Genomic DNA, 121480 nt, shown 5'->3' on the forward strand with positions numbered 1-121480 from the left:
GCTGTTGCCCCCAGCTAATTAAACGTCTGCACAAACCTTTTAGGACATCAAAAATCCAATCCTGTTCTTAAAAAAAAACGTACATTTTATTAAAAACAAAAAGAAAGAAAATACACCTGGAACTTAGGCTTTTGCTAGATTTAAAAAACCCACTTACAAAAATTAAACATCAAGAATATCCTTCTTAAGGTCCAGCTTAAAGTTTACAAGCAAAACAAAAGCATTTGGGGTTAGCACAGAGGAGTCCACAAGCCAACAAGAAATAAACAGAAATAAACCTAATCACATCTTTCTAAACATTCCTGATTTACTTACATATCTGGGTTGTTAAATAAGTTGTTCTAGATATGATCTGATGATTTTCATATCTGTCCTTCAGCTTCTCACAGCATAACTGCTCCCTGTTCCCCTCTTTCCCTGAGAAGAACAACAGCACACAAAGGGAAAGCTTTTTCCCCATTTTTAAAAAAGTTTTAGCCTTCCCATTGGCTCTTTTGGTCAGGTGCCTATTCCCTTCCTTTTACCTGGACTTTTTTAACCCTTTACAGGTAAAGAAAGTAGAAAACAGCTACAGAGAGGGACTCTATAGCTAACTGGCTGGCTGGGTGTCCATAAAAGGGAGCTATCTTCCCCCCCACACACACTTCCCCCGCTTCATTTATCACATCCTCCTGACGTGCTTGGCTCTTGCGGGAGTTAGGCCCTGTCTACACTGGCAAGTTTCTGCGCAGTGAAGCTGCTTTCTGCACTGTAACTCCCGAGGTGCCCAGGCTGCCAAGCTTCTTAGTGCACAGAAACTGCGCAGTTGTAGCACTTTAAAAACCCACCCCGACGAGAGGCGTACGGCTTTCTGTGCTGGGGCCATAGTGCTACGGTGCCAGTGTACACAGCGTGGTCGATACAGCACTGTGATTGGTCTCCGGGAGGTGTCCCACAATGCCTCTTCTCACCTCTCTGGTCATCAGTTTGAACTCTACTGCCCTGCCCTCAGGTGACCAACCGTCATCCCCACCCCTTAAATTCCTTGGGAATTTTGAAAGTCCCCTTCCTGTTTGCTCGGCGATGCGTGCAGTGGTCTCAGCACATCTCTCCAGGTGGCCATGCCTGCTCCACGCACCAGGCGATCCCCCACTTGGAGCAATGCCGAGCTGCTGGCCCTCAGCAGCATTTGGGGAGAGGAGGCTGTGCAGTCCCAGCTGCGCTCCAGCCATAGGAATTATGATACCTACGGACAGATTTTACAATGCATGACACAAAGGGGACATGACCGGGACACACTGCAGTGCAGGGTCAAAGTGAAGGAGCTGCGGAATGCCTACCACAAGGCGCGGGAGGCAAACCGCCACTCTGGTGCTGTGTCCATGAGCTGACAGTTCTACAAAGAGCTGGATGCAATACTCGGTGACGACCCCACCTCCACTGTGAAGATCACTGTTTATACTTTGGTGGCATGCCCATTGAGAGGGGACCGAGCCAGGAGGAGGATATCTTGGACGAGGATGTGGAGGGGTACCCAGAGGCGGAGGATGACTCCGATGTCAGAGATGCATGCAGACAGGAGCTCTTTTCTACCCCGGAGGAGGCTAGCCAGTCACAGCAGTCAGATCTTGGCGAAGCGCAAACAGGAGAGGAGGCCCCTGGTAAGTGGAACTGATTTTGGGAATCGCTGAAGTGAATTGTTAGGGGCAAGAGGGTTGCAGAAAGCAGACTTGTCTCCCACCGCATGGCAAGTCTGAGCGGTGGAACAGGCTGATTATTGACTCCCTCACTTCATGGGAATCTCCCTCAGAGATCTCCAGGAAACTCTCATGGAGATACTGGGCAGCCCACTCCCACAGGTTCTTCAGCAGAGCTGCTTTGTTTCTTGCCCCATTATCGGTAACCTTCCTGTGCCATCACGGGGCGGGGGGACCATTGCTGCACACAGGTGAGCTGCACAGGAGCCAGGGCAGAAGCCGCAGGCTTGGAGAAGACCCTCCCTTGATTCCCTGGTCACCGTCAGCAGTGAAATATCTTCCATAATGATCACATCCTCTGGAAAGTGTGGGGACAGGAATGATTATCAAGCCTCCCTACAGTGCTGGCTCTCCCCAAAAGCCATGTGCCCAGTGTACAGCAGGGTTCAGGAAGAGTGATTTACCCTGCCTCTGTGACTACTCACCATTTTGGGGGTCTTGTGGCTCATGTGTGCTTGCCTGGGGTCAGCAGTTAGTGACAGATGTGTGAGTACTGTGTTTTAAATCACTGAATCAGTGTTCTCTGTGTTGCAAACAATACTGCTTATGTAAAATGTTGCATTTCAACTTCACAGAGATGACCTTGGGAGCCCAGCCTCCCTCTTTCCAACTGGCGGCTGAACAGCTGCAGAGAATTAAAAAGCGGCCAAGAAGAAATAAGGAGGACTTTCTGTGTGATGTTATGATGCACTCCGCAGCTGAAAAACAGGAGTTGAAGGAGTGGAGGGACAGTGAGAAGAGGCACCAAAAGGAGAACACGGCATGCCAGAATGAAGCCACAGAACAGCTCTTAAAGGTTATGGAGTGCCAAGCAGACACGCTCCAGGTGATGCTAGTTCTTCAAACCGAACAGCTCCGTCCCTGCCCTCCCCTGCAGTTGCTGTCACAAAACTCTTTTCCATGCACCCCCCAGACACCGCCAACACACTCTTATCAACCTCCTGACTGCAGTCCATACCCATAGTTTTCCACTCCTCCCTGCTCACAGTCCAGCACTGCTGACTCCCACTGCCCACTGCACTCAATACCCATCCCTCTGCAGTTTGGCCCTGATGAAGTACAGCGCCCGCTGCATTGTACTCCAAAGGAGAAGGTTGGATATGATCCCTGGACATACACAAATCTTTAGCTGTTCCGGGACCCATCCCCCTCACTGCTGATGGGTTTTTTTTTTGTTTGACTCTCTCCTTCAGTTGTTGTCTTTTAACAAAAGAATTGTGTTGGTCTGAAAGCAATCTTTATTCTATTAATTGAAAGCAATTGAAAACAATTATGTTAAACCCACATATTGCATCATGTGCACCAATAGCCTCCTAGCATTACAAGCACTGCACTCCCGAGCATATCAAGAAATATTAGTGGCTTTCAGCTTCAAAATGCTGCCTCAAGGCATTCCTGATCCTTATGACCCCACGCTGTGCCCCTCTAATAGCCCTGGTCTCTGGCTGTTCAGACTCAGCCTCCAGACACTGAACCTCTGTGGTCCAGCCCTGAGTGAAGCTTTCACCCTTCCGTTCTCAAATATTATGGAGCGTACAGCACGCAGCAATAAGCATAGGAATATTGTCATCAGCCACGTCCAGCTTCCCATAGAGACAGCGCCAGCGGGCTTTTAAATGGCCAAAGGCACACTCAACAGTCATTCTACACTTGCTCAGCCAGTTGTTGAACCGCTCCTTGCTTCTGTCAAGTTGCCCCATATATGGCTTCATAAGCCACAGCATTAAGGGGTAGGCGGGGTCTCCCAGGATCACAGTGGGCATTTTGACTTCCCCTATGGTGATCTTCTGGTCCAGGAAGAAAGTCCCTGCTTGCAGCTTCCTGAACAGGCCAATGTTCCGAAAGATGCATGCGTCATGCACCTTTCCCGACCAGCCTGCGTTAATGTCTGTGAAACGCCCACGGTGATCCACAAGCCCCTGGAGAACTATTGAGAAATACCCCTTGTGATTAATGTACTAGAGGTCTGGTGCGAGAACTGGAATATGCATGCCATCTATCGCCCCTCCGCAGTTAGGGAAGCCCATTTGTGAAAAGCCATCTACAATGTCACGCACACTGCCCATATGTCACGGTCTTTCAGAGCAGGATGCAATTAATGGCTCTGCACACTTCCGTCGAGTCCAACGGTAGACTTTCCCACTCCGAACTGATTAGCAAATGACCAGTAGCAGTCTGGAGTAGCCAGCTTCCACAGTGCAATTGCCATGCGCTTCTCCGATGGCAGGGCAGCTCTCATTCTCATGTCCTTGCACTGCAGGGCTGGGGCGAGCTCATCACACAGTCCCATGAATGTGGCTTTCCTCATGCAGAAGTTCTGCAGCCACTGCTTGTAACCCCAGACGTGCATCACGAGGTGATTGCACCACTCAGTGCTTGTTTCCTGAGCCCAAAAGCAGCGTTCCACTGTGGTCAGCACCTCTGTGAAAGCCACAAACAATCTCATCTTGTAGCTATTTGTGTGGCGAGATCAATGTCTCACTCCTCTTGCCTTTGTAGTTTAAGGAATAACTCCACTGCTACTCATGACGTGTTGGTCAGAACGAGCAGCACACTGGTCAACAGTCCGGGATCCATTCCTGCAGCCCAAAAAGACAGGGCGCGCAATACGCAAACCATTGAAAGATGGTGCCAAATGCGGACGGAAGCACAGGGATTGCTGGGATGCAAAGCAATGCATCCCAGGTCATTGGCACAGGACCCAGGATGCCGCAAGACCCCCTCTGCTTTCCCACAAGTCTTAGCTGCAGAAGAGAAAGAGGTATTCTGTGGGACAGCTGCCCAGAGTGCACCGCTCTGAATACCGCTGCAAGTGCCACAAGTGTGAACACACTATTGTGCAGGCAGCTGACAGTGTGAACACACAACAATGGTTTCCCTTCCGTGCTCTCTGAGCGGTGCTGTAACTGCCGGTGTTGTAACTCTGCCAGTGAAGGCATGGCCTCCGTACATTTCTGACTACCAGAGGAACCTTTGGAAACAGACTCTTTGGTGCATACAGGAAAGTGCCCAACATGCACGCCCACACACACCCCCGATCCAGAGAGATTTGTCTCAGGTGTGTGCTTAAAAAAAGGGTCCCAACATTCTCTCATTTGAGATACAGAGATTAATCCTTATAAAACTCAGACTGAACTGCAGAAACCACAGTACCTCGTCTATACAAGTCTCATATTTCCTCAGGGCCTGAGTGAGGTTTCCTGAGTTGTTTCTTTCCCACCACTCATTTCTCCTCAGGCAATGTCCCTCTTTCCTCCCTGTTGTGTAAACTCTACTATTAGTCCCATCTCTTATATAAACATCCTTATAAGAGATAATAGAAGCTGAAAATCAAACGTGCACTCATAAAACGTACAGTTGTAAACAGAACTGTGAAACCCTGGTAATTTGGCTCTTGGAGTGTGTGTGCTCTCTCTCACTCATATATATTTATAGACTGTAAGAGTTTTCAGGGCATGGGATATCTTTTAACATATATGTTTGTACAGTCCTCAATGTACAGTGTTCAGAACCCTAATCCTGACTTGCGGCTTCTGAACACTACAGTAATATGTACAGTTATTTGTGTCTATATCTCTATATGTCTCATTCTAGGCAACCTAGGAAGCAGTGACCATGAGATGGTTGCGTTCAGGATCCTGACAAAAGGAAGAAAAGAGAGTAGCAAAATATGGACCCTGGACTTCAGAAAAGCAGACTTAGACTCCCTTAAGGAACTGATGGGCAGGATCCCCTGGGAGGCTAATATGAGGGGCAACAGAGTCCAGGAGAGCTGGCTGTATCTTAAAGAAGTCTTATTGAGGGTGCAGGAACAAACCATCCCGATGTGCAGAAAGAATAGCAAATATGGCCGGTGACCAACTTGGCTTAACAGTGAAATCTTTGGTGAGCTTAAACTCAAAAAGGAAGATTACAAGAAGTGGAAATTTGGACAGATGACTAGGGAGGAGTATAAAAATATTTCTAGAGCATGCAGGGGTGTAATCAGGAAGGCCAAGGCAAAACTGGAGTTGCAGCTAGCAAGGGATGTGAAGAGTAACAAGAAGGGTTTCTCCAGGTATGTTAGCAACAAGAAGGAGGTCAAGGAAAGTGTGGGACCCTTCCTGAATGGGAGAGGCAACATAGTGACAGATGATGTGGAAAAAGCTGAAGTACTCAATGCTTTTTTTGCCTTGCTCTTAACAGACAAGGTCAGCTCCCAGACTGCTGCACTGGGCAACACAGTACGGGGAGGAGGTGAGCAGCCCTCAGTGGTGAAAGAACAGGTTAAGAACTATTTAGAAAAGCTGGATGTGCACAAGTCCATTGGTCCAGATCTAATGCACCTGAGGGTGCTGAGGGAGTTGGCTGGTGTGATTGCAGAGCCATTGGCCATTATCTTTGAAAATTCGTGGTGATCGGGGGAGGTCCCGGACGACTGGAAAAGGGCAAATATAGTGCCCATATTTAAAAAAGGGAAGAAAGAGAACCCAGGGAACTACAGACCGGTCAGCTTCACTTCAGTCCCCGGCAAAATCGTGGAGCAGGTCCTCAAGGAATTCATTTTGAAGCACTTGGAGGAGAGGAAGGTGATCAGGAACAGTCAACATGGATTCACCAAGGTCAAGTCATGCCTGACTAATCTAATTGCCTTCTATGACGAGATAACTGGCTCTGTGGATTATGGGAAAGCGGTGGATGTGTTGTTCCTTGATTTTTCATATGGTCTCCCACAGTATTCTTGTCAGCAAGTTAAAGAAGTATGGATTGGATGAATGGACTATAAGGTGGATAGAAAGCTGGCTAGATTGTCGGGCTCAATTGGTAGTGATCAATGGCTCCATGTCTAGTTGGCAACTGGTATCAAGCGGAGTGCCCTAGGGGTCGGTCCTGGGGCCGGTTTTGTTCAACATCTTTATTAATGATCTGGATGATGGGACGAATTGCACCTCAGCAAGTTCGCAGATGACACTAAACTGGGGGGAGAGGTAGATATGCTGGAGGGTAGGGGTAGGGTCCAGAGTGACCTAGACAAATTGGAGGATTGGGCCAAAAGAAATCTAATGAGGTTCAACAAGGACAAGTGCAGAGTCCTGCACTTAGGAAGGAAGAATCCCATGCACTGCTATGGGCTGGGGACCAACTGGCTAAGCAGCAGTTCTACAGAAAAAGACCTGGGGATTACAGTGGATGAGAAGCTAGATATGAGTCAGCAGTGTGCTCTTGTTGCCAAGAAGGCTAACGGCATATTGGGCTGTATTAGTAGGAGCATTGCCAGCAGATCGAGGGAAGTGATTATTCCCCTCTATTTGGCACTGGTGAGGCCACACCTGGAGTATTGCATCCAGTTTTAGGCCCCCCACTACTGAAGAGATGTGAACAAATCGGAGAGAGTCCAGCAGAGGGCAACAAAAATGATTAAGGGGCTGGGGCACATGACTTATGGGGAGAGGCTGAGGGAACTGGGCTTGTTTAGTCTGAAGAAGAGAAGAGTGAAGGGGGGATTTGATAGCAGCCTTCAACTACCTGAAGGGGAGTTCCAAAGAGGATGGAGCTCAGCTGTTCTTAGTGGTGGCAGATGACAGAACAAGGAGTAATGGTCTCAAGTTGCAGTGCGGGAGGTCTAGGTTGGATATTAGGAAACACTATTTCACTAGGAGGGTGGTGAAGCACTGAAATGGGTTACCTAGGGAGGTGGTGGAATCTCCATCCTTAGAGGTTTTTAAGGCCCGGCTTGACAAAGCCCTGGCTGGGATGATTTCATTGGTGTTGGTCCTGCTTTGAGCAGGGGATTGGACTAGATGACCTCCTGAGGTCTCTTCCAACCCTAATATTCTACGATTCTATGCTTCTCGTGCACATTAATAAACCATTAACAAAGTCCATTTTAAAAAAAAAACTCTTATGACTAGGCCAAATCCCTAAAAGCTTTTCTCTGTGCTAACAGCGCATCTGCAACAACTCTGCTAAATTTCTAGTTTCTGCACCAAACCCCAGAGATGCTATCGCTGTTCAGTGTAAGGTGTGATTTGTTTTGTTTTAATAATGGTAAAAAGTGTATTTTTTTTCTTTGTGTTTACAAATGTCTGGCCTGTTTTGGCTGATTTTTTTCTTTAATCACCTTTAGGAGCGTCTAGGTTAGAAAACTTCCGCCTTAAAGACAAAAGTTATAAAGAGGTGGAAAGGATCCCTTTAAAGTGGAAATGCCCAGGCAATGTTAACTGTAGTCTGGAGCACAGGTGTTGCTCTGCACCCCACCAGCAAAACACACAAGATGACGACCATCCCCCGCACGGCTGGATGTGGCTCTCAGTGGTCGGCTCTTGTTATGAATTCACTTGGTTTTGGCAATTCTCTTGGATAAATTTGATTCAGTAGAACTGGTGACCTCATGTGACCTTAATTTCTCCAAATGGAGGCTTCAGAGTAGAACTGGTTGAATAATGAAAAAGATTTACAAATATTCTCAAACTTCTCTCATTCCACTTGCTGCTGTTCATGAGGTCAGACTATTCAGATGACTGCCTGGGACTCTTCTAAATAATTTCCAAATCCCAGAAGTTACATGAATTTGTATCAGAAATTCATTATTTGGTCATTATTCACTTTTCATCTTGTATTGTTCTCTAAAAGTTGCATTCATCAAGTCAAGGAGCAGATATGTTACTCTGGGACCGGTCACACACCACAAATAGTGAATACAAAATACTCAACGTGAACAGTTGGGAAACATTCCATATGTTAAGAGTTGTTCATTCAAAGCATCTGTTGAATACTTAGGAATACCTATTACATGTTTATGTACTGGTGCAGGTGAGCCAAGTATTCAAAAGTCAAAACTCCTACCATTTTTTGTTTATAACTAATGTTCAGCAAGATCTGCTGCATTTCCAGCTCGCTGAAGGAACTTAAGTTGTGTAGATTGTTAGATCGATGACCTTTCAGTAGGATGGCTCAGAACAGCTTGTGAACAGCTGAAAACCAATAGTGGACAATGAGTGGCCTTTGGGCCCAGATTTATAAAGGGATTTAGGTGTTTCTTCACCCAGCGTTGCAAGGCCTAACGGTGTGTCTACACTCCAGGCTTGCCACAAGTTGTGCCATGTGGTGTTGTCGAACCGCCACTACCATCCACACTCAAAGCCCTTAAACACATATGTATGGCCTGAATCCATGCCGGAGTGCTTGGCTGGTGGCATGGGGCGAAGCATATGTTAATACTTGACCTACCCCCTTACCTGCCCACTTTGCAGTGTGGGGACAGCAAAAGCATGGACCTGGCCGCACGTTTCGATAATCCTCCAATGCCATTCCCCGAATTTCCTGCGCCCATATCTTCTGGCACATCTAGCTACTCACTTCCCCTCTATGCATAGCTGTAGTCTGATTGCTAGATGTGTGGGGGGGGGGGAGGGGGCAAAGTGCACATATGCACACACACACACACACACACACACACACACACACATCCACGCTGAACCCAGTTTCCTTGGCTGACTGGCTCTCTCCCCCTGCCTGGGGTGGTACCTGGCTGCTGGTGCTGAGGGGGTTGGGCGGCATAACAGGGGAGCCCCAGCTGCTGCTGTGGTCACCTGAGCATAGGAGCTGCAGCCACCCCAACACCAAGTGCTGCAGTGATGGTGCTGATCTGGTGCCTTCTGGTGCTGCTGCAACCGCCTCCCAGCTGGGGCTGGGCCTGGGGCTGCGGGCACAACATATGCTTCCCCCACCTCCATTCCCACTTCCCTTTCTCTTTCCCATCCCATCCCCCTTCCCCTACCCACTGTCCTCTGCCCCATCCCATCCCCCGCCTCACACCCTATCTCACCCCCTTACCCTACTGTCTCTTCCACAACCCCATCCCCTTCCCCCAGATCCACCCCCTTGTCCTGCTCCCGTATGGGCACTCGCCTTTGTACAGGCAACTGGAGGACACTAGGTTCCAGGAGGCAGCAGCAAGAAAAGCAGCTCCATTCCTCCCCCACCCTGTCTCCTCCTGGGCCCAGCTGCAGGGGAGGGGGGCTGAGGGAGCAGGAAACATGCTGAAGAAAGAGGAGGTCACAGTGTGGGAAGGAAAGAACAGTGCAGTGCGGCACCTCCCCCTCCCAGCAAGCCGAGCAGGGCAGCTCAACGTTCGCATAAATGAGGGGGTGCCACATGACCCCACAGCCCCTCCATGCCTCACCTCTGTTGGGGGGGGGGCAATGCCCCCCCATGACCCCAAAACCATGAAACTACCTGACAGTCCTTCTTCAAGTAATGTCCTATGGTTGCTCCACTCCAGGTGCACGTACATCTCTCGAGGCCTTGATTGGAGATTTCCGTTTGGCCCATGCATGTTCCCTGTTCCTCCTCATGGCAGACACTGAGGCTAGGAGTGTGTGGGGCAAACCGCCCTCAGTTCCTTCTCTAACTGCTAGGCCCAAGATGGCACACTGGTGTGTCCATTTTGAGCATACTCAGCTTTTCTCTTTACTTCTGTTAAAGTTATTTATTACAAGTGAAACAGCTTCAAAATGAGAAGAATTCAGACCAGCACACTTGCCTGTAGTGCAGGAGATCTGAACTCAAATACCTTCTCTGCATTAGGTAGAGAGGGGGCTAGAACCTGAGCCTCATGCCTGTGAGGTGAGTTCCCTGACCTCCAGCTCTGAACACTGCATGGGGCTGACAGCTCAGTCTATCAGCCCTGGGGCAGGGAGTGGCTCCAGCTGTGAGCCCCACGGGGGCTGACAACTGGAGCTGGTGACCAAAGGTCAACTAATAGCAGCCATTACACTGACAAGAATGTCAATTTAACTGTTGGTAGGCTCCCTGCTGTGTAATTGAACCTTGTGCTTGGCTCACAGAAAATCAGCCTAAGGATGGTGGCAGGGGGAGCTCTGTCTGTGAGCTCTGTGTGGCTGTCAGTGCCTCACACTGTGGCTGTCAGTGCATCACAATGCCCCACTTCACTCAGTGCAAGCGCTTCTGGTGAGGACACACATCACTGGCAAAAAGAGGGTAGTGTAGACACCAACAGACGCTTTAATTACTACAGTGGCTGTAGGTCGACCTAACTTAAGTCAGTCTAATTTTGTATTGTAAACAAGCCCAAAAGCTGTGAATTTAGATGCATGTTATCAAAGGAATACAGATCAACAGCTTTCTCAGCCCCAGCATGGCAGCCACGATGGGCCTAGTGAGAAAGGTGGAAGAACTTGATGGAATATTTGGTGATATTGGACTTCTGAAAGGGGATCCAGTACAAATAACCTTAAAAAACAATACTGAACATGTATAAGTGTATATACACCCTGTAGGATTCCTATCTGGTTACTTCATAAAGTGGAAACTGAGTTAAAGAGAATGGAGCCGAATGACATACCCAAGAAGATCTCCAAAGCATGGTGTTCCCCAATAGTGTCAGTTAGAAAGACAAAATAGGGAAAAAATACAAATGTGTGATCTTAAAAAATGTAATGAAGCAGTTGTGAGAGAAAAAATCTCCTCTGAACACTTCATGACTTCCTCCCCAGAGGAAACAGCAAAGCCGTCAGTGAAGTCCAAAGCCTAATCACTCAGTCTTAACTGAAGCCAAACAAGGAACAATGCACTTTCTGCCTATCCTAAATCAAGATTTTGGGACAGACACTAAACAAAGATGGAATCAGTCCAATTTGAGAATTGAATGCACCAGCAAATGTAACAGAACTGAGACATGTACTGGGAATGGTAAATTACCATGGTGGATACCTACAAGACCTTTCTACAATGACAAAACTGCATTACCACTGTTAAAATCCAACACATCTTGGCTATGGGGGCCAAATTAAGAAATTGCCTTGAAAAAGGATAAAATAAATTATCCAAATGGCTCCAGTTCTCAAGTACTGTGATGTGAACAAACCCATACTGGTCCATGCAGATGCAAGCAGGTCTGGCCTGGGTGGTGTATTGATGCAACAACATGGCTCTGAGTGGAAGCCAGTTGCATTTTGCTCTTGCGCCCTCATAGACACAGAAAAACGATGTGCACAGATTGAAGAGGAGTGCCTGGGGAATGTATGGGCATATGAGAACTTTTACAGATATTAGTGTGGATTGGATTCATTTACACTGATAACAGACCATAAACTGCTCGTAATCCTCATCAATGGGAAAAACCTGGATGAGATGCTAATGTCTTTTGATAAGGTTAATGCAATTTAACCCAATTGATAAATATGTTCCTGGGGAAATCTGGTAGTAGCAGACACTCTGTCACATTCCCTGGAATCACAGTCAATTACCTGTGAGCTCGAAGATGCCATAAAGGTGTACACAGATGCTGTGGACATATACAGATCAGTGTCAGATAAAAGACAACACCAGCTACAAACAGCAATCTGGACAGATACACAACTAGAGGAAGTTCTACGTTTCATTGGGGTGACTGGCCCAAGTATCTAAAGGACACTACGGAAATGACAAGAGACTAATTCGTGGAGCGTGGACAATATAGCGAGTCAAATGAACTCATAGTTAAAGGCAAATGTATCATAATTCCAAATGAAGTAAGAGGAGAAATCCTAAACCTCATCCATGAAGGATATTAAGGATTAACTAAATGCCACAAATGTGCCAACCAGTCAGTGTGGAAAGAAAGAACAAACAATAAATTATCTGCATGTGAACACTGTAGAACTAACAGATCAACCCAACACAAAGACCCTTTAATAACACTTTACCTGGGAGACATTGGAAAACACTAACTGCAGATTTATGCAAATTCAGAGGACATCACAGGCATTGTGAACTATTTTTCCAGCTCTATAGAAAGAATGTACTTGAAAGACATAACATGCCACAGTATTGTTGAGAAACAGAAGTGCACTTTTGCTCACTATGGTATTTCAGGAGAACTAGTGATAGACAACAGACCACAGATCACTGCAGCAGAATTTAAGTTGTTCTGAATGAAATATGATTTTCATCATATTATTAGTGGCCCACATTACCCACAAGCAAATAGAGAGGCTGAGAGATTTCTACAGATAGACAAGAATATCCTACAGCAGTAAGATCCATTCCTTGCTCTTCTGAATTACAGATCTATACCAATAGCCGCTACTGGATATAGTCCAGCACAAATCCTAATGGGAAGACAACTCAGAACTCCTGTTCCAACTTTGGAAAAGAATCTGTCTCCAAAGTGGCCAGTCATGAAGAAAGTAGCCAAACTTGGATAAAAAGGCTAAAAGAGCTTATTAACACTTTTGCAACAGATGTCATTCAGTTCGAGTATAGCCATGTCTAGAATCTGGTGACCGTGTTCATGTAAAATCGATTGGAGATAAAGGATGGACAACTCCTGGTGAAGGGATCCCTGGGGTACAACATGAAACTGGGGTACCACTGTGCCCCTGTCATAAATATAAAGGGAAAGGTAAACCCCTTTAAAATCCCTCCTGGCCAGAGGAAAAATCCTCTCATCTGTAAAGGGTTAAGAAGCTAAAGGTAACCTCGCTGGCACCTGACCATAATGACCAATGAGGAGACAAGATACTTTCAAAAGCTGGGAGGAGGGAGAAAAACAAAGGTCTGGGTCTGTCTGTGTGATGCTTTTGCCGGGGACAGAACAGGAATGGAGTCTTAGAACTTAGTAAGTAATGGAGCTAGGTATATGTTAGATTATGATTTCTTTAAATGGCTGAGAAAATAGCTGTGCTGAATCGAATGAATATTCCTGTCTGTGTGTCTTTTTTGTAACTTAAGGTTTTGCCTAGAGGGATTCTCTATGTTTTGAAACTAATTACCCTGTAAGGTATCTACCATCCTGATTTTACAGCGCTGATTCTTTTCTTTTTACTTCTATTAAAAGTCTTGTTGTAAGGAAACTGAATGCTTTTTCATTGTTCTAAGATCCAAGGGTTTGGGTCTGTGGTCACCTATGCAAATTGGTGAGGATTTTTATCAAACCTTCCCCAGGAAGTGGGGTGCAAGGGTTGGGAGGATTCTGGGGGGAGAGACATATCCAAACTGCGTTTCCCAGTAAACCCAGATAAAGTTTGGTGGTGGTAGTGGAAATCCAAGAGCAAAAGGTAAAATAATTTGTACCTTGGGGAAGTTTTAACCTAAGCTGGTAAAAGTAAGCTTAGGAGGTTTTCATGCAGGTGCCCACATCTGTACCCTAGAGTTCAGAGTGGAGAAGGAACCTTGACAAGGTATTAGCAGCAGCAGCAGGAGAAGGCTACAACAGGTCAGGCTGTCCCTGTGGCTCCCTGAGACGGGGGTGGGAGGGAATTAGAGGATCCTGCAGTATCAGCCCAGGTCAGGACTATCACTTCTATGACTTTTCTACATGCCTTGTCTTTGTGTAGAAGAGGAGGCTAAAGAAGAGTTGGGTGAGGCTGGTTGTTTTGTCCAAGTTGGAGGACAGGCCCACCTGAATCGTAGGCGTTGCCTGCATTCTCCACCACAGCCCAGGATACCCATGGATCCTCAAGCCCCATTGAAATGGATGGGTGAACACCAATAGCTAGAACAGCAGCATCGGCAGCAGATTGTGACCCAGCAGCTTCAGCTACAACAACCGTGCCAGCAAAAGAAGCAGGGAGCAGCAGCGGTTTATGCTTTGCCTATTAACCCTGGAGAACTGGAGCCCCCAGGTGGGTGCGGGGCTGTGGTTACCTGTGTGGGAGGGAGGAGTCCTCGCCAAAATGGGGCTAGAAGAAGTCCTTGAGGCTTTGCTGGAGACTCTTCAGTGGGTGGCTGGGGAATACCAGTGGCCCCAGGAGGAATGGCCACAATGATTAAACTCTACATGACAGGAAAGGCCAAGCCAGCATATCGTACACCAGGGATAGAGACAGCAAAGGCCTATAGGACACTCAAGCTACCATACTAGTCTGCCTAGGGCTTGGTGAAGATGCTATTGTCAGCCACCCTGGCATGAACCATTGGCTCTGGCCTCCCAGCTGAGGGCAATAGAGCAACAACTCTGGGATTTGTGTTCTCTCTGGCTGAAATCAGAGACTTGTTCACCAATGGAAATGGTGACATTAGAACAGTTTTGCTGAGTTCTCCCAGCAGAGCCCCAGGAGTGGGTTTGTCGCCACTAAGTACGCAGTATGTTTCGCAGAGAACTTCCTGACTCTGACATAGAGAATGAGCCTCTGGGGAAACCGGGGCAATCGAACATCCGTGGTTCAGGTCCAATGGGGAAGGGGCCTCAGGCCTCAGAAAACCCCTTGTGAAGGGCTACATTGGGCCAGAGTGTGCACCTGTGGTATCCCAAGGGACTGAAACACAGGCCAAGCCCTTACAATGGGCCAGCTGTAACAAATGAGGGCCGACCGCTGAAGGAGACCCGGCTGAGAAGATGGGGGTGGGGGGTCCCTAGATTGTTCCATTTTGGGTCAAGATGGCCCTGGGCACTAAGATTGCCCTTATAGACAGTCTGTCTGTGGCTATTTCTGTTCCTCAGAAATGTGTGGAGAACTGCTTGGGCTGAAGGCTTATGTAGTCCCTGTTACAGAGAAGGGAATGAGGTGCTGGGCTTGTCTGACCCAGATTGGGGCAGATGTTCCTCCAAGAGCAATTAATAGCTCTACAGATCTCTAGATCTGTGCATGTAAGATGTATTCATGGGGACATTTGGCCCTATCCTAGGGGCAGGAAAGGAAAATATTGGTGGTCATGGCCCAACACCTAGCCTACCTGACAGTATTGGTGCAGGGCTGGAGACCTGTAACCAGTCGTGTGAGGGTGGCTGGGAAGGCAGGATTGGCACTCAACCTGAGGACTCAAGGAGCGATTAAGCTAAAAGAAATTTCCCCCTTTTCCAGCCCCGAGCTGTCCAGTTTCAAACCAAAGTCCTGCAGGGATCAGTGATAAGCCCATAGTGTCGCGGTGCAGTGTAATTTGAAGCTCCCTACAGAGAAGCCACAGAAACAGCCTCCTCCTAGGGACAACCCACTCGTCTTAGAGGAGGGGCCCAACTACATCCAAAATCAAAGGGAGGATCTAGTCTTCAGCTGGCTACATGGCCGGTTGACTAGGGCAAATGCGGTGCTGGTTGATCCTGACAATTATGTCCAGTACTCCCATTTTGAACTCAAAGCGGATCTCTTTGTGAGGGTGATGTGGGACAAAAAAAATGGGGCCCACCAAACACAACTCCTGATCCCAAAATTTTATCATAACCAGGAGTTAAAACTGGCCCAAGATGTACTGTGGTCTGGTCACGTGGGAGCGGATAAGACCCCAAAGAAGATACAGGCCCAGTTGTTTTTGCAAGGGGTTTATGGTGACATCAAAGATCATTGTACTTCCTTTCCAGAATGCCAAGTGGTGGCCCTCAGCCAGCCCATGGGGCCCCCTCAGTCCTCTTCCATTGGTGAGCAGACCTTTTCACAGAATTGGGGTAGACCGCATGGGGTCACTGGACCCAACTCAAGCCACTGTTGGTTTATTCTGGTGATTGTTGATTATGGCAATTGGTATCCTGAAGCAGTAGCTCTGTGCTCAGCAACGTCACGGACAATAGCTACCCAATTAATGCAAGTATTCGCTAGAATAGGATTTCCAGCAATGCTCCTGACAGGTCAAGGAAAAGCCTTCACATCCCAGTTAACACACAAGGTCTGAGTTTTCCTGAAATTTCAGTTGGTTAAACCCTCTGTTACACACAAACAGATGGCCTGATAGAGCAGCTTAACCATCCATTCAAGAAGATGTTGCAAAAATGTGTAACTAGAGAATCCCAAATGAAAAAATGTGAAAAAATGCCCCTGTATTTGTTGCTCACAATCACCTCTGTAAGATCAGGATGGTAAATACCTTACAGGGTAATTCGATTCAAAACATAGAGAATCCCTCTAGGCAAAACCTTAGGTTACAAAAAGACACACGGACAGGAATATTCATTCTATTAAGCACAACTTATTTTCTCAGTCATTTAAAGAAATCATAATCTAACGCATATCTAGCTAGATTACTTACTGAGTTCTAAGACTCCATTCCTCTTCTGTCCCCGGCAAAAGCCTCACCCAGACAGACACAGACCCTTTGATGTTCTCCCTCTTCCCAGCTTTTGAAAGTATCTTGTCTCCTCATTGGTCATTTTGGTCAGGTGCCAGTGAGGTTATCCTAACTGTTACATGGACATCCTTACTACTAAAGCAGGGTTCACAAACCTAATCAAACACCATGTACATCTGAAAGCTGAGCACTGTGTCTTGTTCAGCATCTTGGTTGTAGAGTGGTGAGCAATAAAATTATTGCTTTGTGGGATATTGAAAGCAACAGGATGGGATTAGCTTTGGCTGAAGGTGTAAGCTACAAAATTGCCCTGGCAGCCATTTCCTCCCCTTCTTCCCCAGGTCTGACCCAAGATGGATTCCAAGTGGAGGAAAAAAATCTGAACGTACGACGAGTGACTCTGTCTAACTACCCTTGCAATTCTTCCCTGTTAAAGGGGTACAGACCGAGCATGCTCTCCCTGGTAACACAGTCACTCCAATGTAATTCTATAGATTTATACCTTTACTGGCATGAAAGCATCACCCCAGACACAGGAATTATGAAGCCCGGGGCCAGACTAAGTGATATAGCTCCTTCTGGACCTCAGTGTTTAAACTTCTGGTTCTGTGCATTTGTGTCATAATGTCCTGGCTGCATGGGAAGAGAGAAGGAGGGAGAATCTGCTCTGTTGTTAGGAAGCCTCTGCACCCTCGTCCAGCATCCTGGTAACGGTTGCCCTAATTTTCCCCCACGTCTGGTCGGTCAGGTTCCCAGGCAAGGCAAAATTGCAACAGCTGCTCCTCTCACTTACTAAACCTCCCTGTTCACTGATACTCTGTTTCAGGCAGCCGAAGCCAAAATATCTCCTTGCCGTAGATAGATGGAATCCCTTCACTGGCCTGGAAACGTAGCCCCCTCTTCCACTCTGGGACCTCGAGCAGATGAACAGCCTGCAAGGCTTCCCCAGTCTGAAATCATGTTAAAACTAATACTGGTGCCAGGCCCCTCATAGGATTCCCACATTGTTTCATTCGCAGAGTGTGAAGCTGAATGCTGGTCACATTGAACAAATGACACTTCATTAAACCCTGTGCACTGCTCTGTCCATGTGGCTGGGTTGCTTCCAGCCTTATTCCCCATGTTCCTTATTCCCCTGGTGTCATGTCAGTAACAGTCTCCACAGGGAACACGGGCCCTCCAACTCCAGGTTCCACTGGTCAGGACACATCTTCCCTATTTTACAAATATTTTAATAGAAACATGAAAAACAAATAATTGATACTCAACCCTCACACCTGAAGGCCCTTCAGCCAGAGACTGCAAGCAAATAGCTGAGTTGGAGTCTTCTCTTTACCACATACTCAGCCGGTTAAGTAGTCATTAAGGTAGTTTGCTAGACTCAGAGACAGAGAACAAAAGAATGGCCATACGGGGTCAGACCAGTGGTCCATCTAGCCCAGTACCCTGTCTTCCAACAGTGGCCAATGCCAGATGCTTCAGAGGGAATGAAACACAACACGGCAATTTATTGAGTGATCCATCCCCTGTCGTCTAGTGTCAACTTTTGACATTCAGAGGTTTAGAGACACCTAGAGCACGGGATTGCATCACTGACCATTTTCTTTTTTTGGATGAATTTAGTCTGCAATTCCTACCATAGTGGGTCTGTGGGTTGGGAACATGATTAGCAGGAGCTTCTCAGCCGGCCAGTGAATAAAGATGGAATCAGAGCATACCAAGGTGACTAAAGGACCAACCTGTGCCATTGGCTTGATGCAAAATGTAAAATGAGGGATTCCCGTCATCCCCCCCGGACAGAAAAATCATATGCTCCTTCATCTCTTGGCCGGCATTTCCACCTCATCTGGACCAACCCTCCCCCTCAGGTTCTTTGGGACAGGACCCTCTGTCAGCAGGGGAAAAGGGAGAGGGTCAGAGAGGAAATGTTTATCACTGTGCACTGGAAGACTGATGACCCCGAGGTACTAGAAGGCGAAGGAGGAATGGGATGCACCGTGGGAGGAGAGAATGCTGGCCCCAATTCCTCAAGCATGACCAGAGGAATAGGGACCAGGACCGGTTACGCTGGAGCAGCTGATAGACCTGGTGGCCACTGGGCTCACTAGCCACCTCCAGTACCAGCACACAGCCCACTGTAGCATCTGCTCTACACGTACAAACCTCAGCTCTGGGGCTGCACTGTTCACCAGGGTCCCACGTCCTGCAGCCAGAGCAGGTCCTGGAAAACTCTGCAGTTGGGTGGTCAGTGAACAGCTGTGTGCGCTGGAACAGACAGCTGTATCCTGCGCCTGCCATCCATGCAAGGTGGGCAACACATTCTGTTGGGGGCAGGAGAGCAGGGGGCCCACTTCTGATTCCCAGTTCCCAGTGGCGGATTAATGATTTTGCCGCCCCGAGGCCCTGAAAGAATGGCCACCTCTGGCCCCATATGAACTTGTTTTAGTTTTTTTACAAATTTGTTTGAACTAAAATGAATCTAAATATCATTCAAATAATTGAACATTTACAAGTTTTATTATAAATAAAATGACAAGTACAGCGGACCCTCGCTTGAACGCGCGTCTGCATAGTGGAATTTCGCTTTCAGCGCGGGACCGCGCATGGATTCAAAACCCCGCGTTCAAGCGGGGGTCCGCTGCAGTTTAGGATTCTCGCGAGTACGTTTTCTAAATGGCGTCGCGCTGTCATTGGTGGTTTCAATACGCGCTGTGATTGGTAGAATCGCGGTGTCACTGGTGCCGCGATTACAAAAATGCTGCTGTTATAAATTTGCCGCCCCTGCAAATTTGTCGGCCTCGGCGATAATACGCCGCTGCCAGTTCCACCACAAGGGAGACTGACCTTGTGTCTCCGACAATTGAGATAACAGGGACTAATCCTCCCCACATGCCCCACTGTGCTCATCTTGCCCTTGGTCCCTGCCTCGCTCCAGCTAGGGACCAATCCTCCCCCCGCCCTGCCCAACTGTCAGGGTGGATAAAAATCAATGACTTTTTAAAAAAAAAATCAAATAATCAGATTTTTTTGTTTTAATTGGATTTTTGAGGAAAAGATATCTAAAGATAGTTTTAATTAAGGTACATTATATCTCATCGTGGAATTAGGATTATAAATTTTAATTCTATAGTATGAGATAATATATTCATGTAATGTTTAAGAAAAGTTTTGTAAATGAGTTCTAATAGTTCATGATTTGGGACCCAATCTTATGGGGGTCCACAGGCCTCTGTATAGATTATTTAGGTTAATTTTTCTATCTACACAATGGGACTTAGTGCTCAATCTAGAAGATACCATCAGAGATGCTGAGTTTTGCAGTTCTCAGACTGGATTTGTGTCTCCAGAGATAACATTCTTGTTAACAGCAAAAATGTTTTAAATAAATAAATAATATATAGAGATGAGAAATAACAGACCTCAACCCTATTGTCCCTCTGCAAATTTGTGTACACAGAGTCAATCCCTAACCTCTCTCTAAAAGTGCAAAGTTTCCAAAAGTTCAATGAATAGAAGATTGTTGGGGGCGGAGTAGATCTGGACAAGGAAAAGAAGTCTGGAGATAAAGGTGAGAAGTGAGGGACATATGCTTTTTTGTTAAACTATTCTGTTTGCTGTTGAAGAAAAATATCCAGAATACTTACTTAAAGTTGTTGTTTTAGTTAAATAAAACAATTTAAATATCTGTCTGGTGATGTTCTCCTCCTAATACAGCCTGGCAAGAAAATCCTCCAAATATTAATGATAGTTCACCTCCCAATAACTTCATAAATATCTGCTTCAGTTATCTTTGGGAAATGAAATAACCAAACACTCATTTATTTTCTGATATAGCTCTAAAACTAATCTGAAAAGTTTTCAAAATAAATCACAGTTTAAAAATGTATTGTGTGTACCTTCTAAAAATGAAATCTACACCTATCTCTGAGTTGTGAAGAATATGTATTAAGGTTATAACCAACAACAAGAATACACTTTTATGTGGAAAACCATGATTAAATTGAGTCTGCCTGACTCGTGATTTAAATCAAATCCACCCTCCCCGCTGTGCTCTTGCCCCTGGCCTCTTCATTCCCCAGGAGGGGCCCACAAATATGTTTGGGGCCGGGCCCACAAAAAGTTAATCCAGTCCTGGATCAGTTGCTAGATATTGTAGAACTCAGCCAGGATGCTTATTTACCTCTGTATGTTTTTGCTTCCAGTACATCCCCTTTCTATTACCCTCAGGGAGTGGACATGATCATACTGTAACCAAAACCCAGTAGGGCTGTTTTAATCTCCTGCAGACTTCTGCCATTTGCTTGCTCTTTCATGAGTGACATTGCTATAGCTGTCTGACTATTTTGTGAAGGGGTGTTGTAGGGTTCCCTGGATTGTTGGAAGTGGGTGGATCTGGCTATGTTATCTCACATCAGGGATTCATATTTGACTTTCACAGCTTAGAAGGGACCATTATGATCAGCTCATCTGACCTCCTGAATAACACACATTTCACATAGAAATTCCTACATCAAGCCCACAGTTTTGGTTGACCTAAAGTGTGTCTTTTAGAAAGAGAACTAGGACAGATAGTTGCATTTTTTCTTATTGGAATATTTTTCCATCAGAAGATGCTGATTTCACAAAATCAAAACATTCTGTAGGAAGTATAGATTTCCTGAACATTTCTGAGAGGAAATTATTAAAAAGTTTCATTTTGACTTTATCTTTTTGACTTTTAAATTGTACCATAGCACCCACACATCACATCCACAGTCACATCCACACGCCCAACACAATCCTTTACCACACATCATTCACACCCCTCCCAGCACATAAACAACATACAACTCCAGCGCATCACTCCCCGACATAATATACACACGATCACATGCAACACCCAACCACCACACACTCTGTACAAATCACATAACACACCACCACCACGTGGATACCATCACACACTGCCACGATGTGCCACACCCATAATGCACCATACAACATAAGAGTCAAAATAGTACAAAGATGCCTTCTTTAAACAAAGGTGAGCAAATCTAACCTTATCTAAAAAAAGCATTTCAACCTTCGCTTAGAATATCATGTTTCATGGAAGGTCTCAGTCTTTATCTTCAAGCCACTAAGGCTGAGATCTGCAGAGGTATTTAAGCTCCATTGAAATCAATGGACATTAGGGGGTTTAAATGCCTCTGAGGATCTGAGTCTTCAGCATTTAGGCCTGTAACAAATGAAAGATTCCTTCCCATTCCAGGACTGCATTGATCAGCATTGTCCCTCAGGCACAGTGGAGCTGTCTCCTGCCAGGGGAAGCTCATTTGTTCAGGAGACACTTTTTTTGGTGGTTGATCCAAGACTATGGACCTAACAGGATCACAAAATCACCTGAACCCTTTTTCTGTTCCACTTGAAAGTGAGCTTCTGAAATCTGCCTTCAGTAGCATAAGCTCATAGCATGTCATAAAATAAACCTCCATAAGAATCCATATGCACTTTTTCCCTAGAGGGAAGGATGGAGAACGACCCACATGGGATGAAAGAAAATCATGTCACTTCATACATCTCTATCCAAAGCTCTGATGCCACAGTGAAGGGCATAGTATCAGCATTTGTAGGGCAGAGAAGAGATTAGGGGCCTCTTGTCACTGTCTAATCGTGTGTGTGTGTGCTCATTAAGATACCTGTAAATAACCTCCCATTTATACTCCTGGATTTCAGAGGAAAGTCTGGAGTCTGGATTGGGGGTTAGGGCGCTCTCTGGAGTTAGGAATATTTTGTTGCTGGGTTCTGGAGTCCCAAACTGGCAGGGAAAACAGGCTCAGATGTAGTCTCAGAACATCAGGTGACAGTCCCAAGTGGGTCTCTGTGACCGAACCCATCACATCAGTCTCCATCTCTCTCCCTGCTGGTCCCCATGGAGCCACCCAACACACCTCATGAGAGAAACATCAGCCCAGGGACAGATCTTCAAAAAGGTTTTAATAAGAAAAAGCAAAAATTCACAATGAAGAAGTGTTAGGGACAAAAAAGCAGGGAAGTTCCAGACTGTCTGATCAATGGGAAATTAGAGGGGAAATCACAGCCCCTGTCTCAGTCAGACTTATTTCTTGCATCTAAACAAAACTGAAATCAAAAAGCTAATTGAAGCAGTTCCCAGGCAGGGATAGTCTCCAATACCCCGATGGGTCAATGAGCATTTGGGACAGGAAGAGTCTATCCATACAGCATTTACATCCTCACAGGATATTTGATCTGAACCCAGCCATTCTTATATTGATATCCCAGAGACGCCATCATCAACGTCATCATAACCCGGGTCATGAGGAGGTGGAGACAGGGCTTCCCTCTCAGCCCCAGAGGCCCCTTCACTTCTTAGCGAGTGCAGACTCCAGCCTGAAAATAGCAAGCAAGTCACATTACAGTCAAAACATTCATTCTCCACCCATGTGCACTCACATAATGGATGGGCAACATACAGCATGGGCTGTGAATCAGCCCCCACCCACAGTTCCTCTTAGTGGGCCTCTGACATGTTTAAACCATTATCTCTCTCTCTGTTCTTCAAAGAAAACATGTGGGAGCAGATTCTCTCTCTTCTGAGACCTCCCTGGTGCAGGAGAAGTGTGGGGATGGCAGTGAGGGGTGACGACTCCCTGATAGGCCACTGGGAGCTGCTGTAACTCCTGACAGCGGATATAGCCCCTAAGGGACCACACGCCAGCAGACACCTGGTGGCTGGAGCAGGGTGGGGACCCTAGACCATGGGACTTGCCTGGACATCACAGATCTCACCCACCCACACAATGCTCATTCACACGTTATTCCCATCAAGACCAAAGAAATGCACATTTCATCCCAACCCAGTTTCCTTTGAGGTGCAAAGTGGGAGTGCAATCCTGGGTCCCAGCTCTGATCCTGTGCTAATGGGGACATTTACATATTGAAGAGAGGGATTTCAAAGCCAGGCCGCTAACTAACCCCACTCCAGGGACCTGCTCTTCCCATTACCATCCAGGGCACTGACACCTGATTTGGGGAAAGGCACTTTGCCCCTGATCCTGCCAATGGACCCATGTAACTGATGATTTGAACAGTCCCACTGAAGTCAGAGAGAGTATTCATGTGAGTAAACTGACAGATGGGATCTAGTATTTGTAGGATCAGGGACCTTATCTAGGAAATCTTCTCTCTGTCTTGATTTCAATCCATTTAACTCTGTTTAGCAGAGGTCAGGGAGGGGACACAGCTGAGAGTTCACCAATAACTGTATTTCAGTGCAGTGACAGTGACCTCTAGTGGCCAGTAAAGGCTCTTCCCGGTGAGTTCTCCACACTCCACTCACCTGTCCGTGAATCCCTGTTCCTGACACTTTCCCCATGGGCCCCCGTGACTTCCTGGGCACTCGGTCCAGAACCAGGGTCGTCTTCAGGGTCAGAAATTTCTCTGGCATCATCATAACCGTCCCCTGGGTCATCTCCAGGCAGGGCAGGGACCTCTGAAATAATTATGGGAATTAATGGTAATGAGAAGAGGCTTTCCACTGAATAGAGAAATAAGCTACATGCCAGGTGTGGCAAAGGAGGGACTTATGTGTATTATTTCTTATGAATGCCACATACACCTCAGTTTAGCTGTTTGACATTATCCTGCCAGACTGCACAGGGAAAAACAAAGGAGGACATTGGAGGGGAAGCAAACAGGAAACATAAAAATAACAAAGACGTGGCTCCTTAAGGCGACAATGAGGGGAGCTGTTAATTGTGGAATGCCCTTGTCATAAATTTAAAGGGAAGAGTAATCACCTTTCTGTATTCAGTGTTATAAAATCCCTCCTGGACAGAGGCAAAGTCCTTTTACCTGTAAAGGGTTAAGAAGCTCAGGTAACCTGGCTGGCACCTGACCCAAAATGACCAATGAGGGGACAAGATACTTTCAAACCTGGACGGGGGTGAAAGGCTTTTGTCTGTCCGTGTGATACCTTTGCCGGGAACAGATCAAGGATGCAAGCTCTCCAACTCCTGTGAAGTTAGTAAGTAATCTAGCTAGAAAATGTGTTGAGTTTTCTTTGTTTTGGCTTGTGAAATTTGCTGCGCTGGAGGAAATGTGTATTCCTGTTTTTGTGTCTTTTTGTAATTTAAGGTTTTGCCCAAAAGGGATTCTCTATGTTTTGAATCTGACTGCCTGTAAGATTATCTTCCACTCTGATCTTACAGAGTTGTTCTCTTATCCTTTTTTGTTCTTCTAATAAAGTTCTGGGTTTTTTTTAAGAATCGGATTGGTGTTTTTGGGTCTTAAAAATCCAAGGCTGGTTTATGCTCATCTTGTTTATTCTCAAGCCTCCCCAGGAAAGGGGGTGTAAGGGCTTGGAGGGATATTTTGGGAAATAGGAACTCCAAGTGGTCCTTTCCCTGGTCTTTGTCTAAATCACTTGGTGGTGGCAGCATACTGTTCAAGGACAAGATGAAACTGGTGCCTTGGGAAAGTTTTTAACCTAAGCTGGTAAAAATAAGCTTCGGGGGTCTTTCATGCGGGTCACCACATCTGTACCCTAGAGTTTAGAGTGGGGAGGGAACCCTGACAGCCCTTCCCTGGCTCCAGCCAGGCTACTTTGGGTTAATTCTTCCCAGCCCTGAGCTCAGGATCAAAGGGCAGACTAGGGAATGAAGAGGGTGGAGCAGCAGTAGCCAAGGGGTAATGTGGCTTCCAGGAGGCAGATTTATCATTGCTCACCTCGGCTGTCTGGAGTCTGGAGGACGTTCCTCAAGGCAGGCTCCTCCACATTATCGTAATCCAACTGAGACCCCCCTGGGAAAGCTCCCTCTGGAACAGCAAACACCACGGTCAGCTTCCCCTGAACACACCCATTTCCCCAGCAGGTTTTAGTTCCCCATTAAAGGCCTGTTGTTTTCGAGTTTGGGCTTTTCATCATAGAGTCTGCAGGGGAAGTCACAGGGTGACCCAGGGGAAAAGGGAGAGTCATGGACATTCTGTGAAACAATAATTGTGCCACCTTTATTTCCTCAAAAATAACTAAGCTCCAGCCCTGCCCCACAGCATCCAATACCAACTTTGTCATGCCCTTCAATGAGATCAGGATCTATGCTGGTATTGAGCTAACCCTGGACCTGCTTCATAGATTCATGGATATTAAGGTCAGAAGGGACCATTATGATCATCTAGTCTGACCTCCTGCACAACGCAGGCCACAGAATCTCACCCACCCACTCCTGCGATAAACCTCTCACCTATGTCTGAGCTACTGAAGTCCTCAAATTGTGGTTTAAATACTTCAAGGAGCACAGAACCCTCCAGTAAGTGACCCGTGCCCCATGCTGCAGAGGAAGGCGAAATACCTCCAGGGCCTCTTCCAATCTGCTCTGGAGGAAAATTCCTTCCCGACCCCAAATATGGCGATCAGCTGAACCCTGAGCATATGGGCAAGATTCACCAGTCAGATACCCAGGAAAGAATTCTCTGTAGTAACTCAGATCCCACCCCATCTAACATCCCATCACAGGCTGTTGGGAGATAGTAGCTGCCACACCAGAGCTGACCATTGTGAATTCAACTGAACTCTATAAAGACATGGTTTAAAGTCCTTACATTATATGGGCTGGATCGTGAATTTGGCTATATGCTCCTGTCGAGGAGGCAGGGGGCTAAGGTCATGGGGCATAGATCAGGGGTTGTACAGTGACACGTGTCAGCTGTGGAAGTCAGATTCTTTCATACAGTGTGAATATTTCTCTGCCAGGTTCCCTGCAGCTCCTCCCCTGGGAGAGAGCACAGTCAACCACACACAGAAAGGGTCACGATTTGTTCACATTTCCACCAAGAGTTGGACAGAAATCTTTTGTGTGCCTCTGTTTCCACCCCCATCCTTGTTACCTTGTTCTGATCCAGGATCATTTTCCCCCTCGTTGTCCCCGGTGTAATATTGCAGCTTTGTCACTGAGTCATCTGAATAGGAAACTGGAGAAAGGGTAAATGGGATGTTATCACAGTGAGAGCAGCGAAACTGGCTGATGGGCAATGCATCCGGGTCCTGGAGCAAGATTTATTGTCTCACTATATTGCTTCTTCAAGGGAAGATGCTGAATTCACAGCGACTGAGTGGTGAGAGGCTGACACAGACTTTCTAAGCTAAATATCAGTTTTTTGTAGTAAATGTGGCTTTGGGGTGGATAATTCAGACTGGGAAGATGCTGGGAAGAGCCATATTGACCTCATGAGGTGAGGAAGGAACTGAGTGAGCCTTTTACCATGGCATCCCCTCCTGTGGGTTTCATTCAAATCCTTCTCATGAACTGGGGGGCCTGTTTTGAGTCACACTCAAGGTGTAAGAATCTAAATCTTTAGATGGGAATGTTTATCTTCTCCTCCTGAATGTTGCTGCTTCATGGCCTGATCCAGCAGAAAATTATGGCTGAGGCTGCTGCTCCAGATCTCCTCAGCCACGGACATGACTCCCATTTTGTTCTGGAAGATACTCCCCCTCCCCCGCCTTTTTGCCAGACAAGGCCACACCCCTCCTATGATCAGAGTCTGTGACCAACCCCCACCATTAGCAGAGAGGAGAATGTGCATCTCAGAAGTAGCCTCAGGGAGAAACACTGACCATGCTCAGAGTGCCCCACAATGTGCTAAACTGAGAGCAGCATCTTCCCCCCTGATTGACATTCAGTCAAAATGACGAGAACAGTCATCTTCCTGACCCATAACTAATTACCCCCTAAGGCGGCAGGATGTACTGATGGGCCTGACTGTCCTCAGAATGGGGCTAGCAGAGTCTGCTAGGGAGGAAACTCATTCATCTCAGTCCAGTAACTGGCTGGTCTCTTCACAGACCCAGCATCTCCAGCCATCCAGGACTCACAGGCTTGAAGGCTGCAGAGATTTAGCTCTAAGTCAGAGCTTTAGAAGGCAGAGTGCATTAGAGATTTTCTCCCTGTTAGGAATGACACACACAGACCTGAGCGATCAAACATTTCCTGCTTCTTTCTCATCAGGTTATAATCGATCTCCTCGTACACGGCCTCAGAGAAAGGGTCCAAGGATCTTCTGGAGCCTGAAAACAAAGGGCAGGGTTGGAAAAGGCTCAGAGAAGCTAGGGATGGGAAACCCTATGAGATCATCTAGCCCCTGCCCCCAACTCCAGTGCAGGACTGGTTCCTACAGCACATTCCCACTGCTCTGTCCAGCTTAGATTTCAGCATCCCAGGTGATGAGGACCATGTCCCTGTCATGTTTGTTCTATTGGCTATTTCACGGTCATTAAGTTTATCTTGATATTCAACCTTAATGGTCCCTTCATAAATGTATCCTATTACTCCTACTACCACCCAAAATCATTCCTCTCCTATCCTGGTGCTCACACCTATGGGCAAAATAGTACTTGTATATGTACTGCCTAGAGACTGTGTGGGGAATAATTAGCTAATATTTGTGCAGTGCTTTAAAAATGGAAAGTACTATCTACCTATCTTTTTAGGTGACGAATTTGAGGAACTGTCCCAGATTGAGATGTCATGAGAGGAAGTTTTGGAAGAAATTGATGAACTAAACAGTAATAAGTCACCAGGACCAGATGATATTCACCCAAGAGCTCTGAAGGAACTCAAATATGAAATTGCACAACTACTAACTGTAGTCTGTAACCTATCATTTAAATCAGTTTCTGTACCAGAAGACTGGAGGATAGCTAATGTGATGCCAATTTTTTAAAAAGGCTCCAGAAGCGATCCCAGCAATTACAGGCCAATAACCCAAACTACAGAACCAGGCAAATTAGTTTAAACTACCGTAAAAAATAGAATGATCAGACACATAGATGAACATGATTTGTTGGGGAAGAGTCAACATGGTTGTTGTCAAGGGAAATCGTGCCTCACCAATCCTCTAGGATTCTCTGAGGGGGTCAACAAGCATGTGGACGAGGGGGATCCAGTGGATACAGTGTACTTAGATTTTCAGAAAGCCTTTGACAAGGTCCCTCACCAAAGGCTCTTAAGAAAAGTAATGTGTCATGGGATAAGGGGGAAGGTCCTCTCATGGATCAGTAACTAGGTAAAAGATAGGGAAAAAAGGAGAAGAAATAAAGGGTCAGTTTTCAGAACAGAGAGAGGTAAATAGTGGTGACTCCCAGGGGTCTGTACTGGGACCAGTGCTGATCAACATATTCATAAATGCTCTGGAAAAAGGGGTAAACAGGGAGGTGGCAAAATTTGCCGATGATACAAAACTACTCAAGGTAGTTAAATCCAAAGGAGACTGCGAAAAATACACTGGGGTCTCATAAAACTGCGTGACTGGGCAACACAATGGCAGATGAAATTCAATGTTGATAAATGCAACATCTTGAATACTGCGTGTAGATGTGGTCACCCCATCTCAAAAAAGATATATTGAAATTGAAAAAGGTTCAGAAAAGGGCAACAAAAATGGTTAGGGGTATGGAACAGCTGCCATATGAGGAGAAATTAATAAAACTGGGACTTTTCAGCTTGGAAAAGAGATGATTAAGGGGGGATATTAAACTATAAAATCGTGACTGGTGTGGAGAGAGTAAATAAGGAAGTGTTATTTACTCCTTCTCATAACACAAGAACTGGGGGTCACCAAATGAAATTAATAGGCAGCAGGGTTCAAACAAACAAAAGGAAGTATTTCTTCACACAACACACAGTCAATGCCTGTGGAACTCTTTCCCAGAGGATGTTGTGAAGGACAAGAGTATAACAGGGTTCAAAAAAGAACTAGATAAATTCATGGAGGATAGGTCCATCAATGGCTATTAGCCAGGACGGGCAGGGATGGTGTCCTTAGCCTCTGTTTGCCAGAAGCTGGGAATGGGCGACAGGAGATGTATCACTTGATGATTACCTGTTCTGTTCATTCCCTCTGAAGTGCCAGGCATTGGCCACTGTTGGAAGACAGGATACTGGGCTAGATGGACTTTTGGTCTGACCCACTATGGCTGTTCTTATATAAGGGTAAATCTACACTGCAATCTGGAGGAGTGATTGCAGCATAAACACATCTGAGCTGGCTTTGATCGAGCTAGCCACGTAGCTGTGTCAGCACACACAGCAGCACAGGCTAACCTGCCGTGTACAGCCTCGCCTAGGAGCCTGGGTGCACACTCCAGTGGCTAGCCCATGTCACAGCCATGCTGACGCAACTACACTGCTGTTGTTATGCCAGCTAGCTTTCACCGAGCTAGGTAAAAGCTAGCTTGGGTATTTCTACATGTGCTGCAATCACACCTCTCACTGCAGTGTAGATATGCCCTAAATGCCTAGTAGAACTGTCTGATCTCTTTGGCCATTATCACCCAAGCTCTTTTGCAGCATTTCTCCTTCCTGGTACCCTCCCTCCTGCTGTATCTCTCTATTCCGGATCTTTCCCTCACATGGATTTTCTTGTACTTTTCTAAATGGAATCTCAACATGTTATTTTTCTAAGAATACTTGAAGTCTCTTTGTATTATTTTCTCCAGTGAGGCGGAGTGGCCTCCCTCCCCACTTTAGAGTGAGGGACCACGACACTCCCTGTGGTGGGCAGAGCCAAATCTGCCCTGCCCCCGTCGCCGGAATTACCAGGGCAGCACAGGAAGTATAAAGGGAGGGCCTTGCATCTCATTGGAGTGGGAGCTAGGGAAGGAGACAGAAGTCTCCAGCCTGCTGCAGAATTCTGGAGCTAGACCTGCACCGGACAGCATCGTGTCCCCAACGGAGACCGACCCTGCAGAGAAATTGCTGGCACTGCCATCGGCCAAGTACCCCAACGAGACCAAGGACCTGGGCACTATGGAACCCCTCACCCAGATGCTGGTAGGAAGTAGACCAAGGAAACTGGACTTTGGTCCCGTTACACTGTCAAAACCCGAGTCAACATGTTTTAGCTGGATCCCTGCTGATCCAGTGGCGGAACAGTCTGCCAGTGTTTGGGCCCCGGGCTGGGACGCAGTGGAGTAAGGTGCACCAAGGTCCCCCCATCCCCTGCTGCCAATCCCATCCCTGGGGTGGCAGCCTCCCCACGTTAGGCCAAGAGGTCTGCTGTCGGCCAGAGCCAGGTCATCAAAACTGTCTGTTTGGTGCTCTGCCCTGCCTGAGGGCCTGAATCCCTAGACTGTTTGGTGCTCCCTGCTCTTCCCCACCCAAAGAGCCAGAGCCCCAGACTGTGTCTTTGCTGGCTGCCTTAGCCGAGAGGCTTAGGCAAAACCTGCTTCCCACTCTGCCCTGCCCAGAGGGCCAGAGCTTCCCTTATAAACCATGAACTGCTGGCTGTCCCAGCCAGGATGCTGAGGATTAAAAACTGTTTATACTCCACCCCGCCTAGAATGCCAGGGCTCTAGACTCTTGAAAGGTGGCAGCTCTGAAAGGAGGCTGCCAACTCTAGACTGCTTACAGATCAGCCCAGCAAGTGGGACCCGAGCCTGAGTGCTGCTGCCTGACATAGTGAGAGGGAGCGGGCTCCCTCTCCACTTGAGAGCAAGGGACCACTGCATTTCCCCTTTGTATTATTTCTCTGTCGTCCCCACTAGTTTCAACTCCTCCCAATGTAGTGTCATCTGCAAGTGTCACTGCTGTGCTGTTCATTTCCATGGCCAGATCATAGCTAAAGATATTAGATATGACAGGACTTAAGATGGTCCCTGGATCCCCCACAAAGCTCTCCCTGACATGCACACCTTGTGCAGGTTACAGGGCTGCTACAAGCAGGCCAGATTTCTGTACCAGACATGCACTGGCTACAGAGCTTCTGTGCAAGAGAGGTACACACCAGATGTGTTCACCGTAAGATACCTTAATACTCCGACAGGTATGGCTGAAGTTAGTTTAAACAAGGTATGTTACACACAGTGTCACCTAGTGGCTGAATAGTATAATACAGTTTAACCTTCCATTACGTCTCTCCCTTTGCGTTCTACATTCCTACCATTTACAACATTTACATAATCATGGTATCTTTATAGTTGAGCACAGATCAGTCTATTAAGTGTCTCTTGTTAGTATATAGGTCTGTCTTTTAGCTTAGGATAAAATTTTGGGTTTGACTTTTGATACTTTTATATCCTCCTTATGAATATGTATGAACAAAGAATGAAAACACTGTGTGTTGCTTCCAGATGGGGTTTATAGCACAATGAAAAGGAATAAGGAAAAGAGTTAAAGTGTTGCTGGGAATGGTGGGAGTTTAATATACAAGCATATACTTGAAGACTGCCTCGACCCTTATCTAAAGGCAAGGTCAAGCAACCAGACGGGAGGGGCAGGCGGGAGGGTGGGCAAACATAAGAAACACTAAAAAGCCAGAGAAAAGGTGACCCTGGCTGAAATATAACCTTACTCCTTACCCCACCCTAAGGGTACAAAAGAGGTAGTACCAAAGTCCCCATACTACGATCCTCCAAAACGGAACATGACCATAAATTGTAAGGGGTGGGACCAAGGGATATAATTAAACCTGCTAAGAAAAAGAAGGTGGGAAAAAGGACAGGGAAAACTCTGTGGCATACAGAGCTATGGATATGCTTGCCTGATTAACCCCACTAAACATTGCATTGCCTGCACTCGGACTATGGTCTTCTGCTTTCTGATTGCATGATAAGAACCAAGAGAGGGGCGAGGGAAAAAGTCCTAACGTCGCTCAGTGGTACTAGTTTTCTAATTACCCAACCCAAACACGTAACAACTTGGTCATCTGGCTTTCCGTCAGTAGCAATGACTGCCTGAGGCCTGTTTGGAATCTCTGAGTTTTCTTCCTCTTGTTCTGCATCTGCCATCTGTAGAGTTTGCTCTGTTGATTGTTCTTCCTGAAGTACACTGCATGCTCCAGCATTTTATCTTGAGTTTATTTGTACTGGGTCTCCTTTCAAATATCCATCTTTCTAGTTCTTCCGCTTTTCTCATGAGGCCCATCATGGCTGCCACACTGAGGTGGAGAACGCTGTTGGTCTTTGATCACATGCACTCTGAATGAGAAGTTTTTCTCTTTGAAAGAGATTTCTGTGGTGAACTGTCCCATGCAATTCAGAATGCCTCCAGTCTTAGTCAGAGCTGTGGCAGGTAACTTCATCTCTGGGAGGGGTTGAAGGTGATTGTAAGGCCCTTCTGAGATGACTGTTACATCTGCTCCTAAGTCCATTTTAAAGTCCATAGTGTTTCTCTGAATGATCAGTTTCACTCTCCAGGCAGGCTCTGTATCTTCACACAGGATAGATCCAAGACACAATAGCTCTTGATTGTCTGTCTGGAATATGAATCAATTCCCTGACTGTGTTCATGTGGAAAACAACTGCAAAACGTCCATGTTTCGTGCATTTAATATATCCTGAATGTTTGAGTGGAATTTGTTCCTCTTAGCCAGGGAGTTCTCCCTCATTACCTCACCAGTTTTATGGTATTAACTTGTTTCATTCAGGCTGTGTTTGTTAACAGCTTCTAATCCATTTGAACAGCAGTTTGTAGGGTGAAGTCTGTTTTGAATTGTAGCTCCTGTGAAGGATATTTATCTGTTAACCCAATAACCAGCCTCTCTCTGATGTTTTCATGTTTGCTGTTCCTGAATCACAGTTTTCAGCCAAGGCATGCAGAGCTCTTATAAACTATTCAACATTTTCCCCTACTCCTTCAATTCTCTGGTGAAAACATGCCCTTTCATAAACCACATTTCTCTGAGGGTACGGTAGAACCTCAGAATTACAAACACATTTGAATAGAGGTTGTTCATAACTCTGAAACGTTCATAACTCTGAAACATTCATAACTCAGAACAAAATGTTACAGTTGTTCTTTCAAAAGTTTACAACTGAACATTGACTTAATACAGCTTTGACACTTTACTATGCAGAAGAAAAATGCTGCTTTTAACCATCTTAGTTTAAATGAAACAAACACAGAAACAGTTTCTTTACCTTGTCAAATCTTTTTTTAACCTTTCCCTTTAATGTTTTTAGTCATTTACATTTAAGACACTACTGTACTGTATTTCCTTTTTTTTTCTTTCTTTCTTTTTTTGGTGTCTGGTGCTGCCGGGTTGTATACTTCCAGTTCCAAATGAGGAGTGTGGTTCACTGGTCAGTTCTGTTACTTTGAGGTTCCAGTGTATAAAGTATGCATCAAACAAAGCCAGAACCCTTTCACAGTCATCTTTGTGCCAGTCTTCAGGAAAATCAAAGGATTGAAAGAAATGCTCTGCTTGCTTCCAAATAGCACAAGGTAAACACCATACCTGTATAGCTTCAGTTTCCTTATGGAGTTTTGTAGCAATCTGAAATCTTGCAAAATGCTGCTTCTAGTCTGTCAATTGTGAAGGTTTGTCAAAGCTGAAGTTCTCTGGTCAACGAAGAGGGAGATGTTGATGAAACCCTGCAACTTGTGTTGCTTTTTTTTCCTGTCTCCATCCTGCATTGCTCCTCCTTCTGTCTGCAACTTCTGTTGCTCTCTTCCTTCTGTTTTTCTTCTCCTCTGGCACTGCTTAACTTAGGGCACCATGTCACATACACCTTGGACATGGTAGGTGGCAAGGCTGCTATAAGCAGGTCAGGCTTCTGTATCAGATATGGACTGCCTACAGAGCTTCCTTTCCGGAGAGATACTCAACAGATGTATTCACAATAAGATCCCTTAATGCTCTGCCAGGCATGGCTGAGGTTCGCGAATGTAAGTTGTTACATGCAACACCATTTCGTGGCTGAACAGTATAATACAATTTAACCTTCCACTACACTGCCAACGCCCCACCCCCCATTAGGCACAGCTCCACCTGCTATTTCAGAGGCATTTCACACAGTGACACCAAGCAGGACCCACCTCTGCGCTGTGCCCTGGCACTTCGCACCTGCGCCCCCAGAATGATTAAGACCAGGCAGAGCAGGGCTCCCAGGATAATGCAGATGACCATGGGCACCGTGACTCTTCCACTGTCGGTCGGAGGGCGGCGCGGGGGAGCTGGATGGAAATGAACATGGAAGAGGGAGAGATTATCCTGTGAGAATCCAGGGGGCCCAGGGATCTCCCCAGTCACTCATTGCAGGGCCCAGGACAGCAGGGTAACGGGCTGGGACACAGTCTGTGTGCCATGGGGGCAGCTCACAGGCTGCAGTTTAAATCATGGGCCCTGCCCTGTCAGCTGGAGCCAGCAGACAGGAATTCTCTGGCTCAGCATGGCCTGCAGCTCCCACCCAGGTGTCATTCACCCCTAGATTTCACAGGGCATGTGTAAGGGGACTGTTGGCCCCTTACTAAAACTCGGTGGGGGTGTTTCGGTTGGCTAGCTCCCAGGACCAGAAGGAAGGGGAAGGGTTGATAGGAAAGCAGGACCCTGAGACTGACAGTCCCCAGGAACAATGGGGAGAGGCCAATGCCCCAAGTCAGCCTGACTGACAGGGCGGGCAGGCTAATCAGGGAGTCAGGACAAATCAGACAGTCAAGGTGGGTCCTGTCCTCCCTGTGAGCTGGATTGCCTGGGTCAGACAGAGTGGGGCCGAGCTACGGAGAGAGCAGGGGCCTGAGCTGAGCTGCGGAGCAGAGCCGCGCCAGATCCAGAGAGAACCAGAGCAGCAGCCCCGGGGAGCAGTTCAGTGCTGGGAGCAGAGTCACAGGAGACCTGTGCTGGGAGCAGAGCTGCAGCAACCAGATCCGGAGGGGCCGGAAAAAGCAGCCCAGGGAGCTGGAGGCAGAGGAGCAGCAGCGCTGAGGCAGAGGGGAGCAGGAGCTGGAGCTGGAGCTGGGGCTGGGGCTGGAGCTGGAGCAGTCTGAAGCCAGGCGCGGTGAGGAGTTGAGGAGAGCGAGGGGGACCCTGGGCAGCGGGCCCAGAGCAGGGAGACGCCCCCAGCCAAGAGGCCTGGCAGGCCAGACTTGGAGGGGGATCGTAACCCCGACTGGGCGGGGACGATGCTGGGAAGAAGGGTCCTGCCACCTTCTGCCTGAAGGCGTATGACCACCCCCAGAGCAAGCGTCCGACCCGCAGTATCCCTGCAGCACAGCCAGGGCCTGGGCAGGAGGCCTGGGACGTGTGAGGAACAGACTGAACTTCCCTTACAGTCCAGAGACGCTGGTTGTGACGTCCCCGTGCCACAGAGCAGGGTGACGTGTTTTCCTTTAACCTTTCCCACTTTTTTCTTATTTTTTAAAATCGATTGCTGTTTAATACACTGTATTTCCTTTGAACTGCATGTAATGATCAGTGGGTCAGGGAAGCATCCAGTGCAGAGAGAGCATCTGGGAGTGGGGACACCTTAGCCCCTGCCCTAAGTGACCATGACAGGGTTGGGGGTCGACCCCCCAGGAATCCTGGGCCCAGCCCTGTCGGGGTTACGAGGACTCTGCCATACAGGAGCGTGGAAGGGGAGCCCTTGACGTCAGGCAGGCCTCTGGGTAAAGGAAGGGGGAGCGAGGACTCAGATCCCTTCACTAGCCCATTTCACTGGGGTAGTGTATAAGCCAGGAAAGTTCCCCACAATAGTGGGACCATTCCCCTGCTTACTCATGGCAAGGAGCTCCTGTCCTTAGGCTACAGCTTGCAGCTCATCCTCTGTGACCCAGCACCAGGTAAATTTTAACTCTTGATGGGAGCGGGGGATGTTTTACCTGTTCTACTCAGTGATGCTGTCGTCTCTGTCACACCTGCAAAGGGAAAGGGAGGAGAGTTGGAGTCTGGAGCGAGGGGGAGCTGATGTGTTTGTCACTGGGTAGCGTCCCCCTCAGATCTCCAGACATCACTTCTACAAACTCCCTCAGAGCAGCACAGGGTCTGTCTGTTAGTGATTTAGGGCCCACGTCCCCCTATGCTGACTAGTAACAAACCAGCACACTGGGGTCTGTGATGGACGCAGGGGTTATGTGGGCTGATGTCTGAGCCAATATGGCCCCACAAAGCTTCCACCCCACAGCATCCATGATGCTTCTGCACACAGGAGAAAGGAGGGCCTGGCCTGTGACCAAGGGCGGGCAGGTAATTGGACCCATCCTTCTTCCAGAAAATTACAGCATGTAGCAGAAACATCTCCTGTCACTCACCTGAGCAATTCACTGCAACATCTTCCTTGTGACCACAGTTGCTCTCACCCCAGGGCTTAGCAGGACAGTCCCAGAGAGATGACTCCGTCCCTCTGCAATTCAGCGTTTCTACCCAGATGGGACCAGTCCCCTCACCGAATGCAGCCTCGCCTGGGACTGGTACAGCAGATCCACAGCCCAGTTGTTTACACACAACGTTAGCATCCACCATATCCCAGGAGTCATCACAAACTGTTCCCCAGGAGCCACGGTACCAAACCTCCACTCTCCCCGAGCATCTGTCCTCTCCTCCCACGACGCGTAACTTCTCCTGGTCTGGAAATGCAGAAACCTCACATGTTACTGGGACAGCTGGGAAAGTCCTTCGGGACCAAGAGGGAGACAGTGAGAAGCAGAAATACCTGTGCAGCTTGTCGAGTTCGGGCAGTCGGCAAACAGGGTCTGAGGTGGTTTCTCTTTTTCTCCTATGCAGAGAAAATGATTAAGTGAACGGACCGAGAAGAGTGTATGATGTAGGAGAGAGTAGGGCTTATCTGTATATTAAACCCCTAAATTTCAGCAATTTTATAAACTTAAATCTAAAATCTATTTTGTTTCATAGCTAATGGATTCGTTCCTCAGTGGATTCTCTGGATGTTGAAATCTTTATTCAGCTCGCTGCTGGTGTGTGCGCGTTTGTGGGTATCTGAGTCTGTTCCATCCACCCTGTGTACAGCTGCTCTTGACCCTGTTTGAAGGTAAACAGATCTGTCAGCTGAAACACACCCACATCATTGTGAGGATCCAGAGACAAGAAATGGTGGTATTAGAATTGAGGACTGTACCTATTGGGTTATGGGAAGTGGACACCCGCTCCAGCCCTGAAGGGGTTGGAAAAGCCCTGCAGAGGGCTGGGGCTGGGGAAGGAAGTAAAACCCCAGCTGACTGGGGGAAGTGGCGGCACCTGGGGACCACGCCCCAATCAGGGCCCAGCTGGCTCTCTAAAGGCAGTGAGCCAGAAGCTGAGAGAGAGCACTCTCTAGGTTCCTTTAGCTCTGAGATGGAGGGACCTGGCTGCAAAGACCTGAATAGAGGACCTAGTTTGGAGCAGGATTGGGGAAAGGTCAAGGGAGCTGGGGAGCTCCAGCCGAGGAAAGCCCCAGGCAGCGGGCCTGGTAAGGTCTATTAGGTACGGGGGTTTCAGGGGCAGCCACGGGTAGGCAGCAGGTCCAAACCCAACCTTGCCGGTGATGAGTGGCTCATACTGCAGTCTGCCTCAGGATGCAGGAGCTAGCTGGTGAGTAGCAGGAGCCTACGACTGAGGTGAGGTAGGGATAGTGGGTGAGGGGGCTTCCCTGGGAGGGGGATACCCAGAACTGTGGGGTACTGCCAGGGGGCAGCACCCAGTGAAAGGGGCACCAGGGTCCTGGAAGGGACACCGGAGCCAGCAGCAAGGCGAGACACCAGCCTGAAGAGGACGCTCCGGCGGCTGGAACTCTAAATCCCAAGGACAACCAGCAGCGGGCGCCCCTGGTGAGTCTGCGCCCCGGTTACAAGGACTCAATGAGACTTTAGATCTGAAACAGACGCTCACCTACACGCACAGACCCACTTTTTGGGAATTCTGATCCTGACCCAGATTTCACAGCCTGGGTGTCAGGAAGCAGGGGCTGCAGCAGAGCTAGTCTCCAGGCTACTTAACGAGCGCAGCTGGACTGTATCAGGCTGCCTGACTGGTCATACTGCCTGATTGGTCAGCAGTCCAGCTCTTGAGTCCAGCAGCCACACCAGCATTCAGCAACTGCTCAGAGCATTTCCCACAGCTAAGATATCTCATTTTCCTGTCTTGTTCACAGTCTTGCTGTTGCCTTGACCCCAGACTTACCCCTTGCCTTGCTCCAGGTAACCTGGTCCTGACCCTGAGCTCTGATTTCTGCCTTTGGCTCTGGCCTCTGGCTCTGACCCTTGGCTCCAATTTCTGGCTACCAGCTCCTGCTCTAACCACTGGATATGACTCCTGCTCCAACCACTCAGCATGACCACTCACGTCCTGTTCACTGACCTTGGGCCCATCTCTGATTGTTCATCCCAAAAGTACAGCCACAGAGATTCCCAAATGATGCTTGCTAATGGGAGGCATTTGCAGTGGTGCTGGAACAATTTTTACAGTTGGGGTGCTGAAAGTCCGGTCCCCAAACTTTTTACCTTGCCCCTTCTTACCCTGTCTGTGCTCCCTCTCCCCTGAGTTGAGGCCAGGACTGGGCTGTGGATCGGGGTAAGGTGACTCAGGCTGGGACCACACCTTGTGGGGCTAGTAGCGGGACCCCGTGTCTGGGACCAGCAGTGGAGCGCGGGGCCTGTAGCCAGGACCCCACGCAAACTGATTAACCCCTTGCACCCCAAGTTCCCATGCCTATGGGCATTAGTAGGCTCTCACTAGATGATTGCACCGTGTAACACACAGCTTGTATGAATAACTCCCATTTTGTTTTCCAGGTGCTGTATTGAGAATTGACAATGAAAATATGTCTGTCACTACTGTGAATGTAAAACTGTCTGTACTGAAAAGTAAATACATTCAAAATTTCTATCACACCCTTTCAATGAGTAAAAGATGGAGTGGGTGTGTGCACAGAGTTTCAGAATTACCACTGCAAGAAATATGGGTCTCTTCTGCTCGGTTATCACAGGAGTGCTGTTTCCATATGCCTGATGGGCACTGCCAAAGGGACCTGTGCTGCTCACTGCACGCAACATGGTCCAGCCATGTGGGACCAGAACCTACTCCATATGCAAAGTCTCTTGCAACCTGCCCTCCATCCCCACAGTTCAGCTGTTTGCAGACAATTGCTGGGGTGACTCCAGACATCTGATTGGAGCAAACACTGCCCCACGTCCCATTGTAGAAAAGCTCCAGCCGCCCAGCGCAATCACGGTCGCTCACCAGCCTCAAATCTGTGAATTCTAGAAGGAAGTGCACAAAAAGGGAATTTAAATCGTCTGATTCTGAAATGAACTGGAGTGAAGAGTGAAATCCCAGCGATTGCTCATCCCAAAAGTATAGCCACATCATTCTGCAGGAGCGAGTGTCAGAGAGAATCACTCTAAGAATGAGAGACTCTCGTGGACACCATGGGACTATTAGAAATATAATGGTCACCTCTGAAAAGTCACCAGTTCCCAGCAGTTACACACACACAGACACCAGCAATACAGCAGTGGCTGCCCTTCCAACACTAGAGAAATGCTGCGATATCTCCAATACTCCTCGGTGGGAACCGATGGGAAATGGTGACTTTCTGATCATGACCCCAGTTGGTAGGTAGAAGAGTAGAGTGACCATATTTTCTCAAAGGGAAAACGGAACACCCCACAGGGTGCCCAAACCCAAAACCTCCCTTCCTCTCCCCTACACAGGTGGGGCCAGCCTGAGCCTACCCTACCTCCCACCTACACAGGAACAGCCTGAGGTTCCTCTTTCCCCTCAGCATGTGGGCCAGCCTGAGCCCCCCTGCCACCCACCTGTGCGGAGTCAGTGCGAGGCCCCATTCTTCCATCCTGCACACGCAGTGGCCGAAGACCCCTGCTGTCCTCCCGGGTTGGGCTAGCTTTACCACTGTCCCCCCTCCCCCCACATGTTCCTCCGCACTCCACTAGGGGGCGCATCCCACTTTTTTGGCAAAACTGTGTATGTGTCCAATTTGCTCTTCCCAACTCGTGATCCGTTGGCAAGAGGAAACGAGAGAAATGCCCATTTTTGCCAAAACAGTCGGGACGGCCAGAGCAGGCTTAAAAAATAGAGTGTCCTGGCCAAAACGTGCTGTATGGACACCCTATAGAAAAGACAGTAAGGGAGAGGCTCTATCCTTCTCACTGCTCTCCTCAAATGTCTGTCCCCTCCATTAAATCCCCTGGTAACCAGGCTCACGTGAGCATTCCCAGACCAGACCTGAGCAGAGAACTCCCACGTCCTCTTTGTGTCTGCAGTTGTGCTGGCCCCAGCCCCTGGAAGGACAGTCCCAAAGATTGGATTCATTTCCAGAGCAGTTCACGTCGTCCAGCCAGATCTGCCCGGATCCTTGCCCGTAATGAGCAGACGGAGTTGCATTGATGGCGCGTCCACATCCCAGTTGTTTGCAAACGACATCGGAGTCTGACAGATCCCAGAAATCATCACAGACTGTCCCCCAGCTGCCATTGTAATAAATCTCCACTCTCCCAGCACAGCGACCTGCCCCATTCACCAGTCTGATCCGCCTGCTTCCTGCAGGGATAGATCCCAGCTGTTAATATGCAATATGATGATTATTAAATAGCTTCCATGCAATCAATGATGATGCTGCAATGGCTGAGATATTGAAATGCTTTTTAAAATCTGTCTTTAACAAGAAACACAGAAAAGGAGAAAAGCTGAGTAAGGAAATGAGGAATACTTTTTACAGAGCACTATTGATAAACAGCATGTGAGTGTAAGGGCCTAATTCTGAATTCCATACTCTTCGGAGTAGTCCTTAAGGGACTCGTCACATGGGTCAGAACTATTTGTGAGACTAAGCATTAGCGGAAACAGCCCTTACTCAAATTCTTGAATATTCTCAAACAACTCTTAAATGATAAGCATCAAGGTGTTCAAGGAATTATTAGGCAATTAATTTACCCAAAACCAAATATTCTTTTCAGTTGTTACAGAATGGGGAGGGGGTGACACTGACTGACCAGGTCATGCTAGAGTGTAGTTAGATCAGTTCACTTGTGTAGATTAAAGTAATGGTTAGATGTATATGTGTGTATTTAGACATTTAAACTTTATGAAAACCAGTGGAATGTTCTGGGTATTGTTTCCGCGTGTCTATTCCTGTCATAATGTAATGCCAAACATTTACATGATAAATATACGTGTAGCTAAATAACACATCAAATAAATTTTGTGAAATGCGGAGGATTTAAGGACTTTAACAGAAAATGCTAATTTCAAAGGAAATAGCCATTATGAAGAAGGTTTGAGGTCAAAAATCTAAGTGCATTTCTCACTCCCTGTCATCAAAGAAAAAGCCCCGGTGGGCCAGCCTATATTCCACCTTGGTCCTGAGGCCCGCCCAGGATATCAGTTAGCGGCTCCTTCACAGAGCCGTGAGCACGGGCATGTACTTGGTGCGGTTCACCCCTATACCTGCCCCTTTTGCGACATGAGGGAAACCCTGGCACACATATATTTGGAGTGTGCCAGGCTGCAGCCTCTATTCCGGCTCCTCACCAATATTTCATTACGTTTTTGGTTGCACCTTTCCCCTCACTTTCTTATTTATGCACTCCCTATCTGCTGCCCCACAAAGTCACAGGATCTCCTGGTCAACCTTCTTCTAGCCCTAGCTAAAATGGCCATCTATGAAGCCAGAGTGAGGAGGTTGGCCGATGGAGTCTCCTGTGACTGTGGGGCCTACTTCCGATCCTCGGTCAGTTCACGCCTCTGGACAGAGTTCCTCTGGGCGGCATCCACTGACTCCCTTGATGCCTTTGACAAGCAGTGGGCGCTGTCCGGGGTTCTCTGCTTGGTGTCCCTGTCCGGTTTCCTTCGTTTGACCCTTTGACCACACTCCTGTCCTTTTAATTTCATTAGTTGTCCCCCAGATTTATTTGGTGTCCAGGTCCTGTGGATCCCCCTCTTAGGCTGGGAGGGGATCCTTTAGCAGTGGGCGGGCTTTGCCCGCCCACTTCCCGGATCCCAGTAGGATCAAAGGAAAAGCCCACAGGGGTAGATTGTCAGCTTTCTTTCTGTGAGCTTGTTTTCTTATGTGATAAGAAGATATAAATATGGATTCAAAGAAAGATCCTGTATCTCTGGACTGTTTGGATTCTAACAGAGAAAAAGAACTTAGGATACAGAGGGACCTAGACAAATTGGAGGATTGGGCCAAAAGAAATCTGATGAGGCTCAACAAGGATAAGTGCAGGGTCCTGCACTTAGGACGGAAGAATCCAATGCACCGCTACAGACTAGGGACCGAATGGCTAGGCAGCAGTTCTGCGGAAAAGGACCTAGGGGTGACAGTGGACGAGAAGCTGGATATGAGTCAACAGTGTGCCCTTGTTGCCAAGAAGGCCAATGGCATTTTGGACTGTATAAGTAGGGGCATAGCGAGCAGATCGAGGGACGTGATCGTTCCCCTCTATTCGACATTGGTGAGGCCTCATGTGGAGTACTGTGTCCAGTTTTGGGCCACACACTACAAGAAGGATGTGGAAAAATTAGAGAGAGTCCAGCGAAGGGCAACAAAAATGATTAAGGGTCTGGAACACATGACTTATGAGGAGCGGCTGAGGGAACTGGGCTTGTTTAGTCTGCGGAAGAGAAGAATGAGGGGGGATTTGATAGCTGCTTTCAACTACCTGAGAGGTGTTTCCAAAGAGGATGGTTCTAGACTATTCTCAGTGGTAGAAGATGACAGGACAAGGAGTAATGGTCTCAAGTTACAGTGGGGGAGGTTTAGGTTGGATATTAGGAAAAACTTTTTCACTAGGAGGGTGGTGAAACCCTGGAATGCGTTACCTAGGGAGGTGGTAGAATCTCCTTCCTTAGAAGTTTTTAAGGTCAGGCTTGACAACGCCCTGGCTGGGATGATTTAATTGGGGATCGGTCCTGCTTTGAGCAGGGGGTTGGACTAGATGACCTCCTGAGGTCCCTTCCAACCCTGATATTCTATGATTCTATGAACTGAATGAGAAGACAGAGATCCCCAGAGTTATTCTGGGTAGCCCTGTGTGATGGGGTGAGCTCCCCACACTAGCCCTGTAAGAGCTGGGTTGGGCCAGGTGGGCCCAATCAGCTAATTATGCTGCAAACGGTGGAGTTTTAGGCCGGAATCAGCTGGTTAGAGAGAGTCTCACCTGTTCAGGAACAGGTGGGACCTATAAAGCTAGGAAGGTGGCTATGGGCTGGGGCTGTTGGGAAAGACTGCAGTAAGGCAGACAGCAGTCATGCCTTGGGAAGAGGGAGGAGTGTTTAGGGGCTGCAGGGAGATAGTCTGTAGTTATTCCCTGGGAGGAGGATTCTTGGGGCTGGCACACCCAGAGTGAGGAGGGGAACCAGAGTATAGGAAGCAGTCATACAATCATAGAAGATTAGGGTTGGAGGCCATCTAGTCCAACGCCCTGCTCAAAGAAGGACCAACCCTAACTAAATCAGTCCAGGGAAAGAGCAGTGTGGGCAGAGGGAGGAAGCCCAGAACTGCTGAGCTGTCTCTGGACTGGATCCCAGAAAAGAGGGCAGGCCTGGGTTCCCCTACCAGCCACTGAGGGAGTGGCACCAGGGCAGTGAATGGGAAGATGGCCTAGGACTGTTGATGGACTGAATCCCATCAGGGGGAACACTGAGTGACCTAGCTGGAGGACTAAGTCACAAAGAGGATGCTGCGGGTCCTGGAGGAAGAGGCACTGCAGACCAGAGTGATGGTGTGCAAACTGTGGATGGGTCGTTGGCCTCAAGAGCTAATCCCCAGAGTGACCAGGAAGAGATGCCAGACCGGCAGTGAGTGGAGTACCTCATGACACCCTGTAAAAGACTTTGGGGAAACTGACAGTTTATTACATCACTGCCACCATTTGGAGTTACAAACTGATTTACCTGATATTATATTTTACCTGCTATAGCCTCTCAATAACCCTCATTCTTTCTTCTTAGCTAATAAAACTTTAGTTATGTACTATAGAACTGGCTGCCAGCGTTATCTTTGGAGGAAGTTCTGGGGTGACTGACTGGTCCCTTGGGACTGGGAGAAACTTGGTGTGGTGTGATATTAGGATTAAGTGACATTTTATCACAACTTTCAGTTTGTCTGGGTGGCAGGTTAAGCTGGAGAGGAGGTCTGTGACTCCATAGTGAGACTTGAATAGCGATCCTGGAGTTTGTTTGTCACTGACTTGGTGAAATCTAATGATAGAACACACCTCCAGTTTGGGGTATCTGCCCTTGTTTTTTGAGTCTGCCCTGAAATAGTCTCTTACAGTGGTGAGCCACTCCAGACAGCATGACAGGCGGTACCAGAACATTAGAGAAAAGTGGTACCAATTTATTTTACAGATAAAGGGGAAGATGGGCAAATGGGCTCCATGTGTCTCCAATCAAGTCCCAGACGCTTAGGGCCCAATTCTACCCTGCTGAAATCAACGGTGAATCTCCCACTGACACAGTGGGAATGGAAATAGGCCCTTAATGTGCTGTAGTTACCCTGCAGTTGGAATGGGCATGAAAAATATCAGTGCAGTAACATACAGTGCATGATATAGGGACATAGTTAAAATATGTTACTTGTTTACCTTTACTGTGGAACCTTAATGTTAATCATATACCAGCAAAAAGAACAAAAGAATTATCTTGTACAATAGTCATGTACAACCAAGAACAATGAAAAAAAAATCTCATCAAGGTTTCCTTTTTCCTTCTTTTCCTTTAAATGAAGAAAAATTGCACAGTTATAGATTAGGACTTAACAAGGTCACATTATAACAGCAACTTTGATGTGTTTCCTAAGTGACAGAGAGTTAGATCCACAAAGGTACATAGATTCCGAACTGCCTCTTAATAAATAAATCATTACATATTTATTGAAGCAGGGACTTGACCCTCCCACATCCCAGGCGAGTGCCCGGGCCACCAGCTAGAATCAATCTCTAGCTTTTTTTTTGATTCAGTGACTGATTATTTGTACAAAGTGGAACATTTCCAGCAGGAGAGACCCACCCCAGCATAGTCTATAGTGACTAGGGCACTCCCCTGTGTTCATGTCCCTGCTCCAAATCAGGCAGAGCAGGAATTGAATGTGCATTTCCCACCTCCCAGTTGAGTGCTTTAACCACTGGGTCATGTGTAAAATGGGGAGATGAGAGAGAGAGCTGACCTGGCTTATGTGCCTAGCTCCAGGAGTGGGTTCATGACTAAGATTCCTGAGCAGAGATAGGTGCCTACCTCTGACTGTATGTCAGGGGCCTGAGGCATAGATCAATGGCAGTTTGGCATCCAAATAACTTTGTATATCTAGGCCCTACTCCCTTCCTTGGCATTTCACTGCTGACAAATTTAGGTGGTTCCCTATTCAGCTTTCTGGCTTCTGGTGCCTAACTCTCCCCATGCATTGTACGTGGAGCTGGGTGCGTGACTCATGTCTGAGGATCCCATTTGATGGCAAGGCACCTTGGAGTCAGCCCTTGCAACACCCAAGTCCCTTCGGGGATCTAGCCCAGAGCCACTATCCATGGCAGCCTTGGTCAAAACAGGTTGCATATGACTTCCTTTTCTTACTATTGTTTTCTGAGTCAAGACAGCAGGTTTTTTAAGACTTTAAAATAAAGAAGCCACTACATACACTAGAGCTGCTTGGAAAGTCATCCTTTTCCCCACAAATATGAATGGCCGTGAATATTTTTCATGTTCTGTAAATAAATTTGCATTTTCCATAGTGCTGTCAAGTGATTAAAAAAATTAATTGGGATTAATCATTCTGTTAAACAACAATAGAATACCATTTATTTAAATATTTTGGATGTTTTCTACATTTTCAAATATATTGATTTCAATTACAGCACAGAATAGAAAGTCTACAGTGCTCACTTTATATTTATTTTTTTATTCCAAATATCTGAACTGTAAAAACCAAAATAAATGAATTTTTCAATTCACTTAATACAAGTAATGAAGTGCAATCTCTTTATTATGATAGTTGAACTTACAAATGTAGATTTATGTACAAAAAAAACCTGCATTCAAAAATAAAACAATATGAAACATTAGAGCCTACAAGTCCACTCAGTCCTACTTCTTGTTCAGCCAATCGCTCGGACAAACAAGTTTGTTTACATTTGCAGGAGATAATGCTGCCAGCTTCTTATTTACAAAGTCATCTGAAAATGAGAACAGGTATTTGCCTGGCACTCTTGTAGCCAGCATCGCAAAATATTTACGTGCCAGAGTCGCTGAAGAGTCATAAGTTCCTTCATGCTTCAACCACTATTCCAGAGGACATGTGTCCAAGCTGATGACAGGTTCTGCTCAATAACAATCCAAAGCAGTGTGGACAACGCTTGTTCATTTTCATCATCTGAGTCAAATGCCACCAGCAGAAGGTTGATTTTCTTTTTTGGTGCTTCGGGTTCTGCAGTTTCCACATCAGAGTGTTACTCTTTTAAGACTTCTGAAAGCATGCTCCATACCTTGTCCCTCTCAGATTTTGGAAGGCACCTCAGATTCTTAAACCTTGGGTCGAGTGCTGTAGCTTTTATTAGAAATCTCATATTGGTACCTTCTTTGCATTTTGTCAAATCTGCAGTGAAAATGTTCTTAAAATAAACAACATGTGTTGGGTCATCATCCGAGACTGCTATAACATGAAATATATGGCAGAATGCAGGTAAAACAGAGCAGGAGACAAACAATTCTCCCCCAAGGAATTCAGTCACAAATTTAATTAACACAGTATTTTTTAACGAGCGTCATCAGTATGGAAGCATGTCCTCTGGAATGGTGACTGAAGCATGATGGGGCATATAAATATTTAGCGTATCTGGCATGTAAATACCTTGCAATGCTGTCTACAAAAGTGCCATGCAAACGCCTGTTCTCACTTTCAGGTGACATTATAAATAAGAAGCAGGCAGCATTATCTCCAGTAAATGAAAACAAACTTGTTTCTCTTAGTGACTGGCTGAACAAAAAGTAGGACTGAGTGGACTTGTAGGCTCTAAAGTTTATATTGTTTTGTTTTTGAGTGCAGTTATGTTAAAAAAAAAATCTACATTTGTAAGTTGCAGTTTGACGATAAAGAGACTGCACTATAGTACTTGGATGAGATGAATTGAAAAATACTATTTCTTTTGTTTATCATTTTTACAGTGCAAATATTTTAATATAAATATTTATATAAAGTGAGTACTGTATACTTTCTATTCTGTATTGTAATTGAAATAAATATATTTTTAAATGTAGAAAAACATCCAAAAATATGTAATAAATTTCAATTGGTTTCTATTGTTTAACCATGCGATTAAAACTGCGATTAATCATGATTAATTGTTTTAATCTCTATTAATTTTTTGAGTTAAATATGTGAGTTAACTGTGGCTAATCGACAGCCCAAGTTTTTCAACAAAAATCTGAACATTTTCAAGGAAAACAGACATTGTGTGAAAATTTTTAATCTTATTGTGAAGATTTTTCACAGGAAAAAAGTTTTGATGAAATCTTTGAACATCTCTATTACTTAAAAATATAAGAGAGAGAGAGAGAGAGAGAGAGGTTGTTATAGTGCATTAACCCTATACCATGGCTATGCTTTGTTCTGCATATAATATATTTTTACTATAAATGGGTCCCAGATCCACATCATTTCAAGGACTGCCGAGATCACAGCACAAGGTGGGGTGGAGGCAGGCCCTGGGGTGGGTCATGTTCCCATTGAACAAGGACAGGATATTTATAAGATTTTCACACTAAGTCACCTGAGCAAACAACACCAACGTCCTCAGCAATTCCTGCCTGGACTGTCTCAGACGTGGAGCTGTCACAGAGAGTCAGACGAGTCTCATTTCCTCCACATCGGACACTTTTCAGCCCCACAGGGCCCGTTCCTCGCTCAGACTTAGGGGGGTTATAAGCTTTCTCAGCGTCTCCGCACTGGAGCTCCCTGCACACCACGCTGGCATCGTCCATGTCCCACTGGTCATCCAGCACTCTGCCCCACGCACCACGGAGGGAAATCTCAACTCTCCCATCGCACCGGCTCTCTCCATTCAAGAGTCTGAGTGCCTCAGAATGACCTGGGCTCACAGAGACACAAAATATGCTGAATAACACTCCCTGTTGGTACTGCATGAGAAATAATACACAGATGTGATGTGAAACACAGGTTTCTGTGCCGTGTGGGAGGTAACCCTCACCTCTGTGCAGTGATACAGGGAACAACCTCTCTCAAGGGTTTCATTTGTCTGTCTACTCAGAAATGCAGGAGGTGATGGAAGGAAAGAATTCCCCAGCTCTGAGATCGGATCTTGCACGATGTGGAGCGCTCTCACCTCCCTAAGGAGTCAATGTGAGTGGAGAGTGCTCAGGAACACCTGGCAGATCAGGCCCCTGGTTTCCAAAATGGTCTGTGCAAAAGTGCTCAGTGATCATTCAACACACTGATAGCGTCAGCGCTGTGAGGTAGCTGTGATTCACAACAGGAGTCTAGGGATTGGCCTGCAATGAGCGCACCAAGCACCCCACTTCCCTGTTGCAATTCCCAGACCCAGACTGTCAGGACACATGGCTCCTTTAAAGAAAACTCTGCCCTGTTTGTCCCCGTTCAGTGTACATTGGTGACCTGCAATCACCACGTCAGCTCCAAACTCATAAGGAGCTAACACAATAAAGGCTTTTCCGCACTCAGCAGGGTTTTTCCAGGCCAGGTCTGCAACTGTGGACACTTGAGTTACCTTTCTCATGAACTCTAGCTATTGGCTTGGCTGGAGATGATGTTTGGAGAGGTGAGTGACCTCTGGGCAATGGAGATTTATACAGTATGTGGCACCTTACATTTCAAAGGAGCCAAAGTGCTCCCAAAATATGATCTGCAAACCTGTCAAATCTTCCTAAATATATAAATAGTTATAAGAATATACATACAGAGGACAGTAGTGACTCCATATTTAACGATGAAATTAATATTGCACTTAAGACAGGGATTCAACTACTCTGTTTTTTATAAAAGTTATGTATGGTCTGATTCTCACGTTAAGGCTCCTACACTCTGAGCAGGTGTAAATGAGCTCTTAGGGTTAGTAAGAATTCAGCCCAGTATAATCTCACCTTACTTCCCACACAGAATCTGTGTCAGTGTGGCCCACATTCCTTGTACTGCAGCATTTGACTTTATTTTTCTTTGACAGGAAGCGAAAGATGCCATGGGGAGGGGACATAGATTTTATCTGGATACTCTGGGCCTCTGTTACGTTATGGGCAACCCCACACCCTAGTCACCCTCTGAGGGCAGAGCTAGAGTGCAGGGTTTGGGGGGGAAGGTTATAAATACAGGAGTTGAAGGGCTTTTATACGCTTGAAAGGCTACAAGGGCACAGCTGCAGCTGTACCTCTGTAGCCCTTTAGTGTAGACCCTACCTATGCTGACCGGAGGGGTTCTCCCATTGCTATAGTTCATCCACCTCCCTGAGAGGTGGTAGCGAGCTTGACAGAAGAATTCTTCTGTCTACCTAGTGCTGTCTACACTGGGGGTGGGGGGCAGGGTAGGTTGGATTAACTATGTTACTCAGGGGTGTGGATTTTTCACACCCCTGAATGATGTAGCTGGGTCAACACATGTTGACATCATATATATATCATATATCATGTCGAAGACAGCCCTGTGGACTCAGTGTCTGATAGATGCAGCACTGAGAGATGTCTGCTGTGAGGGCTGGTCCCAACCCCTGTACCACCGTGGATACAGAGCAGTGCTATGTCCTTTATTTGCTAGGGAAGCCCTCCATTGAGATAATGTTTGGTGCACCATGGTGTGGTCTATGGACGTAGAGGGAGAGCTGGGGCAGTATTTGTTGCTGTGAAGACCACAGAGACTATGGAATTTACATTTAGCTATCAGCTGACTGCTCTAAACTGAGATTCTGTCTCAGTTAAAGAGAGAGAACGGGGCAGCACTTAGTGAGGTGAGGATTTGTGAATTCTTGCCTGACTTAGCTGGGCTTATGGGGAGAAGACTGCTCTATGGAGTGAGAGCCTTACAGAGATCCAGGGAACAGATATTGTAGAGGCTGCTTCCAATCCTGGTACCACATTGAATACAGGCTACAGATTTCTGTTTCACCAGCAACTGAGAGACCCAGTCAACTCTTAACCCAAGCCTAGGGCTGGAGCGCTGCTAGCTGCTAAGATCCCCAGACTGTTTCATTGCTCACCAAGTTCTAAAGTGTTTGAAACGGCTGAGGTACTGCCATTTCTCAAGCTCTGAAGACCCACTACATGTCCCAACCACACTGCAAAGCCTGAGAAATCATCTCTAAGAGAAGATCAGTGGGGAATGTGTTTGGATGTGTATGCTGGAGTATAGAACATGTGAAGTAGTAACAGAAACAATAGGGGGAAAGTCTGTATAAGGAGAACCGGAAGATTTACTGTCTAATAGCTTTTGTTTAAAAGTTATTCATAGTATTCCAAATACTATTTACAATGTTTTCTGTGTGCATTAAATGCTTTACTAAGGCCATGTCTACACTATGGGCGCTACAGTGACACAGAACATCACTGCAGCTATGCCACTGTAGTGTAGATGCTTCCTTCAGTGACAGAAGGGGTTTTACTATTGCTGTAGATAATCCATCTTTCCAAGTGGTGGTAGCTAGATCAATGGAAGAATTCTTCTGTTGTTGTCTACACTGGGGGTGAGGTTGGCATGGTTATGTCACTCAGGGATGTGACTCCTATTGATCTCACTGATGAAGGCTGCTAAGTGCCTAAATCCTTACTGAAAATGAAATGTAGGCTCTTAAACCAGTTAGGCATTGCCATGCTGAATGGAGCAACAGCGAAACAGCTGTAAAAATCTGGGCCAAAGCCACTATGGATAGCCATCAGACGACTTCCCATCTATCAGCTACTGCAGTTCTCTGGTGTGGCATGGGGAAGCCTTTGAAGATCTTTGGAGAAGCCTGCAGGGAAAAGGACCCCTGCAGTGTTTGTGTTGCAGTGTAGAAGAGGATCTTAATCAAAGCACCAGCTGCTCTCACTCAGAGCAGGATCTTTGTGAAAGTTCCCAGCTGGCTCAGGAGCCAAGCTCTGGAGCCATTTGAACGCTTTCCTGAAAACCAGGATCTTTCACAAAGAAATGACTATTTCTATGAAGTCTTGTGGGGAATTAATGATCTATAAACATACACACCCACTAAGCAAGCTCTGCAGCTGAGGGCTGCAGCCCACCAGCACACAACCCGGGATGGGCAACGGGGGAAGCATTTTGGCCAGGAACACCACGGCAAACACCTACTTTTCCAGAGAGTGAAATGGGATTGTAATGGGCCCACAGCTTGGATGAGATCTCTGTGTATAGGTTGCTTCTGCAACACCAACCTCAACCTGATGAAGGGCTGAGTCAGCCCTGCTGGGACTGAGGGAATCTGTGAATCACAAACCCCAGGTTTATAGCACAGAGCCATTCTCTCCGGTTCACTCTAGCCTCGTGCTAGGATCCACCTCGGCACCCCTCACTGCACCTGGAGGTGTCTCTGATCTGGGGAACCTAAACAAAGAGAGCAACACTCCGATACCCCTACTTAACTTGAGTACTGTAGTCAATGGGACTACTCATGATGATCCTAATCTGGGCAGTACATTGCACTGTAACTAACATACACACGTCTGTATTAAACTTACCTGAGCAAGTAACCCTGGCCGTGTCTCTGGGGGAGCAGGCTGGGTTTCCCAAGGCCATGCGAAAACAATCCCACAGACAGGATTCAGTCCCTTCACAATGAAAAGCGTCACTCCATACGGGTCCGCTCCCTTCTCCAAAATGGGCTCCTCCCCGGATCGACATAGCATATCCACAGTTCAGCTGATGGCAGAGGACGTTGGCATCTTGCAAATCCCAGTGGGAGGCACAGAGGCTTCCCCATGTGTCTCCATGTTGGATCTCCACTCTCCCGGAGCACTCGGTGCCGTTCACTAACCTGCCGCCCAGGCACCCTGAGCACAAGGGAAAGTGAGTGTCGAGGAGGTGCAGTGATCAGTGTTAACGGCCATGGCAGGGAGGGGAGTGGGGAACAGGAAGGGATTGTTGCTCGTGATCAATGCTGGCAGTTACCCTGTGGGGGCTGTGGGACTATTCTACACCTGCACATTCACAAACTGATACTTGATCCACGTCAGTTAGTGCAAAGGGAGGACCAGGGACCAGAATTTGGCTTCCTTGTTATATTCCATTCTCAAGGCACCACAAGTATTTCACAGAGGGATCTGTTCCAGCAGACTTGGCTGGTGCACGGACAAGGGGCCAATATCCTGGGCCAGGTCCCCACCTGGTGTAAATCGGCATAGCCTCACTGAGCCCAATGGAGCTTGGCAGATTGATACACTGTGAAGATCTGGCTGAGGATGTTCCCCAATCCCCAATCCTTTTCTTTCCCCCTGCACCTGCTCACCTGAACACATCATGCTGGCTTCACTCCCAGGGGGACACTCAGTTGTGCCCAGTGCAGTAACAGGACAGTCTCTCAGGCGGGATTCATTCCTCTCGCAGCCAAACGTGCCGTTCCAGACAGGGCCGTCTCCTGTGCCAAAGAGCTCCCTGGCTGGCATCGACAGGGCGAATCCACAGTCAAACTGCTGGCAGAGGGTGTGAGCAGCCTGCAAATCCCACTGGGAGTCACAGAGGGCTCCCCAGGTGCCTCCATGGCGAAGCTCCACTCTCCCCGAACACCCTGTGCTGCCGTTTGCCAGCCTGTACCCGCCGTACCCTGAGAAGAAGGAAAAGGGAGATCAGAGGAACATTTCTCTTGCACAATTGTCAACAAAGATGTGATGTAGGAGCCCCAGTGACTTGGGATAATTATTTCCCAGTTTACTGGGCACTTTGTTAAATCAGGATGCTCAGTCTTGATCATCAAGCTCTTACAGTGCAGGCATTATTGCCAATATCTTCCCTCGGTGAGGGGTCATGTACCACTTTAAGGTCAGGGTCACACCTGGGATGGATTCTCTGTGGGTGGGGTCAGTCTCTTCTTTGGCTGGTCATGAGTCTGAAGGGACTGTCCCCAGGATATCACACACACGTCATGTGAAGAAACAGGTTATGCTATGATTGTGACATAACTAAGATGTATTTTATGCAAGGTATCATTGGAAAGGTTATGATTTACTGAATATGATTATCATATTTGTATGCATGTATCATTTTCATATCTGATGATAGGCATATGGTCTATGGATCTATTACAAATGTGTTTACACCTGGGAACTCCCACTAGACAGAATGCAATCAGTCTAGATGACTGGCTGGAAAGGGCCATTAGAAAGTACAATAGGCCTTGGAAGATACTAAACTCCCACTGGGGAGCCTTCCCTGTCTCATGGCTCCTGTGGCCCTAGAGAAAGATGGGACCATGTCACCTGATACTGGACTCTGTGATAATACTAGAGTTTTTTTCCATTGACTGTGCATGGGAATTAAACTGGGAGACAAAGGGTTCCCGCCATATACAAAAAAACATTTAAGGCAGGGGAGTGACATCATCAGGCTTCATCCTTCTCTGACTCCCCATCCAAGAAAGAAGACTGCTGAAAACACCTGAGAAATAAAAGACTGGACTGCGGGACAGGGGGAGGGGGGGAACATTGGGCCCAGACTAGAGGGTTTTCTAGCCTGTGAAAGGAATATCTGGAGTTTCAAGCTGCTAGCAAGTGCAGTTTGCCTACACGAATCTGCAATCTGTCACCCTAAAACAACACTTAGGGTGAGAATTTGCTACTTATAACCAGTTTCATTAGTATATTTAGCTCAGATTGTGTTTTTGTTTTATTTGCTTGGTAATCTGCTTTGATCTGTTTGCTATCCCTTATAATAACTAAACATCTATATTTTGTAGTAAATAGATTTGGGGTTTTTTGTTTAAAACCAGAGTGTGGAATTCATAACTGGGGGCAAAAAGCTGTTGCATGTCTTCCTCCACATTCAGGGAGGGGGCAAATTTCATGAGCTTATGCTGTAAAGTTCTCTGTGCAGCGCATGACAGTATAATTTGGGGTTTACCCTCCGGAAAGGGGTGTGCACTTGAGTAACTGGGCAGTTCTTTAGCTGAGCCTTCCCATGCAGAGCTGATCTCAGCATCTGTGTGAAGCTGCAGCTGGGTGTGTCCCTACCTGTATCTGTGCTGGAGCCTGTGAGAGGGCTTGACAGGCTGGTCACAGCAGTACAGAGTAAAGGGAGCCCAGACTTGGGGGTGAGGTGGGCTCAGTGATACCCCAGTTCCAGATGGCACCCCGAGAGGGGTGGGACCCATCACAGAGGGGATGGGGACTGAGGGAATGGGAGTGGAGGGGAGGGGTGGGATGCTGGGAAGGTGGATGTGGTGGTGAGTGATGCAGGACTGGTGGTGAATAGGGGCAGGGGCACCTGTCAGCCCCACAGTTCCCTCCTCTGTGTGTGTACCATGATTTGGGGACCCCCAACCCATCTCTGGCCCTGCCCCAAACCCCATATGAGCCAGGTTCTGGAGAGGACTTGCATCACTGTGGGAGTCTGAGCCCCACTTCTCTCCCCCCCCATGAGCTGGGATCTAGGGGTCCTTGACCCTTAGTGGTGCTTGAGCTACACTACCTGCCCCCATGGGTGCGCCAGGATCTGGGGAGCCCTGCTTATCCATGGGGGTTTGACCCCCTTCCTGGCCCCCTCATGTAAGCCAGGTTCTGGAGGAATCTTTCCTTTCGGGGTGTCTGGGCTCATCTCCCTCCCCTGCCAATGGAAGCCATGATCTATGGAAGCCCTGCCCCTCTGGGTGGGGAGCTTAGAACAGGCATGCTTGGAGCATGCACCAAGATCCAGGGGTGAAAGTAGGCTGGTACGGCATACTGGTAAGAAGTGGCCGCCAGTACCAGCCCATACGCAGCCAACGTTAAAGCGCTTCCACGGCTTTAACGTCACTGCCCCTTTTGCCTGCCCCCTCCCCACTCCACCGGCAGCCACGATAGGGGAGGGAGAAGGTAAAAGGGGCAGCTGCCCTGCGGCCCAGTGATTTAAAAGGGCCGGGGGCTCCCGGCTGCTGCTACTGCCAGAGCCCCAGGCCCTTTTAAAATTGCCACCAGAGCCCCGGGAGGCATGGGCCAGGCAGCGCAGATAGGTTGGTTGGGGGAGGCTGACCCTCAGCCCCCCACTTCACCCAAGGCCCCGCCCCTTCCGGGTGCCCGGAGCCGGGCCCCATACCAGTAAGTCTTCTATGTTTCTTTCACCCCTTCCAAGATCACACCGCTGAGATGGGGTGAGGAGCTGGGAATGGTTATCTTTGACACATATCAAAACTCTCCTGAACTGGGGATGGGGGAAGGGAACACCCACAGACAGGAACGGAGCAGTTCACACATCTCAGGGATATTGTTTCAGGCTGAATTCACCTCCCTCGGGTACTCTCTTTCAGCTGAGAACATCTCATTAAAAAAGAAGACTTGTGGAATGCAAATGAAGAACTGTCATAAATGTCAAGGGAAGGGTAATCATCTTTAAAATCCCGCCTGGCCAGAGGAAAAATCCTTTCATCTGTAAAGGGTTAAGAAGCTAAAGGTAACCTCGCTGGCACCTGACCAAAATGACCAATGAAGAGACAAGATACTTTCAAAAGCTGGGAGGAGGGAGAAAAACAAAGGGTCTGTGTCTGTCTGTGTGATGCTTTTGCCGGGGACAGAACAGAAATGGAGTCTTAGAACTTAGTAAGTAATCTAGCTAGGTATGTGTTAGATTATGATTTCTTTAAATGGCTGAGAAATTAAGTTGTGCTGAATAGAATGAATATTCCTGTCTGTGTGTCTTTTTGTAACTTAAGGTTTTGCCTAGAGGGATTCTCTATGTTTTGAATCTAATTACCCTGTAAGGTATTTACCATCCTGATTTTACAGAGGTGATTCTTTTTACTGTTTCTTCGATTAAAATGGTTCTTTTTAAGAACTGAATGCTTTTTTCATTGTTCTAAGATCCAAGGGTTTGGGTCTGTGGTCACCTATGCAAATTGGTGAGGATTTTTACCAAACCTTCCCCAGGAAGTGGGGTGCAAGGGTTGGGAGGATTTGGGGGGGAAAGACAAACAACGTTTTCCCAATAAACCCAGATAAACGTTTGGTGGTGGCAGTGGAAGTCCAAGGGCAAAGTGCAAAATAGTTTGTACCTTGGGGCAGTTTTAACCTAAGCTGGTAAAAGTAAACTTAGGAGGTTTTCATGCAGGTCCCCACATCTGTACCCTAGAGTTCAGAGTGGGGAAGGAACCTTGACATGAAAACCTCCTGGATCACTGTACCAGTTTTACCATGGGAGTCACAGACCATCCCCTTGGACTCTCTATCTTTTCACCTAGACAAACTGGACTTAGTGATAATTGGTCACTTATACCAAAAATCACATCACATTTAGGTTGCTCACAGTTCTAAGGATATCACCTAAACCTACACTTTCCCCTATCCATCATTAAATCCACAGACAGCTCTCATGTCCCACCTCCCTAGTGACAATACTCATGGCAAGATGAACCCAGTACCCTGCTACTGACACAACTGAAACAATTCTGTACTGAAATGATGCAAACTGGAACCTCAAGGTCTATATACACATCTTTCCTCTGATAACATACATGGGCATGCTCAGGCCCAGATGTCCTCATATCACAGCTCCCTGATGCTCCTCCAACTAATCCCCAGATCTCCTCATATTACCATCACAGCTCTCCCAAACTGCTCCAGCATATTCCTCCACCATTCAATACAGATAAACCTAATGCAGTGACTGCAGCTGGAGAGCAGATAAGCCTGAATGGTTATTGCCAGCTCCTAGGGGATGATTTCCCTTGGTGAAGAGCTGCTTGGGGCTTCCTTTGAAGGTACTGAAACAGTAGCTCTAAGAGTTGTGAACTGCCTCAGTCTCTGCTCAGAACGTTGCTCAATCTGGGGCTTTCTGATGACAATTAAAAATCAAGCCCTGGTGACTATCTCCCTGCCCCAAGTTGCAGAGCTGTTCAAGATGGTGGGTAGAATTGAGGACTCAGAGCAATTTTGAGTAGAATTAAATCACCAAAAAACTTCATTATTGCAGAGTTAAAGTTGCCCGAGGATAGCCTGGGCCCTTCCAGAGCATTGAGTTCAGCTAGGGAGGGTTCCCCAAGTACAAGGCACAATCCCACAAGGCATTGAGAGGATCCTGTGAACGGCTGAGTGCCCTCAGCTGCCACTGCTGAATCGGACCCAAAGTGAGTCAAACACACCATTGAAGTAGTACCAGATTTACCATGGCGCCAGGCCCATGGTCCAAAGGGGCCCCGGCTCGGCCCACTCTTCTTCACCCCCAGCTCTCTCCTGCGGGAGCAGAAGCTTGATGCTGCCGGCTCCTGAGGCTCCTGCTGCAGCAGAGCAGGCTCCGCCGACAGCCAAGCTTCTCCCCGGCCTCTTCCCTCAACATGCTACATTCCTGCCCCTCCCTCTCACTGCCGCAGAACAGCTGTTTGCCGGTGCGAAGGAGGGGGAGGAGTAGAGGCGCAGCCCACTCGCCACTTTGGGGAGAGGAGGAAAAGAGGTGGGGGCGGGGCCTTGATGAAGGGGGTGGAATCGGGGCATACCCCCTCCAGCCCCCTGCCGTGAGCACCTCCACAACACCAGCCCACCCCCCCAGCCCTCTGTCCTGACCCCTGCACTCCCTCAAAACTCCCCAGCCCCCTGCACCCTCACACATACCCAGACCCCCACACCCCATGCCCTGATTCCTGCACCCCCCTACATCCCTACCCCCATCCTGAGCACCAAATGGGAGTTCCTGCACATACATCCATTCCCACCTGCACCCCTCGCACCAAACAGGAGCTGTTCACATCCCCAACCTCCTGATCCTGCTCCCTCACCCTAGCTCCTGGCCAGACCCTGCACCCCATTGTTGTTTTACATTTTTTAAATAAAGCTATCTTATCCAAAACAGTTTCCAATAGTTAGCTAACGGTACAAACAATATTTGGAAAGATCTTTAAGTGGTCCATCGAGACCCTCCGCGATTTTCAAGTGGTCTGTGGAAAAATAAGTTAGACTACAAAAACAATCAAGGTACCTCACTTTATTTTCATTTACTTCCTATTAACCTATAGGAGGAGGATGAAGAAAAAAAAAGAATGAAAAATGGAGGGAGGGGGAGATAAGATAGAATGTTCTTTTTCTTGGCTGGGTCCCAAGAAGGGGCCCCAAAAAAGAAGCTGAGCACAGGGCCGGGGGCCCCACTAACTCTAAATCCACCACTGGCTGTCACGTCACCTGGGCTGGGAATACTGTGTCGACTGATCCCCACAGTCTCCAACGTACCTGGGCAGTACAGCAGACATGGCCCTGTTCACAAGTTCCTCTCCACTCCCTTGCCCACCCACCACTTGCTTCCCACCTGCCCCGCTCAGATCTGCTTAAGGCTTAGCCCTCTCACTTTTAAAAATGATTGCTTGCCCCTCCCCCCTCAGGCTTTTCTAGCAGCCCTGTTGCCAGGTATCCAGTTTTAGACTGGAAACTCCAGTAGAAAACAGGACCTGAGTGTCCGGTTAGCAGTGCTGACAGGAAACTAAAAGTCCAGTTATAGGAGTAACCACATTAGCCTCTGCTCCTCCCACTCCCAACACCCACCCCAGAGGGCTGGAAGAGAACTTGTCCTGCTGATGTGGGAGGAGGGGCAGCTCAGTGCAGAGACAGATGAACAGAATGGGTTAGAACCAGGTAGGTACCCACTCTATGTGGGCAGGGGTGGGGGGGATCCTGTTTACCCTCCACAGCCCTGCTGCACTTGCAGTTTACCCCTGGCCCCTCCCTTGCTCCAAGGACTAACCCTAGCTTCCGCCCCATTTTGCTTTTGCCCCCGGCCCCTTTTACAATCATTCCCCGGGGGGGAGGGGGGTCTACAAATATGTTTGGCACTGAGCCCACAAAAATTTAATCCATCCCTGCATTGAAGGGCAAAAGGAGGGAGCTTTCAGCCAATGCTGGGGAGGTGAAAGCTTTATTATCAATAGAAGCTCACACAGAGAAATTTGCAGTAATCAGCACCATGGGGATGACATCTCCCTCTCTCCAAGCCAACAACCTTATACTATCTGGCTGGTTTCTGAGCGGCCATGCCAGTTGCTGGTCCAAAGGTGTTATTGGCTCAGGGTCGGGGAGGAAGAGTTGTTGTTGCCAGGATTTTTAGCTGTGCACACATGTATTTCGATGCAGAGCAATCTCATCACTCTGGCTACACGTGTCATGGTTGGGAGCACACAACGACAGCCCAGCTGCCACCCACATCCTCCTTTGCATGTGTGCAGTGTGCCAGGGTAGACACTAGTCAATGGGAGAGTGGTACCCCACACCCAACCTGAATCCCTCCAAGTCCTGCATAAATTTCCAAGAGCTGGGCCCTCCCCATGGTTGCTCCCAGCACTGCAACCTTCCTTCTCTCCCCCTAGCTCTGGGACCTGCACACAGACCCGTCACACTTCCCCTGAGATCTGGCCCTCCCCATATAGTGGGGAGTTTTTCTGTTCCTTGGAGGTGGCGACCCCACCTTGCACAGAAGTGCACCGCTCCTCCAATCTTGGCCTCCTCTCTCCAGGACTTTATTTTTTTAATAAAAAGAGCCTTCTGTTTTCCATTTACCTCTGCCCACTCCAATATCAAACCTGACAGCATAAGCATGGCCAGCCAGCCGCGGCTCCTCATTCACAAAGTGACAGGCTAACTGGCTGGCCACTTGCAATGGACTGGGCTTTCAGCCATGCTGTGTTGCACTAAGTGGGTGGTGGGCAGTGCAGATCCTTTCCAGGCCCTGCCATTAGCAGTGATGTTGGTTGGGAAAGGCACCGTGCTAGGTGGCCCCGCCCTGATTCTAGTTCATCCATTTAGATTGCTATCCTGACAAGACCTTGGCCCTGACAATTATTTGTTACATATATAATAAGATTCCAGGAATGTCACTCTGTCTGTGAGTCACTCTGAAGCTGCTGAGCCAGAATGAAGTCCTGGAAACAGCTACAAGCCTGGCTTAGAGCTCCTTTGGTTCAGTTAAGAATTTCACCAGGTTCAATCATCAGGGGGAGTCACAGTCACTTACCATCCAACTTGTAAGTTATAAGCCATTTTCAACTCACACTTTCCTTACTCCAAATGGCTCCACCCCCTGTTACTGTCAGCGGGGCTGAAGGCAGTGAGATGCCACCATCTCCCTACAGTCTGTCAGCATGTGGGAGTGAGGCCACCCTAAGTAAACTTGTCTGTCACCTCCATTTTCAATGACAACGAAGTCCACAGGGAACATGGCTGCATGCTATAGATCTGGCCATAGATCTGGAGGCTGAACAGGACCATGGACTGTAAGAGGCAGCGGAGGCTCTGTGAAAGGACGGTGGGGCGAGTGAAGGGAACAGAGCACTGAAGGGCAAAAGGCAGATTTAGGGGTTTCCGGAAATGGGGTGTAGGAGGATGTGGCTGCAAGAGGATGTGGAGGGCACAGCAGTGTGGGGGCAAGAGGGAGGTTCATGGGGGTGCAAGGGATGTGGTGGAGAGAAGGGATACTGAGGGGAGTGCAGAGGACAGTGATGGGGTGATAGATGTAGGGGATCAGGTGGCAGCTCTCCAGCCAGGGGTTGGTGGTAGGGAAGAGGACTCCCTTCCAAGCAGCGAGAGGAAGGCAGTGTTGAAATATTTCCGGTTCCTGCAAGCTAATCGTGAGTCATGGGATTTTGGTACCTACAGGAGGAGCTGGTATGATTATGCGAGAAGCTCCTTTGATCCTCCAATTTTCAGGGCTGGGCCGAACTGTGTGCGAGAGCTTCGGGGCTGAAGACACAGACCTGCCCTGCCACTGAGACCTGCCTTTATGTATGTCCCTAGAGCAGAGAGAGGGTCCTGGGGCAGCAAGAGGCAGGGGAGGGTGAAGTTGGGAAAGTGTTCCTGCCAGGACCCAGGCAGAAGACAAGTCCCCGGGCACCGGGAGGCAGGGGAGTGTTGCTGGGTGAAGACAGCACTAGGGAATGGATGGTAGTTCCCCATCTCAGATGAGGAGAGGGCAAGTGCATTTTCCAGCTGAGCAGCCAGGGAGAGGGGTGCTTTTTATGTCCATTAGAAGTTGACATTTCAACCTGAAATTATCACACCCACATTGGCAGGGGAATAGAGGACAGTTAAAAAGTCCAAAGACAGACTAGGCGGAAAAAATACTTTGGCAATAAATATGGTATCGATACAGTGATATACTCAGATTGGTGAAAAGCACCTGGTACCAAGTAAGTTTCACATTCAAATAAAACAGAGGTGTCAGGCATTCAAGTTGTCAAGCATTGTCTACCTCAGAATGAAAATAGCTACACACTATAAACATTAATGAAGCGTGTGGTTCAAAATTCTGTGAAAACATTGACAAATGTCCTCAGTAATTTAACAAACAACTGAGCGGGAGGTGGGTATATGAGTTTTCAGCAGTTCTCAAACTTTAGTGACGCGAGGACCCCCATTTTGTTTTAAAAAATGTTGGAGACCCCCAAGCCTCACCTGCTCAGCACTTGCTGCTCCACCCCCTTCCTTTTCCCTTCCCCAAGGCCATGCCCCTCCCCCTCTCCAAGGCCCACCCCCACTCACTCCATCCCCCCTCCCTCCATCACTTACTCTCCCCCACCCTCACTCACTTTCACCAGGCTGGTGCAGGGGGTTGGGGTTCAAAAGGGGGTGTGGGCTCTGGGAGGGAGTTTGGGCACAGGAGGGGGTGAGGGGTGTGGGATCTGGGAGGGAGTTTGGGTGCGGGAGGGGGTGAGGGGTCGGGCTCTAGGTGGAAGTTTGGATGCAGGCTCTAGGAGCAGCAGTGTGGGAGGGGGTGAGGGCTCTGGGCTGGCGGCGCTTACCTTGGGCAGCTCCCAAAAGAGACCGGCATATCTGTCTGTCAGTGGCTCCTAGACAGGAGGGGCAAGGCATCTCCATGCACTGTCCCTGCCCACAGGCACCACCCCCGGAGCTCCCATTGGCTGCAGTTCCTGGCCAATGGGAGCTGCAGAGTCAGCACTTGGGCTGGGAGCACCATGCAGAGACCCCCCGGCCCCCTTAGCCCCCTGCCCCCATGCCACAGGGACGTACTGGCCTCTTCCGGGAGCAGCACAGACCCAGGGTCCCCGCACCGCCACCTCCCTCCCAGCGCCTTCTTCATGCCGGGGAACAGCTGTTCTCCAGCGTGAAGGAGGTACTGGAAGAGGGGGAGGAGTTAAGGGAGGGAGAGGAGTTGATCAGCGGGGCCCGCTGACCCCCTGGAGTACCCTTGGAGACCCCAGTTTGAGAAATGCTGAGTTAGGTGATAGGAGCTAAAGGTATCACATGTGCGTACATTGCAATTTGGCAATGCACATGTTTTTAATTTATATTCTTTCCGTGTTTGTTGCCTAATATTTGTTTCCAGAAGTCACTGCTGCTTCACATGACTTTACAAATTACACCCATGCAATAGCACGGGCTTTCTGCTAGTCTCTAATAATGAGATCTGTATGAATGGGTGGCACAAAGCCAACCCCCATTGCAGGGCAATAACAGAAAACTAGCCACAACTGCTCCAATTCTGTCAAGTAAGTTTAAAATAACGCCGGGCCTCTTCATAGCACTATGCATTCAAGTGCCTGAAAGCACTTTACACTCATGAGGTTAAGCCTCACAGCCACTCGCTGAGGTAGATGGTATATTGTTGTCTCCATTTTACAGATGGAGAAATTGAGACATGGGACATTATTGAATACAGCAGCACAGTGTGAAATAAAAACCAGGTCTTGTGATTTCTGGTTCTGTGCTCTGACCACTACAGCCTGCCCCCTCCCTTTACAGATCTATCTGAGTAGGGAGGAGAGTGCTCAGCAGTGGAGAACATGCATCACTAGTGGAGGATAAGGAGAATCAGAGCTCTCCTGGGACCCTATCTGTGTAGTAGGAGAAAAGTGAATAGAACTGTCCCCATTTATTGGAACGACTTGAAATAGAGTGAGGAATGTGAGAAAGATAATGGAGTTTCCCGCCATCACAACTTGGCTCCTAGGTGGTGGGAAAGTGGAGCCACCCCCTCTAGCAGACAGGAATCCTTTGGAGCAACATGGAAACATGTAAACTCTTCTCAGATTTCGGTTCACAGGAGGGATATGTGGATGTGGGAGAAAAGAGACTGAGTAGCCCATGTGTCGGGCCCATGTTAGTGACATGTTAAAGTGATCAGTTTGAATTCTTACCTGAACACAATATGCTGACAGCATCAGTGTGGGAGCATGTGTCATTAGGATGGGACATCCTGGGACAGTTTGAAAGGACAGCCTCATTCCCCACACAATGAAACTCTTCCTTCCAGATCAGATCAAGTCCTTCTCCAAAGTGAGCTGCTCCCAACGTGGCTACAGCCTGTCCACACCCTAATTCATTGCAGATAACTGTAGCAGCTTTGAAATCTAAGTGCGAATCGCAGACTGTCTCCCATGATTTTCCATGTTTGACTTCAACACGTCCTGAGCAGGCAGTGTCCCCTCCAGTCAGACGGACCTCAATGCGACCTAGAGAGTCAATACATTCATCAGTGCATGCTGGTTATGCTGCCATCCCATAGCCTCTCCCATGCCTTCATGGGGACAAAATGAAGGGCACCTTCTCCCAACAGAGCCCTTTACCCTGTATGACAGTTCCTGTGTTCCAGTGATAAGAGAGAGTTTAAATAAGGGGGCAAAGTGTGACACTGCTGGGGGCTGGGGAAAGACAGTGACAATTCTTGGGAGTGCATAGGTAGACCACAAAGCAACGTTAGTGTGCGTGTGCTGGCACTTCTCAGGAAGGATATTGTGTTCTGCTTCAGTGACACACAACAGTGATTGTTAGTGTCTAAATCAGAACCATAAAAACAAAAGCCTTTCAATGTCGAAGTAGTGACAAAAGATGAGACTTTCAGAAGCATCTTTTATGAGCACAAGTCCCACCAAAAGCCAATGGGACTTATGCGCCTAATTTACTTAAGCACTTTTGAAAATACATAGAAAAGAAAACAGCTTCTTGGTTTTTAATCTACTGATTCATTGTGTGACCTTGCAATCTCTTTGTTTGCTTGCAGAAACGGGGAGATTCCCTGGAATGGTGACTTTAGCACAAGCTCAGTAAGAGCAGAACATGTGTTTATCACTGGAAGAGAGGACAGATACAGCTCCCTTCTTGTTGCTGGTGCTGCTGACTCTAAAAATCCCTTTGCCTTTCCCCAGCCAGGTAGCACCCCCATCCCTGACCTCACCCAGGGTGTCTCAGAGAGCATAGCTGCAGATCATGCATTTAGACGGATTTTGTGAGGGGTGTTTGGCCCATCCATTTCTTTTCAGTGAGGATCGTGTGGCTGCCTGGTCAGGTGAGACAGGTCTGTTTATTGTGTTTAATGTGCATTGTCTCAATGAGGGCCATGTGGCTGGGATCCGTGGGTCTTTGATCAGCCCTGATGTCTGAAGTCTCTGAATGGGTAATCCCTCTCGGTTAGCAAGGGGATGGAGCTGAGCAGAGAGGCTTTGTATATTGATCAGTTGTCAGATGAACTCCGGAGCAGTTGAACAGAAGCAGCAAACAGGAGAGTTTTGGAGCGGGTCTATAGGAGAAACCTGTGCGAGGTTTCCTTTTAGGTACAGTTCTTTGCTCAATACCATGATGCCAGTGATAAACCAGTGACTGTGATTGGATGTGCCATTCTTTCCAGCCTAAAACCAGAAGGGTCTTCCTATGTATGAAGAATAAAGTGGCTGTCCTGAAACAAAATATTGTTTGTTTGGAAGGACAGGTGCAAACACTATGGCGCACCTGAGAGGCCTAGGAGCTCTTGGACAGACAGATTCAGGAAGTAGCACCACTCCATATTCCAGGAAGGAAGGAAGGAACTGGTCCCAAAGGAACCAAAGAGAAAGGAAATTAGAGAGAAGGCTTGGCAATTCATAACCACCAGAAGCAAAAGGAACTGTGGCTTTCCATATGGCTGGAATTAGAGAAGGATGTGCAGGCTGTGACCACCGCAGAGAAGAGGGAGGAATAACTCAAAGTTAGAAGTAGCCAATTGTTACTATGTTCTCGGCATAGAAAATTGGAGAAAATGTTTCTCAAGATCCACCTGGTTGAATGAAACAGAGAGGTGTATGGGACACACCTCTGGATGGCTGCTCAGGCAAACCCATAAGACAATCAAAGGTGCTCACAGAGATCTTCAACCATCAAAAGAAGACAGATGATCCTTGTTGGGAGATTCTATATTAAGAGCTTGTCTACACACACAGAGCTGCAGCATTTAGATGCTGTCTATGCTGACTGGAGAGCTTCTCCCATGACATAGGTACTCCATCTCCCTGAGAGGTGGTAGCTATGTTGATGGGAGAAGTTCGTAGTGTAGACCAGGGGTTCTCAACCTTTTTCTTTCTGAGCCCCCCCGCAACATGTTATAAAAACTCCACGGCCCACCTGTGCCACAACAACTGGTTTTCTGCATATAAAAGCCAGGGCCAGTGTTAGGGGGTAGCAAGCAGGGCAATTGTCTGGGGCACCATGCCACAGGGAGCCCCACTATGCTAAGTTGCTCAGGCTTTGGTTTCAGGCCCGGGTGGTGGGGCTCAGGGCCTCGTGCTTCAGCCCCATGCAGTGGGGCTTCAGCTTTCTGCCCTGAGCCCCATCGAGTTCAGTGCTGGCCCTGATTGGCAGACTCCCTGAAACCTGCTCACGCCCCCCCCATGGGGCCCCAGACCCCTGGTTGAGAACTACTGGTTTAGACCACACCTAAGAATGGAAAGAACATTCTGCAAGGGACAGCTGGACAACAGGAGGTGTGCTGTCTTCCCAGAGCCAGGACATGAGACATCAGTCCAAGACTGGATAGGCTTCTGAAGTCAGTGGGCAAGGATCCACTGGTGATGGTGCATATTGGCACTAATGATGGTGCTTCCCGAGATACATCACAGATTATAGGTGGCTTCAGGGAACTTAAGTGCTGAAAGAGAAGAATGTCTGTCTGATCTTCTCAGAGCTCCGTCCTGTTCTGCAAGCAAAGTAAAACAGAAGACAGAAGATTCTGGAACTGAACCACTGGCTAGGTAAGTGGTGTAAAGTATAGATTTTTGGTTTTGTGGAACATTCTATGGGGAGAGGGGGTGGTACAGTTTGGATGGCCTCCAGCTCTGTGGAAGGGGAATCAATCCTCTAGGGCAGTGGTTCTCAAACTTTATTTTTTGCAGACCACTTGAAAATTGTTGAGGGTCTCTGTGGACCACGTCATGATCTTTCCAAATGTTGTTTGTACCGTTAGCTAACCATTGTAAAGCACTTTGGATAAAAGCACTATATTAAAAAAACCTTAATAATAATTAACATTTTTTGTTCTACCAATAAAAGCACACAACTCATACTTTAATATCAGTAGTCTTACCTTCCTAATGCAATGGATGTGCTCTCTGTCCCCCTGCTGTGGCAGCCCCCGAGTTGGGGCTGGGAAGGAGTAGGGTCTCCCCTGCCGTGGCAGCCACCAAGCTGGGCTGGGAAGGAGGGGGGTCTCTCCCCCACCAGAGCAGCCACAGAGCTAAGTCTGCGAAGGAGGGCCGTATCTCCCAGGTAGCCACAGCCCTCGAGCTAGAGAAAGTCGCCTATTTCTCTAGCCGCAGCAGCCCTGCACGTCCCAAATTCCCCCCACCTTCTCTTTTCATCCCACTTCCCCTTCCCACAGCCCCTATTCCCCTCAAGGCCACTGCCTCACCTTACATGTGCGTCTTCTCCAGGGTCCAGGCACCTAATTAGTGGAGCCACACCTGCATGGCTCCACTAATTAGATGGGTGGCCCTTCATTCTCTTGTGTGTGGCTGCACAGGTGCTCACCTTAGAGGGAACTATCTGTGGACCACCTGAATGGAGCTCACGGACCAGTGGTGGTCACGGACCACAGTTTGAGAATCTCTGCTCTAGGGAACAAGCTGGCTAGACTAGTCAGGCAGGCATTAAACTAACAACAAAAGGTGAGGAGGAAAAGGGGGAACAAATAAGCACTCCTTTAGCACAAAACATGATGTTGAGAATGAAATTAATCAAAGCACGTGGAAAGACACAATTATTTAATGGCCTATACACCAATTCTAGGAGTCTGGGTAATAAACAAGAAGAATTGGAGTTGCTTATTAATGAATAGAGCTGGTAAATAATTTAGTTTTCAGTTCGCTGGCAAGCCCGAAAAATAATGATAAAAAAGTCAGTTTTATTCTAACCAAATCTGAAAATTCCAAAACATTTTGATGAATCGGAAAAAGTTCCGTTTCAGTCAAATGAAACATTTTATTTGATCCAAAACATTTTGTTTCTGGGCATTTTGAAGGGCTAGATTTACAAAATGGCTGGAGGAGGAGCCTCTCTTATAAACTTCAGCACAGTGGCTAGGGTACTCACCTGGCATGTGGGAGACCCAGATTCAGTTGCCCACTGTGCCTGATATGGAGAAGGAGTTTGAACTTGCGTCTTCCATGTGCAAAACAGAGCCCCAGCCACTGGGCTATGGGGCATTCTGATGTGGTTTTTTCTCAGTCTCTCCTAGTGAAGCTGTTCCATTGTGTATAAATAATGAAATAGTCCAATGTAAGCAGGAGTATGAATTTGGTTCTCCCTCTGCCAGCTGAGTGCCCCAACCACCAGGTTAAAGAGTCATTCTCACTCTCTCTTTCTCTGGCCCAATGACTATTCAAAATAAAGGGTTACTGATCACAGGAATAAAAATTAGTGGTTTGCTCAGGTGAAAGTGATAATGACTTGATCACACTTGTTATGCGCAAACAGAACACAATCCAAACCAGTAATAATAATGATATGCAAGCTGAATAAACTCCAGCCCAGAAATATAGCTTCAATTTCGCAAAGACCAGAGCCTTTGAAATCTAAACCTGTAATTGTTAGAAAAGTAGAAGTAGATACTAATTGTATTTGTCTGTGTTTACCTCTACCTATTAGAAGTTAACAGTGATATAATTAGCTTGTAGATGATAAACTTCTGTTCCTGTCTGTTATTATAGTCTATTGATTCAGAGATCTAAAAGGAATATTAGCAATTAGATGAAGCTTGTCGTGTAATAATATAATTGTCTTTATTTCTCTTTGAAGTTTGTAGTGAACTACCTCTGAAGTGCTTGAATCGTTAATAACCTTATGCTAATGAATGCAGCTAGTTACCCAAGTGTGCCTAGGAAATTTAGCTTCAAAGGAACAATGTACATTACCTATTCTTCATCCAAGAAATACCTGTGGTTACAAGAGGCTTCTCAGCCTGCTTGGGAACTATAAAAAGGGTCTCAGGCCTGATCCTGTTTATTTCAGATCTACTTAAACTTCACCAGGGGAATTCAAGAAGTAAGACTGAGGTCTCCAGATGTCCTTCGATTACCCTGCAAATTTTCATGGAAGAATTTGACCAAATTCTATACATGGATTGCCTAATGGACTATAGCTTTTAAATTGATTCCAGAAGGATTTTTACAAAGCAGCAACCTTGCCAGTTCTCCAATGAAACTGACCTAAGAAATTTATTCATATCTGTATTAGGGCTGTTGATTAATCACAGTTTACTCATGTGATTAACTAAAAACAATTAATTGTGATTAAAAAATGAATTGTGATTAATCACAGTTTTAATCACACTGTTAAACAATAGAATACCAATTGAAATGTATTAAATATTTTGGATGTTTTTTCTACATTTTTAAATATATTGATTTCAATTACAACATGGTATACAACGTTGACAGTGCTCACTTTATATTATTATTTTTATTACAAATATTTGCACTGCAAAAATGGCAAACAAAAGAAATTGTATTTTTCAATTCACTTCATACAAGTACTGTAGTGCAATCTCTTTATCATGTAAGTGCAACTTACAAATGTTGATTTTTTTGTTACATAACTGCACTCAAAAACAAAAGAATGTAAAACTTCAGAACCTACAAGTCCACTCAGTCCTACTTCTTGTTCAGCCAATTGCTAAGACAAACAAGTTTGTTTACATTTGTGGGAGATAATGCTGCCTCTCTTCTTATTTACAATGTCAACTGAAAATGAGAACAGGCACAGCACTTTTGTAGCCCGCATTGCAAGGTATTTATGTGCTAGTTATGCTAAACATTCGTGTGACCCTTCATGCTACAGCCACCATTCCAGAGGACATGCTTCCATGCTGATAATGATTGTTAAAAAAATGCATTAATTAAATTTGTAACTGAACTCCTTGCGGGGAGAATTGTATGTCTTCTACTCTGTTTTACCCACATTCTGCCATATATTTTATGTTATGGCAGTCTCGGATGATGGCCCAGCACATGTTGTTCATTTTAAGAACTCTTTCACTGCAGATTTGACAAAACACAAAGAAGGTACCAATGTGAGATTTCTACAGATAACTACAGCACTTGACCCAAGGTTTTAGAATCTGAAGTGCCTTCCAAAATGTGAGAGGGACGAGGTGTGCTTTCAGAAGTCTTAAAAGAGCAACAATCCAGTGCAGAAACTGCAGAATGTGAACCACCAAAAAAGAAAATCAACCTTTCTGCTGGTGGCATCTGACTCTGATGATGAAAATGAACATGACTCGGTCCCCACTGCTTTGGATGGTTATCGAGCAGAACCTATTATCAGCATGGACACCTGTCCTCTGGAACAGTGGTTGAAGCATGAAAGGACATATGAATATTTAGTGCAGCTGGCATATAAATATCTTGCAACACCAGCTACAACAGTGCTATGAGAATGTCTGATCTCACTTTCAGGTGATATTGCAAACAAGAAGTGGGCAGCATCATCTCCTGCAAATGTAACAAACTGAGCGACTGGCTGAACAAGAAGTATGACTGAACGGACTTGTAGGCTCTAAAGTTTTACAATGTTTTATTTTTGAATACAGTTATTCTTTGTACATAATTCTACACTTGTAAGTTCAACTTTCATGATAAACAGATTGCACTACAGTACTTGTATTAGGTGAATTGAAAAATACTATTTATTTTGTTTTTTACAGTGCAAATAGTTGTAATCAAAATAAAGTGAGCAGTGTACACTTTGTATTGTGTTGTAATTGAAATCAATATGTTTGAACATGTAGAAAATATCCAAAACTATTTAAATAAATGGTATTCTATTATTGTTTAACAGTGCGATTAATCATGCGATTAATCACAATTAATTTTTTAATTGCTTGACAGCCCTAATCTGTATGTATAATGATTTGTCAACCGCATAAACTTTTTCTTTCTTTTTTAACAAATCTTAGATCAGTTAATAAGAATTGGCTGTAAGCATGTATTTGGGTAAGATCTGAAATATTCATTGACCTGAGGGGTAATGTGTCTGATCCTTTGGGATCAGGTAGCAAATCTATTCTGTGCTTCTTCTCCAGATAAGACCTGGGTAACGTTGGTGTAAGTGGCTGGTGTACACCAGCGCAGACATTAAGTGGCTCTAAACAGAAGTGCAAAGCTGGTGTATAGGGATCCTACTTGATAATTGTACCTATCAATGTCATGCTCCATGCTGGCATCTCTGCTCTTCAACCTTGGTGAGACACATCCATTTTCATGCTTCTCCCCCTGTACTGCCTTGGTGTACACAACTACTGCCTGCTATGTAGACTATGGGAATTGTGTTGTATTTGGCTTGGTGCGATATGGATCATTGGCCATACAGGTTTTCAGCAGGTACAGGGTGCAGGCCATGCAGACAAGACAGGTGGGAGATAGGGAAAGTGGCAAAGAAGCTCAGCTGATTATTGATTGGTAAAGTGAGGCCTTTCAACATACTGCTTATCAGGAGGGGGAAAGGGTCATCTTGCAGGCAAATACATGTGAATATTCTCTTAGCACAGACTCTGGGCAATTATACAGTGGATGTGGACTGGGAGCAGAGCTCACAAACTGCCAAGGTCCAGACTTGGGATGCAATGTCTGACAAAGACCCAAAATGAAGGACACAAACTAATTGGTGCAGGAAACTTAAAATGCTTTGTGATCCTTTCCTTTAGTATAAATGAATCTGTAACCTCTGGGAAATGATTCTTTATTTTTGATTAAAATTATTTTCAATAATAGATGTAAGTGGACACTCAATGTAAGTGGCTCATCAGTCACTTTGGGACCACAATGAGTTACAACCCTCAGAATGAGGTACACCAGAGTGGGATTTATAGGAGTGAGGGTTTCTCAGACAGGTAGGTTTCAGAGTAGCAGCCGTGCTAGTCTGTATTTGCAAAAGGAAAAGGAGGACTTGCGGAACCTTAGAGACAAACAAATTTATTTGAGCATAAGCTTTCGTGAGTTATAGCTCACTTCATTGGATACATTCAGTGGAAAATACAGTCGGGAGATTTATGTACACACAGAACATGAAACAGTGGGTGTTACCATACAGACTGTAACGAGAGTCATCAGGTAAGGTGAGCTATTACCATCGGGAGAGTGGGGGGTGGGGGGAAACTTTTGTAGTGATAATCAAGGTGGGCCATTTCCAGCAGTTGACAAGAATGTCTGAGGAACAGCGGGGGGGGAAGGGGGAATTTTATTTTGTGTAATGACCCATCCCAGTCTTTATTCAAGCCTAAGTTAATTATATCCAGTTTGCAAATTAATTCCAATTCAGCAGTCTCTCCTTGGAGTCTGTTTTTGAAATTTTTTTCTTGAAGAATTGCCACTTTAGGTCTCTAATCGAGTGACTAAAGAGATTGAAGTGTTCTCCGACTGGTTTTTGAATGTTATAATTCTTGACGTCTGATTTGTGTCCATTTATTCTTTTATGTAGAGACTGTCCAGTTTGGCCAATGTACATGGCAGAGGGGCTTTGCTGGCCCATGATGGTATATATCACATTGGTAGATGTGCAGGTGAATGAGCCTTTGATAGTGTGACTGATGTAATTAGGCCCTGTGATGGTGTCCCCTGAATAGATATGTGGACACAGTTGGCAACGGGCTTTGTTGCAAGGATAGGTTCCTGGGTTAATGGTTCTGTTGTGTGGTGTGTGGTTGCTGGTGAGTATTTGCTTCAGGTTGGGGGGCTGTCTGTAAGCAAAGACTGGCCTGTCTCCCAAGATCTGTGAGAGTGATGGGTCATCCTTCAGGATAGGTTGTAGATCCTTGATGTTGTGTTGGAGAGGTTTTAGTTTGTGGCTGAAGGTGATGGCTCGTGGCGTTCTGTTATTTTCTTTGTTGGGACTGTCCTGTAGTAGGTAACTTCTGGGTACTCTTCTGGCTCTGTCAATCTCTGTCAATCCACCCCCACGAACATGATACAGTTCTGTGGTAACCTAGATTCTTATTTGTGACGTCTCCGACTCAAGGAATATTTCCAACACACCTCTGAACAACATACTAACCCACAGAGACCTTCCTACCAAGACTACAAAAAGAAGGATTCTGGGTGGACTCCTCCTGAAGGTCGAAACAACAGACGGGACTTCTACATAGAGTGCTTCCGCCAATGTGCACAGGCTGAAATTGTGGAAAAGCAGCATCACTTGCACCATAACCTCAGCAATGCAGAACACAATGCCATCTACAGCCTCAGAAACAACTCTGACATCATAATCAAAAAGGCTGACAAAGAAGGTACTGTCGTCATCATGAATAGGTCGGAATCTGAACAAGAGGCTGCTCGGCAGCTCTCCAACACCACTTTCTACAAGCCATTACCCTCTGATCCCACTGAGGGTTACCAAAAGAAACTACAGCATTTGCTCAAGAAACTCCCTGAAAAAGCACAAGAACAAATCCGCACAGACACACCCCTGGAACCCCGACCTGGGGTATTCTATCTGCTACCCAAGATCCATAAACCTGGAAATCCTGGATGCCCCATCATCTCAGGCATTGGCACCCTGACAGCAGGATTGTCTGGCTATGTAGACTCCCTCCTCAGGCCCCACGCTACCAGCACTCCCAGCTGTCTTCGAGACACCACTGACTTCCCGAGGAAACTACAATCCATTGGTAATCTTCCTGAAAACACCATCCTGGCCACTATGGATGTAGAAGCCCTCTACACCAACATTCCACACAAAGATGGACTACAAGCCGTCAGGAACAGTATCCCTGATAATGTCACGGCAAACCTGGTGACTGAACTTTGTGACTTTGTCCTCACCATTAACCATTTCACATTTGGGAACAATGTATACCTTCAAATCAGCGGCACTGCCATGGGTACCCGCATGGCCCCACAATATGCCAACATTTTTATGGCTGATTTAAAACAACACTTCCTCAGCTCTCGTCCCCTAATGCCCATACTCTACTTGCGCTACATTGATGACATCTTCATTATCTGGACCCATGGAAAAGATGCCCTTGAGGAATTCCACCATAATTTCAACAATTTCCATCCCACCATCAACCTCAGCCTGGATCAGTCCACACAAGAGATCCACTTCCTGGACACTACGGTGCTAATAAGCAATGGTCACATAAATACCACCCTATACCAGAAACCTACTGACCGCTATTCCTACCTACATGCCTCCAGCTTTCATCCAGACCACACCACACAATCCATTGTCTACAGCCAAGCTCTACGATACAACCACATTTGTTCCAACCCCTCAGACAGAGACAAACACCTACAAGATCTCTATCAAGCGTTCTTACAATGACAATACCCACCTTCTGAAGTGAAGAAACAGATTGATAGAGCCAGAAGAGTACCCAGAAGTTACCTACTACAGGACAGGCCCAACAAAGAAAATAACAGAACACCACTAGCCATCACCTTCAGACCCCAACTAAAACCTCTCCAAAGCATCATCAAGGATCTACAACCTATCCTGAAGGACGACACATCACTCTCACAGATCTTGGGAGTCAGGCCAGTCCTTGCTTACAGACAGCCCCCCAACCTGAAGCAAATACTCACCCGCAACCACACACCACACAACAGAACAACTAACCCAGGAACCTATCCTTGCAACAAAGCCCGTTGCCAACTGTGTCCACATATCTATTCAGGAGACACCATCATAGGGCCTAATCACATCAGACACACTATCAAAGGCTCATTCACCTGCACATCTACCAATGTGATATATGCCATCATGGGCCAGCAATGCCCCTCTGCCATGTACATTGGCCAAACTGGACAGTCTCTACATAAAAGAATAAATGGACACAAATCAGACGTCAAGAATTATAACATTCAAAAACCAGTCGGAGAACACTTCAATCTCTTTGGTCACTCGATCTCAGACCTAAAAGTGGCAATTCTTCAAGAAAAAAACTTCAGAAACAGACTCCAAGGAGAGACTGCTGAATTGGAATTAATTTGCAAACTGGATATAATTAACTTAGGCTTGAATAAAGACTGGGAGTGGATGTGTCATTACACAAAGTGAAACTATTTCCCCATGTTTATTCCGCTCCCCGCCTCCCCGCCTCCTCCCCTCCCCTCCCCCCCCCGCTGTTCCTCAGACATTCTTGTCAACTGCTGGAAATGGCCCACCTTGATTATCACGACAAAAGGTTTCCCCCCTCCCCCCTGCTCTCCTGCTGGTAATAGCTCACCTTACCTGATCACTCTCATTACAGTCTGTATGGTAACACCCATTGTTTCATGTTCTCTGTGTATATAAATCTCCCCACTGTATTTTCCACTGAATGCATCCAGTGAAGTGAGCTGTAGCTCATGAAAGCTTATGCTCAAATAAATTTGTTAGTCTCTAAGGTTCCACAAGTCCTCCTTTTCTTTTTTCAGACAGATAGGTTTCCACTCCACATTTATTCAATATTTCATAGAATCATAGACTTTAAGGGCAGAAGGGACCATTATGATCGTCTAGTCTGACCTCCTGCACAATGCAGGACACAGAATCTCACCCTCCCACTCCTGTAACAAACCCCTGACGTATGTCTGAGCTATTGAAGTCCTCAACTCATGGTTTAAAGTCTTCAAGGTACAGAGAATCCTCCAGCAAGTGACCCGTGTCCCATGCTGCAAAGGAAGGTGAAAAAACCCCAGGGCCTCTGCCAATCTGCATTGGTGGAAAATTCCTTCCCGACCCCAAATATGGCGATCAGATAATCCCTGAGCATGTGGGCAGGACTCACCAGCCAGACACTCAGGAAAGAATTCTCTGTAGTAACTCAGATCCCACTCTATCTAGTGTCCCATCATAGGCCATTGGGCATATTTATCGCTAATAGTTAAAGATCAATTAATTGCCAAAATTAGGCTATCCCATCACACCATCCCCTCCATAAACTTATCAAGCTTAATCTTGAAGCCAGATATGTCTTTTGCCTCCACTGCTCCCCTTGGAAGGCTATTCCAGAACTTCACTCCTCTGATGGTTAGAAACCTTTGTCTAATTTCAAGTGTAAACTTCCTGATAGCCAGTTTATATCCATTTGTTCTTGTGTCCACCTTGGTACTGAGCTTAAATAATTCCTCTCCCTCCCTGGTATTTATCCCTCTGATATATTTATAGACAGCAATCATATCTCCCCTCAGCCTTCTTTTGGTTAGGCTAAACAGGCCAAGCGCTTTGAGTCTCCTTTCATAAGACAGGTTTTCCATTCCTCGGATCATCCTAGTAGCCCTTCTCTGTACCTGTTCCAGTTTGAATTCATCCTTCTTAAACATGGGAGACCAGAACGGCACACAATATTCCAGATGAGGTCTCAGCAGTGCCTTGTACTAACACCTCCTTATCTCTACTGGAAATACCTTGCCTGATGCATCCCAAGACCACATTAGCTTTTTTCACAGCCAGATCACATTGGCGGCTCATAGTCATCCTGTGATCAACCGATACTCTGAGGTCCTTCTCCTCCTCTGTTACTCCTAAGTGATGTGTCCCCAGTTTATAACAAAAATTCTTGTTGTTAACCCCTAAATGCATGGGCTTGCACTTTTCACTATTAAATTTCATCCTATTACTATTACTCCAGTTTACAAGATCATCCAGATCTTCCTGTATGATATCCTGGACACTCTCTGTATTGGCAATACCTCCCAGCTTTGTGTCATCCGCAAACTTTATGAGCACATTCCCACTTTTTGTGCCGAGGTCAGTAATAAAAAGAGTAAATAAGATTGGTCCCAAAACCGATATTTGAGGAACTCCACTGGTAACCTCCCTCCAGCCTGACAGTTCACCTTTCAGTATGACCCGTTGTAGTCTCCCCTTTAACCAGTTCCTTATCCACCTTTCAATTTTCATATTGATCCCCACCTTTTCCAATTTAACTAATAATTCCCCATGTGGAACTGTATCAAATGCCATACTGAAATCAAGGTAAATTAGATTCACTGCATTTCCTTTGTCTAAAAAATCTGTTACTTTCTCAAAGAAGGAGATCAGGTTGGTTTGGCATGATCTACCTTTTGTAAAACCATGTTGTATTTTGTCCCAATTACCATTTGACCTCAATGTCCTTAACTACTTTCTCCTTCAAATTTTTTCCAAGACCTTGAGTACTACAGATGTCAAAATAACAGGCCTGTAGTTACCCGGATCACCTTTTTTCCCTTTGTTAAAAATAGAAACTATGTTAGCAATTCTCCAGTCATGCGGTACAACCCCTGAGTTTACAGATTCATTAAACATTCTTGCTAATGGGCTTGCAATTTCATGTGCCAGATCCTTTAATATTCTTGAATGGAGATTATCTGGGCCCTCCGATTTAGTCCCATTAAGCTGTTCAAGTTTGTCTTCTACCTCAGATGTGGTAATATCTACTTCCATATCCTCATTCCCATTTGTCATCCTACCATTATCCCTAAACTCCGCATTAGCCTCATTAAAGACTGAGGCAAAGTATTTGTTTAGATATTGGGCCGTGCCTAGATTATCTTTAACCTCCACTCCATCCTCAGCGTTTAGCAGTCCCACTTCTTCTTTCTTTGTTTTCTTCTCATTTATATGGCAATAGAACCTTTTACTATTGGTTTTAATTCCCTTTGCAAGGTCCAACTCTACATGGCTTTTGGCCTTTTTCACTTTATCCCTACATGTTCTGACCTCAATAAGGTAGCTTTCCTTGCTGATCCCTCCCATCTTCCACTCCTTGTAGGCTTTCTGCTTTTTCTTAATCACCTCTGAGAAGCTTGCTCATCCAGCTTGGTCTACAAGTCCTGCCTGTGAATTTTTTCCCCTTTCTTGGGATGCAGGCTTCTGATAGTTTCTGCAACCTTGACTTGAAGTAATTCCAGGCCTCCTCTGCCTTTAAATCCACAAGTTCTGCAGTCCAGTCCCCTTCCCTAACTAATTTCCTTATTTTTTTTTAAAGTTAGCCCTTTTGAAACCAAAAACCCTAGTCGCAGATCTATTTTTGTTTATCCTTCCATTTAGTTTGAACTGAATTAGCTCATGATCGCTCGAACCAAGGTTGTCCCCTACAACTATTTCTTCTATGAGGTCCTCACTACTCACCAAAACCAAATCTAAAATGGCATCCCCTCTTGTTGGTTCAGCAACTACTTGGTGAAGGAATCCATCAGCTATCGCATCTAGGAAAATCTGAGCCCTATTATTATTACTAGCACTTGTCCTCCAGGCTATATCCGGGAAGTTAAAATCTCCCATGATCACACAATTCCCATTAGTATTCACTTCATTGAAAACATTAAAGAGGTCTCTATCCTTATCCAAATTGGATCCTGTAGCACACCCCAAGCACTATCCCAGGGGAGGCTCTAGTAGCTTTCTTCCCCGATGTGATTTTTGCCCAGACAGACTCTGTCTTATCCATTCCACCACTTCTTATTTCTTTACAGTCTACCTCATCATTGATATACAATGCTACTCCACTACCTTTGCCTTTATTTCTGTCTTTCCTAAACAGCACATACCCTTCAATACCCGTACTCCAGTCATGACTACTATTCCACCATGTTTCTGTTATCTCTATAATATCTGGTTTCACTTCCTGCACCAATAGCTCTAGTTCCTCCATTTGTTATCTAGGCTCCTCGCATTGGTGTACAAACATCTTAAATTTTTGTTGTTTGGCTTCTCTCACATTCTTTACCCAATTAGGCACAGACATTCTACCACCAGTATCACCTATTAGACTGGTATCTACACTACCTTTCCTCCTTATGTCCATTCTCCTACCCATGGCTGTATCCTCTCTTACTTCGTTTTCTTCCCTCTCAATGTTAAAATCCGGCATGGAGATTACCTGGACATCTCCCAACCATCTCCCCCAAATTCCTAGTTTAAAGCTCTCTTAATCAGTTGTGCCAGCTTCCATCCTAGAAGTCTATTTCCTTCCCTACTCAGGTGAAGTCCTCTGTCCATGAATGCTCCCCAGTGGCCATACATCCCAAAGCCCTCCTTATAGCACCACTGCCTGAGCCATCTGTTGAGCATCATAATCTTGTCACACCTTAGTTGCCCTTCTCTAGGAACACGCAGAATCCCATTGAAGATCACCTGTGCCTCGATTTCCTTAAGTGTCTTCCCCAGCCTAGCATAGTCTCCCTTGATACGTTCCAGCGAGAATCTAGCCGTATCATTTTTTCCCACATGGAGGACAATGAGTGGATTCTTTCCTGCTCCTGTTAGGATCCTCTTCAGCATCAGGTCCACATCCCGTATCTTAGCACCCGGCAGACAGCACACCCTTCTGTTCTCTGGATCAGCTCTGGTTACAGGCCTGTCTATTCTTCTCAGTAAGAAGTCTCCAATCACGTAGACCTTCCTTTTCCTGGTGATGGTGCAATTCTCCGGTCTATCTCCTGTTCCTTCTGGCTACAAGTCCTCTTGATTCCTATTGTCTTTTGCAATCCTCTGCAACCCATCCTGTGTCCTCCTGGGGATCATTTTTGGTTTTGTTATCTCCATTGACTCTTCCCCCCTTCCTATAGGATGAGCTGCTCTTCTCTTCTTCCTTGCCCTCCTTCAGTGACCACCTGCTGTGTCTCTTCTTCATTTTCCAACTCTGCAAACCTGTTCCTGAGCTCTGTTTCACCTTCACTAGCCCATCTTTTCCTCTGCCTGGTTCTCGTAGTCACATGCTTCCACTGTCCACTTTCCTCACCCAGCAATCTCCCCTCAGAGTTCTTTGGTCCTGCTTCCATCTGCAAGTCTGAGCTTTTCCCTTCAGCCTCCTCATGTCTTTGCTCCATCATCCGCTCGAACCCCCTTCTAAACTCAACCAGAGTTTCCACCTGAATCTCCAATCCTCAGATCTTTTCTTCCGGGTGCTCTAGACTGTTCTCAATGGTAGCAGATGACAGAACGAGGAGTAATGGTCTCAAGTTGCAGTGGGGGAGGTTTAGATTGGATATTAGGAAAAACTTTTTCACTAAGAGGGTGGTGAAACACTGGAATGCATTACCTAGGGAGGTGGTAGAATCTCCTTCCTTAGAGGTTTTTAAGGTCAGGCTTGACAAAGCCCTGGCTGGGATGATTTAACTGGGAATTGGTCCTGCTTCGAGCAGGGGGTTGGACTAGATGACCTTCAGGGGTCCCTTCCAACCCTGATTTTCTATGATTCTATGATTCTATCAGGTGGCACTTCATGCAGATAAAACTCTTTTCAGGTACCCCCTCCAGGATCATGTACATGCCGCAGCTTCCGTATCCAGTCATCTTCATTGTGTCTTCCACTTCTTGGGTCACTTCCCCTGCTGCCTCTGTATCTGTCATAGCCTTCCCACCTAAGTCCTGTTAGTCCAGGAAACACAAACCAAACCCCCACCACCAACAGCAAAACAAACCCACAACGAGCACCACAACACTGCCAGACCACTCCACACTCCCTTCACTAGCCTGTCTGTTCCTCTGCCAGGCTCTCCTGGTCTGCCCCCCAAACTTCCCTTGCAAACTCCCACTCAAACTCAGCTCTGTTTGCTAGCTCCTGTGCCACTGCAGCTGTCTGCCTTGTAAATGCTTGTGCCTAATTCCCAGCCAGCCGGTCAGATTCCTCTGTACCCTCTGGATATTCTCCAAGACCCCAAACCACAGTGACAGGCCCTCAAATTCAGGATTTACAAGCCCAGGAGCTGCTGCCACAGAGACAAGAACAGGCCCAGTGGGAATGGGTGTGTGGCTGCAAGACTCCCATGTTTGGCTCCTCCCGTTATGCAAATAAGCTGGTGTCTGCACTTGTGCATTTCTGGTATAAAAATACTGGGGAATAAGGATGGTGCAACTCTGTCAGTTGCACCAGGATCACAAGAGACAGTGCGGCTGCAGGACTCATTTTACGCAGGAAACCCAGACTCAAGCCCAGAGACAGCTTGGTCCTGCTATATCCTTGCAACAGTGCCAGACCTGGCACAGAGTTTGAGAGGGGAGCCAATGCACCTCCATCTGCTGTGGGTTACTCTAGCTCAGGGCCTCTTGAGGAGGGCATTTATGCCATATGTATTTGCTCAGGATGCGGGGGGTGGGGGGGGGGTTAGTAACTTTGTGGCCCCTTTGTGCTGTCATAGGTCATAGCTGGGGCCAAAATAGGTACAATCTAACCTAATCTGAACAAGTTGAGACTCAGGGCTCATCTCCTGTTGTCTCAGGGAACTCTGGGGAAATCTCCACAGCACTTGCCCCCACTGGCTCCTGTCCCAGCTCCAGCAGCCACAGGCAGGTCACCGTTGCTGCTGCAGCCCCGGGGAGACACTAGGATGTTGTACCCGGGCACGTACACAGCACAGACCTGCTAATGGGGCCACCCAACCCACCCCTAGCCCATGACAACTGTCCCAGCTGGCCCCTGTTGGCAGCCCAGAGGATGGTGCAGCCTGCTCATCCCCAGTCTGCCCAGGGGAAGTCAGGGAGAGTTTGGTTGGCTCTACGTGGACCAAGTGCAGCGCACGGTCCAGCTCTGAGTGCCCAGGAATGTCACACACTTTGGGTTCATTGCCTTCTCCCTCATCTTACCTGCACAGATCACTCCAATATCATATTCATGCTTACAGTTGACTGAACCCCATCCTCCATGACTGCAGTCCCAGAGAGCTGATTCGTTACCATGGCAATTAACTCGATACAGCCAAGTTGGTCCAGATCCTTTTCCAAAGGGAGCTTTATTAAGGGCTTTAAGAGCAGAGCCACATCCCAGTTGCTTACAAACCACCACAGCACCTTTCATGTTCCAGTTACCACCACATGCTGTTCCCCACCGATCCTGGTGTTTAACCTCCACTCTCCCAGCACAGGGGCTGCTTCCATTCACCAGCCTCAGCTCATCAGCACCTTCAAACAGATACAGAGCAGAGTTACAGAGAGTACAAAGGCCCCCTCACTGTTGTTAATAACCCATCTGATCTGGATAGTATCTCACAGGGGCCCAGGGGTTTACTCCCTGCTCCACTAGGCAGGCCTATCACTGGGGAGGAAGCATGAGAGGTCTCCTCCCTTCTCAGCTCTCTGGCCTACTGGATGTTGAGTACCATCACTGTTGGGATATTTACAGCAGCAGTTTCCTGACAGTCTCCTCCCCTCCCTCACCAGGCCCACCCCCACCATCCATCGATCCTTCTCCCCACCCACACCCCAGAAAACATGCCCCACCCGCTATTGGGCACCAGCTCCTCCCTTCATGTGCAACCACCTGCAAAGGAGAACCAGCCATGTATTCTTAGTCCTCTCCTCTCCGAAACTGCTGCTCCCTCCTCAGTGCCCACATAGCTCATTTTCCTTACCACCTCAGCTCCCATCTCCCCCAAACCTCTGACCCACCAGTCTCAGATCGTTAAATGTGTCCCATAAGGGTTACAGAGTAGGGGGTCTCACCTGCACCCCACATCACTGTCCTTTGGCTTTTCCCCTTGTGTGCACTTGACCTCTGTCAGACTGCTCCATGGGAGAGGACACTCCTGTCCCCACCTCTGGCCCGAGACTGAGTCAGGGCATTAGACTTCAGAAACTCCTATCCCCTCAGCACCTCTCCCAAAGAGGTGAGTGACTCCTGTCTCTTGGGGGCAGAGAGCAGGAAATTACTCCAAAAACAGAAGTTTTCTTAAAACAAGATTGTTTAGAGATACAGAAAATCAGAGTAAAATAAAAGAAACAGTTTTGATAAGAAAGCCCAAGTGAAATTTTTGCAAAGCCCAGTGAGCTGGGCTCCCCTTGTATAATTACAGAGAAAAGAGCACGTGAGCTCACATCTCTTGAAAGCAATGTCCATGTTCTGACCACCTTGTCAGGGACAAGCTGACACAGCCCCCCTATCACTGTGTCTCCAAGCCTCTGCTACCAGTCTCTTCCCATTGCTTTTTCTAGCCCTGCATGCTGTCCCTAGCCACATGCTAGAGTTCATCATCACATTACTGTGAGGTCACATCAGCATTTCCACAAAGCAGTGTTTGACTAGGTGCCCTCTAGAGGAAAGGAATCAGTCCCTTGTCCTTCAGTACCCCCTGGGAAGTTCCCCCTACCCTCCTGTCCCCACGTCAAGCATTTCCAAGGTCACTTTGAGCTCCAAATCCCTAGACTCTCCTCACCAGTGAAGTGTGATTTGCATATCCATTGGTCTCCACTACTGGGGTTAGATCCCACCCTCAGGTTGGAGAATTTCTGTATCCAATTTCTGTATTAGTCTGGAAGTAGCATGGATTTGCCTCTTCTTAAATTCCTCTGCTCAATTTTCCCTTGCCATGAAATATAAATTACTAACAAACTCCAGCCCCATGGTCTCAGGAGCTCTTCCAACATCTGCTGTTAAAAGCCCTGTTGGTGGTGCTGCAGGGCTAACGCAGGCTAGTCCCTACCTGTCTTGGGGCACCATGCTGTGCCCCAGAAGCAGCCAGCAGATCTGGCTTCTAGGCCAGGGAGCCACGGGGCTCTGCGCACTGCACAAACACCGGCTCCGCACTCCCACGGTGCCTGCAGGTGAAAGCAGTGCATGCCGCTTGACGCCCCCCCCAGCCTAGGAACCAGACCTGCTGGAAGCTTCCGGGGTACAGCATGGAGCCAGGACAGGCAGGAAACCTGCCTTAGCCCCACTGCGCCGCTGACCGAGAACAGTCCGAAGTAAGCCTGAGCCCCATTCCCAAGCCCCAAACCCCTGCCCCAGCCCTGAGACCTTGCAAACCCGGAGCCCCCTACTGCACCCGAAAACCTTCATCTCCAGCCTCACCCCGGAGACCTCATTCCTCCCACACCCCAACTCCCTGTCCCAGCCTGGAGCCACCTCCTACACCCTGAACCTCTCATTTTGGCCACACCCCAGAGCCTGCACCCCCATGTAGAGCCCTCAACCCCTCCCACACCCCAACCCCCTGCCTCAGTCCCTCCCTCACTGGCTCATTCTGCCCCACCCTCACTCACAGTGAAAGTGAGTAAGGGTGGGGCAGAGCGAGCCAGTGAGGGAGGGGCAATGTAGTGAGAGGGAGGCGGGGCCTCAGGGAAGGGGCTGGTCTGTCTGTTCGTTTTTATGTGATTATTAAATTAGCAACCCTATCTAAAGTTGGTGTTTCTTCTGACCTTTCTCCTCTCTATGGGAATGCCTGTATCAGACTTGGGACAAAAAATATTTATTTGAATTTATTTAAAGGCTTTTCTGTGGTGCTTCATAGCATCCCCCTGGCAACCCCAGACAGAATGAGATTGTAGAGACATTCTGTTGTTATTTTTTTTAACATGAAACCAAGAAGCAGAAGAGGGCAGAGAAACTTTTCACAGACCTAAGAACTCTAGCATCCACATGTAACTTTGGAGACATTAAAGGTTCCTTAAGCAGGGACAGAATCATTTGTGGGATACATGATTCCAGTTTACAGGAGAGATTGTTGAAAGAAATAGATCTAACCCTGAAGAAATGCCTCCAAATCGCAAGGACAGCTGAACTGTCCAGGGAAAAGATCAAAACAATTACAGCCACTAATGTAGAACAAGTACATAGGCTCAAACTAATGGAATCCAGGAAGCAGGAGAGAGACTGATTGAGAATGCAGACATTGTCCAATGCATATAGTATGGAAAGCAACACAAAAGGCAGAAAGAAAAATGCTCAACCTATGGACAATGATTCAAGGGGACTGGGGAACAGAACTACTTTTTCTCCCAATGCCCCAGATACCCCTGCAAGAAAAAAAGGAGCAGTACATGCAGTAACGGAAGATGCAGAGACCTGCAATGGAGAAGATATCTGCAATATGATTTTAGCAGATCCAAAGACTCTCAATGTACACACACTACCGAAGAAGGCTGCCAGCTATTCTACTGCCATATTTCAACTATGGTATTAATCCAATGGCCGGTTCAATTCCAACTGGATTGCAAAGCCAGCTACACCCTAGTGCCAGCAACACTGATAAGCACCCAAATTAGACTGGAAAAATGTGACCAACTGCTGGTGATGTACAGTAAAACCATTCTGAGGACAGTGGGCAAATGCAGGCTGTCAGTAAGAAATCCATGAAACAAGAGACATTATAGCTTGGAATTTATAGTTCTTGATATACCAGAGTACCACCAGAGTACTACTGGGTACACATGCCTATGGACATCGGCCCAGCCCCAGAGGTGTTCCAATGTAAACTGAACCAGGCACAACAGGGACTTCCAGGCATCAAGATTGCAGCTGATGACATTCTTATTATAAGAGGAGATGTCAAGAAAGAAGCAACCCAGGACCATGATACCAAGCTGTGACAATTCCTAAACAAGTCCTGGGAGTGGAATATTCAGCTAAATGTAGACAAGTTGAAGCTGAGAAGAACTGAGGCTCCCTACAATGGACATATGTTGACTCCTGAGGGACTACAGCCATACCCTGAGAAATTGACAGCCATTAAGGAAATGCCAGATCAAAGGATTGTGAAGGAAGTGTAGTGATTTAGAAGGATGGCCAACTACCTTTCGAGATTCTGAGCACCTCTATCAGAGGCCTGTAAACCCCTGACACAGTTAACACTAAAGTTACCATATTTCCCTAAACTGATAACGGGATACAGGGCCTGGCCTGAGCCACCTGGCATTGCCACTTGTCCCCCCCCCAGTATTCCTCTGTGCCCTCAATTGAACCTAATAGCAGAGATGGGGGAAAGAGGAATAGGTATGGGCTGGGATCTGGGCAGCAAAGCAGGGTGTGATTGTGTGAGTGTGTGTGAGTACTTTTGAGCTCGGAGCCATGAGATGAAGCTATTTGACTATGATCCATCTAGTGGTGTGCTGCCCCTTTGGGGGCTGGGATAACAGAGGGGCAGGAAGGAGGCTCAGGGTAGTGGGAGGGACCAAGGAGACTCCAGATAGCAGCCCTGGGGAGATGTGGGGAGTCTGGGATGTGGCAGAAGTGAGGAACTGGAGGTGGACTGGGGAGGTAAAATGGCTGGTTGGTGTGGGGGCGGGGGGTGGAAAGGGCTCTGGGGACTGGTCCCAAAGGACAGGGAGTGGAGAGGACATGAAGCTGGGGTGGGGTGCATGAGTCTGGATTGTGGGCTGCGGTGGTGGGGCATGCTGCATTTGGTGCCCTGTTTAAGTGTATTCTGCAGGACCCAGATGGCACTTATGAGACCAGTTGCCCAGTAGGGCGTGGGGCCCACTAGTCGTGTCTCTGTAGCCCAGCTGGCCCCGCCATCTCCACGGAAAGCAGACAAGAGTTTGAATTAGGGCCCCAATAGCACTGCCCTCTGATTGGGCTACAGAGTGAGCATGTGATACCCCATTGCTCTCTGATTGGAAGGGCAGGGTGTAGCAGAGATACATTGGCCAGGCTCCTGTGCGGCTTCCTGGTGGGAGGGTGGGGCATGGGCCTTTAGCTGCCCGTGGGGGTGTATATGTGGCAACGTCCCCCGCAGACGTCACTGCTTCCCTCCCCCCAAATGTTCTGTGCACCCCACTGTTTTGTCAAAATTGGGCATCTTTCCTGTTTGCTTTTGCCAACTGATGATATGCAGTTTTGCCAAAAAAGTCAGGGTGTCCGGGATAGGACTTAAAAAGGGCCCTGTCCCGGCCAAAATGGGACATATGGTCACCCTAGTTAACACACAATGACGTAGTGTGGCAATGGGCAGAGCAACAAGACTAGGCATTTGAAAGAGTAAAGAAAATTATAAGTGAGGCACCAATCAAAAGCTACATTAATAGAGTTAAGGTTGCTTGGTGGTACGTTATCCCCTGGCAGAACTCTGAGCTGAGCAAAACTCAACCAGGAAATGCAGAGTTAAGGTTTCCCATTCAACCTTAGCTCTGCCCTCTTTCAGCAATGCTCCAATATACCCTGTTAACACACAAAACTTTACCCTGCCAACCCCACAGTTGCTGAAATGTGCAAGCTCTTCACTTACTTTTACAACACACTCACTCACCCACAGGGTGCTAAAAATTAAGCACAAATTGCTTTAATTTTTGGGGGCATTCCCCTTTTGCAGACTTTCAGTTGTTCTTTATCTGTGAGGTCAGTACACATTTTCTGGTCAGCCATGAACATGCCAATTTCCTGATCAATATTCTTCCAACATTCATTAATAGGTTTGGTATTGTTGCTGTAGCAATGATTCAGATGCTCAGCCAAATCAGAGAAAGCTATCACAGCTCCTGGACACAAATCTCTGATGCGGTCCATACAACATATGAGATGTACCCAGGAATAAGGCCCAGATCATATCTGCCCATGTCAATCACCACAATGTCTGGTAAATCACAATCTCTTTAGTCAATGGTTAGATGCTGCAGAGTGGGCAAAATGAGTAGTGTGTCCAGTTTTGGGGCCCCCATTACATAAAGCATGTGGACAAATTGGAGAGAGTCCAGAATAGGGCAATGAAAATGATCAGGGGGCTGGGGCACATGACTTACGAGGAGAGGCTGAGGGAACTGGGCTTGTTTAGTCTGCAGACGAGAAGAGTGAGGGGGGATTTGATAGCAGCCTTCAACTACCTGAAGGGGGTTCCAAAGAGGATGGAGCTCAGCTGTTCTCAGTGGTGGCAGATGAGAGAACGAGGAGCAGTGGTCTCAAGTTGCAGTGGGGGAGGTCTAGGTTGGATATTAGGAAACACTAGTTCACTAGGAGGGTGGTGAAGCACTGGAATGGGTTACCTAGGGAGGTGGCGGAATCTCCATCCTTAGAGGTTTTGAAGGCCCAGCTTGACAAAGCCCTGGCTGGGATGATTTAGTTGGGGCCAGGGCCAGCTCTAGGCACCAGCTAAGGAAGCAGGTGCCTGGGGCAGCAAATCTGAAGGGGCGGTACTCCAGCCGTTCTTGGGGCAGCACTTGGATTCTTGGTGGCACTTCGGCGGCAGTTTCTTCATTTTTTCTTCTTCGGTGGCCGCTTTTTTTTTTGCCTTTGCTTCACCGCTTGGGGCAGCAAAAAAAGATAGAGCCAGCCCTGGTTGGGGCTGCTCCTGCTTTGAGCAGGGGGTGGGACTAGGTGACCTCCTGAAATCCCTTCCAACCCTGATATTCTATGAGTCGATGATCTCTCTCCACCTAGTCAACCTGTAGTCAGCAATCCCCATGTCATGTCGTGGTGTATTCACTGCTCTCCCACAAACCTTGTGATCCAGGAATTACCCAGAACCCACATGCTGACAATTTTGGCAATGCACTTATTTCTTTTCCCTCAACAGTCAAAGTACCTGCAGTGTTGGTTCTAAGCCTCCATGCTGTGTATCTTTGGAACATCACATTAATCTACCCCGAGATAAGGAAGTAGCCACTTGCCCCCTTCCCTCCTCTCAGGATCCAGTAAAATACAAATTTTCTCAAGCAACCAATCCAAGGCTGGCTTATCACTTTTCCTTATTTTCCACGCCCAACACAGCCCACAACTTCTGTCTCTCTCTCCCTCTGCCTGTCCCCCCACCCCTTCACACAAAGACACAAAGTCCCCTGCCTCTGTTCCTCCGCACCAGATATAACAAAGCAAAGGAAACTGGCTCATAACTGAGTCACTTTAGCTCTTATGTGCTTGAATTTTAAAGCCCTTCAGCATTTAATGTTTTCAGTGCATTAAACTGCACAGCATTCTTTATACACAGGCTTTTCTGGGGATACTCCACGCAATAAGGGTAAATATCCCCAATAACATTAATCTGTATTAAGTCCAATATATCTCATGCAGGGTACAAAGGACGCCCATCGTAGCTAATGGGAGGCACACTGACCCTGTGGGGAGAATAGGGCCCCATGATTTCTTATGAAGCATTCGCTCATTCCATGTCAGTCTGGTTACCCAGGAATCCCAGCGTAATTCTCTGCTGTTTCCCTGTTATAAAGGTCAGTTTTATCATGAGATCAAACTCCAGCTAATTCTGTTTGAATTTCTTGGGAAGTTCAGGTACAAACCCCACATTAGCTACTCCGGAAAATGTCCTTGCTCTGGAATCCTCAGCACCTACCCTCCGAGGCACAGAGACGTTGCAGAGCTATCTGCGATCTCTACATACCAGCTGTGATACCACGGTTCATCTCTAGCAAAATATTTGAGGTTTCTAAAATCTGACTTTCATCTTTAGCTTCACCTGTTCACACTGCAGCTACAGAACAGCAGCGTCTCAGTCTGCAGCAACTCACAGAAACAGGCTGCTACAGAGCAGTTCAGTGTCCTGACAAGTGCATCATTCAAACCCTGCTGAAGTTGGCCCGGCACGTTTGATGCACACAGGACAGCGGTGTTATTTTAAATGGCATGGAGTGTATATCTGGAATTATTCACAGGTTCCATACACAGGGACAGAGCTGGATGGGCGATGAGGCTGGAAGTCATAATATAGAAGCCCACTCTGCTTTTCTTCTGATTAGTTATCAGGAATTTCTAAGCACTGAAGCCATTAGTTCACCAAAAGGAACTCTGGGCTCACAGTGCAACAAGACTGGGGTATTTTATAAAGTACACACAGTCTGGGACTGGGTCAAATCTATGATTATTGCAAATATATAAACCTCCTCTCTAAGAATAACCAACAGGGAGATAATTACACACACATACATTTACTTAAAACCAATTGCCTGCTTTCCATTTGTTTCATTGATTTCTGGAATAAAACTCCATTCCTAGTGGATTCAAAACTCTCTTTCTAGTTCTTGTCTGCCCAACTCATGAAATAAAGCAGGCACTTACCCATGGTGTCTTGAAGAAAGAGGAGAAGCCAAAGCAGCTGAGTGGAGAGATGTCCCTTCATTGCCAGACAGACTTGCTGTTCCCTCCTGACACTGCACCGGCTGCACCTAAGCACCTGCCAGGGCTCCTCTGTGTCTGACAAGTGACAACAAAGCAGTGGAAGGGAAATATATAGATTCAGAGGCTGGCATCAGCTGCCAGAAGGAACCAATAGAAACAATATTCACCTTTTTAGACATTATCAGAGGGTTTATCTAAAACTTTATGCAGCTAAAACATCCAGTACAATTCTAAAACTCTGGCTGTGACCATATATGAGTGATGAGTCCGCTTCTGATGTCATGTTCGCTTCAGTCTCGGATCATCATGTAACCGCCCTCCTTGGCGTAGGGCAGAACAGTGTGAAAAATTATTCTTTTTAGGTGAAAAAAAGTGAACCTTGAAAGCTGCTCATCTGATTAATTAATTAAGACAACAAATGTAGGGAAAGAAAAAAACCTCTAAAATTGAACCCCACAGAGCTGTGTGTGTCCAACTGTAGCCATGCATTTAAACCACAGAGCTGGGATGTGACCACTGGGGTCAGATGTACCCAGAGGAGAAGGGACCAATCCCTGCTCCCTTTGTGGAACCCAGACTGCTCAGGGCTTCCTCAGGGCAGTGGTACATTAGTGGTAGGAGTGTGTCATGGAGCTTCCTTCTTCAGATGTGACCATCAGTGGCATCACAGTCTCAGAGGGCTTCCTGTTCGCCAAGTTAGAGCTTGTTCTTAACACTGACTGACTAGGTTCTGAGTGACCATCTCGCATACCATAGTGTAGGTAGCAACCCACTCCAGGACTCTCTGCCCAGGCCAGTGCTAGGACTGCCCTGTGTGGTAACTCTAGGCAGAACAGGCTGTGTTAGTCAGTCTGGGAGCAAGAGAGAATCGCAGGGTCCTGGCCATTTCCATCCGTCTGAATAGAGAATCTCTACAATAGTCAGTGCAGCTGAAACCCGTCTCTTCTCTACAGCGAAGAGCAGCACGTCAGCCATAGGACACAAGCTTCCCAGGAGACAGCAGCAAGTTAACCAGGAGAACAACATAGCTGATGTCCAGTGGAAAATCAGCTCGGGGAGGGAATAATCAAAGGTAAAATCCAGCCTGAAGGAGCCGTGTGTAGGTGTGTGTTAGAACAGGCCTAACAGAGGCGTTTAGAATGGAATCTGAAATCAGCCCATCACAGCAATTGTGGTACCAAACAGAAAGGCGGCCTTGTAGGAAACAGCTCTAACGCAGGCATCTCTGGCACTTTGCCACCCCTACCTCATGAAGGCCAAAGTGTCACAGTGTGAGCTCCTTGGCAACAAACAACAAGGTGTTTCCCTAGACAGACGCCATCTTGGTGAGTGGCGAGAACTCAGAATCAGCACAGGAAGTTCTCTCTCATCTGTCCAGAGAGCGGCAAAGACCAGGAACCATGCAGTACCTACCCCAGCTCTGCCTTAACTACAGTCCTTGTCAGCGGCTCACCGTGCCAGGGCCAGTACAGCACAGTGCAGCCCCTGACCCTGAATAACCAGAACACAGGTCAGAGAATTGAAGAACTGACTGATAATGGAAGAAGGTGCTGGCAACGTTACCGGGAGGGGGGGTGAGCTCTCCTTGCAACAGCTCTGATTGGTTTTTCTGCCCCAGGAGGTGAACAAGTGGGGCAGGCTGCCGATCAAAGGCTCAAATTCACTAGGTGGTAGGATTTCAGAGTAACAGCCGTGTTAGTCTGCATTTGCAAAAAGAAAAGGAGTACTTGTGGCACCTTAGAGACTAACCAATTTATTTGAGCATAAGCTTTCGTGACCTATAGCTCACTTCATCGGATGCATACTGTGGAAAGTACAGAAGACGTTTCTATACACACAAACCATGAAAAAATGAGTGATTATCACTACAAAAGGTTTTCTCTCTCCCCACTCCACTCTCCTGCTGGTAATAGCATATGTAAAATGATCACTCTCCTTACAATGTGTATTGTAATGTGGTTGGAGCTTCTCATGTTTTCTGGAGTCTGGGCCCCACCTCATCGAAATCCCATCACCAGGAGCAGTTTGCCAGATCTGGCAGCGCTGTGACAGGTGCTCCAAGGTCATCCCCTTCAGAACAGGTGTCTTGGGTGGGTTCTGCAGCTCCCCCTGCAAGAGCATAGGGCCATGCTGTGAATGGGGGTGACTATGTCATGTGGCTGATCCCACAAGCAAGGCAGAAACAGCCAGGCGAGGATTGTTGCTCAGTAAGTGCAGAGAAAGGGCTGGGAAAGTCCTGGGGCAGATCTCTGCTCAGAGTCTATTGTCTGGAGTGGGGCCAGCAGAGCTCCCTGCCTGAGGGAAGCTGGGACAGAAGCCCGAGGATTGGGGCAGGCAAGCCTGTGGCTGGGAGATGAGAGGATGGGATCAGAAGTCTGGACATGAGGGGTAACTGTGGAGATCTCAGAAAGAGCCTTGTGGGCTGGTGAGGTCCTGCCCCTGTGTAGCTGGGAGGGGTTTGATGAAGCAGGTGGGAGAGCTCTGCTTTGGAGGTGAAGAAGGGGTTACAGTTCAGTGGTGTAACTGCCCCAAGGAAAGGGACATTAACTGCCCCCTCTGGGGTATGAGCACTTATGGAACTGACAGAGGGGAAACAGAGGCAGGATGGCCACATTTCCTCACCATGGGGGCCTGTATCATACTGCACCCTGTGCTACTACTGATCTGGGGTTAGAAGTTGGGGGAGAAGTCCTGAAACCTCCTAAATCCCACTGCCAGAAAGCAAAGAATATCCATAGGGTCCTGCTACTCGGCTTTCATGACTTACACTGAGTTTACAGTATGACTTAAACCAGGAAGTGTATTGGCTTTGCCCCACATGGAGAATGCATGTGTGTATGTTGGGGGTGGGGAGAGTAATAAAAATTTTGCTTCTGTTCCTGTGACAAGCTGCTATAACCATTTCCTGTTGTTTCAATTTCCTATTTAGTCCTATACAGTGATATATTTTACTACTTGCCTTGATTTGCTCCCCCCCAGGTGGAGAAGAACCTTTCCCAAAGGCCCTGTTAGTCTCGGTTTATTTCACAGTATGGAAAACGCCAAGGGGATCAGTATGGAGTCCCCATGAGAGACAGGCACAGTGTGGGGTCCGTGCTGTGCTCCCAGCCTGCTCAATCTGTAAGGAAGGCAGGGAAACTCCTCCCATTTGAAGGTGCAGACCACAGAAAGGAGAACTGGACCATCTCCCCAACACTCACAGCAGAGGAGGGCCAGGGTGCAGGAGGCTGAGGGAATGCAGCAGCACCACCTTCATTGTGACCCCTGAGACGTTCCTATGCTTGACTCTTCGTTTTTGGTCTCTGCTGCTCATGGGGGAGTAACTGAGGCTGGAGGGGGCAGATCCTCTCCCTCTGACACCATCACCCCATAATCCTTCAGTGATTTCACTGCATAAGAAACTCCCACCAGGTGCAGGGCTCAGTACAAGAGCCAAGCTGGAACTTCTGAGTCCATCTCTTATTTGGTAGTTCCAAACTCCTGGCCAGGAATCTGGAGGGCCATGGTCTCCAGGACATTGCAGCACTCTGGAGGGAGTCAGTCCCAATTCTCTCTCAATCATAGTGTAGTGCGGGGAGGGCACACATAGTGCCAGTAGTTCTCAGTTTGGCTCAGGCCTGGCTGTGTCATGCTGCAAAACCCAGCTGGGAGGCTGAAGCAGCAGGATCTTTCCTGATGGAATGGAACTATCAGCCTCAGTACAGTACAGGGGAACATGAGCAGCGGGGGACAGCAGAGCAGCACACAGCAGGAGTTTGCCTGGGATTGGTGAGTATCCGAGTGCTGGGAGGGCAGTGTGAGAGGCTGAGCGAGTGCCTGATTGGCTGATAGCCTGCAGGGGGTGGGCACTGGGGCTGTCTGTTTGTTTGTTTCAGGGGAGCCTGGCTGTTTAAAAATAGCCAGAGCTTCGCGAACCAGCTGAGCAGCGGGGGACAGCAGAGCAGCACACAGCAGGAGTTTGCCTGGGAGTTCGTCTGGAGTGAGCCCAGTGAGGCTTACATCTTGCCAACTTCTCTGAGGAAGCTCATAGTAAGAAGGTGATATGGAAGGGGGGGGTTCAGCTGTTGTGACCTGCACTGGATGTGCCATGTTTGTCTTTCTTCCACAGGACAGAAGCGACTTTGCGTGTACAAAGTGCAAGCTGGTCTCCATATTGGAAGAGAAGATTGAAGGTCTGGAGCAACAAATAACGACCCTGTGTTGCATACGAGAAACGGAGGATTTTCTGGACAAAAGTCAGGATATGCTTCTACGGGCACAAAGCTCTAAAGATATAGAGCAGGTTGCACAGCGGGGCCAAGAGGCCAGTGAAGAAGTTTGGCAACATGTGACCTCCAGAAGAAGAAGGGGGAATGTCCGGGTTCCAGCAACACAGACACAGGTAACTAACCGCTTTCATGTTCTCTCCACAGGTACCTCTGCGGAGAGTGGACCAGATGATATGTCTGGGGAGAGAAAGCAGAAGGAGACTCCGCTGGTTGGAAGGCATGAGATGCACTGTCCTGAGATGGGGGGTTCCACGACCACCACTCACAAGAGAAGGAGGCGGGTGGTGGTGGTTGGGGACTCTCTACTCCGGGGGACTGAGTCATCTATCTGCCGCCCTGAACGGGAAAACCGAGAAGTCTGCTGCTTGCCGGGGGCTAAGATTCGTGATGTGACGGAGAGACTGCCGAGACTCATCAAGCCCTCGGATCGCTACCCCTTCCTGATTCTCCACGTGGGCACCAATGATACTGCCAAGAATGACCTTGAGCAGATCACTGCGGACTACGTGGCTCTGGGAAGAAGGATAAAGGAGTTTGAGGCGCAAGTGGTGTTCTCGTCCATCCTCCCCGTGGAAGGAAAAGGCCTGGGTAGGGACCGTCGAATCATGGAAGTCAACGAATGGCTACGCAGGTGGTGTTTGAGAGAAGGCTTTGGATTCTTTGACCATGGGATGGTGTTTCATGAAGGAGGAGTGCTAGGCAGAGACGGGCTCCACCTTACGAAGAGAGGGAAGAGCATCTTTGCGAGCAGGCTGGCTAACCTAGTGAGGAGGGCTTTAAACTAGGTTCACCAGGGGAAGGAGACCAAAGCCCTTAGGTAAGTGGGAAAGCGGGATACTGGGAGGAAGCACAGGCAGGAATGTCTGTGAGGGGAGGGCTCCTGCCTCATACTGAGAATGAGGGGTGATCAGCAGGTTATCTCAAATGCTTATATACAAATGCACAAAGCCTTGGAAACAAGCAGGGAGAACTGGAGGTCCTGGTGATGTCAAGGAATTATGACATGATTGGAATAACAGAGACTTGGTGGGATAACTCACATGACTGGAGTACTGTCATGGATGGTTATAAACTGTTCAGGAAGGACAGGCAGGGCAGAAAAGGTGGGGGAGTAGCACTGTATGTAAGGGAGCAGTATGACTGCTCAGAGCTCCGGTACGAAACTGCAGAAAAACCTGAGTGTCTCTGGATTAAGTTTAGAAGTGTGAGCAACAGGAGTGATGTAGTGGTGGGAGTCTGCTATAGACCACCGGACCAGGGGGATGAGGCTTTCTTCTGGCAGCTCGCGGAACCTACTAGATCGCACGCCCTGGTTCTCATGGGTGACTTTAATTTTCCTGATATCTGCTGGGAGAGCAATACAGCGGTGCATAGACAATCCAGGAAGTTTTTGGAAAGCATAGGGGACAATTTCCTGGTGCAAGTGCTAGAGGAGCCAACTAGGGGGGGAGCTTTTCTTGACCTGCTGCTCACAAACCGGGAAGAATTAGTAGGAGAAGCAAAAGTGGATGGGAATCTGGGAGGCAGTGACCATGAGATGGTTGAGTTCAGGATCCTGACGCAGGGAAGAAAGGTAAGCAGCAGGATACGGACCCTGGACTTCAGGAAAGCAGACTTCGACTCCCTCAGGGAACGGATGGGTAGGATCCCCTGGGGGACTAACATGAAGGGGAAAGGAGTCCAGGAGAGCTGGCTGTATTTCAAGGAATCCCTGTTGAGGTTACAGGGACAAACCATCCCGATGTGTCGAAAGAATACTAAATATGGCAGGCGACCAGCTTGGCTTAACGGTGAAATCCTAGCGGATCTTAAACATAAAAAAGAAGCTTACAAGAAGTGAAAGGTTGGACATATGACCAGGGAAGAGTATAAAAATATTGCTCGGGCATGTAGGAATGAAATTAGGAGGGCCAAATCGCACCTGGAGCTGCAGCTAGCGAGAGATGTTAAGAGTAACAAGAAGGGTTTCTTCAGGTATGTTGGCAACAAGAAGAAAGCCAAGGAAAGTGTGGGCCCCTTAATGAATGAGGGAGGCAAGGTCAGCTCCCAGACTGCTGTGCTGGGCATCACAACATGGGGAATAGATGTCCAGCCCTCTGTGGAGAAAGAGGTGGTTAGGGACTATTTAGAAAAGCTGGACGTGCACAAGTCCATGGGGCCGGACGAGTTGCATCCGAGAGTGCTAAAGGAACTGGCGACTGTGATTGCAGAGCCATTGGCCATTATCTTTGAAAACTCGTGGCGAATGGGGGAAGTCCCGGATGACTGGAAAAAGGCTAATGTAGTGCCAATCTTTAAAAAAGGGAAGAAGGAGGATCCTGGGAACTACAGGCCAGTCAGCCTCACTTCAGTCCCCGGAAAAATCATGGAGCAGGTCCTCAAAGAATCAATCCTGAAGCACTTACATGAGAGGAAACTGATCAGGAACAGTCAGCATGGATTCACCAAGGGAAGGTCATGCCTGACTAATCTAATCGCCTTCTATGATGAGATTACTGGTTCTGTGGATGAAGGGAAAGCAGTGGATGTATTGTATCTTGACTTTAGCAAAGCTTTTGACACGGTCTCCCACAGTATTCTTGTCAGCAAGTTAAGGAAGTATGGGCTGGATGAATGCACTATAAGGTGGGTAGAAAGTTGGCTAGATTGTCGGGCTCAACGGGTAGTGATCAATGGCTCCATGTCTAGTTGGCAGCCGGTGTCAAGTGGAGTGCCCCAGGAGTCGGTCCTGGGGCCGGTTTTGTACAATATCTTCATAAATGATCTGGAGGATGGTGTGGATTGCACTCTCAGCAAATTTGCGGATGATACTAAACTGGGAGGAGTGGTAGATATGCTGGAGGGCAGGGATAGGATACAGAGGGACCTAGACAAATTGGAGGATTGGGGCAAAAGAAATCTGATGAGGTTCAATAAGGATAAGTGCAGGGTCCTGCACTTAGGACGGAAGAACCCAATGCACAGCTACAGACTAGGGACCGAATGGCTAGGCAGCAGTTCTGCGGAAAAGGACCTAGGGGTGACAGTGGACGAGAAGCTGGATATGAGTCAGCTGTGTGCCCTTGTTGCCAAGAAGGCCAATGGCATTTTGGGATGTATAAGTAGGGGCATAGCGAGCAGATCGAGGGACGTGATCGTCCCCCTCTATTCGACATTGGTGAGGCCTCATCTGGAGTACTGTGTCCAGTTTTGGGCCCCACACTACAAGAAGGATGTGGATAAATTGGAAAGAGTCCAGCGAAGGACAACAAAAATGATTAAGGGTCTGGAACACATGACTTATGAGGAGAGGCTGAGGGAACTGGGATTGTTTAGTCTGCAGAAGAGAAGAATGAGGGGGGGATTTGATAGCTGCTTTCAACTACCTGAGAGGTGGTTCCAGAGAAGATGGTTCCAGACTATTCTCAGTGGTGGAAGAGGACAGGACAAGGAGTAATGGTCTCAAGTTGCAGTGGGGGAGGTTTAGGTTGGATATTAGGAAAAACTTTTTCACTAGGAGGGTGGTGAAACACTGGAATGCGTTGCCTAGGGAGGTGGTGGAATCTCCTTCCTTAGAGGTTTTTAAGGTCAGGCTTGACAAAGCCCTGGCTGGGATGATTTAATTGGGGATTGGTCCTGCTTTTGAGCAGGGGGTTGGACTAGATGACCTCCTGAGGTCCCTTCCTACCCTGATATTCTAGGATTCTATGATTCTATGGTCATGATCCTGCCCTCCCCCTCTGGGAACAGGGGCCATGACGAGAGGGCAATGTAGGAAAGCAGCCTCAGTGGCTTCCCAGGTCACACACTCCCGTTGGTGCACTGCTTCTGCTCCTATAGCCTGGAACAGCCTGACCCGGCTCTCAGTTGAGCATTCAGTATCAGTGTGAGGCAAACCCACAGCTAGACCAAGGCTGCTCACTCAGCTGCACTGACTCACCGCAGGCCATTTGGTGCAGAGCAGGTCCACTGCTCTATCTGGGCATTTATCTTTCCCCCACTGATCCCTCCACACTTAGGAACAGGGTTGCTCTCAAGACCAGGGGGGCTGACAGTTTGCGGAGGTGTGGGGAGTCTCTCCAGTGCATTTCCCTACAGGAGAGGGCACTGGTGATCAACCAAACTGATCCTGTCCATGCTCTGGAACAGGCTCAACATCCTGACCCCGTCCCGGGCACCCTGGCTGGTCTACAGAATAAAATCTTGGAGTTCTTCTGGCCTGGGTTGTGCTGGGTCTCTCCAGGTGTACTGAGCCTCTCCCCGGAGGAGGAAAGACAGGGTCTGCTCTTCCTCTGCAGTCAGGTCCATTTCTTCCACCTCCAGGCCCTGCACAGGCTCCTTTCTGGTGCAGTTAGTCCGGCATAGAGCATGCTAGTGCATGCCTTTCTCTGACCCTTCCGAGATCTCCCATGCAATTGACAGCTCTTCTATCTCCACCTAAGGGTTGTCCCGTGAGACCTCTCTGAGCGGCTGGTCTTTTACCAGGACCTCCTCGGGACCTAGAAGCTATTCTTTGCAACCAGGTCCATGGCTGCCGCTGCTACAAAGTCATTACCTAGATGTGCAGGTGGCAGAGTCCCCCTCGGTACACCAGAGGCTGGTCCCAGCTGGTGCAACTAGGATCCCCTGGACTATGACCGGATGGACTTGGTGGACCCCTAATGGTGCTCCACCAGCGCTTGGGGTTCTCCACCCCACACATTTCTCGTTGCGTCCTCCAGGGGGTGCGGGCAGCCCTACCACCCACCTCTTGTGTTTTCCTTGAGTGGGTCCTGTGGCAAGGTTCTCCGTGTCTCCCCCTCACCCATGGCGCTTGGGACGTCACCGCTTGCCCCCTGCCCCGCAAGTATCCCAGGCCACCCCCTATGTACCATGTGAGATGGCTGTGAGATATGCAACTAATCTGTCTCCAAACAGCACCCAGAAAACAACTATGCACTCATGCTCCTCTCCCTTCATTTCGTTACCCTTGTGTCCTGCCTTGACAGCAAGAGGTGGGAGTGACGGGTTCCCCCCAGGGTTCCACCTGGAACTGGAGTATCACTGAATCCTCTGACCCACCAGCCTGGGTGCCCTCTCACACTGTACTTCTGTAACAAGCTGCAAAGCCTTCCAGCCTTCACTTTCATGAGCATATATACAGGCAGAAACACACTCAGCTACAGTTACATGCAGGCTCTGTGACCAGCCCTGCATAGGAAGACTACAGCTGAGGCCACTTCAAGCTCCTCACCCACACACCCTCTCTGGAGTATAAACCCAAAATTATACCATTTTACCCTGCAATGGGAACTGTACAGCGTAAGCTCATAAACTTCACCCCCTCCCTTAATGTGGAGCGCAATGTGCAGCAGCCTTTGCCCCTGAGTTATGATTCCCACACACACTTCACTCAAACTCACTGGTTTCGATAAAGCAAAAACAAATTTATTAACTACAAAAGATAGATTTTAAGTGATTATAAGTGATAGCAAAGAGATCAAAGCAGATTACCTAGCAAATAAACAAAAAATGCAGACTAAGCTTAATATACTAAATAGATTGGATATGAATAGCAGATTCCTACCCTAAGAGATTACACATTCAGGCTGCAGTTTCTTAATGGGCAAGCTGCACTTGCTTTACAGCTTGAAATCCCAGGTGTTTCATTCACAGGGTAAAAATCCCTTCAGCCTGGGTCCAGCACTTACCCAGTTCAGCCTTTGTTTTTCAGGTATTACCGGGAGTCTTCTTGTGTGGGGAACGAAGAACACCAGATGATGTCACTTCCTGCCTTATGGAGCTTTTGTATATGTCAGGAACCCTTGGTTCCCAAAGCTTGGTTCCCAGACCAGTCTGTGTAAAAATAATTACATCCCAAGATGGAGGCTAGAGACATGTGGTCTCATGATTACTTACAGGCTGTACCTGTAAGTCTCACAGGAAGGCTCACCAGGTGGGGGATAAGCTTCTCCTAAGACCTATTGTTTTTTCCTCATGGCCCATCCCTAATCCTTCCGCACCCACTATCTAGACTGAAAGCATCTTGACAAGTGAGCGTTATTAAGGTGTAACTATATTTGAAATACAGATACATAGTCGATATTCATAATTTTAAATACAAAAATGATACATGCATACAAATAGATAATCATATTAGCAAATCATAACTTTTCCAATGACATCTCACATGACCTGTTTTGCATAAAATACATTATAATTATGGTATAATCATTTCCTAGCAATATCACTGCAAAAAATATGGGGTGCAGTGTCACAGTGGGACCTCCTATCACCCAAGGAGGGTGGGGAACCCTGGTGGGTCAGTCTGTATTTCACCCTGATCCCACGGCCTGGTGGGTATATTAGTTGGTGGCTCCTTCATGGAGCCATGAACACGGGCGTCTACCTGATGCGGTTTACAACTACCCCCAAAACCTGCTTGTTTTCCAGTGAGGGAGACCCTGATGAACATTTATGTTGAGTGCGCCAGTTCACAGCCCCTCTTCTGGCTCCTCCAGAACCTCCTCTTCTGATTCTGGCTGAATTTTTCCCCGCACCTCGTGATTTATGCACCCCATCCTTGGGCCAACAAAGTCATCAGACCTCCTTGTCAATCTCCGCCTGGTGCTGGCCAAGGTGGCCATTCACCAGGAAGCTGGACAGAAGGGGGTGCTCTGCTTCTGTGAGGCCTATTTCCAAACATCCCTCAAGACACATCTCAGGGCAGAGTTCCTGTGGGAAGTGTCCACCGCGTTCCTGGAGGCCTTTGAGGAGCAGTGGGTGCTGTCTGGGGTTCTCTGCTCAGTGTCCCCCTCTGGATCCCTGATTTTATATCTGTGACCCTCACTCCCATCCCTGATTTTCATTTGTTGTCCCCTAAAATTATTTGATGCCTGGGTCCAGTGAATCCCCCTCTTAGGCTGAGGGGAGTTGCCTTTAGATGTGGGTAGACTTACACCCACCCATCCCCAGTGCTTCAGTGATCCAGCTCTCAGGCACGCTGCAGCAGACTATCCCTGAGCAGGGTATGGGTCAGATGATCCCCAGGCTCAAGTATTTCCCTGACTCTCCCCAAGCTGCAAGTTAGTCTGTGAAACAGCCCTACCTGGCCAGGAACGTCCTGATGCCTCACCGTGTCACAGACGGGTCCCTAGACTTCCAGCCTGCCCTTGATCTGATTCCTGTTCCTCTTCCAGCCTTACCCGAGCATCCTTCCAGCTCACTGCAGCCTTGTCTGTGCCTTATTCTGACCTTTTGCTCCAGCCTTGTTACTGACCTGCTCCAGCCCAGCTTCTGCCTCCAGACACTGGGACTGACTCCTATCTGGCTTTAGCGCTTGGCCTGCATCTGCACTCTGACTCCAACACTGATTTGGCTTGTCTATGGACTCTGACATGGGTTCTGACCCACAGCCTGTCCCCAGACCCTGGTTTCAAAAGCGCTGCCTTTAGCTCGGTGCCAACCCTACATCCAGCTTCGACCACCACTCCAACCAACAGGCCTGACTGCCTGCAACCAGAGTCTGACAATCGACACTAGAGCCCTGGGGGCATTGCAGACTGTTAAACGCCAGTGCCCACCCCAAGCTCTCATTACCAGTTACAGCAATGATCTCACTGGCCTGGAATAGCGTAAAAAAGGAAATATCACATGCCTGTGAGCTCCTGGAGCATAAATGTGGGATGCCCACAACAGGGTCTGAATGGAAACTGGGCACTGGGAGTCAGTGTGTCAGTCCAACAGTGCCCCACCTGGCCAAGCAGGGTGTGGCGCCGGCTGCCTCAGCTCAGTGGGGCTGTCAGTCTGTTGCTGCTGCTCAGGAATCTGAACAACCCTCTCAGATCTCAGGTCTGTCAGGGGGTTGGTAGGGGAACCCAGGCCCACCCACTTTCCTGGGTCCCAGCTCAGGGCCCTCAAGTTAGACCAGCTTGTCCTGGCCTCAGGCTTCAACCACTTGCAGCTGACGTCCTTGAGCCTATGCAACAGGGTCTTCGGCTACATAGAAATGTGTTTTGTGTTTTGACTTTATGAAATGCTTGTAAAGTGATGCATGCACTTATAATAGCTGTATCCTATGCAATAAGCAGTTACTCATCTTGTGCAGTAAGGATGGTTCTTCGAGATGTCTCCCTATGCGTGCTCCACTGTAGGCGTGCTTGCATCTCTGCACTGCTGATCGGAGAACATCAGCAGCAGTGTCCATTGGGCCCGCACACGTGCTGTCTCTCCTCGTGCTGCACCATGAGGCTAGTCAGCACGCGAGGGGTAACTGTCCTCAGTTCCTTCTCGACCGCAGAGTCATTGACAAGAACTCTGAAATAGAGGGGAGGAGGGTGGGTTGTGGAGCACGCATAGGTACTGGGGCAGGGTGCTGCTAGAGAGGCCTTAATCGATTCCTGCCACTCCAGGCCGAATCAGGGTTAATGGATTGGGGCTGGATAGATAGCTTGATGCTTACCTAGTAACCGACCACACCTGCCAGAAGCTATAAGGCTGGGGGGAAGTGAGAGCAGAAGGGTGGAGACCAGGAGGGGAAGGTCAGCCTCAGACGGAGGTGGGAGTCTCCTAGTCTGTTGCTGGCCAGGCCTGTGATGGGCGAAGCTGTTGTAAAAAGCCTGTATATAGTTGGAAAGGGGTGGTGGGGACATGATCACAAATAAAGAGCATGGGTGTTGCACCAGCCTGAAGTGTCCCTGAATTCAGGGCCGTCCTTAGGATTTATGGGGCCCTACGCAGTATTATTAAACTGGTGCATGCCCAACGGCAGCCTGGGCTCACAGCCCAGGGTGAGGAGGAACGAGGCAGCAAAGGATACGAAGCCACCCGGCCCGTCTCATAGCAGCAGAGTATCACAATTCCCCACAGAGACCCCCGTACACTCTCCCTCATGCAGAATGCTGACGCATTCGGCTCTGTGAATACGGTCCCTGCCTAAGGAGACTGCAGTGCGCGCTGGGTGTGCGGGAGCCAACCCGCTCTTACCTGCTGTCATGGGCAGTGAGTGAAGCTGCCACTTGGGGAGGTTAGCTCCCCAGCCCACATCTTCTGCCTGTGTCCCCACCAATACTCCACCCCTTCTCTGTTCTAGGCCCTGCCCCCCCATTCCACCCAGGCCCCACCCTCTCCCCACTGTCTCCCTCCTCTCTTCCCTCTCCCTCCCTGCTCACCTCCTTCCAGCCAAATCCCTGAACCCAAATGATGCAAATGACATTTGAAAAAAAAACTTCTGCAATTTCATTCTAAAGAAAATGGAGCATGTTTTCCACTGCATGCCAGAACGTGAAGCCTGGACATGCAGAAGGTACCTAATTAAAAGCACTAAATCTGGGAGTAAAAAATGTCAGTCCTGGGTTTTTTGATATACCCTGAAGTGTGTCAGAGATTTATCTGCAAAAACTGTGTAGTAAGGGCAAGTCAGCTGCCCTGCTGAATACAGCATTAAATATTATGGAATACATGATGCAGCTCTTCTCTGTTTTACATTTTCTTAATCAGTATTTCTAAGCTGATTTTATCATTTAAATGTACTCCTAAGCCTTCATAAAGTAATCATTCCAGATTGCTACATATTTAACTCACTGAAACAAAAACATTGTTTTAAATTAAGTCAGACAGGTTTAGTTTGTTCATAACAATGTTCATTGCTTTTAGAAAAAGGGAACACTAATTTACTTTGTGTGATCTCCATAACAATAGACATGTTTATGAAATGTCAGCAACTTTAAAAAATGTGTTTCCAAAGATTTTAGGCTTTAGGCATAACAAAGGATTTTATATCTTAGTAAGGTACTGATTTTGCTAGAGGGTTCTCTTAAAACTAGTTCATCAAATAGTCCGAAGTAAAGAAAGGGAGACTTAGTTGTCCAGCTATCTGGTAGGAAAGGGGTGTTGTCCCTTTAAAGGCTCTCTTCAACAGGAGGGTGAAGGGAGAAGGGATGAACAGAAAGGACAGGAAGACTTGGGAAGCAAGTTTTTTGTACTATAGTCATTAAAATTAAAATATGTATTTTAGGTAAGGGTGGTCTTTTGAAGGATTTATATTAAAAACTCTGTGTCTGAAGATCCAAGAATTTAAGCCTAAAGATGAATACTCAGACTGTGCATCTAAAAATCTACGCAAGGTTTTTTTTATAGATGTGATTTTCTCATCTTCAGCAACACACTAATAAAATATTTTTAAAGCAACTTTTAAACTAAAGTCCTGTAGACTAACATGTTCTGAGTCAACATTGCAGTAATGCCCAACTGTTTTTGTCAGTAAATTCAGAAACTGACAGTATATACCTGGGGGTTGGCAAATGGCTGTTAAATGGCTTCCTTACCACTTGAATAGCTCTTTAACAGTTTCAGTGTTGCACTAATGGAGGTCTGGCAGGCTGGAAGACTTTTTCACTTTTAAATACTAGATCCCCTCAGGAGGAAGACTCACCAAGCTGCAGCAGCTAGCTGTGGGATACTGCAGGAAGGGTCAGAACAGCGATAGGAAGAGGCAGAAGGGTGGACACTAAGATCCAAGGGTGCCCCAAATTTTTGGGTGCCCTACTCAGCTGCGAATGGTGCATAAGCCTAAGGACGGCCCTGCCTGAGTCTCTGAGAAGAGGGAGAGGAGGCCTGAATCAGAGGGGCACGGCGTGTGCCCCATTACATGGACACACATCTCAAAGACACATTGTTACTGAACAAGGTGAGTAACTCCTTCTTCTTCTTTGAATAGTCTCCCTATGGGTGTTTCACTGTAGGTGACTCCCAAGCAGTACCCATGTGGGGGGCTGAAACTTCGGAGTCGGGTCAGTTACAGATGATAATTCTGTGAAGCTGAAAAAGGCATCGGAGGCAGAGTCTCCATCAATCGCATGGAGTTCTGCGAAGGTGTGGACTGACACCAATTGTTGCCACTCTGCAGATCTCTAAGACAGGGACATTCTTGAAGAAGGAGAGAGATGAGAAGATAAACCTTGTGGAGTGTGTATGAATGGTATCCAGAGGGGTCCTACTGCAAACTTGGTAGTGAATAGGGGTCTGCAAACAGGGGAGTTTGAGAGGGAGTTAGTGGGAGGGAGATGTAATGTCATTGTTACGGTTAGGAAGGGCCGTATCACCAGTGCCAATGCTGCTCCTATCTCATCCACCTGCGCCTGTATCCAGACAGATAACCTAACCATGGGAGCTTCTATCCAGATCCTGGGGTGGATTTGCAGAGACTGTGGCCTGCATTTCCCACTCACAGAAAGCCAGGCTGGAGAGACCATCCAGTGTGAAAGGTGCCTGGTGGTGGAATCTCTCAGGAAGCAGGTGGGAGAGCTATAAGAGGAGGTGGCTTGGCTGAGGAGCATCCGAGCCCACGTGGATTTCCTTGAGAGTATTCACATGGAGACATCCAAGGCTGAGGAAGCTATCTAGATACAGAGGACTGCTGTCACACCACCGGGGTACAAGGATATGACTCAGTCACAGGGAGGACACTGGCTGCTGATTACTTCTGGCAGCAGGCAGTGCTCCACCCCTACTCCCAACCCACCCACCATGCTGATGAAAAGCCAATATGCTGCCCTGGCAACGAGCGATGAGGAATCACCCCCAAAGGTGGAGGAACAGAAGCCATGTACCCCCAAGAATGGGAGGATCACAGCCACCACTCCCAGGAGGAAATGTAGGGTAGTGATGGTTGGTGATTCTCTTCTGAGGGGGACAGCAGCACCCATCTGTCGCCCTAACATGGCCTCCTGGGAGATATGTTGCCTGCCAGGGGCCCATATCCAGGAAGTTATGGAGGGATTATTGAGGATCATCCGGCCCTCTGACTACTACGCCATGCTACTTGTTAGGGGGCTTATTCTTTCACCCACTTACTTCCCTGGGCCTTCTCGCATGAACAGAGAGCAACAATACCCGAAGTCCAAAGGTGCAAACAATTCAATGTTTATTGGGGTGAACTTCCAGCAAGCATGATTCCAGTTTCCTTCCTTAGTGTCCCCCATCCCATCTCTGACACCACAGAGCCATACACCTGTGCCCCTGTTCCCATTCCTGCCCTTAGCCAAACTTGATTCCAATTTCCCCACCCTCATTCCCTGTTCCCATTTCCCCCACCCACACACCCACCCTCCCACTTCCTGATTGACTGCAGACTATACAGTAAAACTTGAATTCTGCTTAGCTTAACCAATCATTCTTAACCAATCATTTTCCTGAAATTTAGCTAACCAATCCTAACATATTGTAACATGATTATGTAACAATTATATCCCACCACCTTAATTAGTTTACACCCAGCAAAATTAATTATACAGCAGACAGAAACAATCACAGAACCAGACAGAGATTATACAGACAAACAATAGCAAAGTGGGAACTGTAATGACAAAACAATACAGAAGTGAGGATTTCACATCCCAGCTATTGATAAGTGAGTTCTTGCCAGACAGGATGCTATCAAACTAAGTTTCCTTTTACATCTTCTAGGCACTTTCCTTTCTCTGGAGGCGATAGGCATTATCAGGACAGGAATGTATTGCTAACAGCCCAATAGCACCTTCTTTCAATGTGACTAGTTTGGAATGTGAGGATGTGACCATTCGCTTCACAGCTTATGGCTGCCTCTGTTGCTTAGCCAAAGGCCCTAGCCTAAGAACAGGGCCTCAGACTGTCACAGTAAGAGAAGGCTCTTACACCGGCAGACAGTGACTTTGATTCTTTCTTTTATACCTCTATAACTAGCCAAGTGATAAGAATACACCTACATTCTTAGAGTATAGGCCTTTACAGACAGGCCTGAATATCTATATCCTAACACTACTCATCCATGTGGGCAGTAATGATTGCCAGGTATGACTCTCAGCAGATCAGAAGTGACTACAGGGCTCTGGGCGTAAGCGTGAAGGAGTTGGGAGCACAGGTGGTGTTCTCTTCGATATTTCTGGTCAAGGGTAGAGCCCCAGACAGAGACAGATACATCCTGGAGGTGAATGCCTGGCTGCAAAGATGGTGTTGCCAGGAGGGCTGCTGATTCCTTGACCACAGAATGCTGTTCCAGGAAGAAGGGCTGCTAAGCAGAGATGAGGTCCACCTATCGAGGGAGGGGAAGAGCATATTTGAATACAGACAGGCTAACCTAGTGAGGAGGGCTTTAAATTAGGTTGAAAGAGGGGAGGTGACCAAAGTTCACAGAGAAGTCAAAAACAAGGACACCTGGGGGAACAGTCAGAATTTAGGGGGAACATGGGCTGCTTAGCAGGGATAAGGGAGAGACAAGACAGAACTGGGGGGCAGGGGATCAAATCACTATCTCAGATGTCTGCATGCTAATGCGAGCATTATGGGGAAAAAGCAGGAAGAACTTGAATTGCTAGTAAATTAACACAACTATGACACGCATGGCTGGAATATTGGTGTGGAAGGGTACAGCTGGCTCAGGAAGGACAGAGAGGGGAAAAAGGCAGGAGCTGCTGCTTTATACATTAAAAATGGAAGAAGAGGTTGATGAGGCATTTTTTAAACAACGAACAAAATCATCCAAAGCACAGGACTTGGTGGTGATGGGGGACTTGAACTACTCAGACATGTTGGGAAAAGAACCCAGCAGAGCACAGATTATCCAACAAGTTCTTGCAATGTACTGGAGACAATTCTTTATTTCAGAAGGTGGAGAAAACTACTAGGGGAGAGGCTGTTCTAGATTTGCTTTTGACAAATAGGGAGGACCTGGCTGAGAATTTGAATGTGGAAGGCAGCTTGGGTGAAAGTGATCATGAAATGGTAAAAAGAAAAGGAGTACTTCTGGCACCTTAGAGACTAACCAATTTATTTGAGCATGAGCTTTCGTGAGCTACAGCTCACTTCATCAGATGCATATTGTGGAAACTATAGAAGACATTATATACACAGAGACCATGAAACAATACCTCCTCCCACCCCACTCTCCTGCTGGTAATAGCGTATCTAAAGTGATCATCAAGTTGGGCCATTTCCAGCACAAATCCAGGTTTTCTCACCCTCCCCCCCCGCCCCCCCCCCACAAACTCACTCTCTTGCTGGTGAAAGCCCATCCAAAGTGACCACTCTCTTTAAAATGTGTATGATAATCAAGGTGGGCATATGATTCTAAGGAATGGTAGAAGAGAGAACAGCAAAATAAAGACAATGGATTTCAAGAGGGCAGACTTTAGCAAACTCAAGGAGTTGGTAGGGAAGATCCCATGGGAAGCAAGTCTAAGGGGAAAACAATTGAAGACAGTTGGCAGTATTTCAAAGAGACATTAGTCAGGGCCCAAGAGCAAACTATCCCACTGCGTAGGAAGGATAGGAAGTATGGCAAGAGACCATCCTGGCTTAACCAGCAGATTTTCAATGATCTAAAAATCAAAAAAGAGTCCTACAAAAAGTAGAAATTAGGTCAAATTACAAAGGATGAATGTAACCAAATAACACAAGTATGTAGGGACAAAATTAGAAAGGCCAAGGCACAAAATGAGATTAAACCTGCTAGAGACATAAAAGGTAACAAGAAAACATACTACAAATACATTAGAAGCAAGAAGACGACCAAGGACAGGGTAGGCCCGTTACTCAGTGAGGGGGAAAAAACAATCACAGAAAATGTGGCAATGGCAGAAGTGCTTAATGACCTTTGTTTCGGTTTTCATAAAGGTTGGTGGTGATTGGACATCTAACATAGTGTATGGCCGTGAAAATGAGGTAGGATCAGAGGCTAAAATAGGGAAAGGACAGGTTAAAAATTACGTAGACACGTGAGACGTCTTCCAGTAACCAGGGCCTGATGACATGTGTCCTATACTACTCAAGGGGCTGACTGAGGAGATATCTGAGCCATTAGCGATTATCTTCCAAAACACATGAAAGATGGGAGAGATTCCAGAAGACTGGGAAAGGGCAAATAAAGTGCCAATCTATAAAAAGGAAAAAAGGACAACTTGTGGAATTACAGATCAGTCACCTTAACTTCTGTACCCGGAAAGATAATAGAGCAAATAATTAAGCAATCAATATGAAAACATCTAGAAGACAGTAAGTTGATAAGTAACAATCAGAATGCATTTGTCAAGAACAAATCTTGTCAGACCAGCCTGATTGCTTTCTTTGACAGGGTAGCAAGCCTTGTGAATAGAGGGGAAATGGTAGATGTGGTATATCTTGACTTTAGTAAAGCTTTTCATACTGTCTCACATGACCTTCTCATAAACAAACTAGTGAAATGCAACCTAGATTCAGCTACTATAAGGTGGGTGCATAACTTGTTGGAAAAGCTTTCCCAGATAGTAGTTATCAGTGGTTCACAGTCATGCTGGAAAGGCATAATGAGTGGGGTCCCGCAGGGATCAGTTCTGGGTCGGATTCTGTTCAATATCTTTATCAATGATTAGATAATGGCATAGAGAGTACACTTATTAATTTTTTGGATGATACCAACCTGGAAGGGGTTGCAAGTGATTTGGAGGATAGGATTATAATTCAAAATGATCTCAACGAACTGGAGAAATGGTCTGAAGTAAATAGGATGAAATTCATTAAGGACAAATGCAGAGTACTCCACTTAGGAGGGAACAATCAGTTGCACACATACAACACGGGAAATGACTGCTTAGGAAGGAGTACTGTGGAAAGGGATCTGGGTGTCATAGTGGACCACAAGCTAAATATGAGTCAACAGTGTAACACTGTTGCCAAAAAAGCAAACATCATTCTGGGATGTATTAGCAGGAGTGTTGTAAGCAGGACATGAGAAGAAATTCTTCCACTCTACTCCACACTGATTAAGCCTCAACTGGAATACTGTGTCCAATTCTGGGCTCCACATTTCAGGAAAGATGTGGACAAATTGGAGAAAGTCCAGAGAAGAGCAACAAAAATGATGAAAGGTCTAGAAAACATGATCTGAGGGAAGATTGAAAAAACTGGGTTTGGTTAGTCTGGAAAAGAGAAGACTGAGAGGGGACATGATAGTTTTCAAGTTGAGAAAAGGTTGTTACAAGGAGGAGGGAGAAACATTTTTCTTCTTAACCTCTGAGGATAGGAAAAGAAGCAATGGGCTTAAATTGCAGCAAAGGAGGTTTAGGTTGGACATTAGGGAAAACATCCTAACTGTCAGGGTGGGTAAGCACTGGAATAAATTGCCTATGGAGGATGTGGAGTCTCCATCTTCGGAGATTTTTAAGAGCAGGTTAGACAAACACCTGTCAGGGATGGTTGAGATAATACTTAATCCTGCCATGAGTGCAGGGGACTGGACTAGATGATCTCTTGAGGTCCTTTCTAGTCCGATGAAACTGTGATTCCCAGACGCAGTTTGAGACCCACTTGAAAAGTCTTTTGGCCGACATTTCTGAACCCTTGGATCTTGTATCTTACAAAACAAGAAATGGAGAGGATTTCCTGAAGGCCTTTGTTCTGTCTGGGTAGAAGGCATCTATGGTGTGTAATATAGCTCTCTGTTATCTCTGTGAGGCTTGAGGTAGAAGGTTGGAAGGTGAATCAAATAGTTCATGTGAAATGGGGACATTACCTTCGGAATGAATTTTGGATATTGTCTGAGTGTAACCTTGTCCTGAAAGAATACCATACAGGGGAGTTGTGCCATCAGAGCTGCTGTTTCTCTTATTCTCCTGGAGAAAGTAATCACTGTCAGAAATCCCGTTTTCACTGAGAGGTAAGTAAGCAAACAGTGGGGCACAGTTTCAAAGGGAAGACTGGTCAGTCCTTTCAGTAGCTGTTTTAAGTCCCATGTGGGAGTGGGAAGCCAGGTTTGTGGAAAGAGGTTTAAAATATCCTTGAGGAACCATCTGGTGATTGGGTGTGACAGCACTGAGAACATAAGAATGGCTATACTGGGTCAGACCAAAGGTCCATCTAGCCCAGTATCCTATCTTACAAAACATGGCCAAATGCCAGAGCAAATGATCCGAACACATAATCATCAAATGATCCATCCCCCATCCCTATTTACAGCTTCTGGCAAACAGAGGATCAGGATACCATCCCTGCCCACCCTGGATAATAGCCATTAATGGACCTATCCTCCATGAATTTATCTTGTTCTTTTTTGAACTCTGTTGTAGTCTTGGCCTTCACAACATCCTCTGGCAAAGAGTTCCACAGGTTGACTGTGTGTTGTGTGAAGAAATATTTCCTTTTGTTTCCTTTAAGCGTACTGCTAGTTAATTTCATTTGGTGATGCCTCGTTCTTGTGTTATAAGTAGGAGTAAATAACACTTTCTTATTTACTTTCTCCACACAAGTCTTGATTTTATAAACTTCTATCATATCCTCCCTTAGTCATCTCTTTTCCAAGATGAAAAGTCCCAATCTTAGTAATTTCTCCTCATATGGAAGTTGTTCCATAACCCTAATAATTTTTGTTGCCCTTTTCTGAACCTTTTCCAATTCCAATATATCTTTTTTGAGATGGGGCGAACACATCTGCATGCACTATTCAAGATGCAGGCATATCATGGATTTCTAGAGAGGCAAGATGATATTTCTTTCTTATTATCTATCCCTTTCTTATTGAATCCCAACATTCTGTTCACTTTTTTGACTACTGCTGCATGTTGAGTGGGTATTTTTCAGAGAACTATCCACAATGACTCCAAGGTCTCTTTCTTGAGTGGTAACAGCCAATTTAGACCCCATCATTTTATTTGTATAGTCAGGATTATGTTTTCCAATGTGCATTACTTTGCATTTATCAACATTAAATTTCAACTGCATTTTGTTGTTAAGTCACCCAGTTTTGTGAGATCCTTTTGTAGCTCTTCGCAGTCTGCTTTGGACTTAATCTTAAGTAGTTTTGTATCATCTGCAAATTTAGCCACCTCACTATTTACCCCTTTTTCCAGATCATTTCTGAATATTTTGAATAGGACTGGTCCCAGTACTGACCCATGGAGGACAGCACTATTTACCTCCCTTCATTCTGAAAACCGGCCATCTATTCCTACCCTTTGTTTCCTATCTTTTAACCAGCTGTCAATCCATGAAAGGACCTTCCCTCTTATTCCATAACAGCTTACAAGCCTCTGGTGAGGGATCTTGTCAACGGTTTTATGGAAATCAAAGTACACTATATCCACTGGATTCCCCCTTGTCCACATATTTGTTAACCCCCTAAAGAATTCTAGTAGATTGGTGAGGCACGATTTCCCTTTACAAAAACCATGTTGACTCTTCCCCAACATATTTTGTTCATCTATGTGTCTGACAATTCTGTTCCTTACTATCATTTCAACTAGTTTGTGTGGTACTGAAATCAGGCTTACTGGCCTATAATTGCTGGGATCACCTCTGTAGCCCTTTTTAAAAATGGGCGTCATGTTAGCTATCCTCCAGTCATTTGGTGCAGAAGCACATTTAAATGAGGTTAGAAACCACAGTTAGTAGTTCTGCAATTTTACATTTGAGTACCCCTCTACTAGATGATGAAAGGCTGTTAGAGCTTCTAGGGGGACAAGACGAGGAGCGAGTGGGAGAGGGAATGATGGGCACATTGCCATCTGTGAGAGGTAAGGATACTAGGTCTGTCTGAGCCACGTAGGAGTGATCAAAATGATGGGTGCTCTGTCTCTTTTTATTTTCAATGGGACTTTTCAGGGGCAAGAAAGGGATGCTGTAAAGGAGGTCCCCATCCCAAAGGAGGAGGAGAGCATTGCCTAGGGAGTTTCCTTGTGATGGGTTGGATCACAGAACTCCCCTGGGAGCTGCCACCTGACGTGCCAAGACTACTTCTGCCCCTGCTTTCCTGCCCTGTCAGCTTAGGACTCCAGAACCCTGCCTGGTTTGAGCCAGACCCACTAGCCTGCTGCAAACCCAGACCCAGGTCTGAACCACGTCCCCTGACAGCTGTAGGCTTAACTGAGAGCAGATTACAGAAGTGTTCCTGTCCTTGGCACTCAGATGCCAACTCCCAATGGGGTCCAAACCCTAAATAAATCCATTTTACCCTGTATAAAGCTCATACAGGGTAAACTCATAAATTGCTCGCCCTCTATAACACTGATAGAGAGATATGCACAGCTGTTTGCCCCCCCCCCCAAGTATTAATACATACTCTGGGTTAATTAATAAGTAAAAAGTGATTTTATTAACTACAGAAAGTAGGATTTCAGTGGTTCCAAGTAGTAAGAGACAGAACAAAGTGAGTTACCAAGCAAAATAAAATAAAACATGCCAGTCTAAGTCAAGTACAGTAATAAAAACTGAATACTGATAAAATCTCACCAGTTCCAGTAAGATTCCTTTTACAGACTAATCTCTTTCTAGTCCGGGTCCAGCAATCACTCACACCCCCTGTGGTTCTTGTCCTTTGTTCCAGTTTCTTTCTTGGGGGTGGAGAGGCTCTCTCTTTAGCCAGTTGAAGACAAAATGGGGGGGTCTCCCACGGGCTTAAATAGACTTTGTCTTGTGGGTAGAGACCCTGTCCTCTCTCCTATGCAAAGTCCAGCTCCAAGACGGAGTTCTGGAGTCACCTGGGCAAGTCACATGCCCATGCATGACTCACAGTTTTTACAGGCAGAAGCCCTTACCCACATGGTATCCTGAGTGTCTCCAGGAAGACTTCTTATGTGGATTGGAGCATTCCAAGTTGCATTGTTCCATAAGTGCTTCTTGATTGGGCACTTAACTTTGTGAATTCCTTTCTCCAGGAACTGACCAAATGCTCTAGTAAGGTTGTTTAGAAATCAAGCCAGTAAACAGCCAATATTCATAACTTCGAATACAAAAATGATACATGCATACAAATAGGATTAATAGATTCAGTAGATCGTAACCTTTACATAGATATGTTACATGGCATATGTAGCTGTCATAAAAATAAAGGGAAGGGTAACCATCTTTCTGTTTCTAGTGCTATAAAATCCCTCCTGGCCAGAGGAAAAATCCTTTCACCTGTAAAGGATTAAGAAGCTAAGGTAACTTCGCTGGCACCTGACCCAAATGACTATGAAGGGTCAAGATACTTTCAAATCTGGAGCGGGGGAAAAAGGTTTTTGTCTGTCTGTGTTATACCTTTGCCGGGAACAGATCAAGGATGCAAGTCCTCCAATGCCTGTAAGGTTAGTAAGTAATCTAGCTAGAAAATGTGTTAGGTTTTCTTTGTTTTTTTGGCTTGTAAACTTGCTGTGCTGGAGGAATGTGTATTCCTGCTTTTTGTGTCATTTTGTAACTTAAGGTTTGGCCTAGAGGCACTCTCTATGTTTTGAATCTGCCTGCTTGTGAGATTATCTTCCATTCTAATCCTACAGAGTGTTTCTTTTATCTTTGTTTTGTTCTTCTAATAAAGTTCTGATTTTTAAGAATCTGATTGGGTTTTTAGGGTCCTAAGAAACCCAAGCTGGTCTGTGCTCAACTTGTTTATTCTCAAGCCTCCCCAGGAAAGGGGGTGTAAGGGCTTGTGGGGATTGCTGGGGGAAGAGGAACTACAAGTGGTCCTTTTCCCTGGTTCTTTGTTAAAGCGCTTGTTGGTGGCAGCATACTGTTCAAGAAAAAGGCAAAGTTTGTGCCTTGGGAAATTTTTTAACCTAAGCTGGTAAAAATAAGCCCACATCTGTACCCTAGAGTTCAGAGTGGGGAGGGAACCCTGACAGTAGCATAGAACATATTTGAGTTATGTCATATATATTCATACGCATATTTCCATAAAGTCTTAGGGGGGCACCATCACAAAGGAGGAGGAGAACATTGCCAAGGGAGTGTTCCTATCTCCACTCTGGAACCGTAGCATGGACATTTTTTCTTCCGGTAAGTGGTGAACAGGTGTGTGGTTGGTGTCCCCCACTGCCTGAATAGATCATGATGTACTACTAGGTCTAGTTCTCACTCGTGGTCATGTGGGAATTTGCAAATGAGACTGTCTGCCATCGAGTTCTATGTAGCCAGGAGTTAGGCTGCTAACAGTGTAATGTCGTGGGAGATACACCAGGCTCCCCCTTGTCAATTGAAATAGAACATGCAGATAACGTTGTCTGTTAGGACTTTTCTATCTGACCCTGTCATAAACATAGAGGGAAGGGTAAACCCCTTTAAAATCCCTCCTGGCTAGAGGAAAAATTCTCTCACCTGTAAAGGGTTAAGAAGCTAAAGGTAACCTTGCTGGCACCTGACCAAAATGACCAATGAGGAGACAAGATACTTTCAAAAGCTGGGAGGAGGGAGAAAAACAAAGGGTCTGGGTCTGTCTGTATGCTGCTTTTGCTGGGGATAGAACAGGAATGGAGTCTTAGAACTTTTAGTAAGTAATCTAGCTAGGTATGTGTTAGATTATGATTTCTTTAAATGGCTGAGAAAGGAATTGTGCTGAATAGAATGGCTATTTCTTTCTGTGTGTCTTTTTTGTAACTTAAGGTTTTGCCTAGAGGGATTCTCTATGTTTTGAATCTAATTACCCTGTAAGGTATCTACCATCCTGATTTTACAGAGGAGATTCCTTTACCTCTATTTACTTCTATTTCTATTAAAAGTCTTCTTGTAAGAAAACTGAATGCTTTTTCATTGTTCTCAGATCCAAGGGTTTGGGTCTGTGGTCACCTATGCAAATTGGTGAGGATTTTTACCAAACCTTTCCCAGGAAGTGGGGTGCAAGGGTTGGGAGGATTTTGCGGGGAAAGATGTGTCCAAACTATGTTTCCCAGTAAACCCAGTTAGAGTTTGGTGGTGGCAGTGGATATTCCAAGGACAAAGGATAAAATTAATTTGTACCTTGGGGAAGTTTTAACCTAAGCTGGTAAAAGTAAGCTTAGGAGGTTTTCATGCAGGTCCCCACATCTGTACCCTAGAGTTCAGAGTGGGGGAGGAACCTTGACAGACCCGTTGATAGGATGGAGGAAGTAGGCGCAGGCATTCCTGACTGCCATTAGCTCAAGGAGATTGATGTGGAGGGATATCCCCAAGGGGTTACCCTTTTCCTTGTGTTGTGAGGTGGTTCAGATGGGCTTCCCCTCCTATGAGTGATGCATCAGAAATGTGGAGCAATGATGGAGGTTTTTGCACAAAGGGGATCCCTTTGTAAATGGTGGCTGGGTCTTTCCACCAGTCATGACCCAGGAGTAAGGGTTGATTTCTGGGCATTGATCTGCACGCCCCGCTCTGTAAACAGTCACACCACGGCTTCGGTGACTCGGTGAGCTGCTTGGAGAGACCAAATGCTGAGGAGGCAATCGTCCAGGTAAGAGTAAATCATGATCCCTTGGGAAGGTAAGTGGGCGATCACCACTGAGAGAACCTTGGAGCATTCTCTTGGCAGTGATGATAACCCAAAGGGGTGCACCCTTTACTGCTAGTGATCTTGTCCCAGAAAGAATTTGAGAAATTATCTGAGAGTCGGTAGGATTAAGATGTAAAAATATGCATCCTGAAGGTCAGGGGCCAAAAGCTAGTCTCCCTGTTCCAGTGTTGGAATGATCATTTCTAAAGTAACCATCTTTAATTTAACTGGCTCTCTCTCCCCTAACCCCACTCCTGGTGGGTGCAGGATGAGGCCCAGCAGCTCACGTTCCTGCACGCCATCCACCCCGCGTGTCTCGCTGCACAGCAGAGAGGGCAGGACACACTGGAGCCGCACTGCTACAAGGCAGCTGTGGTGGAGAGGATTGTGGTGAGCGAGACACTGTGCCCGGCAGCTGGAGGGTGGACAGAGACATGGGAGTGGCAGGGGTCTCTCCGGGTCAATGGTTGGGGGATGTCTGGTGCTGGAGGGGCAGCTGAGGGCAGGGATTGCTGGGGCTGAAGACTGGGGAGAAGAGATGGGAGAAATAGTGGGCAGGAATCAGAGGAGCAGGAGGCAGGTGCGGGGATCCTGCTGGCTGTGTGGGGTGCTGGCTGTGTAATCTCCTTATTGGGAATTGTCAGTGAGGCCCGAATCTCACACCCTCCTTTGTCTCCTTTGGGTTTCACAGGAGCTCACTGAGGAGCTTCCTGATGACTCCCCACCTGGCGCCGTCCTGGCCAACTCCCCGATTGCTGTGGGCAACCTCAGGTACCAAGACCCTCTTGCCCGGTTCCCCTAACTCCGGCACTGCTCAGGCCCAGGACTGGGAGTCACTGCCACTCCCATTCCCAGGTCACCTCCCAAAGGTGACTCCTCTGGCAGAGGTAGCAGGAAGGTTCACTCTCTCCTTGCTGTGCTGTTCCTTTCACTCCAGTAACCGTGCAATGGTTTTGGGAAGAGGCTGACTCCCAGGATCAGATACAGGAGGGGCAGCAGGGTCCAGGTGCTATTCCTGCCCTGCCACTGTCTGTCTGGGAAACCTTGGCCTTATCATTCCCTGCCTCGGTGCCCCAGTTTCCATTCTCACCAGCCTCTGCCTTTTTCCCTGCAGTTTTACATCCGTGTTCGTGCCAGTCCCACCCCTGCTCTGCACAGTCTAATACCGGCTCCTCTCTCTCTTGCCAGCACCATGACACCTGCCCTGGAGCCGGAGCTGGAGACCTACCTCCTTCGAGCTACCCTTCATGCCCTGTTCACCCTGGGCATGGAGGAGGAGGCCACCCAAGTCCAGGTAGATCATGATAAAGTCATGGATTGAAGAGCTAGTTGTCATCCTGCCATGAATCCTTGTTAATTGCCTGCAGTGGCAGATGAATGAGAGAGGCCAGGATATGTGTTTGGGGGTCTCACCACTGCTTCCCAGAGACCCCTCTTCCTATCCTGTGGCAGGTGTAGCCCCAGTTTCCCTAACTCTGACCCCTGACTCTCTCTTGCTTTGCAGGATCTGCATAGGGTCTTGCCAGACATCGTGGATGCCATGCTGGGGAAACTGCTGACAGAGTCCCCAGGCACCAGTAGGCTCCACTACATCTTGGAGGTGAGTCTGATGAGAGGGGTGGGGGCAATTTTACCTAAACGCTGAGATCCATTTTCCAGTCTGTCCTCCTAGCTGGGCCCGCAGTGGGACGTCCTTGGTCAGGGCAGTCAGTGCAATGCAGTGTCAGGCCCTTTCTCCTGGAAGGACAGAGGAAGGAGCTAGGACTTCAAGCCAGAGCTTTGCCTGGTTCTGTTGAGCACTAATCACAGGGCCCCTGGCTGGCTTGGGGAGTGAGAGTCTGAACCCTTCCTGTGAGATCCAGAAGACGGTCCTCAGAGAAGAGTCACAGGCTCATTCCTAGAGAAACCGGGGGACCCCAGAGAATCAGCCCTTGTGTCCGACGGGCCCTGAGATTCCTGGGGGGATTGTGCTCACACTCAGTCCCTTTACCCAACCAAGGACTTGAGAGCCAGGGAGGGGGAGGGGTCTGTCTCTTTCCTGGTGAGCTGTTCAGAAATCAGTAGTTCAGGGAGGATGGGACTAGCCTCAACACCGAGCATTGTCCCAGTGTAGAGAGACAGTGGCAAGTTGTGACCTGCAGGATAGAAGCATTGTCCTGGGGGCAACAATCCCCTTCTAAAGCTCTGCGATCACTGAATTAGATATTTCACCCCACACACAATGTCTTTGCCCCCTGGGGATGGGGAAGGGGCTCATTAGCACAACACATGCAGCTGCTCATTGATCCTGAGCTGCCTCCTTTCCCCACAGCACATTAACTACTGGATCGTGTCCAGGGTGTCGCAAGAGAGAGCCAGGGCCATTAGGAGCAGCACGGCCCTGCTCAGATCCACCATCACCCTCTCTGAGTTCGACGTAAGTGGCCTCTAACCCCAGGTTCCTGGATCCATGTGTAGGTTGGCTGGAGCAGGTATGGTGAACAGGAAATGAGCTTGGCTTGAGTCAAGTTCTTGTCCTGGTTAAGTGATGACTCTGGGCTTTTAAGGAGATCCTCCTCCAGATTCATGCCTTCCTGTTATCCTGGAGCAGCCGGGGAAGCAAATCCTCACGGAGGGGCCCTGCCCATATCCCTGTGCTCCAGGCTCCCTTGCGGGGAGAGAAAAATAAGGGTCTAGCTCTAGCTCCTATGCTCTAGCATCTCCTGCAGAGGGGCTAAAGGGAAGGAGAGTCCTGGCCCACGGGGACTCGGAGCTGACAGGAAAATGCTGATGGAATCCCCTCTCCCTCTCCCTTCCATTAGAACTCAGCCAAATTCCCCAGGATGGGTCACCATGTGGCTCAGCTGGGCTCTGTTCGTTGGTGACCCATCCAAGGACATCAGACTGCAGGCCAGGGAGGGGGGTTACCGGCTCTACCAGCTGCTGCTACACCAGAGGGGTAAGGAACTCAGCTGGGAAATGGCACCCGATAGAAGAGTGAGACTGGGACCCCAGCCAATTTCTCTCAAACTGACCCCGGCTGGAGGATGAGTCTCTCTCAACCTCTTTCAGTGTTCTACACCACCCCCTGCAATTGTGTTGGGCCAGGCACACAGCGAGGACTCTGCCCACTGTGCAGCCACCAATGGGATTGGAAGGACACAAGCACTGCAACCAGAATGACAAATGTGTGTGTCTCTCTCTCTTTCCCAGGCCTGACCATCCATGAGGCCAAAGACCTGTGGGTCTGGGATTGGCACCAGGACAGCAGGCTCCTGGGCTACAAGAACACGGCCAGGGTGGGGGAGATAAGGACACTCAGCCAGGGCATGGGAGTGGGGGTGGTTGCCTCCTGGAGTCACTAGGTGGAGATGCCATTCTAGTCCAAGATTTGGAGCCTGGCTCTGGGCAATCTGCTGAAGCCTCACATATGGTTGGTTTTAGGTCTTCGGGAAGTTCTTCTCGGAGGAGCAGAGAAGATTCTTCCTCTGGATGGCAGTGCTGGCCATCCACGACCCCCTGCTGCATGCCAGCCAGGCTGGGCTGCTCCTCACCTACTCCCTCCTAGGCAAAGCCAGCAGCTGATGGGGGACAAGGTAAGCAGCTGCATTAGACTCAGGAGATTCGGGCAGGGCCCAGGCCTCATTCCCATCCTACAGCCATTCGCTGGCCTGGCAGCAAGGAGCCTGATGGGGAATGAGGGTGAGAGCAGGTGCTACTGGGAAAGGAGATGAATTCACCTCCATGAGCAGGAGAGAGCCAGCTTGTCCCCGGAGCAGCTCCAAGCCATCTCTTTAGCAAGGCTAATTAATGACCAGCATTGCCTCATCACAGACTTATGTTCTTAGGACACAGTGCTATTGCTTTTGGGAAGTCCCCTAAATGCCCTCTGCCAGCCTCTTCTGTCACCCGAGCCACCACCCAGAGTTACTCCCATCACTGGCATCCTGGGAGGCCAAGGACTGACGGGTCATGGCGCCTGCCCAGGAAGTTCTGAGGCACATGTATGGGGGAAGCTTGTCCTGCTGCTGGCAGGGTTGGACCCGCTCCAGAGAGAATGGGAGGATTCAGTCAGCAGGGGCTGCTGATCTGCCCCATTCACCAGGACTGCCACGATGTGGCTTCAGCATGAATGGCCAGGATGACTTGGGGAAAGGTCTCAACCTCCCCACATCCCACTTCACTGCTGCCAGATTCAGTTCTGCCCCCCTGCTAGAGCCCCCTCCCTGCCCTGCCTGGGTGGGGGTGGAGGAGACGGTTCTGAGAACTTGAGCTGTGGATTGGAGGTGGAACAGCTGTCAGGGGCACTGAGGGGGAGGTGGCAGGAGCTCACCCTACAAGGAGGGGGGGTTGCCACTGGAGGTCACTGGAAAGGACAACAAGACTCCATTCTGGGGGTCAGGAGGGTGAATCCATCCCTCAGAGGTGGACAGGTGCTGGGTGGAAATGCTGCTGGTTCCAGATGCCCTTAATCCCCTCTGATTCCTCGGGGGCATCTGAGTCTGTGACAGGTTCTCGTTCCCTTGCAGCAGGAGGATGTCACGGCCCATATTATGCGCCAGCTCCACATCATCCGGCACTTGTGCCAGGTGCCTGAGGCACTGCAGGGGTTGTGCCTCTGAGGCCACCAACAACTCCTGCTCCCTGCTGCAGGTACTGCTCTGGCTCACTGTAAGTGGGGAGCTAGTGGAAGGGGAAATGGAGGAGCCCCCGGCACTCTCTCCCCTCTCAAATTCCTTCATCTGGGACAGGAGCTCTTTCCCCTCCCCCCTTTCCTTGGTTTACCCCCATCCCATTCCCCCTGCTCCCAGGCACAGCTCTCCCTGTCCCATATGCTGCAGAAAGGCCACAGGCCCAGCCCCACTGAAGCTCAGAAAGCTCCACTTTTGAGGAGATGGGGGTGGGACAGAGGCTCAGGGCTAGCTTCACCTCCTGTCCTTTATTCTTCCCTGGGCCCTTCTGTGGGGTCTCTGGGTGTGAAATGAATCAGAGCCTCCTTCCCAGCTGTATTCCAGGCCCTGGGATCTGGTACAGCCTCCCAGATGGGCGCATCCTGGAGCTGAGCCACGTCAGGGAGCAGTGGGGACAGGTCACCTCGTCCCATCAAAGCAATCAATGCTGGGTCTCAAAGAGGCTTAGATGGAAGACCCTGCTTCTTCCTGGAGGCAGGGCCAGTGCAAGGATGTTTCGAGCCCTAGGCGAAACTTCCACCTTGTGCCCACCCCCCTCCCCTCACCCTCTCAATGATGAAGGGCCTGAATGTCAGTGTCACCAGAACAAGCAATCTCCAGTTCCAGGCAGTGGGGCCTGTGTGTACTCGGCCCCTCTGGATACCAGAACTGAAATGGGGAACAAGGACCCCAGGCCAGTAAGAGTAGGAGTGGGCAGAGCGGGCCTGTAACAGGGTGCTTTCCCCTGGGCTGCACAGCCTGGGGCCGAGCCAAGCTGATTACAGAATGAGCCCAACTGAGAGTCACCATGGACCTCCTGCTAAAGAGCCAGACTTCAGTGGTGACACAGCCCA

The 121480-nt window shown here is 47.5% G+C and overlaps 1 protein-coding gene across 1 annotated transcript; it reads right to left on the minus strand.

Moving 5' to 3' along the window:
* Window positions 1-22980: 22980 nt before the first annotated feature.
* On the minus strand, window positions 22981-98590 carry LOC144269783 (scavenger receptor cysteine-rich type 1 protein M130-like). The gene is made up of 16 exons (XM_077825632.1): window positions 98530-98590; window positions 89476-89610; window positions 81351-81665; window positions 63695-64009; window positions 52892-53206; window positions 52125-52436; window positions 48203-48520; window positions 40665-40979; window positions 39365-39679; window positions 36308-36373; window positions 34529-34666; window positions 27685-27780; window positions 26601-26672; window positions 25443-25532; window positions 24055-24207; window positions 22981-23105 (listed from the first exon to the last, which is right to left on the minus strand). The coding sequence occupies exons 1-16, from the start codon at window positions 98588-98590 to the stop codon at window positions 22981-22983; spliced, it is 3141 nt and encodes a 1046-aa protein (XP_077681758.1).
* Window positions 98591-121480: the final 22890 nt, after the last annotated feature.

The sequence above is a fragment of the Eretmochelys imbricata genome, chromosome 1 (assembly GCF_965152235.1).
Source record: "Eretmochelys imbricata isolate rEreImb1 chromosome 1, rEreImb1.hap1, whole genome shotgun sequence".
NCBI classification, from domain to species: Eukaryota; Metazoa; Chordata; order Testudines; family Cheloniidae; genus Eretmochelys; species Eretmochelys imbricata.

Coding starts and splice junctions, on each gene's coding strand:
- LOC144269783 (XM_077825632.1), bottom strand. CDS start 98,590: ATGGGTGAGGGGGAGACACGGAGAACCTTGCCACAGGACCCACTCAAG. Junction 81,666..89,475: donor CTTTCTTCAAGACACCATGG/GTAAGTGCCTGC, acceptor ATCTGTTTGAAG/GTGCTGATGAGCTGAGGCTG. Junction 27,781..34,528: donor TGCCAGGGCACAGCGCAGAG/GTGGGTCCTGCT, acceptor CTTTGTTTTCAG/GCTCCAGAAGATCCTTGGAC.